This window comes from Schistocerca gregaria, chromosome 1, assembly GCF_023897955.1.
Source record: "Schistocerca gregaria isolate iqSchGreg1 chromosome 1, iqSchGreg1.2, whole genome shotgun sequence".
Lineage (NCBI taxonomy): Eukaryota > Metazoa > Arthropoda > Insecta > Orthoptera > Acrididae > Schistocerca > Schistocerca gregaria.
Window position 1 is genome coordinate 184,489,692 of NC_064920.1, and position 144,179 is coordinate 184,633,870.

At 37.8% G+C, this 144,179-nt stretch overlaps 2 protein-coding genes across 3 annotated transcripts; one reads left to right on the plus strand and one right to left on the minus strand.

Moving 5' to 3' along the window:
* Positions 1 to 9,481: 9,481 nt before the first annotated feature.
* LOC126336389 (set1/Ash2 histone methyltransferase complex subunit ASH2-like) lies at positions 9,482 to 92,195 on the minus strand. 2 transcript variants are annotated; one of them, XM_050000050.1, is made up of 11 exons: positions 91,887 to 92,180; positions 63,421 to 63,624; positions 63,159 to 63,337; positions 58,992 to 59,164; positions 47,705 to 47,882; positions 43,885 to 44,090; positions 37,790 to 37,967; positions 37,558 to 37,702; positions 29,601 to 29,736; positions 19,296 to 19,547; positions 9,482 to 10,168 (listed from the first exon to the last, which is right to left on the minus strand). In XM_050000050.1, the coding sequence occupies exons 1-11, from the start codon at positions 91,907 to 91,909 to the stop codon at positions 10,064 to 10,066; spliced, it is 1,779 nt and encodes a 592-aa protein (XP_049856007.1). In that variant the 5' UTR covers positions 91,910 to 92,180; the 3' UTR covers positions 9,482 to 10,063. The 2 variants fall into 2 exon arrangements, with proteins under 2 accessions (XP_049856007.1, XP_049856018.1); XM_050000061.1 differs by lacking the exons at positions 9,482 to 10,168; positions 19,296 to 19,547 and adding exons at positions 21,973 to 29,101; positions 29,182 to 29,256 and having other exon boundaries at positions 91,887 to 92,195.
* A 2,487-nt stretch (positions 92,196 to 94,682) lies between these two features.
* LOC126336394 (inhibitor of growth protein 1) lies at positions 94,683 to 96,816 on the plus strand. The gene has a single exon (XM_050000074.1). It carries the CDS (start codon positions 95,071 to 95,073, stop codon positions 96,022 to 96,024), a length of 954 nt encoding a protein of 317 aa, XP_049856031.1. The 5' UTR covers positions 94,683 to 95,070; the 3' UTR covers positions 96,025 to 96,816.
* The last annotated feature ends 47,363 nt before the right edge of the window (positions 96,817 to 144,179 follow it).

A 144,179-nucleotide genomic window follows, 5' to 3' on the forward strand; every position in this document is an offset into this window, starting at 1 on the left:
ATAATAAGTGCCTGATATCACAGGAAACGATATGCCAAATTTTACAAGTGCCTGGATAGGTTGGTCTTCAAAGTAATTTTCTGAAATCTTGGCAACTATCATTTATGGTGGATATTCATCTCTGGTGGCCTCACTTCCAAAGATGGATGCCTTGTTTACTTTTCCTACTTGTAGTGCCTGGATGTGTTATTGGACCTCTCTAAATGGCAAATGTGAACAACAGCACCATCTTGGAGAATGATATTGATCAGTGAAATGTGGCACCCTTCATCCTCCAGACCAGCAGTAATCATCTGCATTTCCATAGCATACACAGAATGTTTGTTTTGTATCACATCTTGCGGCATAATAGTTGTCAAATACTTCTCTCTTAAAACTTCCTGGCAGATGAAATCTGTATTCCGGATTAGGGTCCAAACGTATGATGTTGGTACCTCGTTCAAGTCCCAGGCCAGCACACAGTTTTAATCTGTCAGCAAGTTTCAAATCTACACACATCCTCCACAGAATGAAAACTCATTTTGCACTCTTCTCCCGTATTTAGGGTAGCGCACAATATGCCCAGTGAATCCTAAATTAGTGAGTTGCCTTTCATCCTCCAAATGTCAATTTTTCTGTGAGATGATTGATTTGTTGAGGGAGTCAGTTTTATCCTTCAAGAACTTTGGATGTTGTGTGATGGTTGTGGTTCATATCTGGAGTTTCACAGTTCTTCCTCATTAGGCTCCCCTCCTGGCTGGATTCAACATCCTATGTTGCTACTTTGGTTGTCTGGGTTCAACATGAACAATCATAAACCCTTGTATTTCTTCTCTAACTATTTGCTATGTTAGTGATAGGAGATGCTCGTGGATGCTTAAGACTGCTGTTGGTATGATATTTATGCAAGTGCACTGTGTAACCCAGTGACATTACACTTTGAATATATGACTGTGTCATCTCCCAATGATGCTGGGCTCTGCACTTAAGGTATATGAAACTTCTACTTGTCATCACATGTTTTCTTAATTTATGCCAGAATTTGTCCAGCTCTTGCACCTTTCCTCATTGTTCTCAATCCATTGCTGGGCTGTAATGTCCAAATATAAGTAGATATTAGGAAGACACAAGATACACAATGTATTCCACCTGTCATTTTTTATGACATAGTCAAATTGCTTTAGTAATTTGCACTAAGCCTGAACAGCATCTTCTGAAAACACTGCTGTTTGCCTGACGTTCTTCTGACACACATTGTTGACAACTTAACGATGCAAATTATTGAAGGAATGTGTTGTTTGTACTTGGGCTCCTGCCTGTGAAAGCAATGGCTTTTGTATAGCTTTATTGGAGCCACATTGGTGTCAATGTCCAGTTTCCTGGTATCTCATCTCCATCTCCATCTAGGTGATTACTTTCCTATTCACAATAAAATGCCTGGCAGAGGGTTCAATGAACCAATTTCAAGCTGTCTCTCTATCGTTCCACTCTCAAACGGCACGTGGGAAAAACAAGCACTTAAATTTTTCTGTATGAGCCCTGATTTATCTTATTTTATCATGATGATCATTTCTCCCTATGTAGGTGGGTGCCAACAGAATGTTTTCGCAATTGGAAGAGAAAACTGGTGATTGAAATTTCATGAGAAAATCCCATCACAACAAAAAACGCCTTTGTTTTAATGATTGCCACTCCAATTCACATATCATGTCTGTGGCACTATCTTCCTTATTTCACAATAATACAAATTGAGCTGCCCTTTGTTGTACTTTTTCGATGTCATCTGTCAGTCCCATCTGATGCGGATCCCGCACCACACAGCAATACTCCAGAACAGGGTAGACAAGCGTGGTGTAAGCAGTCTCTTTAGTAGACCTGTTGCACCTTCTAAGTGTTCTCCCAATGAATCACAGTCTTTGGTTTGCTCTACCCACAACATTATCTATGTAATCATTCCAATTTAGGTTATTTGAAATTGTAATCCCAAAGTATTTATTGAATTTACAGCCTTCAGTTTTGTGTAACTTATCACATAATCGAAATTTAGCAAATTTCTTTTAGTACTCATGTGAATAACTTCACACTTTTCTTTATTCAGGGCCAACTGCCACTTTTCGTGCCATAGAGATACCTTATCTAAATCATTTTGCAATTCGTTTTGGTCATCTGATGACTTTACAAGATGGTAAATGACAGCATCATCTGCAAACAATCTAAGACAGCTGCTCCGATTGTCTCCTATGTTGTTACTTTAGATCAGGAACAGTAGAAGGCCTATAGCACTTCCTTGGGGAACGCTGGATATTACTTCTGTTTTACTCGAGGACTTTCCATCTATTACAACGATCTGTGACTATTCTGACAGGAAATCACAAATCCAGTCACATAACTGAGGCAATATTCCATAGGCACACAGTTTGGTTATAAGACACTTGTGAGGAACATTGTCAAAAGCCTTCTGGAAATCCAAAAATATGGAATAAATTTGACATCCCCTGTCAATAGCACTCATTACTTCACGAGTATAAAGAGCTAGTAGCATTTTGCAAGAACGATATTTTCTGTATCCATGCTGGCTACGTGTCAATAAATTGTTTTCCTCGTGGTACTTCATAATGTTCAATACAGTATATGTTCCAAAACCCTACTGTAAATCAGTGTTAGTGATATGGTCCTGTAATTCAGTGGATTACTCCTACTTCCCTTTTTGGGTATTGGTGTGACCTGAGCAATTTTCCACTCCTTAGGTACAGATTTTATCATGATCGAGTGGATGTATATAATTGCTAAACTATTTCCAGCAAACCATCAGGAACTCGTGTATTAGTTACAAGAATGGGATTGTCATCAAGAACTGATACTTCACTCTGAAAACACATTTATTGAGCAAACACGAAGTATGCATGGCACTGAGCCACCTGTCTCAGCAGAGAGTGATCTTACACATACACAGAAAAATCTACCAAATTACAATACTTACCATAAAGAAGATACATCAAGTTGCAGACAAGCACAATTAAAAGACGCTTACATAAAGCTTTTGGTCACAGCCTTCATCAGTTAAAGAGAGACGCACATCATTCACACACAAACAAATGCACCTCACTCACTCTCTCTCTCACACACACACACAAGTCAACTCCAGCATCTAGTGCCAGAATGCCTTTTTTATTTTTTATTCTTTTAATTGTGCCTACCCGAAACTTGAAATGTGTCTTCTTTATGTTAAGCAGCTATCTGTCTTTTACTACATTGTTGATAGTCCTAGCTCAAGTTTTTATTGTTTTAAATTAAAATACTTGATAAATAAGCAAGTCCCAGTACCGTCCAGATATCATAAATGTTAAAATCAAAATAACTGCTGGAAACACAGAGTACGTGGCAAATTGTGAACAGTAATTGTCGTATTACAGTGTGATGCCTGGAACTATTATTACATCTTAAGACACCTCTCTGTTAGTGATGACATGCTATGTCCTATTTGTTAGGAACTCTTGAATCCAGGTACAATCTATATGCTTATATTTTGATCATAAGACAACTGCGCAGAGTTGCATCAATTGCTTTGCAGTAGTCATGGACTTGGCAAACTTGTGTGCTGTTATCTGCTTGCTTCTGAGTTTGGCCATCGGGTCCATTTGTCTTTCCCCTTTTGCGATTTTAATTGATTTCCTATCTTAACACTTCCTGTTTCAATATCTGTCACTCTGATGTTTATGCAACAACTGAAAGGAGGAACTACATTATGGTCCTAATCTGTGAAATAATTTTAGAAAAAGATTTTGGTATTTTGACCTTCTCTCTATTGTGCTCTGCTTTGGTGCCAGTATGGTCACTGCGACTGGTCAGATTCTTTGATCCATTCACTGATTCAGTACAAGATAGAAACTTCTTAGGACTTTCATGTACACCTACATCTACACTTATACTCCGCAAGCCACCCAAAGGTGTGTGGTGGAGGGCACTTTACGTGCCACTGTCATTACCTCTCTTTCCTGTTCCAGTCTCGTATGGTTCGCGGGAAGAACGACTGTCTGAAAGTCTCCGTGTGCACTCTAATCTCTCTAATTTTACACTCGTGACCTCCTCGGGAGGTCTAAGTAGAGGGAAGCAATATATTCGATACCTCATCCAGAAACGCACCCTTTCAAAACCTGGCGAGCAAGCTACACCGCGATGCAGAGGGCCTCTCTTGCAGAGTTTGCCACTTGAGTTTGTTAAACATCTCCGTAACGCTATCACGGTTACCAAATAACCCTGTGACGAAATGCGCCGCTCTTCTTTGGATCTTCTCTATCTCCTCCGTCAACCCGATCTGGTACGGATCCAACACTGATGAGCAATACTCAAGTATAGGTCGAACGAGTGTTTTGTAAGCCACCTCCTTTGTTGATGGACTACATTTTCTAAGGACTCTCCCAATGAATCTCAACCCGGTACCTGCCTTACCAACAATTAATTTTATATGATCATTCCACTTCAAATCGTTCCGCACACATACTCCCAGATATTTTACAGAAGTAACTGCTACCAGTGTTTGTTCTGCTATCATATAATCATACAATAAAGGATCCTTCTTTCTATGTATTCGCAATACATTCCATTTGTCTATGTTAAGGGTCAGTTGCCACTCCCTGCACCAAGTGCCTATCCGCTGCAGATCTTCCAGCATTTCACTACAATTTTCTAATGCTGAAACTTCTCTGTATACTACAGTATCATCCGCAAAAAGCCGCATGGAACTTCTGACACTATCTACTAGGTCATTTATATATTTTTTGAAAAGCAATGGTCCCATAACACTCCCCTGTGGCACGTCAGAGGTTACTTTAACGTCTGTAGACGTCTCTCCATTGATAACAACATGCTTTGTTCTGTTTGCTAAAAACTCTTCAATCCAGCCACACAGCTGGTATGATATTCCGTAGGCTCTTACTTTGTTTATCAGGCGAGAGTGCAGAACTGTATCAAACGCCTTCCGGAAGTCAAGAAAAATAGCATCTACCTGGGAGCCTGTATCTAATATTTTCTGGGTCTCATGAACAAATAAAGCGAGTTGGGTCTCACACAATCGCTGTTTCTGGAATCCATGTTGATTCCTACAGAGTAGATTCTGGGTTTCCAAAAACGACATGATACTCGAGCAAAAACCATGTTCTAAAATTCTACAACAGATCGACGTCAGAGATATAGGTCTATAGTTTTGCGCATCTGTTCGATGACCCTTCTTGAAGACTGGGACTACCTGTGCTCTTTTCCAATCATTTGGAACCTTCCATTTCTCTAGAGACCTGCAGTACACGGCTGTTAGAAGGGGGGCAAGTCCTTTCGCGTACTCTGTGTAGAATCGAATTGGTATCCCGTCAGGTCCGGTGGACTTTCCTCTGTTGAGTGATTCCAGTTGCTTTTCTACTCCTTGGACACTTATTTCGATGTCAGCCATTTTTTTGTTTGTGCGAGGATTTAGAGAAAGAACTGCAGTGCGGTCTTCCTCTGTGAAGCAGCTTTGGAAAAAGGAGTTTAGTATTTCAGCTTTACGCATGTCATCCTCTGTTTCAATGCCATCATCATCCCAGAGTGTCTGGATATGCTGTTTCGAGCCACTTACTGATTTAACGTAATTCCAGAACTTCCTAGGATTTTCTGTCAAGTCAGTACATAGAATTTTACTTTTGAATTCACTGAATGCTTCATGCATAGCCATCCTTACGCTAACTTTGACATCGTTTAGCTTCTGTTTGTCTGAGAGGTTTTGGCTGCATTTAAACTTGGAGTGAAGCTCTCTTTGCTTTCACAGTAGTTTCCTAACTTTGTTGTTGTACCACGGTGGGTTTTTCCCGTCCCTCACAGTTTTACTCGGCACGTACCTGTCTAAAACGCATTTTACGATCGCCTTGAACTTTTTCCATAAACACTCAACATTGTCAGTGTCGGAATAGAAATTTTCGTTTTGATCTGTTAGGTAGTCTGAAATCTGCCTTCTATTACTCTTGCTAAACAGATAAACCTTCCTCCCTTTTTTTTATATTCCTATTAACTTCCACATTCAGGGATGCTGCAACGGCCTTATGATCACTGATTCCCTGTTCTGCACATACAGAGTCGAAAAGTTCGGGCCTGTTTGTTATCAGTAGGTCCAAGATGTTATCTACACGAGTCGGTTCTCTGTTTAATTGCTTGAGGCAATTTTTGGGAGATGGGTAGATAGAATTTTACTTTTGAATTCAGAGAATGCTTCACGCACTGCTCTCCTGACACTGATTTTGTCATTCCGTTTTTGTTTGTCTCCAAGGCTTTGGTTATGTTTAAATTCTAGATGATGCCCTCATTACTTTTGGTCACAGATTTTGAGCACTATTTTTGATCCACAGCAGCTCTTTTCCATCCTTCACAACTTTCCTGGGACCCACTTTACGAACCCTTTACAATACTCTTTAACTTCTTCCATTTACATTCAGCTGCTTTCATGATACTGCATCTTTCACATCTGAACAACATAATGGACTAACAATAAGTATTTGGGGAACCATTGGATACAAGAGGTGATCTCGTTTACAAACTGAGAATAATATGGTTAGAAACTGCTACACCTGGGAGGTTTAAGAGCCCATGGTATGGTCCTATGTTTCAGGTAGCTTCACTGCTCTCCTTGCTCACATATTTGCCCGACATGTCACCCTTTAAAGATGTCTAGAATACTGTCAGTCAGAAACTTGTTCAGCATGGTCCATCAGCAACTAACATTGATTCTTTGTGGATTCATAAACAAACTGCAAGGTATGGAAAGTAATCATAACATAATCAGGCTCCCTTTGGCACATAACATGTCACTAAGAGGCTCTGATCGCTGCTCTTTGCGGTTTCACACCATACTGCTTCCACAAAGTTAGAGATCATGTACAGTTCTGTAATCCAAATAATTTTTATATTGTTGTGTAGTTCGGGTATAAATTCATTCATATTTATTCTTCCTGGTGCCTTAGAGATGAAAACAAGTGTAAAAGTTAACATAACAACATAAACTTCCTTGTTATGTTAACATTATGTTTTTGCTGATGAATCTGAAAATATTAGTTTATCACCAGTAATGGAAGGTGAATCTTCTGTTTCCATTTCTGTATTTACATCCATATTCTGCAAACCACTGTGTAGCGCTTGACGGAGAGTAAAACCTATTGTATCAGTTACTGGGCTTTCTCCAGTTCCATTCACACATGTATCATTTGGTGAATGATTGCTTAAATGCCTTTGTGCATGTTGTAACTAGTATAATCTTGCCTTTGAAATCCCAGTTTTTAACAATGATAGCTCCTTGCACTGGAAAACATGACAGACACAAATGAACAACTTTTAGCCAACAACTTTTAGCCAAGTATTCAGAGAACACTACTAATGAGCAGCACATCATGAAGCAGCCCAAGAAGCCTAAACAATTTCGTTTTTATACTAATTAGTGGAGTTACTGTTAACAATTGCTGCTTGAAGAAGAAATCAAAGAAATAACAGAGGTATTAAAACTTGTACAAGACAACATGAAAGGAGAACTACCATTTAAAGCCACATGTCAGGAAAAAACATAACAATGAGTTTATAATAGAACAGAAATAACAGAGCATCAGAGACATGATTTAAATGCCTGAGTAGTTAGTATTACTAATGACATATGCAGCCAATTACAAAATGCTGAGAAGTTGTAAAGTACAAAGAAGACAAAACCACAATAATACAACAAAAAGACAAAAAAGGGGCAGTAAAAAGACAACAGAATGGAATAGAATGCCTTGTTCAAAAGATACATTTTCATATTTTATTTCATATTTTATTTCAATCCCTCTAGTGGCACGATGCTATAATTTTGTGTTTGGGTTGAAGTTCTAGTTAGACAACATCACACAAAGAAGTATTTTGCTGTAATTGGAATAACATGTAGACACAGGTCGATCAAATTATGGCCTCAAATAAATACCTCACAGTAGTTCTTGCAATATTTTGCTACAAAACTTGGTGCATAATGAATTGTTCCAGATACTTTCCAGTTCCTCATAGTATGTGACCCAAGAAAGAGAAGATTTTCATTAAAGCAAATGGGATGACAGATGACGTTCACTTCTTTGATTACCAACCAACATTATTATTCTTGTTCTTTTTACAAATCAGGATACACTCAGCATTATAATTTAATTCCACAACTTGAAAATGGCAATAATGTTTTTGTTCTATGACTTGACAGACCACGTGTTGCAAATGTAGAAATACTTGAAAAACACTAGTATCAATTAATCAAATATAGCCATTTCTGATAATGCCCTATTCTACTAAATCTTGGTAAACGTATTTTTGGGAATAAACCATAGAACAGTACTGCTTTTATGCTTTTCTTCATTTCAGGTGTCACTATCAGTTGAAAGATTCTTAAGCTGACTGGTGAACAATATTGAGATCCACACTAGATTATCATAAATTTGGCTCCCACATATGTTAAGTCCTCAAAACATGTTAACTATTTTTACTCTCCAAAGTAAATTTGGAGGCTTCCCCTTAGAGTAGCACTGTATTATTCTTCCATTAACTGAGATATGACACACTAATTCTCACTGTTCTCCTTATGGTATAACCTAGATACATACTAAAAAGAGTTGTGCCCTTAATACATGACCCTGCCTTACAATCCTTGACACACTGAAACATTCTGATGAAACTTAAATACATATATACAACTTTTTATCTACACTTAAAATTATGCTTTAGAAAAATACTATGATAATGAAACTTCCTGGCAGATTAAAACTGTGTGCCGGACTGCAATGCCCTTTCTTCAAAGTGCTAGCCCTGCCAGGTATGAGGTATGCCAGGGAACTGTGTGAAGTTTGGGAAGTACGAGATGAGGAACTGATGTAAGTAAAACAGTGAGGGCAATTTGTGAGTCATGCTGGATAGGTCAGTAGGTAGAGCACTTGCCTGTGCAAGGCAAAGGTACCAGGTTTGAGTCCCGATCTGGCACACAGATTTGTCAGGAAGTTCCAAATTGGCACACACTTATCTGCAGAGTGAATATTCATTCTAATGTGATAATATCCGAATCAAATTTTACAAAAAGTAAAATTCTATTTCACATCCATACAGGTCAAAATAATGTAGAGAAAGAGGTAAATTAAACAAAAAGCCAGTATAATATTTTCCATGTTTGTTCTTTCTTTCTTTCTTTTAATAAAGCACATTGTATGAAATATGTATGCTGCAACTACCTAGCTACAAGTGAATCCAACGTTGGAAAAAATAGAGTTACATGGTGAAATGAACTCCTTTCTTAAGTATTCAACAAAGTACATTTAATAGAATGGGTCCTCTCTCAACATCAACTTTACCAAAGGCAGTAAATTCTTAGTACTGGCAGTGTATGCAGTAAGCTCACACTTCATGTAAAATACACAGTCAAGAAGCTTGATCTGTAAGCTGTTCCAGAAGATTCTCAAAAGCTTTACGCATTAAATTAAATCATTGATTAGAGAAGGTATTCACAAGCTGTATTTTCAAATTTCTATACAAAAATACACTACCATCCGAAAATGGCTTACAATCATTTATTCACAATGATTATATTGGAGATAAATGCATTTTTTTCTGGAAATATATAAATTCCCATATTATATACATATATATATATATATATCTGTAAATAACCATTGTTTCACAGAATCAACAAATTTAAGGCACAACATTAAAGTACAGCAGCCCTCACAGCTATCACATTTTGTTACAGGTTGTTCCTAATGTTAAAACGTACAGTCATTTTACAAAGTGAAATGCAGTGAGTCACTAACTTCATGCACTGGAATTAAAATGGTGCTTTATACTCTGACATGATGCTCCATTGACACCAGAACAGAAAAAATATAAATATCATCACAGAATATAGTTTCAAGTATCTTATGTATATAATTTTACTGAGATAGTATTCACAGCAAAACTAACATCACAAATATATATCACTTTGGCAATCAGCAAAATTATATTTTACAACTTTGCCAAAAAAAGCTCTTGAAAGTATCATAAAGTTAACAACAACTCCAATAATATGTAGCAGTTATGATCCATAAATGTCAAGACGGAGTCGCCCCTCATTTTCCGTTAAGTACAGGATGTCTGCTAAAGCTTGTTCACAAATGGCTTCCTCTGCTTTCTCAGACATCTTCAAAAAGAAAGACAAAATTATCTATTAGTATTAAAAGAAATTATGTACAAAAACACAATGTTTAATGTCTTGGGAAATTGTACTGTTACTAAAAGAGAGAGGTAATGGAAAAAGAGATAGGGGGACAATGACATACTCCAAGAATTTTTTGACAATGATAGAAATAGCTTACATCAACATAATTCAAGAAGTGAATTACTAATCAACTGTGTAACAACTCTTTCTTTTCTGTATTTTTTTTTATTCAGTATTGTCTGGACCTCTCTCTCCTTTTCTCAATTCTTCAGTATTGTCATTAATATACACACACACATGTATTACACAAAGATAAACAAATTTGAATGTGGGCGTCAACAGCAAGAAACACTTTTGTATGTCTCACACCATGAAAATCAAATTGTAGCATTTGTACCTCATGAAATACCACTGCATGCCAATGTGAACAGTACTAAAACTTGGTATCATCAATTTCCTTTTCATCTCGTCCAGTAAGTCTCCCTTGATCCAGGTTTCTAAGCAACTGTTCTGAATTCCCCCAATTTCCTAAACCTTGCCAGTCCTTTTCCTTCATCCCTCTTCTTTGCTCTTTAACCTCTCTGCCAAAAGAAGAAGCTGCTAGTTCCAAAACATGCATATGTCTTTAACCTATGTATCAAGCAATTTCTGGCTCATGTCTATGTCAGGAAGCCATGGTAGCTTAATAGTGAATGAATATCACTGCAAGGCTTGCTTGTCACTGTTAACTATTTACTAACAATTTTAGTAACCATAAAAAGAGAAAAGGGAAACAAAGCTAATATTATCTTATTATATTCCATGAACACACTGCTTTATTGGAGGTACATGATTTCAATTTCACAAGGATTTCTTTTTAGAAGAACTTGATTGAGGCACATATCAAACATACTATTTATTCTATTAAAAGCTGTCCAAAGCAGTATCCAGGAAGATAAAAGAGAGACTAGTTAGTTATAATGAATGTAGGACAAAAGTTGAATACAGTTAAAGATGAAGATAATAAAAGCATTTATGATGAGATAAAAGAAATTATATAGTTTGTTAAGGCTGATGGGAATTTAATTATCATGGGGATATGAAGTTCATGAGCAGGAAAAGGAAGAGAAGAGAATGTAGTAGAATGACTGAAGAGGGAAGCTGCTTTGTAGAGATTTAGACACAACACAATTCAGTCATTGCAAACACTTGGTTTAAGTATCATGAAAGAATGGTGGAAGAGGCTTAGAGACACCAGGAAGGTTTCAGACTGATCACATAGAGGTAAGACAGAGATCTGGAAACCACATTTCAAAATAGAAAACATGTCCAGGGAAAAATGGGAATGTTGACCTTAATTTATTGATTACGAACTGCAGATAACTACTGAAGAAATTGCAAAAAGATATGAATTTAAAGAGATGGGATCTGGCTCAACTGGAAGAACCAGAGGATGTTGAGAGTTTAAAGCAGTTTTGAGAGACAAGCACTAGGAAATGATTGACTGAAGTAGGGGAAATTAATACAGAGCTGAAACAGTGAAAACAGTATCGGATCAAAAGGGGGAAAAAGTCACAGAAGTGATTCTTGAATAACATATGAGATATTGAATTTTACTGATGAAAACAGAAAGTATAATCACACAGGAAATGAAGAATGTGAAATGACAGGAAATGTAGAATGATAAATCAGAATGTAGAATGATAAATCTAGAATAGTGAGAAGAGAAATGCAAAGCTGTAGATACATGCATGGCAATGGGAGAGACAGAGGATGCATTTAGGTAAATTATAAAAACCTTTGGAAAAAGCAAATCAGTTGCATGAATATAAACAGCATAGATGGCAAGTCAGTACACTATGTAAAAATACGGGAAAGTCAAATGGTGGCACGAACTGATAAAAGAGCTATACGTTAGAAACATTAATATTATGGAAAGACAAGAGGAAGTGCATGGGGATGAGATGGGAGACATGATACTGTGAGGATGATTTGACAGAACACTGAAAAACCCAAGTGAACACAAGACCTGTCATAGATTACATTCCATCAGAATTATTGATTGATTCTTTGGGAGGCTGTGCCATACCAAAAGTACTTCACCTGGTATGCAAGATATATGAGACAGGCAAAATATGTTCTTATTTCAAGAAGAATGTAGTAATTTTAATTCAATAGAAGTCAGGTAACTCCACTATACCAGTCACAAGCCCGGGACCTCGTCTTACAAGCAATGAGGAAGTAGGAGTGGGAGGAGTAACACCTCATAAAAAAACTGGGGTTCAGTTGGCCCAGCTGTTAGCACCCTGTAAGGATCCCTGATTAGGGTACAGGTGAAAACTGGTCAATGGCCTCCAAGGCAGATGAAGATGGTGATACATTCTCAATGGCAAGGAAGGCGGAAGAACAACAAGAGGAAGGTTGTTCTCCATAGCCTTGGAAGGCAACTAATCTAAGGGAGTAAACCTATTGGAGCTTACAACCTTGGTAGTAATATGATTAGGTCGTAACAATCCTAATCCACCCAACAGCATTTTCAACGAAAGCATGGAGGACAAACTTACGATTATAATTACCCCAGGCAGTAGTCAATCTACCGTCGCCTTTGACAATGTTAGTGGGCCTTTGGATTCCGGGGATCCCATACCAACAAGTTACAAGGATGAGTTGGAGCATGCTTAAACCTATAGAAACAAGATATGGCATAAACAATGCAACTACTTCGCCATGCTGGATGTCAACTCCTTGCTCAAGATGGGCAAGTTGAAGCATCTGACAGACATTCTGACATAACACAAGATTCCTATCACAGCGGCACAAGAGACCAGGTATACAGATGAACATGCCTTGTAATCTCAGGGTTATTGAATCTTCAAGGGCAGAGTGGGATGAAGGAAGATGAAGAACATTCCTCGCCTGGGAACTAAATTCACTGTCAGTAAAAAAATACTTGATTCAGTTATCAACTTCCATTCACCTAACAGTCAAGTGTCCCTATTAACATTTCATAGCTCCAATAAGGTTTACACCATTGTGAATGTACATGTATCTATTAACCAGGACAACAAGAGAAACCCTGAAGGCACAGAGCAATTTTGGGAAGGACTCGAGGACACTATTGGCAAGATTCCAGAGCGGAATACAGTCATACTGCTGGGTGATTCTAATGCCCAGTTAAGGAAAGAGCAGCGGAAGTATAAATATATAGTGGGGCAATAGCCAGCTCACATGTGCACTAACAGAAATGGAGAACGACTTGTGAGACACTGTAAAGCATTTAACATAAGTAATGAAATCAATGGCCTTTAAGCATCTACCAAGAAAACAGAAGACATGGACTTCACCCAATAAACTCCTAGGAGAGATTCAAATAGATCATGTGGCCATTTCAAGGACGTCCTGTAGAGAAGTCCCCTAGGAATACAAGAAAGTCTCAAACTCCCAATCTTACCAAGTTTGACTTTGAAAAACTGAAAACGTGCAATAAGCTTACAGAGTGAATGCAAGCACTAGCTCATGAATGCAACAAGTAGGACCAACTAAGGGACAAATTAGTAAAAGCCACAACAAAAGTCGCTCCACTAAAGAAGCAAAAGAAACATGAGTGCTGGACAAGAACCTGAGACCAAGTGATTGCAAAGAGACAAGCAGCTTGGCTAAGATGGAGCTCACAGAAGTCCGAAACAAATAAGGTGAAGTTCATAGAACAGTGCTGGCTAACTGCCAAAATCATCAGGTAAGTTAAACGTCAGTAGATTCAGGACCAATTATTCAATTAGATGAAGATTTCAAGAAGAATAATACTAGAAACTTTTACCAAACTTTCAAGAGAAACCTTAGAAGGTATGCCCCACCCAGCTTATACTTCAAAGAACCAGATGGAAACATAGCCTATAATGACAAAGACAACTGCCGCATATTGGCCAAATATTTTGAGAATCTCATCAACTGTGAGTCCCCTAAAACCTCCTTTATCTATTAAGACAGTCCCACACAACCAAACTCTCACCCTCCAACAGAAGAAGAAGTGAAAAACATGATTCAGTCTTTGAAGAATAGCAAAGCATTAGGAGAAGACGCCATAGTTGCACAACTGTGGGAGCAGGCTGGAGACAAAGCAATCAACGAGTTGACCGAGATTCTACAGAACATTTGGGACACTGAGAAGTTACCAGATGACTGAACATCTGCTATGATCCATCGCTTACACAGGAAGCGTGATTTGACTGACATCAACAATTATAGAGGGATCTCATTGATACCAGTCACCTATAAAATATTACTTAAGACATTATTGAACAGAGCCGAATCCCAAATCGACCCAAACCTTGGAGATTATCAGGGTGGTTTTAGAAAAGGGCATTCTTGTGCTGAACAGATCCTTAAGTCAAATTAAACTAGCAAAATAAACAGTACATAGTTTCTTCATTGACTTCAAGAAAGCATATGATTCAATCAACAGACATACTCTTATGAGAATTTTGCAGGAAACAGGCCTGGGCCAGAAAACCCACAGCCTTATCCAAAAGAACCCGAGTAACACTAGATCATGAGTAAAGTTTAGGGGAACACATTCAGAAACCTTTGACATAAAGACAGGTGTTAGACAGGGAGAAGGACTTTCACCTCTTCTCTTCAACAGTGCACTGAATAACATGATCAGAGAGTGGTGAAAAGAAATGGAAGTACAAAATATACTGAGCAATATTTACCTGGGACGCAAATGGAAAGGACTAGTAGTAGAATGTTTAGCTTTCACAGAAGAACTGGCACTTATAGCAAGCTCAGTGTAAGTAGCAGCTCAATATGCTTAAACACCAGGCTGCCAAGGCAAGACTTCAATTGTCACTAGAAAAGACAAAATACCTCACCAACATCAATGATACTCCCACTGAACTACAGCTGAAACAAGGTCAAATTGAGAAAGTTGAAAGATTCAGGTATCTAGGAGAATTGTTGGAACATCATCTAGCAAAAGGAACAGTACTAACAACTCAGATTAATAAGCTACAATTAGCATATTGATTAACCAAGAACATCTATAAGAAGAAATACCTATCTTGCAATTGCAGACTAAAACACTGCCAAACAGTTATCCGCCCTGAAGCCCTATGTGCCTCAGAATGCTTGAATCTGAACAGGAAAGGCTTGACAGATAAACTAGAGGTTCAAGAGAGGAAGATCCTGAGAAAAAGTCTGGCATCAGTCAAAACAGATGGCGAGTACGGAAGACAATCAAACTGGGAGCTACATATCAAACCAAGAAAATCACAGGTGTAGCCAGGAAGACACGTCTCATTTTCTATGGACATTTCACAAGGATGGACCAAACAAGACTAACCAAACAACCTCTCAACTACTGGAAGAGCTGGAAGACACCATGGCTGATAGAAGTCATGAAAGACATCCAGAAACTGATCTTAACTGAAAGTGACATTAGAAACTGAGTACTTCTCAGAATCATACTAAAAGAAAAGAGGTTTCAGGACAGATCACCCCGTAAAAAGACCGGCGCCCTTTGGACAAAGGAGGAAAAGGAGAAACATAGCCAGATAATGTGGGATTACTGGGCAAACATCAAGTCCCTCTCCAGGCTGGAAAGTTGAATATCGTGGTCCTTAGCTGGCCCATTTGAAAACAGAAGGAGAAGAAGAAGAAGGCAGGTATGACTGTTACTAAACCACCAGTAAATGAATTCCATCATCAGTGTATTTGGATGTGTCCCACAATGATGGCCATAATTGTGTTAGATCCTTTGATGGTGACTGAACTCAGGCAACATGCAACATTGAGTGGGATGCTGAGTGAATATCCAACACCATGAAGAATGGTTAAGAGCACCATTCTGTGTGCAGAATGTAGTATTGACTCCTGCAGCCACCATAGCTGATGCTTAGTGAATTTGTGCATAATCACATAAACCATGTGGAGAGAGATTCCTCTAATATCAGTCAACTAAGTTTGGATTCTCTGATTCCAGCAAATGGGAGCTCCACATCAGGGCTGTTCAAGAAGTTGTTAGGCAAACAACTGTTAATGGTAGTTCAATTGCTAGAAAGTTGCATTTGCAGTAAAATGGGATAGTCAGACATAATTATGAAGTGCAGAGGAAATGCAAACACTGTGCTGTCTTCAGAGGAATGGCCATGTGTCAGGTACAGCATAGCCTTAGATATGAGCACATAGAATTACAGGCAAGTGTTTAAAGTAGTGAGTAGTTCTTTTTAATAGATGAAAAGCATCATGATGGCTGGGAAAGTAACTTTAAAGTAAAGGTCAGACATACCAACATCAGTTTACAATATGTCAGTACAGGAGACCTAGATGTTTATGGGATACGATCATCTCTGAAATGCTTAATGTCCAAAAAATTTCAGTTTACAGTAACATTACAACACCTTCCACACAAAAGATTATGAACTCTTAGAAGGCCAAGATTGACAAGCAATGATGCAAAAATGAAAGAAAGCACTGTTAAGCCATGGGACTGAAGCAATATTCATCATGTCAGAGCAGAGAAATAAAGGCCTAAACTATTTTCACGTTCAGACTGCAATAAGAGGTTCAAGATGATTCTCTCTTTGTAGAACAGACAGCTGGGAAATGGAAACACTGCTCATTCCTCCAAGCCGTCACCTTTAATGATAGGAGCAGAGTATTGAAATACATGCATTGATCTTCTCAGCAAATCTGAGATTTATTTAAAGGATTTTGAGAAGTTAAATGAGAACTTCTGTTTTCAGTTGATGTTACTTTTGTTTTCAATTGATGTTAATAATGTGGAAACTGAGATACAGTTGGAATTTATAGACCTACACTATGACAAGCAGTGGTGTGATAAGTTTCATAACAAAATTAATCATGCAGACTTTTTAAAAAATGTTCCTCAACAAAAATTTCCATGACTTTACAAGTTTGTGACTACAATTATGTTGGTGTTTGGACCTACATACATGTGTGAGCAACTTTTTTCCACAACAAAGAGAATGAACTGTACCCAGAGAAGCTTACTAGCAAACATTACCATAGTTAAAAATTTGTCTCTGAATTAGCAGTGCTCAGAAGGCAGTATCAGATATTGCGGCTTTTGTTAAAAGCAAAATTAGTAATATTCATTTATATCCTGTTACTTTATAGTTAATGTCTGGATAAATGGTCACACAGTACCAGCTAATATCAATTTAAATTTTGTCCAAAAATGGTAGTCATTATAAAGTGGTATCAGTCAGTAGAAAACCATGTTTTGTACTTAGCTATATGATATTTTTCATTTCATCAGAATATTAAGAGATGTAAGTTTCACTTCACTGTAATTCCTCATCAATACAACAATCTCAGAAAATAAATGTGCCATGAAGCAAATTACTTAACTGTGAAGTAAATCTCAGTACAACATAAATTTAGCAGCTGTAGAATTAGACTCACTGACTACCATTTCTCTTGAGAAGCTATCTTGTTCTGATTACACATTCTCCTCCCCCTTCTCCACTATCAGTTGCTGCGAGCCTACCATTTGCTCACAGCTGAGGCACGAGCACGAACCAGCTCACATGAGCAGATCAGTGAACAGCCTGCTTCACATCATACTTAATTCTTAGAGCCAGGGATCATGAACAGTTTTATACTTTTAAATATGGTCATGACAATAATCTGTGGTGGAAAGTTCATTTCAGTTACACATTGCAATCTTCTGAAAACAAACTTCTGTGTATATCAATGACTTATCACTGAGTGTACCAGAAAGCTCAAAGCTTTTTTATTTGCTGAAGATACAAGCACAATGCAACAAAATTGTAAAAACTGTCAAAGTGGCACAAAAGTTTGTCTTATTACAAGTTTCGAACCATCAATTAATATACACAAACTTCCATGCAACTTCAGTAGTATTTTACAATTTTGTTAAATCATTTCATGTTGCTGCCATGTTGTCATCATGGTGGAAGTAAGTAAACAAGTATAACACTTAGTGATTCAGGCAGGAAGCTAAATAATGTGCATTTAGACCATATGTGTAGTTAATTTATGAATCTTGTGTCAGAAACTATTTCGTAAGCTATGAATTTTCACACTGATGTTCCAATTGATGTAAACTCCTGCAAGGAACTCCCATATAGAAGAAAAGAGGTTTCCCACAAGGAAGCCTTCACATGGGAATGTTTGAAAGGAACAGCTGAATACATTCATGAACACAAAATGAAAATAGGTCCACAAGTATGGAGCATATTCTCTTTTACAGTTCAGAAACATGTGCTTTAACCAGCAGTGTACAATTTCAAAGTCTACAAAAATTAAAGTAAGTTAATGACAATTCACATGTTTTTACAGAGCGTGTGTTTCCTCTTGAGAAACTACTCTTGTTCTCAATAGGAATACTGAATATCCATTTAACTTGGTTGAACTGGAATTACGGAAATAATGTTAGTATAATGAGACTTGGAACTGTTACCCAATCCAGTCACGCTGATTTGGATTTTCCTTGGTTTTCCTAAATCATTACAGATGAATGCTAGACTGGTTATGAGTAACAATCCATGGCCATCACCTTCTCAATTCCCTACTCATTAGAAGTAATTTGAAATTAATATTTTATACAGCCCTAGCATTATTATTATTATTATTATTATTATTATTATGGAAATTAACATTTTTATAGTCATAATATTACTATTATTACAAATTTCTTATGATACCATTATTAGGATATCTGAGTGTTTTTTGACCAAAAATGAAATGTACATTACAAACTTAACACAAACAAAACAGGCTTTCCCTAATTAACTTGAATTATTAATGTACATTTCTTGCCATGTACAAGTTTTTTTAGTGTTTTTATTCATGATCTGGCTTGCACATTTGAGCTTCCATCCACAAAAATATTCACTTCAGTTTATTATCATAAAATCACAAAATAAATTTAAACACCTTTTTGTGTCTACCTGGGAAGAAACTGTGATCAATAAGCACACTAACAACAGACACTTGCATGGTACAGTATATGAAACTTTATCACACCAATAGAGAAACATATACTATTGGGGGACAAGAACGGTATGGCAAAAATGATGAAGCAATAGAAAGCTGTGTATTTGCATCACTCAAAGAAAAGGAAAGGTATAATTCTTATACTTACTGGTCTGAATGGAAAGTCAGATGGTGGAAATTTAAAATTTGGTCCAAAATTTACAGAAACGGTAGAACTTTTATGCAGTGAAAGTGATGGATAATATGAACCACCATATATATCTGTAAAAGCAACACCCTGTGAGACACCATTTTTGTAAAAGATCAGCTTACTTCCAGGAATAATTTTAAGCTGCTTCAGTTTTTCATTGACTGTATCTTTTTCTTCATAGTAGAGGTGGCTCTTGAATTTCACTAGAGGCTGTAAAGAAAAGAAGGTATTTGTAATGTAACTAGTCTTAACCTAATTTCACGTAGACTTTTTGTCAACAACATAATTCATGTGGTCTAATAAATCTTGTTTATTGATTTGTACCTCAAGAGGCACAAATCATATATGGGCCAGGTACAAAAACCTGTAGCACGTCCTCCCTGTAATAAATGTAGTTATTTAAGATTAATAGCAGATATAAATAAATTGAACTGTAATATATTCTCTTCCAAATACACAGAGTGTTCAATACTTTGAGAGGTGGTAATACTAATTGAAACAAGAAAAATAAGTCCAATAAACATGGGTCCAGAAACCCATACTTTCTGCAATAAACACGTGTTTCTTACAGGAGGTGTTCAACATGGCATCCATTCATGATAATGCATCCCTCTACCTGCCGACACAAGGAATGATGCAGCCTTTGAAGTATACCTGCTGGCATGCATTGAAGATGTGGCCCTGTAGTGTCCGCACATTACTGACTGGCATGGGGTAGACCAATTCTTTAAAGTGTCCCCATAACCAAAATTCTACAGGATTGAGGTCTGAGGAAGAAGCAGGCCAAGGTGTGAAACCCCCCCTCCCCCCCCCCCCCCTTGCAGATATCGCACACACTGTGATAGCAAAAGTGTGCTGGTAAACCATCATCCATGAATCACATTTGTATTCGTTTCTGGAATGGCACAGCCTCCTGCACGGTGGGCAACACATTAATGAGAAAGTCCAGATAATGTGCCCCTGTTAACATTTGTGATAGCATATATGATCTTATTAATCTATTGCCAAGTATATCTGCCATTGAGTTGATTGAGAATTAGTGTTGATGCCCTCTTTAATGAATTGACTGGGGATTTTCAACTGCCCGTACATGCTGTTTATGGAAATTCACAACGCCATCTCTTGTGAACCCTGCCTCATCGGTAAATAAAATCTTGTGTGTGAACAGTGGATCTGTAGTACACTTCTGCCACAGCCAGTGACAGAACCACCATCTGCCATTATGATCCTTTGACCTTACAGTCTTACTGCACTTTATATGATGTGGAGTATGGTAACTGTTCATGAATTACCCCCCAAATAAGATACTGAGGCATGCCTTCTGCAGCTGCTTCTAATCAACACACAATGCCCCCAGGGGTTTCTTTCAATGAATGTAGCACATGGTCCTCCATGTCTGGTGTGTGCTCTGTGCACAGTGCAGGGCCTTCCACCGTCAGTCTTTCGATATCCAAGGGTACCTGTGTCCTTCAGAAACGGGAAAAGTCTGCCAAACAGCTTATCAGAGGGTACTCTCACTGTGGAAATTTTTCAGCATAGAAGACTCGGGCTCATAGGCTACATTCATTTACTAAACCATAGCAGAATATCATATCTGGCATTTCACTTGTCAGTTAGTAAGCTATCATTGCTAATAAGTAGCGGAAGAAAGAAAATATAAATGCACTACACCATTTGCATGTACAAACAGTGCAATAACAGTAAACATATAAGAGAATTCACATTTGGAAGAAGGTAAAACACCACAATATGTACCCAGGGTTGACAGTATTGTACAACAAGGCACACAAGCATAGTGAAAACTAATGTAGGCTACAGCATGACTCAAGCCACCTAACTGACTTCAGACCGCCTAATGGTAGGAAGAGTAATGTGAGCAAACATTATAATACCCTGCTGACACATGTGACAAAGTGCAAATGCAATGACTGTGCTAATATCTGCAGCCAATTGTCACACAGCTCTTCCTATAAACATGTGTTTATCTTGGAAAGTACGCATTTCTGGACCCATGTTTATTGGACTTATTTGCCTTGTTTCGATGAGTACTACCACTTCTCAAAGTATTTGACTTTTTTAAAAAAAATCCTGTATATTTCATCAGATGTGTAATTGATAACATTTGAGAAAATCATTACATCAGCTTCAAAACCATCTTACTGCAAGACTGTGAAACTAGAAGGAATGTGGAATCATACCACAAGCAAGTTGCATGTAACTGCTTCCATAATATGACATGTGGGGTAGACTTTAGGCTCTAATGTACTTGGTGCAATTTTATCAGTTCTTTTCCTCTATTCTGACCATCACCATCTTCATTCCCTATTCATTATGCAACCATATCTCTATTTATTTTATGTAATAAAATGTTTAATGCTTATGTGATAAAGTTAAAAGTGGTTCTTCTAAATAAACCATTAAACCAAAGTAAGTAACTATGTCTGAGTTGTTGGTAACAAATGTCTGTTATGATTATAATCTTGGGGAGAAAGTGTAGTACACCTCCTTTTTCACATCACATTTTAATGTTGGATGTTCTCCAGCAAACAATATTACTTTGAAGGCACTAATATGATCTAAGGATAGTTACTAATGACAACTAAAACATAATTTTTGGAGTAACTGTGCAATTTTAATGAAAGAAATCACAACATACTTCTCTGTTGCAACATTATGTCATATTTTAAGTACCATCTTTTGCCCCCTTTGCCTATAATCAGTGTTGATAATACAAGTGCCATTTTTGTCACCAGTAACCTACTGCAGCACCACAATATGAAAAGCCAAGGTTAAGAAGTGAAATTGTGATTCAAGACACTGCAGTGTAAAATCTGTTTTGCACAAGTGGGCTTCTTGTCAAAATAGACTACTTATGGTGGGTGCCCATCATATGACAGCAAGTAAATCAGCTGCCAATCCTGTTATGAGTGGGTGGATGATGTCAACAACCAATTGATTATGCTGAGTGTAGTCTTCTAACATCCTGAGTGTTAAACAGGTGAAGGTGGCATCATCTCCTAACATAAAATGTTAACCAATTCTCATTTCAATTACTCATGTTATAATAAAGATGACATGTTGAGTTGCCGACAGGCCAACGAAACGACTGGTCAGTCATGTATACACAAGTTGTGTTTGCTTGTGTAAATATGTGTGTGTGTGTGTGTGTGTGTGTGTGTGTGTGTGTGTGTGTGTGTGTGTGTGTGTGTGTGTGTTTTCTTTTCTTTTCTTTTCTGAGGAAAGCTTCAGTCCAAAGCTAAGTCTACAACAGCCTTTTTGTTGCGCCCATCTGCAACTTAACATGTCATCTTTACGCTGGGTAGCAAATGTATCCTTTTCATAATATTTTTGATATTTCAACCTGGACTTTCCATTGTTTCATGTTATAGTAATTTATTTTGCAGTTTTATGTGTTTTTAATCTTCATTTAATTGTTTGTTTTGTTTTCATGAGACATTGCAAAGATCGCATGAAAAATTTATATTTTTCCTGCATTAGGTTTTGCAATATCTGGGCAAAGAAAAGGTCTACATTGTACATAAGAAAGAACATAAACCAATGAAAAATGTTTTTTTTAAATATAAATAGTTTTAGCAGTAAAAAAATCAGCACTACTGAAGGAGAAGAAAGATGTTGGATGTTAATTGGCCCTTCATAAGAAAACACAGCACAAAAAAGACAAAGTAAAAAGGTGCAATGTAGTGGTTTCTAAATACAGTCTGATGTGTTTATATGTATATATTTTTTCAAGTAAATAATTATTGATGGTTTGAAATGTTTGAATGACAATTTTCCTCTTCCTGCAGTTCTCAGTAGTGTGGTGAATTTACCATACAACCTTTATTAAAAATGTACACCATGAATTTTGCTCTGGTTATTGCTAGTTCCTTAATTCTGTTGCTCTTTGTAAGAAGTTAGGTCCCTCGCAATCTCAGTTTCATCATTCAGGTAGCAAACTGCACAGCAGGCAACTCTTGCTGCCATGCATTCTGAGGTGTCTTGTCACAGTCCACTTGTCTCCCCCCGTCAGAGGTTTGAGTCCTCCCTCAGGCATGAGTGTGTGTGTTGCCCTTAGCGTAAGTTACTTTAAGTTACATTAAGGAGTGTAAGCCTAGGGACTGATGACCTCAGCAGTTTGGTCCTATAAGACCTTTGCGCAAATTTCTAATTTTCCAACTCTTACAATATGCACCACTCTGACACCGACATGTAAACAAAAGCACTCATACCATGCAACACTCTGGCACCAACTTGTAAACAAAAACAATCACTCATGACAGGCAAATCTTATTACAGGAATAATATGAAGCAGACTCACTTGCCACACCAAGTCACTCTCTCTCTCTCTCTCTCTCTCTGCTCTGTAAAGTTATATAGCTACCTCTGGAAGGTCTGATGCTGGCACAAGCACAAGTGTTTTGGAGCACACTGTTTGAGTGTCACTGTTGAGGGCTCCACAGCAGACAAACCCTCCATGTTCTCAAGAAGACCCACAAACATTGTCAATTATGACTGAAGTAAGCACAGAATCATTGAGATGGAGCAATGGGAATGTATCACCAAGCTAGATGAATTGCATTTCTCATTACATCAGGTCAGTGTCCCTGTCTGGATACATCATCATCCTGGCAAGCTGTGGCTCAAAATATTCACAGGACTGTAGGAGCAGTCTTATGCTATGCAAGACATCAACTGGGTTTCCATCATACAAGTGGTAGTTGTGGTGTCACCGCCAGACACCACACTTACTAGGTGGTAGCCTTTAAATCGGCCACGGTCCGTTAGTATGCGTCGGACCTGCGTGTCACCACTATCAGTGATTGCAGACCAAGCGCCGCCACACGGCAGATCCAGAGAGACTTCCTAGCACTCGCCCCAGTTGTACAGCTGACTTTGCTAGCAATGGTTCACTGAATAAATATGCTCTCATTTGCCGAGACAATAATTAGCATAGCCTTCAGCTACATTATTTGCTACGACCTAGCAAGACGCCATTATAAGTACTATTGATATTGTGAAATATGTAATGTCAAGAGCGACGTTCATCATTAATGGATTAAAGTTAAGTATTCCACCAGCTATGTCCGTTTTTCTCAATTCTAGCTCCCTTGTCATGTTCCAGACCTCACACCAGCCTGCGTGAGCTAAAACGCGTGCATTTCGGCCTCCTTCAGTAACACGGTGTTGGCCCGCCTGCCAACCACAACAGTAGTAATCCAAGAAGTCATGACATCTGTGGACTGTGTGAAGATATTGTAGATCATCTGCATTCATTCATGCTTGATATCTCCCCCACTGGTGAAGGTGCTTCCCAGCAGGAGATACGTGTCCCTGTCACAGGGCCAGAATAGTGTTACAGTGGCCTGAGAAGAAATTAAGTGAACTAATGTAGATGTCTTGGCCACCAATTACGAATGCACTGAACTAGAGGAACACAACTGGAGCACTTCAGAAGCTGCTTTCACATTCACAGTCACCAGCCCATAATTCATAGGATCTGCAGCTCCAAGAACCAACCTAGAGCTCATAAAATTCATACCACACAGAATTGCTGCTGTATTGTGTTCCGAAGGTGGACAACAAGCTGGAAGTCAAAATGTTTAAGCCAATCAGTGTAGATCTGTTAAAAATAATAAGTTTCAGATAAACAGCACAGAAATTGCACAATTAATAATAAATGTCAAGACTGAAAAGCTTCACATTCTTATAGAAAATTAAACTGAAACTGATCTTTATAAATGCCACAGTACAGAAATTGGTTATTAATGATGTAGCTGATGGTGTATCATAACTATTGTCTGTTTAGTAAAAAAAAAAAAATAGTTTGGCCTTTCATCTACACCAGTTTTGAAGGAAAAAGTACACTACATTATACTTGAAATTTCTAAAACAAAAATGATTGCTCAGGCAGTTATGTATGAAAAAGTACTGGGTGGTTATAATTAAAGTGTAACAACTCATGGAGGCACACTGTGGGCTGTAATTATTGTATGGTAGTGAAACTTGGTAGATATTCTAATGCTTTAATGTGGAACTGATTTGTGCTGGAAAAAAAAGAAATTAGTTCCAATTTTGGTCACCTTGTGTAGACCTGGCATTAAAAATGAAAAAAAAAAAAAAAAAAAAAAAAAAACACATAGAAATGTTTCCATATGTAATGGATTGTGGAAGGGACATGATCAGACAAGGATAGACAAGTGAGAAAGTCATAATGTTGATTTTATTATTAATTACTCCCTTTACAATTTGTTCAACATGAGCACCAGAGATATGGACAAGATGCTGCATAGATGCGAGTAAATGCAATTTAATTATAACTATCCAGTATTTATTAGTTTGGGGATAGTGACCAAAGGCATTACATCTACGTAACTGATTTCCCCAAAAATCTGCAACATGTAATTAAATTTGTAGGTAAAATACACATGGAGTATAAATGAAGCACAATTTTTATTTCTGAAACCCTGACTTTACTGTACATGCAACAGTGCATTAACATATCTATTTTTACTGTGCTTCTCCGCATATTTTTGTGTGCAATGTTCTTTTGCAATAGAAATAAATTGAAAATTAATAGTCATTTCAAACAAAAACTACTTATGTTATGTATCATCCCATAACCAGCATCAATGGTGTAATACAGCAGTGTAAAGACAACACTGAGGCAGCATGGAGGGTTGGTGTGATTGTGAAGACAGTGTAGCTCGACAGAGCAGCTGCACTCAGTTACTGCTGGAAACAGGTATTATTATTCACCATTGGCTGTTACAATAAATAAATATCATTGAACAAAATATGGCACTACATTAGTCTGAGATCTATCTATCAATCAGTTATATAAAATTACATTTAGCCCAATGTTTGATTTGTAATAACAATCAGAATGCTGTTTCACATTGACACTGGACATTGTATGAAAACTCAATACACATTCTACATTTCAATTGATTGAACTGAAACATCACAAAAGAAAACTTTGAGAATAGCTTTGGAAAAATGGGAGAAAAAGCATCTGATGTCTCTTGGGTGGGACACCTGGTAGTATACTTCAATTGAAATAAGTTTGTGATTGATAATTCAGCAATTAATGTGACAGGTCCAGGTATCAGCCAACTGCAGCTTTTTCTAGGATTTCTGAGTTACCTGTTTTGTAGGCAAGTAAAGAGATTTGCTAGGCGAGGCAAAGTACTCGAGTTTAGACAGGGGAGAGCCAAAGATGAAGTGATTTCTATCAACTGCATGAGCATGTGGAGTGCTACGTACTAGCCAGCTATGCTTCCCCCCTTCCAGTGATGTCTATCATTACAAAGTTACTTTATCTCAGCAGTGTAGAAGTAGTGAAACTAATGCAGATTCCAGTCTTCTCTCTTTCTTTCCTGTTTCGTGTTTACTTAGCTCACCTTCTGTGTTTAGAAGTACTTACAGAAACAATTATGTATGGGCTCTTTTCTGTGCAGTACTTGATGCAAGCTTTTATATTATTTTTGAACAGTTTTGTCATTCTGTCCACTACCTACAGATTAAGTGTGGACATGTGCCCAGTCAGAATCTATGAACAGCTCCATTTACTGATAAATTTCATACTCAAAAGTTAATACTAGGTTCTTAAAACAGTCGCTGGTTTTCAATCACTTCTTTTTTGTTTTGCGAACTCCTCTACTTTGCTGCTTTCTATGTGTCTTTTAATAATCTACATTAATTTTCTGCTCTCTACCAATTCTTTGTCTGATAATCTTTTTTCAAGCAGCTCTTCACATCTGTTTCATTTTTGTACTGTATATATTTTTCTGCAAAATCAACATTCTCTTCCTTCAGTTTTAATTGCATTTCATACAAATGTGGAACTTAAAATACAATATAACAATCAACCTATGAAAGAAGTTGACACGGTCAAATTCCTGGGGCAAAATGTAGACAAGAACTTAAGTTGGAATACACATATTGACTTCCTATTGAATAAACTAAGCAGTTTTGCATTTTTAATGCAAATACTAGCAAATTCCACTGACCTGAGTATACGAAAAATTGCTTATCATAGTTATTTTGAATCTGCCATTAGATACAGGATAATTTTATGGCGAAGTTCAAGTGGTGCATTTCAAATACTGAAACCGCAAAAGAAAACTATCTGGTACATGTGTACTACACAGGGTTGAGTCGAGTTGATTTGTGGGAGACCAAACTGTGAGATCACTGGTCCCATCGGATCCAGGAAGGAAGTTGGCCTTGCCCTTTCAAAGGGACCATCCCGGCATTTGCCTGAAGCGATTTAGGGATATCACAGAAAACCTAAAGCATGATGACTGACATGGGATTGAACCATCATCCAGTGTGCTAACCACTGCAACACCTCGCTTGGTATACCACACAGTAAACAAGTCTTGTCACCCATTATTTCAGAAACTACATATCCTAAATGTTCCCTCCACATACATTTATGAAATTATAATCTTCCTACATAGCAAACTAAAATTATTTGAGGAGAATAATTTTAACCAAACATATAACACAAGAAATAAAAATAATTTTATCCTAACCACACATTGGTTGAAATTAAATGCACGGACTCCACAGTATATGGGAATGACAATATACAACAAGTTAACAGGCAGATACATATTTAATACAAAGCCAGAAATTTTAAAATCAAGATTCTGTGAGAGAAATGCTACAATTCAATAGAAGAATTCATAGAGGATGAAATGATAATTTGAGCAAGGGGTAATTAAGTGTTAGATTTTATTGCATGTGTGTATAACAATGCTGTATTATTATTATTATTGTGATGCTGTTTGTTAACATCAGCAGCTCTTCGTTTATGGAGAAATTTTACCACAGTTTGATGTGTCTCCCATACCTGAACCAAATTATTTAGATTATATATGTTATGAGACAAATAAACCACAATTCACAAAACAGGCCATCAACATTAATATTAGAAATTAATCATTGACTAAATTTTTAGATTAAATGTTTAGTTTTTCATTTGTATATCAGCATTGTCAACTATGTAAAAAATAAGAGTTCTTCGTATTTACACACAGGTTATCCATTTTGTATCCTTCTTTTATTTATATTTATTTTTTGTCAGAAAATTTTCTACTAATACACAGCTGAAGGCATATGATTACGAGTGTACCTATTTGTTTAAGATACTTGGAAACACTGTTTGATAGGAAGTTTAGGGGGACAAATCTAGCAAGCTTTCATACTTTCTCTTGTTCTAACTCTTTTATATTTTTAATTATCATCATTATCAAACAGTTATCATAAATTTAAACTGAGATTGGTTTAGTACAAAAAATTTGTGCTAACAAGACACTTTCAATCCTTTCATGTGAACCAGACAATTATTATTTGGGGTATTTTATGAAGACATTCAACCAGAATTATATAAGGTATTGATAAATCAATGAAGATCACAATTCACTAACAACAAACATGGTATTAATATTACACATAATTAAAAACAATGTCATTGGAGAGAACACATTTATCTTGATCTAAAAATTTAACAAAATTATCTGAAGACTTGTCCAGATATTTCCTGCAGTGATTTAAGTGAACAAAAAAAATGCCAAGTCATTTAAACAGATTTCTAGCCCAGAAGAAATTATTTTGAATACGGTAAAGGTATTGTGACTCCTCCATTGGAACTGTTTCACTACACTGAAGAACAGTGATTGCAATTTCCAAAATGACAAATGGTAAAAACTGCACACGAATGGAAAGAGCTGCTTAATATTCATCTTCCTTCTTTTGACCTGCAAAGTAACATGATGAATGCTAGGCACGCTAAACAAAAATGGTATAGTACACAGAAATATAGCATTACTTTGCTTACATATGCCATGCTGAGTGTCAATCTCTTTAAGATTGTAACTGTTTCACACTGTGGTAAGCCAAACATTATGACAATCTGAAATGATCCATAACAAATATAAAGATTAAAAACAAAATCTACAAAATTAAACATGAATTGCTAGAACTGGCTACAGTAATGGTATCACTTGCTAATGTCATGACCCTACATCTTCATTTCTTTTATTATCAATCACAAAGTGGAACATAACTTTCTTTTATTGATAAAATCAATTTTTCATTATATATTACTGATGAACAATGTACCATATGTAGAAAACATTAATTTCAATACGAAAGAATTTCTGTTACTCACTCTATCTTTGTAGGGCTGAGGTAAATGAACAAGGTACCATATGTAGAAAACATTAACTTCAATACAAAAGAATTTCTGTTACTCACTCTATCTTTGTAGGGCTGAGGTAAATGATTTACTTCATTTGAGTCGGGTAAAACAATCATGAATCCAAGCACATCACCTTCTCCATAAGCAGGACTGTAGTGTTTACCACGACACTCATGAAATCGTGTACCCTTCCTGTCAAGATGTGCAAAAACTTAAATATGGCATTGCTAAGACACCAAAAACATTTAAATTTATTGTTTTAATTTTAACACGTACACATTAGATATTATACACATCAATGAGGACTGTGTTGGGGCCTATGTTAAAACCATTGCAATAAATGTAGTTAAAATAATTAAAAACTACATATAGTAATAATTGAGAATCACTTTTAACAAAAGTCATGAGCTCCCTCTCCTACTTCCACTGTTACATCCAGTTCACTCATGCAAAGTCATCTGAACTTCAAAACCGATAGTGCTATTGTTGAATAAACATGGACAGTAACAAAAGTAAACAAAAGACTGAGATATGCATCAGACATAATTTAGCTGGCTGAATGCTTTACAGAGAAACATTATGAACCAGCAACAATTGAACACCTAAATCTCCCGCTTATCTATTTGGATAGAAGATCTGACAAATATCACTTAAATAATGACAACAGTTGAAATAGATCATAACTGCCACCTTCCCTACGAATGAAAGACATACAGGTAAAATGTGAAACACAAAGCCCAAAGAGGAGTGCCCCTTGGACAGGCTGTTGCTTCTTGTCATTCATTTCCTCCCAGTCACCTTCCATTTAACACATCTAACATGACACACCTACCTCAACAGCAATGCAATTCAATGCAAGTAAACAGCATATTGTGGTAGGGTGTGTCTTATATACATTGTACACTTCTTTTACATGTTGCAGTTACTGGGTGGCTCCCCACACAAACAAGTACACCTATCCTGCCTCTGCAGGTGGAGAAGATCTCCTGCATTTTACATACTACTTTCTCTGCAGCGTATGTTTCCACAGAATGTGCAAGAAATTGAGAATAAAAGACAGATCCCGTGAAGTCTTGTGAAAATTTCTAATTAAGTAGGCATACAGAAAATGTGAAATGTGTTTTATTCATCTCATAATGTGTACAATTTCAGAACATATGTCTGATGTACAGGAGACATGACAAGGTTACAATTGCTTAATTCAAAATTTGTCACATGTGCAATAATACTTTGTGGAGAATGTACTTATTTAAAATTTGTCAAACTTATAATATTTACATCTACTATTACTATCATAAATTTTTATTCCATTTTAGAAATCCAGCTCAAAGTATCACTTCATCCTTCATGAAATCTTCCATCGTTCAATTAAAAAATCATTATGTCTCACCCTTTTATTGTGTTGTGAATTTTCATGGCTATATACTGAGGAGCCTGAGCACACAGTTTAAGTGATGTGGGGAGAGCATAAAGATGCCTTTGGTTGTATGAGTGTTCAAAATGATTTTTTTAATAGATCAGCTCTGCTGCATAGCAAAAGAACCACCTCAAACATGTATAAAGAGGTTACAGTTAATATTTTTAGGTCTTTAAATAATGATCGACATGATACCCTCGGCTGTGCAGAGCACATGTTGTAAATGATTCTTTTATGCAACTTTAAAATTTGTGTAATGTTTCCCAAGTTTCTCCAAAAAATTATGCCATATTGAATAACAGACCAAAGTAGCTATAGTTATCTACTTTCCTGGTGACCATATCAGTGGCACAGGCTAAAATTTCCATTGGAAATGCAAGGCTGTTTAATTTATTTGCTAGATATTCTATATATGAGATTTCCAACCCAAAGTTCTATCTAAGTTTATACCCAGGAACCTGACTGATCAAGTTCTTCCATTTTTCGATTGTTGTTAGTGATACAGATTTCTTCAGTTTTTAACTGTTTGGTTTTAAAACTCATCATGTGGGTTTTTTAAATGTTTAGCCTTAAACCATTTAGACTGAACTATGTTTCCAAGCTACTTAACGTATTTGTGGCTCTATGTGGTATTGTCAGAATTTTCATTTTCAATTAGGGTAAAAGTATCATCTGTAAACAAGTTTAAATGAGTATTTATATCAAGAGGCCAGTCATTTGCATGAACAGGTATAAAATGGGTCCAACGCACACCTTGTAATACAGTTTTACACTCTGAGAAGTAATTTGTTCCACTTCAAGTGATTACTGCCCTTTCTTTCCTCTCCAAGAGATATGATTCAAACCATTTCAAAGCCATATCCCTTGTTCCATACCTGTTGAGTTTGAAAAGCATCAGAACATGATTTACAGAGTCGAATGCTTTTGTAAGAACACAGAATATTCCTGCGACCTTCGCTTTCCTATCTAGTGATGAAGTAATTTTTTCTATAAACTCATTTATCGCATCTACAGCAAACAGTGTTGAAATCAGAAATGTAATGGCAAAAACCACAGCAGAATAGGTACTGTAGGATTTAGATGAGACTGTATGAATAAAAATCACTAGTGTAAGACAGCAGAAAAGAGAAACTATCAGTAACATGGAATATTAAAATATGAAAGCAAATTAAATAACAATTTTGCATAAGTGGAAAGCTGCCATATGACTGAGGTGAAAAAATAAATGTGTCTAGTAATATGGAGCAATGACAGGAACTGATTATATGTTTCTGAGGTCTACAAATATTTTTAACTTTTTATCCTCTTCACTATTATCAAATTTTATTCTTTCCTTGCCTGACTGTTATTTAAAAAGCTGTGATTGTTTGTGTTGTAATATATTTCATAATGTTATTGGAAGCCATTAAAATACATACGAAGTGTTCTAAATGAGGCAAATACTAGTTTTATCTTGTTTTTGACTTTTTTAAAAAATGAAAAAGATGAAAACATATTTTTGGATAATCTCTGGAGAACTTTTTGGGGGCCATCAATTCTATTAAACCATGATCTACAAAAATTAATCAGTTTATGAAATGAACTGCTTTCAGCTGTATACGAACCTTTACAGGAACACAACCAAACTCGTGATTTAAAATCACATCTTCAGTTGTACAGATGTCAGTAAAACATTTAAGCACAGAAGGAGAGGGACTCAAACTTCTCAAAATTAAATACTGCTACCTGCAATAAGCAGGATGTCATAGCTCAAACTGACCAGCTGAAAAACTGGCATGTTAAATGCACATTTACTTACAACAAAAAGAGCAAAATGAGAAAACAAGAGAAAACAGCTTGCAGCTTTCAAAGTTGAAAACCAATGGTTAAGAAAAGTCACTTTATACAAGGAAGTGGTGGTCAGCAACCCTCCATCTGCCTTGTCGTACTGGGCTATACTGACAGTCAGTGTGCTCACACATGTCACGGAGGGTGTTAGCATCACCATGCACGAAACAATGAAAGTTACAAGTATTTTGCTACAAATCCAAATATCATGGGAATGACTGAGGTCCTCATTACACAGCATAATTATATAAACTATAAAATATTTCAGTGAAAAATCATTAAAAGCAAATAGACAAGAAAAAAGAGCATACAACAACAAGGCCAGGATCACTAACCAAGCAGTCAAATAACTATGACATTGTGTCCTTGAAAAGCAATCAGAGTTCAACTGTATATTGTAATGTGTTAACACCATGTGACTGTAAAAGGTGAGCCGGGAGCATAGTTTTAGATTCTGTATAATTTCAGTTCCTTCCAGAATGTTTAAGGTCTGGCCCCTTACTTCTCTGTGTAGGACTTTTAAATTATTAGCCTGTTATGGGATAGCCAGAATCATGTAAGTGGCAACTTAAAGTAGACTTTGAATTCCTCAGACTCTGGTGTTCCGCTGCCCCACATATATAGCGGGGAAATTTTTGCAGCTGATGCAATATAAACCAGTAGCATCGTACTTTGCACAGGCTACCTTTCTGTATTTACAGGTTTTTGACCAAGATTCCTTGGGATAAGAAATGCTGACTTCATCTTTTTAGTTCTTAATTCTTTGCCTGCTTTTTGTGAAATTGTGCCAAAGTATGGTATCTTATGGTAACTCAGGCACTCATCAATATTACAATGGGAAGCCCACAGCCAGGTCATGCTTCTGAATGTAGGTACGATACTTGTAGCTGAGTACAGTACCGAGGAGCTTGAGGATGTCATCAATCTCATCTGCAGGACATCCACTATAATTTCTCAAGTTATGAACAATCACGTCCTGCACAGTGTTCACTGGAATGCTGGTGTTCAATTTATTTTGTATTTAACAATGCTATATGTGTGCCCTGTGGAATATTCAGATTTGACTACTTATTAATTAACTGTTCCCTGTTGTTGTTGTTGTTGTTGTTGTTGTTGTTGTTGTTGTGGTGGTGGTCTTCAGTCCACAGAGTGGTTTGATGCAGCTCTCCATGCTACTCTATTCTGTGCAAGGTTCTTCATCTCCAAGTAATGCTGCAACCTACATCCTTCTGCATCTGCTTAGAGTATTCATCTCTTGATCTCCCCCTATAATTTTTATCCTCCGTGCTGCCCTCCAATACTAAATTGGTGATCCCTTGGTGCCTCAGAAAGTATCCTACAAACTGATCCCTTCTTCTAGTCCAATTGTGCCATAAATTTCTCTTCCCCCCAATTCTATTCAGCACTTCCTAATCTTCAGCATTCTTCTGTAGCACTGCAGTTCGAAAGCTTTACTCTCTTCTTATCTAAACTATTTTTTATATCCTCTCTACTTCGACCATCATCAGTTATTTTGCTCCACAAATAGCAAAACTCATCTACTACTTTCAGTGTCTCATTTCTTAATCTAATTCCCTCAGCATCACATGATTTAATTTGACTACATTCCAGTATCCTCATTTTGCTGTTTTGCTTTTGTTGATGTTCATCTTATACCCGCCTTTCAAAACACTGTCCATTCCATTCAACTGCTCTTCCAGGTCCTTTTTTGTCTCTGACAGAATTACAATGTCATCGGCAAACCTCAAAGTTTTTATTTCTTATCCATGAATTTTAATTCCTACTCCATATTTTTCTTTTGTTTCCTTTACTGCTTGTTCAATATGCTGATTGAATAACATCGGGGATAGGCTACAACCCTGTCTCACTCCCTTCCCAACCACTGCTTTGCTTTCATGCCCCTCGACTCTTATAACTGCCATCTGGTTTCTGTACAAATTGTAAATAGCCTTTTGCTCCCTGTATTTTACCTCTGCCATCTTCAGAATTTGAAAGAGAGTATTCCAGTCAACACTGTCTAAAGCTTTTTCTAAGTCTACAAATGCTAGAAACGTATGTTTGCCTTTTCTTAATCTATCTTCTAAGATAAGTCGTACGGTCAGTATTGCCTCACGTGCTCCAACTTTTCTATGGAATCCAAACTGATACCTGAGGTTGTCTTCTACCAATTTTTCCATTTTTCTGTAAAGAATTTGTGTTAATATTTTGCAGTCGTGACTTACTAAACTGATAGTTCAGTAATTTTCACATCTGTTAACACCTGCTTTCTTTGTGATTGGAATTATTATATTCTTCTAGAAATCTGGGGGTATTCCGCTCATCTCATACATCTTGCTCACCAGATGGTAAGAGTTTTGTCAGGGCTGGCTCTCCCATGGCTATCAGTAGTTCTAATGGAATGTTGTCTACTTCCAGGGCCTTGTCGCAGACTGCACCAGACGAGATTTGACAACCTGGTTTTCAGATCTTGTCTGATGTAGTCCCCAACAATCAGTTTTTCCCTCTCATCCCATCCGATAAGTCTCCCCTCACCTGCGGTTCCTGCTGACTTTTCCAAAATCTACCCCTTTTCCTAACCTGCTCCAGTCCTTTTCCTTCATCCCTCATCCTTCCCCTTCAACCCTTCTGCCAGAAGAAGTTGCAACCAAATCAGTGCATATATCCACATCAAAGTGGGTAGCAACATCATACTGATAGGTGGTCTCAGGTCTTCGTAAATTTGACTCAGTATTACAAGCACTGAAATATCATCACACAATGTAAGCTTCTATTTAATAAGTTGGAAGCCCTTAAATCACATCTACTTTCTCACAAGATAGCAACTTGTTAAAAAGGAACAGCAGTGTCCATTCAGTGAGCACAAGTTGGAGGAATAATCATCATGCTGTAAATGCATCTTTAACTACTGTTGAAGAAAATATGCAGAACCCTGTAACATTAATTTCCATTAGGCTCCCATAAGAGTTAAAAGCTGTCAGAGGTACACCAAAATATTTCAAACTCAAGTTGAAGTTTCTGCTGCAGTGTTTCAAGAATTTCCGTGCAAATTCTAGAATCACTCAGCCTTCCACCATCTTGAACACATGATATTTTAGATATGAGTGGGAGAAAGGAACCCTATCTACTGTGCGTCACCTGTCTGTGTGTGCAGGTTTGGAGTTTGTCGTATGGAGATGTGTTATTCTGTAGTGTTTTGTAACTGTGACTATTGTTAGTGACTAAAGAACAATTGAGTGTAGATTTTTTAGTAACTTTTAACTTGAACTTGCTACAGGAAAGACATGTGTATGATTCCTGTATAATAGAGTCATGGTTATAAAGTCAATTCTGTTGTAAATGTAACTTAATTGTTTATAATGTGAGATGACACGGCTGACTTACTAGAAGTCAATTGTTTGTGTAGGAAGTGTGAATTTTGTTCTTTGTGGAAGTTCAAATACACCATAGCTGTTGAAAAGTATTCTTTGCGTGCTTCATTATTTCAGAAAGAGAGAGAGAGTCTTAAAGGCTCCTGTGACTAGCATCATTCTTCACAGAAGAAGTTTGTAGAGATTCCAGAATCCGGCTATCCAGAGAAGAAGATCAGCTGCTCATTCCCAAGTAAGGCAACTCGTGTAAGAGAAGTGGGGAGTTTGCACATATACTTCACACACTCTTAGTAATCAAAAACGTTAAGAGTGCTTGCAAGCACCTTCCATTCCCTGAATGAACACTTATGTCAATTATGTGATAAGAATATAATTAACTGAAATAAATGGATCAGCAGGCAGAATGGTTTATTTACGATAGTTTTAGGCTTGCTTGATTGTGTTATTACTATTGCATATCTGTAAAATACCTTTCAAAGTACAAAAGCTGTTCATATCAGGATGATGCTCTTTTGTTTACTTGAACCCGTCATCTAAATCTGTATTCTTTATGGCTTTCCCAAAATCCAGTGTTGGGGTGGTTGTTCCCAATACACTATGTCCAACAACTTTCCCTTGCACTGGCCATTATTAAGATTTGTATTATGAACGCATTAAGAGTTGCACATTGAAGTATGTCTTAATTTATACATTTATCATTACATTATTACTTTGAGTGCTGTTTTCATGCAGTCATTTCATAATGCCACATTTTTCCTCAATGAATTATGTATATCTTATGGAGTATTTTATGGTGCTATGTCACTGACAAATATATTGAGCTGGTGGCGGGGGGAAAAAACAACACAAGGATTAAATATGCAGAACTTCAAAATAAGTTCACAATCAGATAAAAGAAATGGCAAATACATGAAATTCTCACCATGTATGGCATAACAATTAAACAATAAATGCAGGAAAAGAGAAATAAGGCAATGAAGAAGGAGAATAATAAAACAAACTAAAGATGTAAATGAACTGTCATAAAACTATGAATAAATAGGCACCAGGTAGAAATATGATGAAATTCATTCTCTCTCTCTCTCTCTCTCTCTCTCTCTATCTCTCTCACTCCCTCTCAATGAACAGTGATAAAACTATGAATAAAAAGGGATCTGGTAAAAATAGAATATGGTATCAGAGACCCAGAGACCAGTACAAAGTACTTCCTACTTGTAAACATAAAAACAAAAACAGCTTGTAAAGTATTACCATAGTAACTCTCCAATGCATAATAATTAAGATGGCACAATAAAAGACATCTTAGCAGAAAATCTAAATTTTATGGTTTACATGCTATTAGAATTTTCCAACAAAATTAGCGGAAAATCTTTCGCGGACAGTTCAAAATTAACTACATACCTTGACCGCCAGGAATATCCAAATTTATCATAACCTAAAGGTGCTTGCAGATTTCCATACTCCTGTCCCCAGCCCAGACGTGTTGCTGAGCCATCAGGCATTTCCTCCACAGTGGCTTCCCAGTACCATGTCCCACGACTCACCGCTTCAATCAGAGAAAATGAAAGGAATAACTTACCAAATAAAGTAAAAAAGAAATGTAATTAATGTGTAAATTGTCTAAACAACTCACAGTGAGTGGCACGAACCATGGAGTATCCCTTCTCACCAGTGACAGAAAGTCTGTCTTCAGAAATATGCAACTGTGGAGCACGATCATGAAGTGCAAGTAAGACTGTACTTGGACACAGCCTGCGGTACAACCAGCCAGGTATTGGTCTACCTGCCCAGTCAGGGCTCTCATCAAATTCCTGTTATAACAAAGAGATCCACATTTCTCATAATTACGTATACTGTAGATTTAAGTTGATATTCAGAAAAGATAAGGGGAGAGTGTTTCATCATAATTTCAGTGATAACAGATGGAGTACCGGTAGTGATTTTAGTCTGTTGACAAGTATTACATAGCCATTCAGTTACAGCACCACAAGTCCACGATAACTTGTGATAGGCACATTTTAACATATTTATATGTGAAATAATTAAAACAAACAAATTGTTTTGGAGTAAAAAAAATTGTGAGAAAGAATTATACAAGATATTAATTAGGAAGTAGAAACTATTTATGTGGATCACAATAATCATAACACTAAATTTGTGTTTCAGAAACATTCGTTTTTCTTGTTAATAAAAAGTCTATTCAGCAAACAGTTGCAGGACAAAACACACATCAGAGTTAAGAAAATGTGTAAGCTTTAGGAACCGGTGGCTCCTTTTTCTATCAGAAGGTATGAAGAGAAAGGAAGAGGGATGAAGGAAAAGGATTGGCAAGGTTTGGAAAATCGGGAGAATTATGGAAAAATCACCCAGAATCCTGGGTCATGAGTGATTTACGGGACCAGATGAGAAGGAAAGACTGATTGTTGGGGACTGCAGTAGATGAGGTCTGAGGCTCTGAGAGCTTATAGCTGAGAGCTTAAAATCTCATCTGGTGCAGTCCTCAATGATCAGTCTCTCCCTCTCATACTGCCCAGTAAGTCTCCCCTGAACCAGAATCCTTGGGAACTTTTCTGTAACTCTCCCCATCCTAAACCTCGTTAGTCTTTTTCCTTCGCCTGTCTTCCTTCCCCTTCAACGCTTCTGCCAGAAGATGTCACTAGCTCTAAAAGCTTGCACATTTCCTTAACTTTTGTGTGTTTCTTCCTGCCATGGCTTGTTGAGTAGATTTTTTTGTCTATTCAGTTATATGACTTTTTCTTGTTAGTTTTCTTATACCTAGCTCAAACTCTCAGCTAGTTGCTGAACTATGCAAAAGAAACCATGAATACAAATTGCACAGACAAAATGATAAATTATTATTCTAGTATTTCCTGGTGTGCACAGGTTTACAGTTTCATTCTGCACTACTCTGATAACTTACATAGTTAAATAAATTTGTTATGCACTCTGCCTCCAACAAAATTTCAGCACTGAAGAATAAGTATAACATAGCTTACACATAATATACAATAACCACCAACTAGTATCAACTGCAGACCTATTTCATACATCCTTAAGAAGTTGCATGCTAATAATATCCTTGGAATAAGGATCCACAAACATCTATGACCAAATAACTATGTACAACATTGTAAATTAAGTAATAGTTCGGAAACCTCTAGCACACTTGTGATTAGAAAACTGCAAATTATATCACTGACTTGTTTGTATATTCACAGATTCATATTATTCATGAAAATAAATAGTTTAGAAGCAAGTGGTCAACTTCCATTTACTAGAGGAAACTTGAGAACTCCATGTACGAAATTGTCAAAGAGTTGAAGTTAAAATATAGAACATTCTAATATTTGAAGTATCTTTCTAAAATTATCTGCTGCAAAATGCTTTTGCAGTACAGAGCTACACAGTATAAAATATAAAATTTATATTCTGGTAAATTATGCTGTAGCAAATTGGGGCACTGTAGAACATAATAAAAATTTTATACTGTAAAATAGATGTGTATATATTTTGTAGAAATAAACTGACAGTATAATGTTTCTGTATGGAAAGAGTGAATAATATTACTATATATAGACATAGTTTACACTCTGCTGTTACTTTATCAATATAGAATGATGTGAATATTTTTCAAAATTATGTCCTATAGAAGCATTATTTCATTATTTCACTTCATCCATTCATTCATTCATTCATTATGTTTCATAGCTCCCATCAGGAAGGAGAACCTCTGGGAAGTGGAATGAGTCAACAAACTCTTGATGCTCATACAGCAACTTATTTCCTCCAAAAGTGTCCTCCATCTTTCTCACAGTCATGCTTCTACAGTTTTGCATTTATCTTTGAGCCATTCCAGCTTTGTCATTTTGCATTTTCTGTCAATCTCATTTTTTAAATGTTTATATTCACTCCTGCCTACTTTAGTTACTGCATTTATACATGTTGTCCTTTCATCAACTAAATTTAATATTTCATATGTTAGTCAAGGATTTCTCCTGGACTATGTCGTTTTGCTTAATTATTCATCTGCTGCATCCATTATTTAATCTGCCAGAGTTGTGTACTCACCTTCTATTTATTTCTTGCACCTACTCAGTCAATCAATGCCTAATGTTGCACTTGACTTGTTCTATATAACACTTAATCTTCAGTGTATCAAATGATTTATGAACAAATTAAGCAAAATACAATGTCATAAATAAATGATAATAATGTAGACTTTCTACTACTTCCTATTTAGAGATAATAAACAGAATTCTAGGAAAGAATTGAAATAAGAACAGAGGTGTTATTATAAAGGAACAGACCAAGGAGAAAATTTAAGTGAAGCTTTTAGTGTAAATAAGAAAAATAAAAACAATATTACAAACACTCTGAACCATTTCTTATAACAGATAAAAGGCCCATATCATTTTATGTCAGAAGGGACATGATAATAAAATTTAGGAGACAGAAAAAAACGAACCAGAAGTTTACTAGTAAATTACTGTTTCTTTATGAAGAGAACAGGGAGTGGCTCAAAGAACCCATGGTGTAGCTAATCTGGCAGAAATGGAACTCACAGAAGGCTAATGATAGATGGAAAGACTTTCTTACTGCAAAAAATTTGGAGGAACAATGATTTGTTCATGGGGGAAAGAGTACTTTCAACAGAAACCAACTGGACATACATTGGGCATGAATTCAGAAAAAAATAACACAAGGAATTTCTCTAGGATCTTGACACATAACTTCAGTAAATATATCTCTTCAAGTATGTACTTCAGAGCGCCTAAACAAAATCTGGCTTACAGCAATGAGGGCAGTATCTGATTCTTTCAATATACTTTGCATCCCTTCTTAATTGTCAAGTCCCACAGTGAAAATTTGCTTTTGAAGAACGCATGCAGTTCAATACCGATTGACTTCTAGCCACAAAAGAGCTTATAGGCAGACCACTCAGTTCCTAAGAAGCAACACAGCACCAGGTGAAGATAAGCTACTGGACATCATCCAAGAGATTTCGGAAACAGAATAACTGCCCTGATACAACCACTTCATAAAAATGGCACCAAATCTGCCTGCTGTGCCATTTCATTCACATTGACAACATACAAGAGGTGACACTTTCACCAAAATGAAATTTGAAGAAAAGATTCAAGGTCAGGAAGAGTGTTAGGCAAGGAGACAAGCACTCATCTTTACAACTGTATGCTGGAGAAAATTATTTGTGGGCAGATCAAAGAGCCATATAATAAATACGTCAAAATGGAAACACAATGGGCTGCATGAGTTTAGATCTGAGAACTCACTTATTAGCTTTTCCAGATTATCTTGCACTCTTTCCCCATTCCCTTGCATATTGATAATAAATATCAATGAACTTGAAACCCTGGCAGCCAAATTGGGTCTCCAGATCTACTTTGAAGGAAAATGTAATTTATAATTAACACAAAAACGGCATCCAGAAAGCTAAATGCAGATTACAAAAATCTGGCCACCTAGGAGATGGGATAGAAAACAATACCACTGAGAAAGAAGTCCTCATGTTTACGGTCAACAAGATTGAAGTGGCAAGTCAGCTGGCTAGAGGTGAAACAACAAACAGTGTCATTTAACATCAAGCTAAAACACCAATGTGCAGGCTTCTGACCAGAGGCACTGTACACGAAAAAGTGCCTCATGATGAATAGGAAAGGTCTGAATGAGAATTTAGATGCCAAGAAAAGAATTATCTTAAGGAAGATCTTGGGCCTAATAAGAGAGAATGGTGAGTTTAGAAGGGGGCATAGCAACAAATTCTACTCACATGTGTAACAGGTGATGGACACCATGTGAAACAGGAAGATCGCTTTCTACAGACACACAAGACAGCTGCTTGGTTCACTGAGGTTGAGTTGGATCTTCAAGTAGCAGTGATGACAAATGAAGATATATAGAGTTGTGATCTGTTCAAGAAGAGGCTTCATACACACCAGCATTTCCAAGAAAATCCAAAGATTAAAACTGAAGAAAACCTGCACTGAAAAAAGAAAGAAGGCCCACAGTAAGGTACTGGGTGCTAGTTAAAGCTGAAACAGAGGCAATATAGAAATAATGAGGTCTGCAGCAGGCAAAAACTAAAGGTAAAAATACTACAAAAATTTAAGGAATCTCAGACAGAATAGCAAGACTTAAAAGTAAACAAAAGATATTTCATGGATATTATTCAGTGTGTTCACATTCTAGTGAGGAAGCACAACCCCTGTGAAGAGTTACAAAAGCTTGGAAATGACAGCAAATTCTATATCAAGATGATACTTTCCCAATTCCATTGCCTAATACTTCTGAGTAATTATAATCCCTATATACGAGGGTCGGTCAAAAAGTAATGCCTCCCATTTTTATTCTACTTAAAAAAATTAAGTTAAGTGAAAAATTTGAATTTGGCGCCATTCCTCAAACCTTCTTCTGCAATCCACTGCAGTAGTAACTTTCTGTGTCAACAGGTGGCAGCACAGCAAAAGTTTGTAAGATGGCCGACATCGATGTTCGTTTGAGACAGCGTTGTGTGATTGAATTCTTGAATGCAAAAGGTGAAACGCCCATACGCATTCATGAAAGACTGAAGAAGGTGTATGGTGTTGTGACAGTGGATGTCAGCACTGTTAGACGATGGGTTCGTCGTTGTAAGGAAGCTGAAGGGCAAACACCGTTGACTGACGAAAAGCGGAGCGGCAGGCCGGTGAGTGCAGTGACTCCACACAACATTCAGCAAGTTGATGACATCATTCGTGGTGACCGTCGGGTGACTGCAGATGAAGTGTGTCGCATTATTTCTCTTAGTAAAGGCAGTGTGATCACGATTATTAAACAATTGGGGTACTCAAAAGTTTGTGCACGGTGGGTTCCAAGAATGTTAAGCGATCAGAATAAAGAGGCAAGGAAAACAATAGCCTCCCAACACTTGCAGCGCTTCCGTTTGGAGGGAGATGAGTTTCTGAAAAAAATTGTGACCGGGGACGAAACATGGGTGCATTTTTTTGAACCCGAATTAAAGAGGCAGTCAATGGAGTGGCGTCACACAAGCTCGCCGAGGAAGAAAAAATTCAAAACTGTGCGATCGGCAGGGAAAGTTATGGCAACAGTTTACAGAGGGTGTGATTCTGGTTGATTTTTTGGAGCAGGGATGCACAATAAATTCTGTTCAATACGTCACAACCCTCAAAAAACTTAAAGCACGTCTTCAGCGAGTTCGCCCAACAAAATCAATGGCAGATGTTCTTCTTTTGCATGACAATGCAAGACCACACACCAGTCGTCACACCTCTGACAAGATTGTCAAAATTGGATGGGAAGTTTTGCCTCATCCCCCATACAGCCCTGACCTGGCACCATCAGACTTCCATCTGTTCGGGCCACTAAAAGAAGCTCATCGTGGGATTCATTTTGAAGATGAGGAGGCCGTCAAAACATCCGTGCGTCAATGGCTTAGGAAGCAGAGCTGTGATTTTTACCGTGCTGGGATACATGCCCTTGTTCAAAGGTGGACCAAAACTGTAGAGATGGGCGGAGATTACATTGAAAAATGACAAAATGATCCTCAATGTTGTGGTTTTCAACCTATGTAATTGCATTTAAATTTCCTGACAATTAAACGTAGAAAAAAAATAGGAGGCATTACTTTTTGACTGACCCTCGTAAATCCACACTGACTATAAACATCAGTTATGAATCCTCTCCTGCGAAATAGCAATGTGACATACTCACCTGCCTAAATGGAGCATGTGGATCAGGCTCTGCAAGGAAATAACGATACCCATCCTTATTGAATGGATGTTCCAAAGGATAGCCATGGGCTGACAATTTTGGTGCAGTTGCTTCAGTTACTCGACCCCTTTGTCTGCCACCACCTCCCTGATCAGATGCTATCTTCCTTTTTGTACTTCGACCTTTTACGGTACTTGATGGTTGTACTGTGACAAAAGACAGAAATCATAAATAATATCACTCATGCAGATAGAGTACAGCATGCCAAAGGATTGTGAGAGCTAAGCATAGATACACTGATAAGCACATTTTATTAGTAGCTGCTAACAAATTTACAGAAAAAATAACAGATGCCGTATGATCCATTTACAAATATTACAACAATTTTTTAATTCTTTAAACAGGCACACACATTCTTAGAATCAGTTAGGATTAAAACTAGAGTGAAATATGAAACTGCTCAGCCAGGATCACTTTAAGTTTCAATTTAGATTCCCTAGATGACTTGACTGATATACGCCACAAACCTTTTTAAAGGCATTATTTAAATTCAATTTTTAATGTCCAATACATTTGGTGGATGCTGTATTCAGTTTCATTCCTAAACATTTAAGTAATCACCATCGTTGCCACCATCAGCCATTTAACATCCACTGCTGGATATAGACTTCTTCCAGACTCCTCCATATTGTTACCATCTTCAGCTTTTTACATACAATTCTGTCCTGCATGTTTCTTTATGTTGTGAATCCATCTTCCATTAGGCAGGCTTTTCTTACCATGGAAAATCCTAGACAGGATCTTCTCCATCAATGTCCCATTAATTTGTTTCCCTATACAGGGTGTAACAGAATGACATTTTGAAAATTTGGGAGATTGTAGAGAATGATATTTTGAATGTTTTAATAAAAGGAACCTACCGTAGTCTGGAAAACATTTATTGATAGTAGAGAACCTATGGCTTCATTACTGTAAAGTAAATGTTCACTGTGATGATCATCAACTTCATTACATAATGTGCAACAATGAACAATGGTTTGTCTGATTCTTTGTAAGATTCCATGCTCCCTCCAATGGTATCAAACACTGTAAAGATGTGCTCAATAAGCTCAGGTAGTGTTCCTCCTGGTTTTGAGTACACAAAGGACTTTACATAACACCAGAGGAAAATGTCAAGAGGGGTGAGGTCAGGGGAGTGCATAGTCCAAGGGACTAGAAATCTCCTCCTCATTACTATCTGATTGAAGTTTTCCGTGAGTTATGCTGTGGCCTGATGATCAATGTGCACTGGAGCACCACTGTTCTGAAACCACAAACTAATGTGCAGTTGCAACAGTAAGTCCTGTAGAAGTTCATGCAATGCCTTGTCCAGAAAGTTCAAATACCATGCACTATTCAAATATTCTGCTAAGATATGAGGTCCAATAAAGTGATCTCCAAGAATTCGAGCCCAAATGTTCATTGACAATCCCATCTTGTAACTTCTCATACAGGTCATGCATCGATTTTCAACATCCCAGTGGTGAATGAGAAAACTTCTGCGACTGTAGGTTCCTAATATCAAAACACACACAGTTTCATTGTCTACAATCTTGAAATTTTTTTACAATCAGCATTATGTTACATCCTGTATGATCAGACCATCTCCATTTAAGTTTTATATCTAACCATCACGCACGACTTCCGTCTTTTCTCTTATTGATTTCTTGTGTTTCTGTCGCTTCTTCTCATCCCAATGTATATCTTTTCATTGATTGATGAACAAGCCTCAAATTTTGAACAATACTTCAAGAAAAATACGGCCTAAGTGTTCATTTCCTTAGGTGCACTTAACAGATTTCTGCAGAAAGCTTCAGACATCTGCAGTATGGTCTCCCACTTTGCTGCAGCAGTCAACTGGCATCTAGACTGATGTGCTTTGGTATATACCAAGGGTAAGTGCCTCTTTCATTTTCTTATGACTTTGGTTGCTCTGCATTGTCTCCCTTGTAATTCTCTAATTATACTTTCTGGCATCTTCTTGTAAACTTTAGTGAATAGTTTTCTTTAGGTCACTTAACTCCATATTTCTGTTCCACTTACTTTCGATTCTTTTACATTGTTCCACTGTCTTGTGTCCTCTGAAATTTTGATTTGTATGTGCTTCTTTGCTTCTGCAATGTATTTCAATGCTTCCAGTATAATGTTTGTGAAAACATTTCTCATACTTAAATTTACAGTTTCTTAATCCTCCAGAACTTTAAACCTGTTTGTTAATTCTAAATGGTACTCTTCCTCTTATGTATACACTGTCTATATTCGGATATGGTATGTACAAAAAGTTCTGCACCTTAGCTTATATAAGGTTAATGTTTATTCTTATTTTATCCCAGTAAGTCATTCGGCACAAGAGAATTGAATTGAGAATATTTTACTCTGTGAGCATGAAAGGTAATCACAATAAAATGTAAATGATAAATATAAATCATTTTGCTAAGCTGTACAGTACTGTGTTTAATTATTTAATACCATGGCAGATCTAGCATGATAAATCAAGAAAATAATTAATAAACTATTCAAATAATTGACTGGATATCTATTTTGAATGAACATTAAACATCAAACAATTAAACAATTTCATGCCAAATGCTGTTGATTGAATATCAAGTGGGAATGCTCCTTTATACTATGGTACTGTGAAGCATTTGAGCAAACACATATTAGCAAATCATCTCAAAAGAGCCTGTGAAACATGCTTGACGACATAAAGATGGACTTTCTTAACACACTAGGAATTTAGTATGCTGAAAATCTTAAGGAAGTATCTGACATTAATCAGTAAGGTCAGCTTAAATGAACAGATAGGATGTCCCAGACCAATCACCCCAACATCATCCACCCCCGGTAGCTGAGTGGAGCTGACGCGGAAGCTCAGCGTGTTCGGTCAGAGGGTTTAGCTACCCTCTGTAATAAAAAACTGAGTAAACGGATCAACAAAACAACCTGAACGAGTGTCATCGGACGACCGCCATGAACAAATTCAACAAACAATATAGAACAAAATCAGATTAAAAAGATAAAAAAATAAAATGTGGTTAGCGCAACAGACTGTCAATCCTAAGGGCAAGGGTTCAATTCCCGGCTGGGTTGGATATTTTCTCCGCTCAGGGACTGGGTGTCATGTTGTCCTAATCATCATCATTTCATCCCCATCGATGCACAAGTTGCCGAAGTGGCATCAAATCGAAAGACTTGCACCAGGTGAGCGCTCTACCCAACGGGAGGGCCTTGTCACACGCCATTATTATTATTAGCCCAACATCTATTTCACATTGTGAATACAAGAAAAATTACATTCAATTGAGATATGGTAAAGAATCCAAAATGGCTGGATAATTTTCTCATTTTTCTTTCATCAGAAATTTAAAATACCTCATCATCTCAGAAGATGGAATGTATTTTTAGGAACTGTAGGTAGCTAATGGCCAAACTAACCGATTCATATTGATAAGATTTTACTTTACAACGGGTTATACTTTTACAAGATCAAAAAGTGAGAACTATCCTAATAGATGGCTTGGCCACAGAGAATGCAGAAGGTGACTTTTAGATTATCTTTATTTTATTGCACTCAACACAGAAAGATCTATCTGAAAATATAAGTAATAAATGATAATGTGGTACACCAACAAAGAAGAATGTTTCACTAACTTCTGCAGTTTTGTATCCAAAACAAACTAAACTTTGAGATTATCATACTGAGAAGTGTTCTATTTTCCATTTCACAATGTACTATATCAAAATTCTATATTCAACAACTAGTTAACCAAAAAGATAATACCATGTTGAACTCCCATGTCTGTAATTTTCAAATGACCTCCACGAATCATTGCCTCATAATTTGGCCTTATGTCAACCAGTTCAAGGCCTTGAAGACCATATAATGGATGGGCATCAGTCTTCCCAGTGTCATCACATACAAATAATGTTCCTGTATCTTTCATTAAGGCACGATGGATCTAAAACAGGCAAAAACATGAAGCTAAAAAAATGACCATATCAGAGCTTGGCTAATTGACTGGACACACAGTATTCTAAAGATAAAATCATACGATGGATACCAAGTCAAAAATTACAAGTAGACCTATAAATATAGAAATACTGCAATATTTATTGACCCTCAGCCTAGCTAGCTATGTAATAATGCTGCTATTGTTGCTAGTGTTACACTCACACAACAGCAATCCTCTTACATAGTTAGATGGCATAGCACTTCATAAAAATTAAAGGAAATTTACCACAAAGTCTTAAAATAAATAAAGAGTTGTAATAAAAATATGGTACAGAAAGCTTTGGCAGAATGAATGTAAATAATTAATACTAGAAACTTTACACACACACACACACACACACACACACACACACACACACACACACACACACACACACACACACACACACACACACACCTGTACAGCTACATTATGCCAGCCAGTTGTTGAACAAGTAATGCCCAGATTGATTTTCAGCGAGTAGACTAAGATGAGCAATTGTGTTGGTTGATGTGAGGTGGGTGAAGGGAGAAGAAAGGTGGGTGAAGGGAGAAGAAAGGTGGGGACCAGGAGGGAAGTGGCAGGTGATTGACTTGAACGGAGGCAACAGAACTGAAGATACAAATGTGGGAGAGAGGGGCAGCAGGTGCATGGGATAGGAATGCGACACACAGGCACCACAGCCAGTGGGTTTGTGCAGCACATGGTGACAGTTATGTGGTTGTGTGAACTGGGAAGAGGCAACAGAACAAGGAAAGGGGGGGGGGGGGGGGGCTGTTGAGTAAATGTTGTGGCTGCGATGGGTTAGCTGAGATTGAAGCCAGAAGGACTATGGAAATGGAGGATGTGTTGCTACGATAACTTCCATCCATGTAACTACTGGAAAAGGGCATGGTTCACTTGCTCTGGCCTAGGATTATATTGGATGATAAGGTGCACATGCTTCTTTGCAGTTGGTTCTTGGGGTGGTGAAAGGACATACTGTCCATGAGTAGCCTGGTTATATGGGAGCAACTTTTTAGTGTGGAAGGGATGAAAGTTGTCTCAATGGAGATACTGTAGATTGTTAATGGGCTTGACATGGACAGAGGTATGGATGGAGCCATTGGAATGATGGAGGTCAGCTTCCATGAAGATGGCACGTTGGGCTAAGGAGGTCCAGGTTCAGTGAATGGGACAGAAGGCGTTGTGCCTATGAAGAAATGATGATAGATTACCTTGGTCCTGTGCCCAGATACCATCAAGAGCATCACTCAGATGAGGCATTTGGGGTTTTTGGATGCGAGGAACGTTTCCTCTATATGGTTCATAAACAGTTGTATTAAGAGAGTGCCATATAGTTGCCCTTGGCTGTGTCATGGATTTGTTTATACATCTCCTCCCTAAAGGAGAAACAGTTATGTGTGAAGATTTAATTGGTTAGATGTATAAGGAATGAGTCTAAAGGACACTGGTTGATGCAGCATTCAATAGCAGCAAGGGCATGGGAGTAGGTGACACTGATGTCTAAGGAGATGGCATCAACAGTAACAAATAGGGGTTCAGGTGGTAATGGGGTGAGGACAGTCGAAAGTAGGGGAAGGAAATGGTTCACACCTTCAATGTGAGAGGCTACACTATGAGCAATTAGTTGGAGGTGTTAGTTGATGAGAGCAGAGATTCTTACAGTGAGAGCACATTGACCATATACAATGGAGCATCCAGGATTGTTGGGGTTATGATTTTTGAGAAGCTTGTAGAAGGTGGTGTGCAAGGGGTCATTGGGGTGAGGTGGGAGATGGATTCAGGGGAAAATTCTGGGATGGGCCTAAGGATTTGAGTAAGGACTGGAGTTATACTGGACTTCTGCAATAGGATGACTATGGCAGGGCTTCTCTGTGGAAGAGTCATACAGTTGGGAGATGCCTTCTCTCAAATAGTCACAGTGATTCATTATGACAGTCATGGAGGCTTTGGCTGCAGGAGGATGATTAAATCAGGGTCCATCTTGAGGCTGTGAATAGCAGTTCTTTCTTGCATTGATAGGATTGTATTCTTGGGATAGGACCTAGGGAAGGATGGTGATTGGTAAGGCAAGTTGTATGTAAGGAATTCCTGGAAGGAAACCAGGGAGGGTTAGGTGAGAAAGGGGGAGTGTCACAATTGGATGGTGGTGTGAATTGGAAGAAACGAGGTTTGGTGCTGGGATTAGGTTAGTTTTGGTTCAAGTGATTGATAGCAAAGAACTGTTTCCACTGTATGGGTCAGGAGAAGGAGAGTAGGTCTTTGATGAGTCTTGTCATTTCTTTGCCCTGTACCCCTTGAGACTGGAGTCCTTTTTGATCTTTCCCGAGACTGTCTAACGTAAAAAACTGCCCAGTCGACACCACACAGCCCCTGCTACCCATGCAGCCGCCTCCTGTGTGTAGCGCACACCTGACCTATTTACCTTTAAACTCTTTCATGTACAACTAAAAACTGTTTACGAACTTGTTTCTTTTTCACTGAGGGCCATTAAAAAAAAAAATGTTTAAATGGCTCTGAGCACTGTGGGATTTAACTTCTGAGGTCATCAGTCACCTAGAACTTAGAACTACTTAAACCTAACTAACCTAAGGACATTACACACATCCATGCCCGAGGCAGGATTCGAACCTGCGAGGGCATTTTCACCCTTTGTCATACTTCCAGAAAGGATGGCAGACCACAAGAAAAACAATTTTTCCACCCTTCAGATATCGAAGGGTAAGAAGTGTAGAAAAGCACAATGCCCTCAGTTTCAGATGAAGGAAAAGAGAACTGTACATTCCATTAGAATATGTTCTATTTCTCTGCTACACACCACACACTACAGACAAACTTTGAAGCAGTTACAAACGTAATTTTAAAATAGAGTTTCTGTCATCTATGAGTCTGATAGAAGAACAATTAGTAGTTGTATAAATCACTTTGAACTGAACATGTGACACTGAGTAGCCACATACCAGCATCTAAGAAAATTTCAAAATAGATATTTCTGATATTCATACCCATAGCTTTCACAGTTCCTGCTGTGTATACAGGGGGTGGACAAAAACATGAAATGGTCAAAAACACAACACATTATCATAACTAATATGATGTAAGAAAACCATTGGCATTCAAAACAGTTTCCAGTCACCTCAGAATGGATAAATATCACATTTTTGAAAGGAATCTTTTATGAGCCTTCCAGCAAAATAATGACAAGGTCAGATGATAATGGAGGTGATAGTGATCACACACCCTTCACTCCAAAGTAGACCACAAAGGCTCAATAATATTGAGATACGGTGGCTGTGGTGGCCAAAGAAGAGGCAGAAATTCATCCTTGTGCTCAAAAAACCAGTTCAGGAGATGCAAGCTATGTGGACAAGGGCCCTGTCATCTTAAAACACAGCATTGCCTTTGGGTAACAAACTTTGCAGCTCAGCATGGACCTGATCCACCAAAATGGTCACGTAATCCTTGGGAGTAATGTGACCTTGCAGAGTAACAATGGAGCCCATGGAATACCCTGATATGTCTGCCCAAATTATCACAAAACTCCCACCATGTAGACAATAAGCAAAATACGATTTAAAATTGGAAGAGTTTAGACTGAAATGAAAGATAAAACACTGAAATGATGCAGTGAGGGAGAGGAGGGGTGAAGGTGTGAGATGAATGAGAGAGGTGGTCGAGGCAAAGAACAAAAGTGAGAAAACGTAAAATAATTATCAAACAAGAGACAGATATAATTGGAAAAGAGAAAAGTGTGTAAAAGAGGGAAAAGATGTTAAATAACTGTCAAAAGTGAAACAAAAATACAGAGAAGGAGTATTGAGCATAAATAGAAAAGGGAAGAGAGAGAAATGAGTAAAAGAAGAGAACAGCCTGGTATAACTTAAAATTAATGAAAATCTTTATGCATCCATTGTAGATATGGTTCTTGTCTCTAGAGTTTGGAAGCACTACTGTACCTGATGACAGAAATTCCCAACTTTTGCTGCATTAGGACACTGAAATAACTAGATAAAAATTTGTCCCAGACTGAGATTTGAACCCGGATTCTTGCTTTGCACGAGAGGTCACCTTAACTGCTTCAGCTATCTGAGCATGTCTCCCTACTGACCAGAATCTCCATATCGAACAATGGAAATCCAGGATGGAATAATGACAATACTATGAAAATGAAAGATTGCTACTCACCATATAGCGCAGAAACTCAGTTGAAGACGGGCACCACAAAAAGACTACTAAACAAATAAGCATTCAGTCAGAATGACGACTTCTGAAATAATCAACATAAACACATACGTTCGCACAAATGCAGCTCACACACAAATGAACATTGTCTCTGGCTGCCAGGACCAGGCTATGAGCAACTGTGCATGGTGGGAGAAGCAATCTGGGTGGAGGGGGGTAGCTAGGGGTGGGGAAGGGGAGAGAGATCAGGCTATGGGTGGAGCATGGTGTAGTGCTGTTGTGGAAGCATACAGGGACAAGACAAGAGAGAGGGAGAGGGTAGGGAAGCTATTTCTAGTCAGGAGCTTACATAGTGTGTGTGGGATGGGGGGGGGGGGGGGTCAGAAAAGCAGGGGAGTACTAAAAAGACTTTGGGTGAGACTGCCAATTAGAAGGCTGTGGAATGGGAACAGGGAAGGGGACAGGTGGGTGAAGGACAATGACTAATGAAGGTTGAACCCAGGAGAGTTATAGGAACATAAGACATATTGCAGGGAGAGTTCCCATTGTGGCTCGTTGCAGTGCCCCCAATGAGAGAATCTCTGAGCTTTAGACCAACACCTTCAGCCTATCATCCACAACTTACCCTCCTTTATAAAAGATGCTAACCATTTTCTCCAATGACTCTCCAAAGTTCTTGCTCCTTTACCACACAGTGCCCTGCTCATCACTATTAGTGTCACCTCTCTTTACAGTAACATCCCTAAGGCTGATGGCCTAGCTGCTATTGATAGGTGCCATTCCCAATGCACTATGTATTACAAACTGTATTACAAATCTACAACATCCTTCCTGGTCACCATAACCAACTACATCCTCACTCACAATTTCATCTCCTTTGAAGGCATCATTTTCAAATAAATCCAGAGTACAGCAATGGGCACCTGCAGGGCACCTCCTACGCCAACCTACTCCTGGACCATCTAGAGGACTGCTCAGAATCTTTAACCCCTCACCTGGTTCAGGTTCACTGATGATGACATCTTCATGATCTGGGTTGTGGATGAGGACACCCTATTTACGTCCGTCCAGATCCTCAACATCTTCTCCTATATTTGCTTCACCTGGTCCTCCTCAACCCAACTAGCCACTTTTCTTGATGCTAGCCTCCATATCAAACATGGCTTCCTCTGTCAGTATGAAACCTACCAACCACTAACAATACATCCACTTCGAAAGCTGCCATCCATTACAAACTACAGACTCCCTCTCATACAGAATAGTCACCCATGGCTGTCCCATCTATAGTGACAAAAAGTACTACTCCGAATATGCCAAGGCTCTCACTGAGGCCTTCACAGACTGTAATTACCCTCCCAGCCTTGTGCTGAAACAGATCTCCTGTGCCTTGTCTCTCCAGTCACTCCCCACCTCCCAAAGTCCCACTGTCTGACCACAGAGGAGCACTCCCGTGTGACAATACACAGGAGCCACTGGTTCACTTTCTCCATCTGGGTTTTGATTCATCTCATCATACCCTTAAATGAGGAATGTCCTACCTACTATCCTCCCCAACCTTCACACAGTGGTATTCTGCCACCCACTGAACCTACACAATATCCTTATCCATCCCTACACAACCCCTGCTCCCAATCCCTTGCCTCAAGGCTCATATCCCTGTAATAAATCTAGATGCAAGACCTGTCTCATACTTCTAACACAGGGCTACCTGTGAAACTAGACATGTGATCTATAAGCCAAGCTGCAACCATTGTGCTTCATTCTACGTGGACATGAGAACCAACAGGCTGTCTTTCCACATCAGTGGCCACTGACAAACCGTGGCCAAGAAACAGTTGGAACACCCAATTACTAAGCACGCAGCCCAACACAACATTCTTCATTTTAATGACTGTTTCACACACAGCCTGTGCCATCTGGATCCTTCCTATCAACACCAGCTTTTCTGAATTGTGCAGGTGGGTACTCTCCCTGCACCATGCCCTATGTTCCTGTAACCCTCCTGGCCTCAACCTCCATTACTCACTCTTCTTCGCCAACCTATCCCCTTTCCCAATCCCCACCCTTCAGACCCCTATTCCACAAGTGCACCCACAGTCTTTTCACTACCCCTCCCCCTTGCGATCTTACTTTCTGAATGCATCTAACTGCCCTGCCCTCTCTCCACCATGGTCTCCTGGCCAAAAGCTTATTTGTTTAGTAATCTTTTTGTTGTGCCTGTCTGTGACTCAGCATCTCCATTATATGGTGAGTAGCAGTCTTTCCTTTTCATAATATTGCCAAGTCTTCATACACCGCCCATTACAAAGTAGTGTCCCCTGTCCATTATCCCCCTTCCCTTCCAACCATACAGTATTATCATGGGAGGTCAGATACTACCGAGGACCTGCACTGAAAGATTGATCACCATCACATGCGTGTACTCCATAGGTATAGTGTCCATTCTTTTGGGTATGCATGTCTGAAAGAGGAGACACCATACCTATATAATAAGCACCAATGTTGAAAAAGATATTAGAAGAAAGGTTCTGAAACTTGTTGACATTTGATTAAAGCTACAGTAGTCTCCCAAACAGAAGGCACATTTTTGACTTCTCATAGTCTGTTCTCTTACATCAGTAACTTCCAATTTAATCTGTGCACATTAACTTTCATTCTAAAATATTTCCAGCTTTTTTTATTTGTGTGTTATCTAACTGATAATTTATTAATTATGCACATTATGTTTTCAATTCTGCAAAGTGTGTTTCCTTTTCTCAACGTCTTTAATTGCTGTTGAAGTATCTACTCATTAATACATTTTTTTTTTTTTTTTTTTTTGGGTCATCAGTCTACTGACTGGTTTGATGCGGCCCGCCACGAATTCCTTTCCTGTGCTAACCTCTTCATCTCAGAGTAGCACTTGCAACCTACGTCCTCAATTATTTGCTTGACATATTCCAATCTCTGTCTTCTTCTACAGTTTTTGCCCTCTACAGCTCCCTCTAGTACCATGGAAGTCATTCCCTCATGTCTTAGCAGATGTCCTATCATCCTGTCCCTTCTCCTTATCAGTGTTTTCCACATATTCCTTTCCTCTCCGATTCTGTGTAGAACCTCCTCATTCCTTACCTTATCAGTCCACCTAATTTTCAACATTCGTCTATAGCACCACATCTCAAATGCATCGATTCTCTTCTGTTCCAGTTTTCCCACAGTCCATGTTTCACTACTATACAATGCTGTACTCCAGACGTACATCCTCAGAAACTTCTTCCTCAAATTAAGGCCGGTATTTGATATTAGTAGACTTCTCTTGGCCGTAAATGCCTTTTTTGCCATAGCGAGTCTGCTTTTGATGTCCTCCTTGCTCCGTCCGTCATTGGTTATTTTACTGCCTAGGTAGCAGAATTCCTTAACTTCATTGACTTCCTGACCATCAATCCTGATGTTAAGTTTCTCTCTGTTCTCATTTCTACTACTTGTCATTACCTTCGTCTTTCTCCGATTTACTCTCAAACCATACTGTGTACTCATTAGACTGTTCGGTCCTTTCAGCACATCATTTAATTCTTCTTCACTTTCACTCAGGATAGCAATGTCATCAGTGAATCGTATCATTTATATCCTTTCACCTTGTATTTTAATTCCACTCCTGAACCTTTCTTTTATTTCCATCATTGCTTCCTCGATGTACAGATTGAAAAGTAGGGGCGAAAGGCTACAGCCTTGTCTTACACCCTTCTTAATATGAGCACTTTGTTCTTGATCGTCCACTCTTATTATTCCCTCTTGATTGTTGTACATATTGTATATGACCCGTCTCTCCCTATAGCTTACCCCTACTTTTTTCAGAATCTCGAATAGCTTGCACCATTTTATATTGTCGGACGCTTTTTCCAGGTCGACAAATCCTATGAACGTGTCTTGATTTTTCTTTAGCCTTGCTTCCATTATTATCCGTAACGTCAGAATTGCCTCTCTCGTGCCTTTACTTTTCCTAAAGCCAAACTGATCGTCACCTAGCGCATTCTCAATTTTCTTTTCCATTCTTCTGTATATTATTCTTGTAAGCAGCTTCGATGCATGAGCTGTTAAGCTGATTGTGCGATAATTCTCACACTTGTCAGCTCTTGCCGTCTTCGGAATTGTGTGGATGATGCTTTTCTGAAAGTCAGATGGTATGTCGCCAGACTCATATATTCTACACACCAATGTGAATAGTCATTTTGTTGGCACTTCCCCTAATGATTTTAGAAATTCTGATGGAATATTATCTATCCCTTCTGCCTTATTTGACCTAAGTCCTCCAAAGATCTTTTAAATTCCGATTCTAATACTGGATCCCCTATCTCTTCTAAATTGACTCCTGTTTCTTCTTCTATCACATCAGACAAATCTTCACCCTCATAGAGGCTTTCAATGTATTCTTTCCACCTATCTGCTCTCTCCTCTGCATTTAACAGTGGAATTCCCGTTGCACTCTTAATGTTACCACCGTTGCTTCTAATGTCACCAAAGATTGTTTTGACTTTCCTGTATGCTGAGTCTGTCCTTCCGACAATCATATCTTTTTCGATGTCTTCACATTTTTCCTGCAACCATTTCGTCTTAGCTTCGCTGCACTTCCTATTTATTTCATTCCTCAGTGACTTGTATTTCTGTATTCCTGATTTTCCCGGAACGTGTTTGTACTTCCTCCTTTCATCAATCAACTGAAGTATTTCTTCTGTTACCTAAGGGTTTCTTTGCAGCTACCTTCTTTGTACCTATGTTTTCCTTTCCAGCTTCTGTGATGGCCCTTTTTAGAAATGTCCATTCCTCTTCAACTGTGCTGCCTACTGCACTATTCCTTATTGCTGTATCTATAGCTTTAGAGAACTTCAAACGTATCTCGTCATTCCTTAGAACTTCCGTATCCCACTTCTTTGCGTATTGATTCTTCCTGACTAATGTCTTGAACTTCAGCCTACTCTTCATCACTACTATATTGTGATCTGAGTCTATATCTGCTCCTGGGTACGCCTTACAATCCAGTATCTGATTTTGGAATCTCTGTCTGACCATGATATAATCTAATTGAAATCTTCCCGTATCTCCCAGCCTTTTCCAAGTATACCTCCTCCTCTTGTGGTTCTTGAACAGGGTATTTGCTATTACTAGCTGAAACTTGTTACAGAACTCAATTAGTCTTTCTCCTCTTTCATTCCTTGTCCCAAGCCCATATTCTCCTATAACCTTTTCTTCTACTCCTTCCCCTACAACTGCATTCCAGTCGCCCATGACTATTAGATTTTCGTCCCCCTTTACATACTGCATTACCCTTTCAATATCCTCATACACTTTCTCTATCTGTTCATCTTCAGCTTGCAAAATCGGCATGTATACCTGAACTATTGTTGTCGGTGTTGGTCTGCTGTCAATTCTGATTAGAATAACCCGGTCACTGAACTGTTCACAGTAACACACCCTCTGCCCTACCTTCCTATTCATAACGAATCCTACACCTGTTATACCATTTTCTGCTGCTGTTGATATTACCCGATACTCATCTGACCAGAAATCCTTGTCTTCCTTCCACTTCACTTCACTGACCCGTACTATATCTAGATTGAGCCTTTGCATTTCCCTTTTTAGATTTTCTAGTTTCCCTACCATGTTCAAGCTTCTGACATTCCACGCTCCAACTCGTAGAACATTATCCTTTCATTGATTATTCAATCTTTTTCTCATGGTAACCTCCCCCTTGGCAGTCCCCTACCGGAGATCCGAATGGGGGACTATTCCGGAATTTTTTGCCAATGCAGAGATCATCATGACACTTCTTCAATTACAGGCCACATGTCCTGTAGTTACACGTTACGTGTCTTTAATGCAGTGGTTTCCATTGCCTTCTGTATCCTCATGCCGTTGATCATTGCTGATTCTTCCGCCTTTAGAGGCAATTTCCCACCCCTAGGACAAGAGAGTGCCCTGAACCTCTATCTGCTCCTCCGCCCTCTTTGACAAGGCCGTTGGCACAATGAGGCTGACTTCTTATGCCGGAAGTCTTCAGCTGCCAATGCTGACTAGTTATCAAAATTTAGGCAGTGGCGGGGATCGAACCCGGGACCGAAGACGTTTTTGATTATGAATCAAAGACGCTACCCCTAGACCATGGCTAATCTTGTCATTAATACTCATGCTTTACTTATTTTTCTAACTGTGGTTAGCAGCTTACCATCTGCTACTAGATTTGCATTCTCCCCCTACATTTTTCCTAGTACTGTGATTCATCATTGCCCTTACTAACTCTCGATGTTTCCTTCTATGCTCATTTACACAATCTGTGTGAAATGAAAACAAGAACTCAAGAGGGGCAATGAAAACAAAACAAAAACTGTTTCAATGTCTACTGCTACAACTGCTGAAATTATTGAAGACAGGTCTCATAACTGTATTTTTCACCACTAATCCTTTTTTCAGGCATCAAGAAAATTGCAACTCTGAAAGAGAAAAGTATCAGAACAACTGTGAACTGTGCTTGTTCTAATTATTTGCAATGAACAAACCATACTTTATCACATATTATGTGCTCAAAGTAGACAGGTTTTCAATTACAAATTCTAAGAGCAGCCCTACAATTTGTACTCATAAATTGACTTTCATACTTGGTGATGATATGTTCACATAAAAAAAAGCTTTACTGCGATCTTCACATTACATTTTAAAAAAGTCCGGTGACAAATGTTTGGATGAGCCAGTTCACAGGTCTATTGCAATGACAAATATAATATGGATAAACAAAGCATTGAGATGGTAAAAAAGCCACCACTTAATTAATAGTTTACCATGTCTGAGCCATAGAACAGAATTACACAGTGTTTTATAATTTTTCAGTGTTTTGTCATACATAAAATATAACAAACTTACCGTCGAATGCCATGACTGAGTAACACGGCGTGGCATTGTTGTCATGCCTTCCCAATGAAGATCAATAAATGGAACAATTTCTTTATCCTTAGAAAACATTGTCCTGGGTGTGCCCTCTTTTGCACTTGCATGTTTTAAGTTTCCTAAGGCAGTTACACACATCTGTGTAAATGCTGTAATAAAGATTTGTTTAAGTACGTAAGTACAAGTAACTACAGCAGAAAATTACAAATATAAGATTACACACACACATCATACATTCATGCAATATTCATTCCAGTATTCAGTGCAACCTGCACTGATGTGGAACGTCCCAGTTATATGTCCACAATATATTTATTGCAATCTGATATCAATGTGCTGTGTTAGAGAAAAATCATATGAGAATGTGGGTAAGAGGAAAGGATTGGGAGACAGTGCTGCTTTGTAGAATTTTGCACAAAGCATAATTCATCCATTGATAACAGTTGGGATTAGAACCATGAAATAAGGCTGCATACATGTACAATCTAAACTGAACACCTTTCCAAGGGCAGATGTGGAATTTGACCATAATTAATTGCAAAAAATATAGGATATCAAGGAGAAGAGACATTGATAACTTGCAAGAACCAGTGGTTGTTAAGAGTTTCAAAGAATGCATTAGACAGCAATTGACTGAAACAGGAAAAAAGAATATAGTAGAAGCTGAGTGGATAGCTTTGAGAGATGAAACAGTGAAGGCAGCAGAGGATCAGACAAGTAAAAAAACAGGGCCTAGTAGAAATCCTTGGATATTAAAGAAGATATTGAATTTAATTGATGAAAGGAAGAAATATAAAAATGCAGAAAATGAAGCAGGTAAAGTGAATACAGACATCTAAAAATGAGACTGACGATAAAGTGCAAAACAGTTATGCAGAAATGGCTAGAGAACAAACACAAGACTGCAGGAACATGTGTGACTCGAGGAAAGATAGAGACTGCTTATAGGAAAATTAAAGTGGCCTCTTGAGAAAAGAGAAGTTACTGTATGAATATCAAGAGCTCAACTGAAAAACCTGTGCTAAGCAAAGAAGGGGATGCTGGAAGGTATGAAGAATATAAAGAGGGGATACACAAGGGCAATGAACTTGAATGCAATATTAGAGAGAGGGAAGAGGAAGTAGATGGGGATATGGTATTTCAAGAAGAATTTGACAGTAGACTAAAAGATTTAATTCAAATGAATGCCCATGAATTAGGCAACATTACCTCAGAACTACTGATATCCTTGGGAAAGCCAGCCGTGACATAATTATTCCACCTGGTGTGAAAGATGTATGAGACATGGGAAACAATCTTAGACTTCAAGAAGAACGTGATAATTAAAATTTCAACAAAGGCAGATGCTGACAGCTGTAAATATTACCTATAAGTTCAGTAAGTCATGGATGCAAAATATTGACATGAATTATTCACAGAAGCTGCTCTCAAGGACAATCAGTTTGGATTCCAGAGAAAGGTCAGAACTCATGTGGTGATACTGACCTCATAACACACCTTAAAAGGTACGTTAAAGAAAGGAAAACTTATATTTACAGCATTTGTAAACTTAAAATTTGTTTGGCAATATTACCTGGAATATTTGGAAATTCTGAAGGCAGTAAGGGTCAAATACAGAGAATGAAAGAACATACACAATTTGAATAGAAACCAAATGACAATTTTAAGATTAGAAGGGCATCAAAGAGAAACAGTGATTCAAAAATAAGTGATAATTAAATGAACAACCCCGCTGCAAGCAGGCATTGATGTATTTCCTTGGGGACATGTTGAAAATGTGTGCCCCAACCGAGACTCGAACCCGAGATCTCCTGCTTACATGGCAGACGCTCTATCCATCTGAGCCACCGAGGGCACAGAGGATAGTGTGCCTGGAGGGACTTATCCCTTGCACGCTCCCCGTGAGACCCACATTCCCAACACATCCACACCACTATATTCGTAGTGCGCCTAATAGATGTTTGCCCATCATACTCATTACTCATGGTAGATTAATGTACATCAATGCCTGTTTGCAGCTAGGGTGTCCATTTAATTATCATTTCATTTCTAGCAAAGCTGCATGGTCATCTACGGTAACCGTTCATTCAGGAATAGATACTACCGTCACATATAGTCAAAAAAATAGGTGACACAGGATTGTAGCCTATTCCCAATGTTATTAAATCTGTAAATCAAGTGAACAGTAAAAGAAATCAAAGAAAACATTGGAGAAGGAATTTGTGTTCAGGGAGAAGTAATAAAAACTTTGAGGTTTCCAATGACAATGTAATTGTGTCAAGGACAGCAAAGGACTTAGAAGATCTGTTGAATGGGATTGACAGTGTCTTGAAAAGAGGATATAAGATGAACATCAAGAAGAGCAAAACAAAAGTAATGGAATGTAATCAAATTAAATCAAGTTATTGTGAGGAAATTAGATTAGGAAATGAGAAACTAAAAGTAGTAGATGAGTTCTGCTATTTCAGCAGTAAAATGACTGATGACAGCTAAAGTAGAGAGGATATAAAATGTAGACACAATGGTAAGAAAAGTGTTTTTGAAGAAGAGAAATTTGTTAGTAGCAACATAAATTTAACTGTTAGAAGGTATTTTCTACAGATATTTGTCTGGAGTGTAGCTTTGTATGGAAGTGAAACATGGATGATAAGAAGGTCAGGCAAGAATAGAAAAGAGGTCTTTGAAATGTGGTGCTACAGAAGAATTCTGTAGATTAGATGGGTAGATCATGTAGAAAATGTGGAAGTACTGAGTAGAACTGAGGAGGAAAGAAATTTGAGGCATAAGGGATCAGATTATAGGACACAATCTGAGGCTTCACGGATGCATCAATTTAGTACTGGAGGGAAGTGTAGGAGGAGGGTTAAACTTGTAAGAGTTGTAGAGGGAGAGCACAAGACAAATGCTGTAAGCAGGTTCAAATGGACGTAAGTTGCAGTAGCTATTCAGAAATGGTGAGGCTTGCACAGGATACTGTAACATGTAAAGCTGCAGTGAACCACTAATTAGACTGAAGACCATAACAACAACAACATGAATTTCAAATAGTCAGACCTGTCATTTGCTGGATCTTGAACTTGGACAATATCAAAATTGGATACAATTGCATTTAACAAAAAAATGAAAACTCCCAAGGAAATTTCTGGAAAATATTTTGTTCTTAGCAGTGCCAAATTTTTCACAATAATATTTTCTAAAACAAATGTTTTATCCACATCCCATGTATGTTATTTTATGGTGAATGATTATCAACAAAATGAAAAGCAAGTTGAACTTAGTTGCTGAAGCACGATACCAGCACAACAATTCCATCAGATGTGCAACATACCAATTTCTGGATCCACTATCATTACTCCACAATGAAAAAGCATTTAACCATTCAATCTCTTAAGTTTTCTGTACAGCACTGCCAAGTTTAGGTTTCTAAAGAAGTTGTTCATTATATTAAGAAATAGTACAGCACAAGGACAAAGATTTTGTGAGTTATTGGAGCAGAACTATCATTTGGTAATGAATCCTTGTCAAAGGTAATTACACATCTTTGAATATAAAAACACATTAATTTTAACAATGACAACAGTAATCAGTGAGAGGAAAAAGTAGGACTACACAAATTTCAATCAAACATGTAGAGGGATGAACATGTGAGCACCACATCACTGGACACTAAAAGATGCATGTTACATATCTGGGAAGTTTCACAAAATCAAAAGGTCAAAATAAGGCCTCCAGGACATGAAAATTAATAACAAATTAGCTGTGTAACTTTTACAGCAACTAAAAAACATAAGCTGCAAGAAATGATGAAACATCTATTAATAAGCAAAACAAGCATAATTTCAAAGTTAGGAGAACTTTTCAAATGCTTTAAGCATTATTCTGTTACCCCAGTGCACAAAGGTTAAAAAATATTATGCTGAAATTTATGGCTAACAGTTTTAAAAATAATTTGCAAAGTACTACCACAATTAAGTTTTGAGGTTTCTAGAAAGAGAAATTAGTAATATTCCAATAAAATGTAATTAATGCTAGACTAAAAATAATTCAAATGACTAATAAGTATTAGAACAGTTATGTATTTTAATGTTAAGGCCTAATTTACATTTTAAATAGACACACACTCAAAAACTGCATGGAACTTACCGGCCTGGTTTTTCTTGAAACTTTCCAGTCCTGTAGGAGAACAGTTTTTGCACACAAATACGTAGTTCATCATGAAAGGCACAAGCTTTCCAAGCTGAAGACCTATACATGACTCGTGGTACCAATGTAAGCAGCTGGCACACAGCAGTTCTACAATGTTTAGGTTACGCTCCTTGCCACTTTACAGAAAGACAAAAGAAACATAACAATGTTTTGAAGCATTTTAAAAGTTCCACATGTTCTATTTGATCCTGTGACCTACCAGTAACAACAACCTTTCCTCTCTGGCCGCTGCTTGGAAGCTGTTTTATTTCCATTCTTCCCCTCCCCTACAGGTTTCAATATTGTTGTTCGTGCAGCATCACTGTCTCCAGTTCCCACAGTCATCTGTTTATTTTTCTGTGCCACTTCCTCTTGGGGAGGACCATTCTCCTTAGCATTAGTGCTTTCTTCTCCATTTGATTCACTACAAGTTTGAAAACAAAATATTTGACTATGGAACAACTTTAGCTAGTAACAATAGAAATTTGTAGCTAGGAGACAACAGTTCCCGGAAACTTACGTCAAATCCATTCACCTCATTTGCAAAGTTACACATAATGGAAATAATACTTTATTGTCCCAATAAATTACTAAGAAATTTCTTGTTGTGACATATTAATAAACGACTGTTTGTCTGTCCTCGAACTTAAGTGAAGACATATTTAATCAAAACTGATTGACACAGTGATAGTTGTTCAGTACTTTGCACAGTGCTCTCACACTCAACTGGAAAATGTCATACATGAGAAGTGAGACAGCTGTTCTGTTTAGTAGTGGTTCCATTCAAAGTATGACACCTTTTTTCCAGACACACACACACACACACACACACACACACACACACACACACACCTGCATTTTCTACTTCCATGACTCAAAAATCTATGTGCATCATTTTCCATTAGGCTGCACAGAAGCCTTGCATTTTTGCCTTCTGATGAATCATACGAACATGTACGAAGTAAACTACTTGTTCACTGCCACCTAGATTATGATGAAACTTGTCTTAATGCATGGATACACTGCAATGTCAAAACAGCGGCGCAGTAATAGGACGTAAGAAATAGTTCCTTTAATAGGATATAAGAAATAATTAATTAGTAATGTGAGCAACCTCATTTCTTCTTTACCATGAGTACACTAAAAGGTCAAGTGATCAGATCTTTCTAAATGGGTGAGAAGATGACGGAACCACTTTCCTGAAGATACAGAATGCAATGTACAGTGTATGAATTACATGACTGCATTTAGGTTATTAATATATTGTCAATGTAATGGTCAGTACAGATTTAATGTTGAATGCACGTGTAAACAAATGTATGTCATGACTGTTCTGAAGGATGATTTAGGGAAACCTTGTGCAATGTAAATTTGAATGAAATTGTTTTTCTGTTTGGCCAACAGTTTAATCACTAATTAATGTCAAAGTTTTTTGTTTACACGAGTAGTCTTTGGAAACTGCATATGGCCGGAACTAGCAGCCACAAGCAGATGTCAGAACATACAGCCACAAATGACACTTCTTAGTTAATATAGACAATATGTGGCAGGCATGTAATTGAAAACTTATACCATGATCTCTTTGGTAAATAATGGAATTACAATCAGAGAATGGGTGTCAGTACAGTGGTGAAGAACCAGTACTGTCAATAAAAACACACAAAATTAGGAAAAAACTCACCTAGCTTTTGGAACCGTTCATTCCTACTTCAGGGAGAAATGAAGTCAGGGAAGATTAAACAGGAGAGCCAGATTAGTCACTCCCATGTGAAGATGATGAAGGGAGATTTCACAGCAGGTGTGTCCCTTTCAAAATGGAATTTACTAAACTGACTCTTCTATTCTAATCTTCCCCAACCTATTTCTCCTTCCATTATGTTTCCTTAATTGAATTTTTATCTTGTTCACAAACTGCAGAAACTTCTAAAGAATCCACACCAATTAAGGCCATATAAGTATGGTCTTTTCCGAATATACTTCCGACCAAAAAGCGATTCTAGTGGCTTGAGTCTAAGGCTTTTGTTAATCACATCTTTTGCATTCCTTTGTTGATATTTCCATAGAAACTTTCATTCCCCAACAAAAATGCATTATATCTAAATGAGAAGTAAAATACCAGTTTTCACAGATTTAGCTTTAAATTTTTTTTAATAGAAGGAAATATTTTCTTAAATATTTTCATCCCCTAATACATCGCCTTAGGGGCTGAATTTCTAAAAACAAAGAAACAAGTATTCTTTTACTTCTAACAGAGGAGCAAAATACAAATTTTCATAAATTCAGCTTTGAAAATGTGTTGGTAATAAAATGATTTCATGAAACTTTTCAGGCTTTATTTTACTCCCTTACAGGGTTGAATTTCCAAAAACACTGAAATGTGTATTCTTCTATTTCTAACAGAGAAGTCAAATACCATTTTTTATATATGTAGCTTTAAAAATGCTTTAGTAGTCTTTTAACAATGATTTTTTTTAACTTTCACCCAATATTTTACCCCTCTTCGTGGTTGAATTTACAAAAATGCTGAAACATAATTTTTTTCTGACTGAGAAACCAAACACCAATTTTAATAGTTCCAGCTTCAAAACTATCTTAGTATCAACATATTTCAAAAAGTCTTTCATCCCCTATTTCACTCTCTTAGCTGTTTGGGCTGAATAATGATGTGTCAGTGAATCAGTCTAGTCTTTTTTAGCCTCTTACGGGTTGAAACAATTAAACACATGGTTTTTTTTTTTAATTTCTAACCAAGAAGCCAACTACCAATTTCCATAAATTTAGCTTTAAAAATGCTTTCATTATGAAATATTTTCATAATAAACTTCATCATTTTTTTCACCCCCTTAGGGACTGAATTTCCAAAAACAGTGAGATGTGTATTTTGTTTTATTTCTAGAAGAGAAGCCAAATACAAATTTTCATTCATTCATTCATTCATACATACATACATTATCATTTGTTCCATAGATTATGAATATGATATTTTTTAATGATGTGGAATGTGTCACTTTAATATGAGATTTCTTTACACAAAATTATTAGTTTTCTTTCTTTTTTTCCAGTTACTTTTTCATATCTAAAAATTCATCTGTTCTTCTTTGCTGTGTCTGGTTATTATACTTGTATCATCAGCAAAAATAACTAGCTTTGCATCATATGAATATAGTGGCAAGTCATTAATATGTATTACAAACAATGAGGGATTCAAGACTGAATCCTATGTGACACCATTCTTGATACCTCCCCATTTAGAGGACTCTGGTGATTTTTGCAGACTATCTGTACTGTTAATTTCAACCTTCTGCATTCTTCCAGTTAAATATGAATTAAATCATCTGTGCACTATCCCCCTCATACCACAATACTTAAGCGTATCTAGAGGAATTTCGTGAGTCACACAATCAAAAGCCTTTGAGAGATCTCAAACTATCCCAATGGGTGATGTTTGGTTATTCAATGCATTTAATATTTGATCAGTGAAAGCATATATTGCATTCTGTGTTGAAAAACCTTTCTGAAAACCAAACTGACATTTTGTTAGTACTTCATTTTTACAAATACATAATGCTACTCTTGAATACATTATATTTTCAAGAATTTTGGGTAAAGCTGTCAGAAGTGAGACTGGGCAACAAATGTTAGCATCAGACCTACACCTTTTGTATGCAATGGTTTTACAATAGCGCATTTCAGTCTATCTGGAAAAATGCCCTGTTTCAGTGAGCTACTACACATACGGCTGAGAATTCTACTTTTCTGTTGGGAACAAGCTTTTAGTACTCTGTTGGAAATGCCATCAACTCCATGTGAGCTTTTACTTTTGAGTGAATTAAATATTATCCTAATTTAAGTAGGATAGATGGGTTGAATTTCAATTTTATCAAATTGCATAGGTACTGCCTCTTCCACATATTGCCATGCATTTTCTAATGAATAGCTAGATCCTATTTTCTCTACAACACTTAAAAAATAATTATTGAAAATGTTTTCTACTTCTGACTTCTCATTAAAAAAATTTCCCATTAAGTTTGATAGTAATAGTCTTCCTGTGCTCTTGGCTGCCCTGTTTCCCTTTTCACAGTATTTCAAATTGTTTTAACTTTATTGTCAGATGTTCTAATCTCACACATAATGCACATACTTCTGGACATTTTAGTAACTTTTCTTAATACAGTGCAGTAGTTTTTATAATGTTGCATTGTTTCTTGATCATTACTCCTCTTAGCTATAAGATACATTTCCCTTTTCCGTTTACAAGATATTTTTATCCCTTTAGAAAGCCATGGTTATTTAGATGGTTTCCTACAACTATATTTCACTGTTTTCTTAGGTAAACTGTTTTCAAATATTTTAATATATTTAGCGTCAATAATATTTGCATAATGAAATATTTCCATAAAACCTTTCATCCCGAATTTCACCACCACAGAGATTGAATTTCCAAAAAAAATTTTTAACCTGAGTAGTCAAATATCAGTTTTTATAGATGTATCATTAAAAATACTTTAGTAGTTCTTTAATAATACTTTTATGTTAAAAAACTTTCACCCACTATTTCAGCCCACATACGAGTTAAATTTCCAAAAATGCTGGAACACGCATTTCTTTATGTCTTATCAAGAAAGCAAATAACAATTTTTGTAGGTCTAGCTTCAATAGTGACATGTTTTCAAAAATCTTCCATCTCATATTTCACCCCCTTCAGTGTGGAATTTCTAAAAATCTCTTCTGAAACGACATCTACAGCGAGTCAGGACATTGCTTCTCTCTCTCTCACACACACACACACACACACACACACACACACACACACACACACCATGTGGCGCTGATGACCTCGATGTTGAGCACCCATAAGCCGCCCCCCCCCCCCCCACCTCCCCACACACCACGTGTCTCTCCTAAGAGTCATCAAGCACATTTTCTCTGGTGTTTCTGCAGATATTTGCTCTTTAATTCCTGTATTGTGTAGCTGGAGTAAGCCCAAACAATTACTACTTGTCATGCCTTTCATGCGACATCCAGTGCCAGAAGAAAGTGTTGGATTGTTTCCCATTACAAACAAAATTTTTAAATCACAATTTTACATGCCCATTTGGTATAGCACTTGCAAATTGGCCTAGGCAGATACTTGTTGCATTGATATGCATTGATAGGGACAGAAAAACATGAAGAATAAACAGCAGTCCAGCAGTGGCTCAGTCACACGCATGCTTAGTGGTAGCAGTCAGGAAGGACCAGGACAGTGCTGTCATTTTGGGAGTACTGGTTATTCTTTGAGTTTTACTGTCCCTGTTAATATATACTGATAAAATAAATATTGCACTAGACTAATCTGGGAGTGGTCAACCGAAAAGGCATGTAAAATACAACTTTAAAAATCATCTTGTTTCTAAAAGGAAACAAAGTGACACTTTTCATCGAGACTTTTTTTTGGATAAAAGACATGACGAGCACTACGTATCTGGGCTGACTCCAGCTACACGATGCAAAACTAAAACTGCAAATACCTGAGAAAATGCAACTGACAACACATAGGGGAGACACTCTGTAAACTCTTTCTCGTCATACATATTTAAAAAACATTGTATGTACAACAATGTGTTGTTTTATTTTTTGTCCTTGCAGTCAGTTTTCCCAGAAAACAGAAAAGTTGTGTGTATGACTTATTGGCTTATGATTAGAATACTACTATGGAATATGAATTTGTAATAACATTAAAGGAGACCAGTGTCAGAAAGAGGAGGGAAGCGGATGCGGACAGAGGGAGTGGGGAATGGACATAAAGCATAGAAAGGGGGAAGGAGGACAAGGACAAAGAGAGTTGGGAGGAGATGGAGAGACACAGTGATAGAAGGGAGGGGGAGGGGGAGAGGGGGAGGGGAGAGAGAGAGAGAGAGAGAGAGAGAGAGAGAGAGAGAGAGAGAGAGAGAGAGAGAGTGTGTGTGTGTGTGTGTGTGTGTGTGTGTGTGTGTGAGTGCGTGTGCGCATGAGTTTGTATGTAAGGGCGTCCACGCGCATGTGTGTGTGCACACAACATTCTTTGTGTTTCCCATTTGTCTTTCTGAAAAACTAAGTCAGTGTCCCTCTATAATAAACAAGATGTTGATCTCACGAAGATGAAAGGAGGTTAGCATTTTCCATCGCAGATCTTGACATACCATTTCCATACCACATAGTCTGAAAATATGCTGTGACATACAAGTATGCTGATCATGGGCCCAAATATCTCCTAACAGTCAGGAGATTAGTGGAACAGTTTTACAACTGATTGGCAGCAAAACAGATTAGCTCTTTGTTTTACAAAAAACCATATGTTGGTTTTATGGCCAATTGAATGGTGCACTGCACAGAAGTTTACACCAGTCTCCACAGAAACTAGCATCACTTCGGTAAGCAATACATGACACTCACACCACACTCAATATGAAGTGGAGTAATCTTCCAGGCAGCACAATGGTCAAACAGACACAACAATAGCACAAAAGTTCAGTGTGATTTTACTTTGCAATTCCTTGTGAGATCTACAAAAGATGTATACCAATGAACTTTGCTTATGTTAGTTTGCTATCGTGGGACAAAAATATCATAGTTCCCTTTTTTAATTCTAGTGACTATAGTATTTTTTTAGAATGCTGTTCATGTGATTTTCAGTAAGATAAGCAAATAGGGATTTTGGAACTAAACAGCCTTCCTCAGAACGATTTTCCTGACACATCAAAATTAACATAGTTCTTCTAGATGCCAAAGTTAGGGCTCATTGACTGATTACAAAGGTATGTCAAGGGAGATACTACCAAGTAAGCATAAGATTTTAGTACTTTGGTTTTGAAAAAAGTTACTACTTTTCAGTCACCTAATCACATTAGTGATCTTTCTAAATTAGTTGGAAAAACTAATGTCTGTGCTGGAGAATGAAATGTTTACTACATAAATATAATGAATTTGTCTCAATGGTCCATTTTCTCTCCCTTTATTTTCAGCTGCTGTTTGGAAGAACTAATTGAATTTAGTAGCCAATTAAACTGGCCAGCAACTTTTTTGTTACAAAGAATTTGAGTGATGTACCTTGCTAGCTCATGGGTAGTGAACTGGAAAATGAAATCAGTTATTAGCTCTCAGGCTCAGTTTCCTTGTAACATGATTACCTTTAGCAATCAAAACACCAGAAATCATTTTACATTTGTTAGACTTCTGAGTCTTACCTGAAATATTCTGCAGATTTAATTGTTGAAAAGCAAAATTACCACACATGAGCCTCAGTTAAGAAATCTGCCTCTGGGAAATGAAGGTGTTTTGGCAGCACTGCTGATGAATAATCACTGACCACTTATAATCACATTGTGTTTGTTGCCAATTGCATCTTAGCATTGATAGTTCTGACATTTCTTGAAAGCGACTGCTTGCCTTACATTATTGAAAGTTTGCAGTTTGTGTTAATTCATAAGAAGAAATGCCTCAACCTATGTAAAATCTCTTTGATCTATTTGTGCACAATTAACTCTGAAATTACAAATACAGAATCTTAATCCCCTTGAAAAGAAGTGTTGTGAACTTTACTTTCAGTCTATGGTTGACGACAAAGACCAGAAATGTCCCACCCTTTATCTCCTGCCATCACTAATACAACATATGTTGTTTCTCATGCAATACACAATCACATCACATGCTGTTCCCATGATTTGGAGGAAACTAACAGACCACACCATGGACTGTTATTTTTGTCTCACAGTGAAGAATTGCTGCTACCAGTGCCTCATACTGAAATGTGACAGAGAGTGAAGATAAATACGGTGGTGAACACACAGAAGGCAGCAAAGTAGATATGCATGCTATCCAACGTTTTGAGGCCACTGTGACTCAAATGACCCACACTTTTTGTCTCAAGGGGATCTCAAAGGTTTTGTTCATAATTTAAATTTATCAAAGCAACTAGTTAAACTTTTACCTTCATGATAACAGGACAAAATCTTCTTACAGATGCAAAAGTCAATGATAACTTTGACTCTTATGCTGTTTCTCCTAAATAATTCTCCAAGAAAGATGACTTGGTTTTTGATAATAATATTCAGTTTACTATAGAGATTCTTGGCTAAGGTTTGAATATAAATGAGAGGAACTTGTTCATATATTCCAACAAAATTCATCTGAAAGCAGTACTTCTCCACAACGATGATAAAGTTCTTTCTGTCCCAAATGCTCATCCAGTTAATCAGAAGCAGACAGAGGAGAACTTTAAACTGAAACTCACTATCACCCGGAACAAGAAATGCAAATGACATACATATGGAGCTCTCCAGGTAACTGCTGTATTTCAAGGCATACAGATCATGTATGCAGAGCACTGGCTCTTTTCGTGCAAGTAGGACATCATATGCATAATGAAAAGACTATTGTGGGGGGAAAATGGCCTGCTTGGCATGAAGTACAGCATGGACAGAAGAATATGATGCACACTCCTCTTATTGATTCCAAAAATGTGCATATTAAACTGGGCCTCATCAAAAACTTTATGAAATCCATGACAACATTTTAAATGGATTTACATACTTTCAAAAGAAGTTTCCAAGGGAAAAAAGGGAAGGAATATTTGTAGAACAATAAATTATGAAACTAATGCCTGATGAAAATTCCCTTGATTTGTTGAGTGATGTTTAAAGAATGGCATGGTTGTTTTCACAAGTATCTGAAAGAACATATTAGGCAACAATAGGGCAGAGAAGTGTTACAATTTTATATAACAACTACTGAGATGCCTTGTTATGTGATAAAAAACATTTCACTTAAACCACATTTCTTGAATAATGATTTGGACGTCTTCTTGAATAATCTTGGCACTGCTACTTATTTATTTATTTTGTTTCATGTTTCAAAGATCATTTGAACAATTCTTGTATCCAAATGATGTGGAATGAGTGAGTTTACAGGATGTCTATACGCAATCAGTATTAACATTAATGAATGAACAATTTTTTTAGTCCCACTCATACGACTGCACTTTAAAACCAGGTCTTTTTTTACAGTTACCAGTTTTTTAATAAAATTTCATCCATGGAGTAGAATGAATTGCCCAGAAGAAACGATTTTAGGTTAGATTTAAAACTTGATTTTGTAACATATAATTCACATCATTAGAAAAATGATCAAAAATGTTTGTTGCTGCATATTGAAGGCCTTTCTGAACCAATGGCAGCTTTAATAATGTGTAATTAAGGTCATTTTTACCTCTAGTGGTTTAGCTGCGGACATAACTGAACTTCTCAAATAGTGGTGAACTATTTATGATGACATTCATTAGTTAATCTGTCTACTGTGATGGGGCAGTTAACATGCCTAACTCCTTGAAGAGATGACTACATGATGACAACTGATTCTTAATGCTCACTTTTGTGCAATCAATACTTTCATTCTGAGTGATATGGTACCCTAAAAATATATTCCATACACGTTATCGAATGGAAATATGCAAAATATGTCAGGAGGCTGAACTGTTTTTTTCCAACACTAGAAATTATACAAAGAGCAATTGTTTGAGAAGCTCAGTAATATGCTTCTTCTACTTCGAGTTATCATCAACATATACACCCAAAATATTTTGAGCATTTTACTTCGTTTAGTGACTTCAGTTGTTGGTATAAGGGGTAGTCGATTACGAGAAAACCACGTGATAATTCTTCGAAAAACATCATTAACAATCTCTCCTGTTGCTGTTTTCCTAATAAGATTTATTAGAACACTAGTATTTTCTGCAAAAAGTACTAATTCTGCTTGACGGATGTTCAGTGGAAGGTCATTCACATATAGACACTAAGAAAAAAAATCACACACCATGAAGGAATTGTCCGAATGGCATGGTAATCAGTACAAGTGATGTACATGTACAGACAAACTAATAATAACAATTTTTAAAAACTGGATGATTTATTCAAGAGAAAGAGCTTCACAAATTTATCAAGTCAATAACATGCTGGTCCATCTCTGGCCCTTATGCAAGCAGCTTTTTGACTTGGTATTGACTGATAAGAGTTATCGGTTGTTCTCCTGAGGGATATGATGCCAAATTCTGTTCCATTGGTGCATTAGATCATCGAAACCCCAAATTGGTTGGAGGGCCATGTGCATAATGCTCCAAACGTTCTCAATTGGGGACAGATCAGGCGACCTTGCTGGCCAAGGTATGGTTTGGCAAGCAAGAAGACAAGCGGCAGAAACTCTTGCCATGTTTGGGTGGGCATTATCTTGCTGAAATGTAAGCCCACGATGGCTTGCCATGAAGGGCAACAAAGTGGGATGTAGAATATCATCAAAAAACCACTGTCCTGTACAGGTGCTGTGGACGATAACCAAAAGGGCACCCCAGATCACCACTCCTGGTTGTCGGACTGTGTAGAGGGTGACATTCAGTTTGATATGCTGCAGGGTCTGAAGCATCTCCAGACATGTCTTCAGCCAGGAATTTTATCAACTGAAGTAGAATTGTCTTCAGTGATAAGTCCTACTTAGAACTGAGTCCTGGAGACCAGCACAGATGGTAAGCCAACCTGGGCTCATATTTCAGCAAGATAATACCCACCCATACATCGAAAGAGTTTATACTGCTTGTCTTTGTGTTTGCCAAACTCTACCACAGAGTTCGCCAGATCTCTCTCCAATTGAGAATGTTTGGAGCATTATGGGCAAGGCCCTCCAACCAACTTGGGATTTTAATGGTTTAAAGTGCCAACTAGACAGAATTCAGCACAACATTCCACAGGAGGACATCTTACAACTCTGTCAATCAATACCACACTAAATAACTAACTGCACAAGAGCCAGAGGTGGACCAACACATTATTGACTTGCTCAATTTGTGAAGCTCTTTCACTTGAATTAATCATACAATTTCTTTGAAATTCTAATCATTTGTTTGTTTGTATACGTACGTCACATCTATCAATTTCTGTTTCATTCAGATAATTCTTCATGGTGTATCTTTAAGAGTGTATAAGAAATAGGAGTAAACCCAAAATTTATTCTTGTAGGTTTCCCTTCTTTATTTCTCCTCAGTAATTAAAATTTTCTCTCCTTTCCACGTATTCAGCATAACTTTTCTCATTCCGTTTTTTTGTACATGACTCAAATCAGTTGTGTGTACAACAATCATTTGGATAAGAGAGTGACATAATCTATGCAATCAAATGCCTTAGAAAGATCACAAAAAATGCCAATGACTGTTATTTTATTACTTAAAGCTTGCAACATTTCATGAGTAAACATAAAAACTGTAAACAATGAAACTGTAAAATAGCTACTGATGACTATTCAGAATTCCAATATCTGCTAGATTGAATATAGTTGCTGCTATAAATCATATATCCAATGACAGATGATTTAAGTTTTAACACATTGTTTATTGTCCAATTAATCATTCACTAAACTTCTGATTGGTGATTACAAGTCATTATGTTGAATTAATAATATGACCCAAGCTCCAAATTGTGACTAACACCATACCATAAATTTAATAAATTAATAAATTAGATAGAAAACAACAGGCTGTGTTCACAGCTATAAATTCACTGAAATACCCTCACCAATGAACTGACTAGCCAACGCAATGATTGACTGTCCTACTAGCTGCTGATCAGTTAAGAATTTTAACTGAAATCCCTCTGTCTGTGACACACTGTACAAAATAATTAGAATGCAAACTGTGCACAAATATTTCTAAGTCCAACAACCTATCCATGCAAAAGTCGAATACTGCACAAAAATAGAGTCCAAACACTGCCAGAATATTTCTAAGTACCATGGAAAGTGAAATATTTCAAACAGCTACTGAGTGTGGCTGGACCTTTGCTCATACAAATCTTTCCACTTTGATTGTACCGAATCACCAATTGCCCGACCACTAAAAAGAGACCCTGAGAAGCTTGGTTGGTTGATGAACGAACTGATAGTGTCATGAAAACCATAGATTTGTGGGCACGGGTTATTTAATTTTGGCTCATGTTACAATTGCACACGAGATTGGATTTCTCCAAATTTACACTGAGGTGACAAAAGTCACAGGATAGTGATATGCATATGAACAGATGGCAGTAGTATCGCATACACAAGGCATAAAAGGGCAGTGTGATGGTGGAGCTGTCATCTGAACTCAGGTGATTAATGTGGATAGCTTTCTGATATGATTATGGATGCATGATGGGAATTAACAGACTTTGAACACAGAATGGCATTTAAAGCTAGATGCATGGGGCATTCCATTTCAGAAATCATTGGGCAATTCAATATTCTGATATCTACAGTGTCAAGAATGTTCCATGAACACCACATTTGAAGCATTACCTCTCGCAACGGAAAACACAGTGCCCAATAGTCTTCACTTGATGACTGAGAGCAGCAGCATTTGCATAGAGTTGTCAGTGCTAACAGACAATCAGTAAAGCTTGACATAATCACAGAAATTAATGTGAGATGTATGGCAAATGTATTTCTTAGGATAGTGTGGCAAAATTTGGCATTAATGGGCTATAGCAGTGGACAACTGACGTAAGTGCCTTCGCTAACAGCACATCATCATCTGCATCGCCTCTCCTGGGCTCGTGACCCTATCAGTTGGACCCTAGATGACTAGGAATCTGTGGCCTGGTCAGATGAGTCAAAATTTCAGTTGATAAGAGTTGAGGGTAGGGTTCAAGTGGGGCATAGACCTCATGGAAGCCATGGACATAAGTTTCAACAATGCACTGTGCAAGCTGGTAGTGGCTCCACAATGATGCGGGCTGTGTTTACAAGGAATGGACTGGGTCTTTTCGTTCAGTCATTGACTGGAAATAGAAATGTTCAGCTACTCTGAGACTGTTTACAGTCATTCATGGACTTCATGTTCCCAAATGATGATGGATGACAATACGTCATGTCACCGGGCCCCAATTGTTTGTGATTGTTTGAAGAACATTCTGGAGAATTCAAGCAAATGATTTGGCCATCCAGGTTGCTCGACATGAATCCATTGAACATTTATTGGACATAATCAAGAGATCAGTTTGGGCAGAAAATCCTGCAACAACAACAATTTTCCAATTATGGACAGTTATAAAGGAAGCACAGCTCATTATTTCTGCAGGGGACTTTCAGCACTACATCCAACATGATATTAGGAGGTATGCCATGACTTTCTTCTCCTCAGTGTAAATTGGTCAAGTGGTATGAAGATGGTGTAATGGAATACTGAAACTGGCTGCATAAATAAATTACATGCAAAAAAATGGCTGCAGGCATTTTTATTTTTATTTCACACTGAACAGCTGAAGTCCCTGTAACCATCTGCCATGAGTATGGATGTACAAGGATTATAAAGACTCAGTCACTCCCCTCCAGAAAACTGTCACCCTCCTCCAACTCTCGGTATTACCACCCATGAAAAGCATACCCACTGACATCACATAAGGGACTCACGTGGTCACCAGTCCTTCTCCACAAATTTTTGTACACAAGTTTGATCAAAATTCTGTTTGCACCATTAGCCATGTGCTTAAATTTCACACTTTAAAGATAAATAATAATTTTTATGTGCCACAGTTTATCATCAGAATAAAGTTTAAATATTTACAATTTGTGCTTGCAATGGTGAAAACTGTTTATTCCTGTGGTACCCTTACTATTTATGACTGTTATCATCAGTTTCTTAATATTTGGTCTCGTCTTTCCATTACTGTTATTAGAATTCATGTATCTTTAATGAAATTTAAATTATGGGGAAAACTATGCAAATTCAACACAAAAAAAGAAACGGATAATAAAAGTAATAAGTCTTAGCATCTACATAGTGTGTGTGATAATACTTGCTGCCAACAAGTACTGCCACGGTGTCAGCATACCTGCCTTCACTCACAAGATATGCCATTTAAATTAATTTTCCAATTAATACATCTCTCACAGTTTAATTATTGAAGTATTTTCCACAATGTAACAATTATTCTGTACAACACAATTACTAAAGTACAACAATTATATTTTTGAGGTAAAATAGCATGATATGCACATTTTAGACGGATTTCAACAGTGTTAAAAAAATGAGGGGTTGCTGTGATCTTCCAGGGTAATAATTTTGAAATTTAGATATCTTAAAACATTACTTTAATGTTTTCTGAGGATCATAAAAGTGTGAATACATAAATAAAGCACTGGATTTCAGTATTATTCATGACTTATCAAAATAAAATGACACTGAAAATATCATGTACTTTCTGAAATCCGTCACAACATTTCCTTAATTTTTGCTGTATGAATACTTATATACCCCCCCCACCCCCCCCCCCACCATGAACCATGGACCTTGCCGTTGGTGGGAGGCTTGCGTGCCTCAGCGATACAGATGGCCTTACTGTAGGTGCAACCACAATGGAGGGGTATCTGTTGAGAGGCCAGACAAACGTGTGGTTCCTGAAGAGGGGCAGCAGCCTTTTCAGTAGTTGCAGGGGCAACAGTCTGGATGATTGACTGATCTGGCCTTGCAACATTAACCAAAACGGCCTTGCTGTGGTGGTACTGTAAATGGCTGAAAGCAAGGGGAAACTACAGCCAAAACTTTTCCTGAAGGCATGCAACTTTACTGTATGGTTAAATGATGATGGCGTGCCGGCCGCGGTGGTCTCGCGGTTCTAGGCGCGCAGTCCGGAACCATGCTACGGTCGCGGGTTCGAATCCTGCCTCAGGCATGGATGTGTGTGATGTCCTTAGGTTAGTTAGGTTTAAGTAGTTCTAAGTTCTAGGGGACTGATGACCACAGCAGTTGAGTCCCATAGTGCTCAGAGCCATCTGAACCAATTTTTGATGATGGCGTCCTGTTGCGTAAAACATTCCAGAGGTAATATAGTCCCCCATTCGGATCTCTGGGCGGGGACTACTAAAGAGGATGTCGTTATCAGGAGAAAGAAAAATGGCATTCTATGGGTCGGAGCGTGGAATGTCAGATTCCTTAATTGGGCAGGTAGGTCAGAAAATTTAAAAAGGGAAATGGATAGGTTAGTTAGATATAGTGGGAATTGTGAAGTTTGGTGGCAGGAGGAACAAGACTTTTGGTCATGTGAATACAGGGTTATAAATACAAAATCAAATAGGGGTAATGCAGGAGTAGGTTTAATAATGAATAAAAAAATAGGAGTGTGGATAAGCTACTACAAACAGCATAGTGAACGGATTATTGTGGCCAAGATAGACACGAAGCCCACGACTACTACAGTAGTACAAGTTTATATGCCGACTAGCTCCGCGGATGATGAAGAAATTAATGAAATGTATGATGAGATAAAAGAAATTATTCAGGTAGTGAAGGGAGACGAAAATTTAACAGTCATGGGTGACTGGAATTCGAGAGTAAGAAAAGGGAGAGAAGGAAACGTAGTAGGTGAATATGGATTGGGGAGAAGAAATGAAAGAGGAAGCCGTCTGGTAGAATTTTGCACAGAGCATAACTTAATCATAGCTAACACTTGGTCCAAGAATCATGAATGAAGGTTGTATGTATGGAAGAATCCCGGAGATACTAGAAGGTATCAGATAGATTATATAATGGTAAGACAGAGATTTAGGAACCAGGTTTTAAATTTTAAGACGTGTCCAGGGGCAGATGTGGAGACTGACCACAATCTATTGGTTATGAAATGTAGATTAAAACTGAAGAAACTGCAAAAAGGTGGGAATTTAAGGAGATGGGACCTGGATAAACTGGCTAAACCAGAGGTTGAAAAGAGTTTCAAGGAGAGCAGAAGGGAACAATTGACAGGAACGGGGGAAAGAAATACAGTAGAAGACGAATGGGTAGTTCTGGGTGATGAAGTAGTGAAGGTAGCAGAGGATCAAGTAGGTAAAAAGACTAGGGCTAGTAGAAATCCTTGGGTAACAGAAGAAATATTGAATTTAATTGATGAAAGGAGAAAATATAAAAATGTATTACTTCTGCCAGTATCCGTCTCCTACCTTCCAAACTTTACAGAAGCTCTTCTTCGCAGAAGAGCTTCTGTAAAGTTTGGAAGGTAGGAGACGGATACTGGCAGAAGTAAAGCTGTGAGTACCGCACGTGAGTCGTGCTTCGGTAGCTCAGTTGGTAGAGCACTTGCCCGCGAAAGGCAAAGGTCCCGAGTTCGAGTCTCGGTCGGGCACACAGTTTTAATCTGCCAGGAAGTTTCATATCAGTGCACACTCCGCTGCAGAGTGAAAATCTCATTCTGGATAAAAATGTAGTAAATGAAGCAGACAAAAAGGAATACAAATGTCTCAAAAATGAGATCGACAGGAACTGCAAAATGGCTAAGCAGGGATGGCTAGAGGACAAATGTAAGGATGTAGAGGCTTATCTCACTAGGGGTAAGATAGATACTGCCTACAGGAAAATTAAAGAGACCTTTGGAGAAAAGAGAACCACTTGTATGAATATCAAGAGCTCAGATAAAAACCCAGTTCTAAGCAAAGAAGGGAAAGCAGAAAGCTGGAAGAAGACGGTCTATACAAGGGCGATGTACTTGAGGACAATATTATGGAAATGGAAGAGGATGTAGATGAAGGTGAAATGGGAGATATGATACTGCGTGAAAGACCCAAGTCGAAACAAGGCCCCAGGAGTAGACAACATTCCATTAGAACTACTGACTGCATTGGGAGACAAAATTCTACCATCTGGTGAGCAAGATGTATGAGACAGGTGAAATACCCTCAGACTTCAAGAAGAATATAATAATTCCATTCCCAAAGAAAGCAGGTGTTGACAGATGTGAAAATTACGAACCTATCAGTTTAATAAGTCACGGCTGCAAAATACTAACGTGAATTCTTTACAGGCGAATGGAAAAACTATTAGAAGCCGACCTCGGGGGAAGATCAGTTTGGATTCTGTAGAAATATTGGAACACGTGAGACAATACTGACCCTAAGACTTATCTTAGAAGAAAGATTAAGGAAAGGCAAACCTACATTTCTAGCATTTGTAGACTTGGAGAAAGCTTTTGACAATGTTGACTGGAATACTCTCTTTTTAATTCTGAAGGTGGCTGGGGTAAAATACAGGGAGCAAAGGCTAGTTGCAATTTGTACAGAAACCTGATGGCAGTCCAGGAGGCATGAAAGGGAAGCAGTGGTTGGGAAGGGAATGAGACAGGTTTGTAGCCTGTCCCCGATGTTATTCAATCTGTATATTGAGCAAGCAGTAAAGGAAACAAAAGAAAAATTAGGAGTAGGTATTAAAATCCATGGAGAAGAAATAAAAACTTTAAAAACTTTGAGGTTCGCCAATGACATTGTAATTCTGTCAGAGACAGCAAAGGACTTGGAAGAGCAGTTGAACAGAACTGACAGTGTCTTGAAAGGAGGATATAAGATGAACATCAACAAAAGCAAAACAAGGATAATGGAATGTAGTCAAATAAAGTCAGGTGATGCTGAGGGAATCAGATTAGGAAATGAGACACTTAAAGTAGTAAAGTAGTTTTGCTATTTGGGGAGCAAAATAACTGACGATGGTCGAAGTAGAGAGGATATAAAATGTAGACTGGCAATGGCAAGGAAAGCATTTCTGAAGAAGAGAAATTTGTTGACATCGAGTATAGATTTAAGTGCCAGGAAGTTGTTTCTGAAAGTATTTGTATGGAGTGTAGCCATGTATGTAAGTGAAACATGGACAATAAATAGTTTGGACAAGAAGAGAATAGAAGCTTTCAAAATGTGGTGCTACAGAAGAATGCTGAAGATTAGATGGGTAGATCACATAACTAACGAGGAGGTATTGAAAAGGATTGGGGAGAAGAGGAGTTTGTGGCACAACTTGACAAGAAGAAGGGACCGGTTGGTAGGACATGTTCTGAGGCATCAAGGGATCACCAATTTAGTATTGGAGGGCAGCGTGGAGGGTAAAAATCATAGAGGGAGACCAAGAGATGAATACACTAAGCAGATTCAGAAGGATGTAGGTTGCAGTAAGTACTGGGAGATGAAGCAGCTTGCACAGTATATAGTATGGAGACCTGCATCAAACCAGTCTCAGGACTGAAGACCACAACAACAACAACAACAACAACATATCCAAACATAATGCTGTGGTCAATCATTGAATAATACTATGCAAAACAAATGATTTCTGTATCCTAATTGTAATAACTAATTCTGCTTCATTTTTCAAGCTACCACGTTGGTTATAATATAAGCTACACCCAAACATTAGCCACATGCTTAATTTTGAGTGGGAAAAAGGAGAAAAACTTAGAGGAGAAGAATTTATTTCATATTACATATTTACAAAAACTCATCACAATTTGACCATTTTAATCACATTTTTTACACTGTAATGTAACAAATTGAATAAAAATTCACTAAATAACTTGCTACAAAACACGTAATCCTTGCAGTGGCTATGAAGTTTACAGCAGAGTGCTCAGAACACAACTCAATGCTCAGTGTTTGTCAGAGAATGCGTGATGACAGATGTGCTAAATGAACCTAAACTCAACTGCAATTACTCAATGCTCCAACTACGTGGTCCATTCACATTAAAGTGACTACCACCAATATTTGATGTCAATGTGCAAAACCACTCACAAACAGCAGGTGGCAGCATTAACAGTGGAGCACATATAAAGCATGTTGAGAAGATTGTGGAAAACAGTGCAATCACTCTTATAATGTGGAAGCGGAGTGATTTATCTGATCCAAAACGGCCAAGGCTGGAAGCATTTCCAAAATGGCCACATCTGTAAACTGGTCATGTACTGCCATGGTTAAAGTATACTGTGCATGGTAAAATGGCACTATCCCAAATGTGCCAAGGCAACCATGGTGCACCAAGGGCCATAGATAACAGAGGTGAATGCTGATTGCAGAGATGTGTACGGGTGAATAGACACACAACAATTCAGCAACTGACAGCCCAGTTAAATCAAGTGGTTACCAACAGTGTCTCCCCAATGACCATTAACTTGAACATTGTTGCACATGGGCTTCTGCAGCAGGTGCCTGGTTCTTGCACCCTTGCTGACTGTTGTTCATCGGCGATGATGGCTGGAATTTGCACACCAACACCACAGCTGGTGGGCTTTTCAGATGAATGACATTTTATGGTGCATCAGACAGAAGGCTGCTCATGGGTACGCTGTGAAAAGTCTGAAAGCAGCCACCCTGCAACTATCATCAGAAGGGTACAGGCCAGAGAAGGGAGCGTTATGGTCTGGGGAATGTTTTGTGGCATTCCCTGGGTGATCTCATTATTCTGGAAGGCACAATGGATCAACTCAAATTCGCATCTATCTTTGGGGAGCATGCATATCCCTACATGCAATTGGTTTCTCTTTGGTACGATGGTATCTACCAACAGGACAATGCCATGTGTCACACAGCTTGGAGTGTACGTGCATGGTCCAGAGAGCACCAGGATGAGTTTACCATACTCCCCTGCCCACCAATCTCTGTGGATTCAATTTCAATCGAGAATCTGTGGGAGCACCTCGATCAGGACGTACATGCCATGGATCCTTAACTGAGAAGCCTAGTGCAGGTGGCCAAAGCAATGGAGTCAGCACTGTTCCACATCCCTGTCACTACCTTCAAGGACCTCACTGACTCTCTTCCTGCACATCTCACAGTGGTCCTTGCTGCAAAAGCACGTGGTTATTTAGGCTTGTAAAAAACAACTGAAGTAGTGTTTCCAGAGATGTTCTTTCAGTGACACAACCCTTCTGAAGTCATATGTCCAGGTAGTCTGTCTTCAATGCAGAAATTATATTCTTTTTCTGTGGGAGCCATGTAACTTTTAAAGGCAACGAGCACAAGCAGAGCTCTCTTACTGAGCACTGCCCCGAGTTTGTAGTTCAGTAGCTATCCAGTCCACCGGTAGATCCGTCGTCCTCCTGTCTTTTTCTTGGCAGCAAATCACCAACCCCTTAAAGAAATTTTCCTTGGGAAGTTTTTTACACTTTGGGGTGAAGGTATGGGGGTGGGGCGGGAAAGGGGTGGGGCAGGAGGAGAGAGCAGCTTTCCTCTCTCTGGTATTATGGCTAATATCTCAGTATTTCTTTATCTTTCATTTCTAGTTGTTCTTAATGAAATACTTTTCATCCCTTTACAGTCTACTGATATACTGTCTGGCATGTCTCTAAGGTAGGTGTCTGATAGGCACTGCAAATCTGGTGTAGAAAGCAAATGCCACGGTCACATCTGGATTACATATCTCTGGTAGTTGACGAGTTCCAAAGTAAAATCTTCTGGCAGTCTCTGTGCTAGTGAGCTGCTTTGTTGGACAGAAAGACATAAACTGCAGAACCAGCAGATATTACCATGGAAATCTGTCTCTGGTACACTTAAGGTCTTCACAGTTTCCAAGTCCTTTAACCAGATTACTTGTTGAGAGACAGATGTCCCAATTTCACTTATTTTGTAGAAGGCACAGAACCCTGGCTTCTGATACAGGATATTTGCCAGAAATTCCTTGGTGGAACAGCAGTCTGCAGCATATTCTCCAATACATTACTGACCATTAAAATTGCCACACCATGAAGATGACGTTCTACAGACACAAAGTTTTACCGACAGGAAATATATATGATTAGCTTTTCAGAGCATTCACACAAGGCTGGCGCCAGTGGCGACACCTATAACATGCTGACATGAAGAAAGTTTCCAACCCATTTCTCATACACAAACAGCAGTTGACTGGCACTGCCTGGTGAAACATTGTTGTGATGCCTTGTGTAAGGAGGAGAAATGCATCCCATAACATTTCCAACTTTGATAAGGGTCGGATTGTAGCCTATCGCAATTGCGGTTTATCGTATCGTGACATTGCTGCTCGCGTTGGTCGAGATCCAGTGACTGTTAGCAGAATATGGAATTAGTGGGTTCAGGAAGGCAATACGGAATGCCATGCTGGATCCCAATTGCAGCCAAGATGACAGGCATCTTATCTGCATGGCTGTAATGGATCGTGCAGCCACGTCTCGATCCCTGAGTCAACACGTGGGGACGTCTGCAAGACAACAACCATCTGCACAAACAGTTCGATGACGGTTGCAGCAGCATGGACTATCAGCTCGGAGACCATGGCTGTGGTTACCCTTGACGCTGCATCACAGACAGGAGTGCCTGCAATGGTGTACTCAATGATGAAACTGGTTGCACGAATGGCAAAACATCATTTTTTTGGATGAATCCAGGTTCGGTTTACAGCATCATGATGGTCACATCTGTGTTTGGTGACATAGCGGTGAACGCACATTGGAAGCGTGTATTCGTCATCACCATGCTGGCGTATCACCCAGCGTGATGGTATGGGGTGCCATTGGTTACACATCTTGATCACCTTTTGTTCGCATTGACAGACCTTTGAACAGTGGACGTTACATTTCAGATGTGTTATGACCCGTGGCTCTACCCTTCATTCAATCCCTGCGAAACCCTACATTTCAGCAGGATAATGCACAACCGCATGTTGCAGATCCTGTATTGGCCTTTCTGGATACAGAAAATGTTCGAATGTTGCCCTGGCCAGCACATTCTCCAGATCTCACCAATTGAAAACGTCTGGTCAATGGTGGCCGAGCAACTGGCTCGTCACAATACGCCAGTCGCTACTCTTGATGAACTGTGGTATTGTGTTGAAGCTGCATGGGCAGCTGTACCTGTATATGCCATCCAAGCTCTGTATGACTCAATGCTCAGGCGTATCAAGGCCGTTATTACGGCCAGAGGTGGTTGTTCTGGGTACTGATTTCTCAGGATCTACGCATCCACATTGCGTGAAAATGTAATCAAATGTCAGTTCTAGTATAATATATTTGTCCAATGAATACCCGTTCATCATCTGCATTTCTGGTTGGTGTAGCAATTTTAATGGCCAGTAGTGTACATTAGACTTGTCCAAATCATATTTTCTGCCAACTTCTCTATTAGATGTGCATTTCAAATAGCAAATAACTGCAAGTTCAAAATTTGCTCATAGCTGTGCTCAATTCCAAATCTGGACCCATACGGTGAGTGGCAGATCGTTCGTATATAGCAAGGAGAGCATGCAGACTGTAATTTAACCTTGTAGAAAACTTTCAGCATCATGACGATGACATGTTATTACTCAGTGAATTGCGTAAGTACTTAGCCTAACCCTTCACAAGCACTTTTCTAAAATAAGTAAAAAAGTCTATTGTTGAACCATTAATTCCATAAACGTGGATCTGCTCTTCATAATTATCAAATGTCTTGGATGTGCTGTAGAAAATCCAAATTAGTAATATTTCTTTGTTTCATAATTTTATTATTGTGACTGTGTGGTCACAGTGTAAAGGTAATGAACAATATGGCACACAAAGCCAGAGCTAGGTAAAAGCAGTGTTTTTAGACATGGAAACAGTCATCAACAAAGTGACAATGTTGAAAAGTGCTGTAAGCTAAAAGATTTTATGCAGAAGCATATATATAGTATCGACAAAACATTTTGTTTATAAAGAGAAACTCTGAAATGGAGTCATTAAATTAACTGAGACACATCTGATTTACAACTTCCACACAATGCGAGGAATCCTTTTTACCATAGGGACCTCGTATCTACAAATGTGGTGGAGGCCAGTCATTACCAGATGAAACCAGCAGCATGAGAAGGATGATGAATCAATGAAGAAAGGTGAGCTGCAGCAGAACTTCCAAACACAAAGTGACAAGAATTTTCTGTCACAGACATTGTTCTGTTTTGTGGCGGGAGTGAGCAATCAATGAGACTGTCACAGTGTTAGTTAATGAAAACATGATATATCCACTGCGCAGGAGATTCAAGGAAAGGACAGTAATGTTGTGGAACTTGATCTGGAATACAAGATTATGTTGTGGAACTTGATCTCAAATTCAAGACGCATGGAAAGTAACAACATAAAATAAATTGGTATCCCAACAGTGCGTGCAAAACAGCAGCTAGAAATGGTGAGGACATATGGACACACGAGTTCAGGTGCATCAGGAATCCTGTGCAGCAATCTTAGAAGAATTAAGAATAAGATAGGACTGAAAACAGGAAGATAAGCAGAAAAGAGTTGTAGAGGAAGAAAAAATAAAACCAGTAAAACCTAAAAAAAAAAAATGTTAGCAATGTCTCTAGGAGCTACAAGAGACACGGAAGAAAGAACACAAAGAAGCATAAAAGCAAATTCATCAAGGAATTAGCAATGGCTTCAGGGGAGAGCGAAATGTGAATTATCGTGACAACTGCAAGAACAACAGTGAATTTTCCATCTGATAGCAGATGACTTGTAAGCTCAGGGAGAACAGAATGCTGAATTGAAATGCCTTATGGCATAATCCAGATAACAGAGAAGAGTATTACATCAACTAGCAACAACCTGAGGAGCTTTATTTGCATAATTACTAAACCATGATCAGTTATTATGAAATACAGCACTGAATTGAAACTTCCTGTCAGATTAAAACTGTGTGCCAGACCAAGACTTGAAGTCAGGACCTTTATCTTTCACAGGCCAGTGCTCTACTAACTGAGCTACCCCAACACAACTCACATCCCGTCCTCACAGCTTTACTTCTGCCAGTACCTTGTCATCCTACAAACTCACACTTTATGTTAAAAAAAGTCTGCATACAGCCACATTAACAAATTAATTTGCTATTTAAATGTAAAATGAATCATTGTAGGCCTGCATCATTGATTTATTGTGCGAATCATCCATGGAACATGAAACCATGAGCACGTAAAAACGTTTCATGGTCTACGACATCTTCAACCATGCCAACTGTGTGTTTTGATTTAAATATGTGTATGTTGTACAAAAATGGGTCCAAGGGCAAATAAACAAATGTTATTTACGAAATTTTTCACAGTTAAATTTTGCATGTACTTGTCAACGTGACTTTTATTGGTCCAGTAAACTGCCTTTCGTACAGGTATGTTCTTGTAATATAGGACACGCATTTTGACAATATACATATAATAGATTAAGCAGTAAAAACATATAATAGCTTACACATTATACATGTACGTATCCACGTGTGTATGTTCACTATATATCATCTATTGCATAGGTTTAGAATATGGATAAAATAAAAATGAAGTAAAAATGCGTAATTCTCTTCAAATATTATAAAAATAAATTGCATAAATTTGGTACAGTTCATAAGAAATGACACAAGTTATTTCTAACTTGTCAATATGGCTGAGAATAAAGAAGCCTAAACTAGCACCGCTCCAAACTTACTGAAGTGAAAAAACCGTACGACCGATTTCTCAGTAAAATCACGTTAAGTTTTCATGTAACGATACAGACTGTGGAAATGACATCGGTAACCTCCTGGTAACGATTTGTTTGTTTTGATTATATCAACTGAAACGTGTCGTTCCACGCCTAAACATTACTGGAGGCACCTCTAAATAGCATAAAAACAAATGTTTAAATGGTTTTACAGACGAGCCCTGTAGCACGATTTATTCTGGGCGTAAATGTCACTGAAAAGTTCGGAGCCTCTTTCGTGTTGCATCACAGTATGATACGGGTTAGGTGGAATATAATGCAACAAACTAAACGTCTGGGATCAGTTTTTAAAGGTCAAGTTTTATTTGCTGTAGATGAGATACATGTAATTTACACCTCACAATATGTAAGGCAAGCAGTGTTCCTTTTATTACAAATCATTTCCATTGCGAGCAGAAGCAATTTGGACACTGTGACTGCCATTCATAAAATGCAGTACTTATCACATTTTCAACATTTGCGACAATTCAACATCTATTAGCACTCAGCCCTGACTACAATGATCCCAATTGCAGCCAAGATGACAGGCATCTTATCTGCATGGCTGTAATGGATCGTGCAGCCACGTCTCGATCCCTGAGTCAACACGTGGGGACGTCTGCAAGACAACAACCATCTGCACAAACAGTTCGATGACGGTTGCAGCAGCATGGACTATCAGCTCGGAGACCATGGCTGTGGTTACCCTTGACGCTGCATCACAGACAGGAGTGCCTGCAATGGTGTACTCAATGATGAAACTGGTTGCACGAATGGCAAAACATCATTTTTTTGGATGAATCCAGGTTCGGTTTACAGCATCATGATGGTCACATCTGTGTTTGGTGACATAGCGGTGAACGCACATTGGAAGCGTGTATTCGTCATCACCATGCTGGCGTATCACCCAGCGTGATGGTATGGGGTGCCATTGGTTACACATCTTGATCACCTTTTGTTCGCATTGACAGACCTTTGAACAGTGGACGTTACATTTCAGATGTGTTATGACCCGTGGCTCTACCCTTCATTCAATCCCTGCGAAACCCTACATTTCAGCAGGATAATGCACAACCGCATGTTGCAGATCCTGTATTGGCCTTTCTGGATACAGAAAATGTTCGAATGTTGCCCTGGCCAGCACATTCTCCAGATCTCACCAATTGAAAACGTCTGGTCAATGGTGGCCGAGCAACTGGCTCGTCACAATACGCCAGTCGCTACTCTTGATGAACTGTGGTATTGTGTTGAAGCTGCATGGGCAGCTGTACCTGTATATGCCATCCAAGCTCTGTATGACTCAATGCTCAGGCGTATCAAGGCCGTTATTACGGCCAGAGGTGGTTGTTCTGGGTACTGATTTCTCAGGATCTACGCATCCACATTGCGTGAAAATGTAATCAAATGTCAGTTCTAGTATAATATATTTGTCCAATGAATACCCGTTCATCATCTGCATTTCTGGTTGGTGTAGCAATTTTAATGGCCAGTAGTGTACATTAGACTTGTCCAAATCATATTTTCTGCCAACTTCTCTATTAGATGTGCATTTCAAATAGCAAATAACTGCAAGTTCAAAATTTGCTCATAGCTGTGCTCAATTCCAAATCTGGACCCATACGGTGAGTGGCAGATCGTTCGTATATAGCAAGGAGAGCATGCAGACTGTAATTTAACCTTGTAGAAAACTTTCAGCATCATGACGATGACATGTTATTACTCAGTGAATTGCGTAAGTACTTAGCCTAACCCTTCACAAGCACTTTTCTAAAATAAGTAAAAAAGTCTATTGTTGAACCATTAATTCCATAAACGTGGATCTGCTCTTCATAATTATCAAATGTCTTGGATGTGCTGTAGAAAATCCAAATTAGTAATATTTCTTTGTTTCATAATTTTATTATTGTGACTGTGTGGTCACAGTGTAAAGGTAATGAACAATATGGCACACAAAGCCAGAGCTAGGTAAAAGCAGTGTTTTTAGACATGGAAACAGTCATCAACAAAGTGACAATGTTGAAAAGTGCTGTAAGCTAAAAGATTTTATGCAGAAGCATATATATAGTATCGACAAAACATTTTGTTTATAAAGAGAAACTCTGAAATGGAGTCATTAAATTAACTGAGACACATCTGATTTACAACTTCCACACAATGCGAGGAATCCTTTTTACCATAGGGACCTCGTATCTACAAATGTGGTGGAGGCCAGTCATTACCAGATGAAACCAGCAGCATGAGAAGGATGATGAATCAATGAAGAAAGGTGAGCTGCAGCAGAACTTCCAAACACAAAGTGACAAGAATTTTCTGTCACAGACATTGTTCTGTTTTGTGGCGGGAGTGAGCAATCAATGAGACTGTCACAGTGTTAGTTAATGAAAACATGATATATCCACTGCGCAGGAGATTCAAGGAAAGGACAGTAATGTTGTGGAACTTGATCTGGAATACAAGATTATGTTGTGGAACTTGATCTCAAATTCAAGACGCATGGAAAGTAACAACATAAAATAAATTGGTATCCCAACAGTGCGTGCAAAACAGCAGCTAGAAATGGTGAGGACATATGGACACACGAGTTCAGGTGCATCAGGAATCCTGTGCAGCAATCTTAGAAGAATTAAGAATAAGATAGGACTGAAAACAGGAAGATAAGCAGAAAAGAGTTGTAGAGGAAGAAAAAATAAAACCAGTAAAACCTAAAAAAAAAAAAAATGTTAGCAATGTCTCTAGGAGCTACAAGAGACACGGAAGAAAGAACACAAAGAAGCATAAAAGCAAATTCATCAAGGAATTAGCAATGGCTTCAGGGGAGAGCGAAATGTGAATTATCGTGACAACTGCAAGAACAACAGTGAATTTTCCATCTGATAGCAGATGACTTGTAAGCTCAGGGAGAACAGAATGCTGAATTGAAATGCCTTATGGCATAATCCAGATAACAGAGAAGAGTATTACATCAACTAGCAACAACCTGAGGAGCTTTATTTGCATAATTACTAAACCATGATCAGTTATTATGAAATACAGCACTGAATTGAAACTTCCTGTCAGATTAAAACTGTGTGCCAGACCAAGACTTGAAGTCAGGACCTTTATCTTTCACAGGCCAGTGCTCTACTAACTGAGCTACCCCAACACAACTCACATCCCGTCCTCACAGCTTTACTTCTGCCAGTACCTTGTCATCCTACAAACTCACACTTTATGTTAAAAAAAGTCTGCATACAGCCACATTAACAAATTAATTTGCTATTTAAATGTAAAATGAATCATTGTAGGCCTGCATCATTGATTTATTGTGCGAATCATCCATGGAACATGAAACCATGAGCACGTAAAAACGTTTCATGGTCTACGACATCTTCAACCATGCCAACTGTGTGTTTTGATTTAAATATGTGTATGTTGTACAAAAATGGGTCCAAGGGCAAATAAACAAATGTTATTTACGAAATTTTTCACAGTTAAATTTTGCATGTACTTGTCAACGTGACTTTTATTGGTCCAGTAAACTGCCTTTCGTACAGGTATGTTCTTGTAATATAGGACACGCATTTTGACAATATACATATAATAGATTAAGCAGTAAAAACATATAATAGCTTACACATTATACATGTACGTATCCACGTGTGTATGTTCACTATATATCATCTATTGCATAGGTTTAGAATATGGATAAAATAAAAATGAAGTAAAAATGCGTAATTCTCTTCAAATATTATAAAAATAAATTGCATAAATTTGGTACAGTTCATAAGAAATGACACAAGTTATTTCTAACTTGTCAATATGGCTGAGAATAAAGAAGCCTAAACTAGCACCGCTCCAAACTTACTGAAGTGAAAAAACCGTACGACCGATTTCTCAGTAAAATCACGTTAAGTTTTCATGTAACGATACAGACTGTGGAAATGACATCGGTAACCTCCTGGTAACGATTTGTTTGTTTTGATTATATCAACTGAAACGTGTCGTTCCACGCCTAAACATTACTGGAGGCACCTCTAAATAGCATAAAAACAAATGTTTAAATGGTTTTACAGACGAGCCCTGTAGCACGATTTATTCTGGGCGTAAATGTCACTGAAAAGTTCGGAGCCTCTTTCGTGTTGCATCACAGTATGATACGGGTTAGGTGGAATATAATGCCACAAACTAAACGTCTGGGATCAGTTTTTAAAGGTCAAGTTTTATTTGCTGTAGATGAGATACATGTAATTTACACCTCACAATATGTAAGGCAAGCAGTGTTCCTTTTATTACAAATCATTTCCATTGCGAGCAGAAGCAATTTGGACACTGTGACTGCCATTCATAAAATGCAGTACTTATCACATTTTCAACATTTGCGACAATTCAACATCTATTAGCACTCAGCCCTGACTACAATGACCTTAGCAAACCAGCGAAATTCTTATTTGATACTCACGCAGCCTTGTTTACGTCTTCCATTTCCAAAGCAAAATAGATACACTTCAGTACGCCAGAGATGATGTTAACATATTTTATTGTTCAATGTTTTATTCAGTTCTTCGATTACGACGAAATCAATGTACTCAAATTGTCAATACATAGTATTGGCATACAGTTTGAAAACAAATGAAGAACCATACGCGAAATGAAATGTTCTCATGAACGGAAAGAAGGAAGCACCGATAACAGTATTTGAAATGTTTTGCGCCATGTAGACTACGAAGAAGTGAGGAGTGAATCCTAAGAACGCAACGTATTCGACAGGTACCAAAATCAGGGTTTAGCTTCACGTCGCCGAGTGGTTATAAAAAATGGACATTCTGTCCTTAAAAAAAAAAAAAGAAACTTGGCAAATGAGGATGGGCACATGGGGATTTGAATTCCGTTCCTCTTGAATGCTAGTAGTCCTTTGTTTTACTTGGTGCGTCACCTGATGCAACGCAAAGTACTCGGTGAGTGGGCAGTTGGCACCATCGTATCTCTGGACTTATGTCAGTAAATAGTGGAAGTGGAGGGGGAGATCAAAATTCCGACTTCTCATTCGTGATTTCCGTAATTTCTCAACTATCGTTTCCCTTAGGTAGATAGGCTGGAAATGTAGAAATTAGTCCAAGAACAAAATGCGGTTAGGCACAAAATTGAAAAGCATATTTATTTATGGATACCTTTAGTGTAGGATAGAGCTGTAAGGTGCACACACAATTAAAGAATTAGACCTCTAATATTATTATAGAGCTAAAATAAAAATCTTGATGTTCTAGTTGAATAAACAGCCGTGTACAACCAACCACGCCATACCCTTCAGACAGTTTTTTTTTTTTTTTTTTTTTTTTTGAGGTCTTATTGCAAACTATTTGCTGTCCACCAGAGTTAATTAGAAATTTGTGTTAAGGGCTATGGGACCAAATTTCTGGGGTCATAGGTTCTTAGGCTTACACATTACTTAAACTAACTTACGCTGAAGACAACACAATCACCCATGCCCGAGGTAGGACTGGAGCCTCCGACCGTGGGACCCGCTCTAACCGTGACAAGACGCCTAAGACCTCACGGCTACCATGCGCTGCCAGAGTTGATTAAGTTACTGTTGTGGCATATATTGTTTGTTAATTTTGCCCTTTGGTGTCCTAATTTGACATAAATGTCTCTTTCAATAACATAAATTTCTTATTTGTAAATTTCTCTAAAATTTTAAATATAGCATACAGTAATATTCATAATCATCATCTTTATGACTCTTTTTAACATGCTAATTACTTTAGATGTTTTGAACGACTATGGATAAGCACTTATTTGAGAAGAATTGCAAATTTGTGTTAAAAACTATTATTGTGTAGGCACACTAATTCAGAACTATAATGCCGGTTAGTGAAATCTCTCTTTCGTCTGTGCCTTGTCCTTATAAAGTAAACCGTCACTCCCCTCTATCCAATATTTTCTTTTTCGACATCATCGTTATTAATATTTACGTCTATACTTTGCAAACCAGTGGGAGACGCATAGCAGAGGGTGTATTGTGTTATATAGTACAAAATTTCACAAAAAACATTCTGCAGCGCTAGTATGTGATTATTGTTATTGGCCTTATGTAACTTACACTTAAACGAAATGACAGAACATTCACACACAAATTGACATACTTCACGGCGTAGTGCTTTGTTTTCCTATTGAGCACCAAGTATTTCACCAAGATGACAGACTACTTATAAGTAGAGTTTAGGAACTTCCTGTGTAAATCGCTTATACTCTGGCCGAATCCACACAACGGAGACAACAGAGCTGACCGAATATGGGGATCGATGAAACAGTAATGGAAGCAACGTTGGCCCCAATCTTGGCGCGAATCTGTCGCTGGTCGGTATTTCGACGTTGAAGAACCTTAAGGCAATATCGATACGCCAACCACACATTGGCGTGAACTGTGATTGCTTTCCATCATCGTAGCTTCGGCGTAAAGTCATTTATTACGCTCGTTCGTTCACTTGAATGAATATTTTGAACAGCAAAATCAAGCTTTTGAAACTGTTTTCTGCAGCAAGCGGTAGAAGTGTCACTGCCAAAAAAACTTCAGCATATATAGCCTCCATCCAAAACGTGTTTCTTTTTATTTTCGGCTCAGTCATTTGAAGATGCCGCTCAAAATCTGTCTATCGCTTACGACAAAAGCTATGGAATTGCCCAGTGGGTTCACGATTATAGTGTTCTAATAACTTACGTCCGTCATACCTGTACCAAAAATGATAAATAAAATCAAGCTGGTAGAATTTTATTTATAGCTTATGATAGCTTATACCTTATTTAGAACTTGCTGATTTCAGTATGTGTGAAGTGATATAGCTATAGAATTTTTTGTGTGGTTTCCTTTTTTTGTTTTGTAATGGGTAAATGTAATTATTCATGCTCAATGGCCACGATCTGTACGCCAGACATGTTGACATTAGTCCTATCCGAATTCAAGTGAATGTTGGCTCCATTGTGTAGCCGCTGTCTTAGTCAATACTCGTTGTAGGACAGCGGTTCATTTCTTAGTCCTTTTTATCTCGGTTTTCGTTAGAGTGCAATGGGAAGAACCCTTCACCACATGCCTCAAAGAGGTTTGCGGAGTGTAAATGTAGAAGTCTATACTTATAGCTTGTTGCTATGAATGTTTTATTCAGTGAAAACATATCTTTTAATATCTTATAGATATGCTTTCTCTTTTAAATCATTTACATATCGAAATGCAAACTGTAATAACTCGGCCCACATTCAATTCTCCCGCTCATCGTACTTTGTTGCTATTTTGCGGTATTACTTTGACTTTTCAGAAATTATGAGAGAGAGCCAACGATATAGCAAAAGGCTTTTCTCATTTTTTTCACAATAAAATTATTTTTAATTCATAGTAGTGATTATAAGAAAATATTATGTCATATGCGCGTTTTTTGTCAAATCACAAATGTAATACACATGTATTTCTAGTATCTACGACGTAAACATTTAAGACATTTCGTTTACTGTCCAGGATTTGGTGCCATCTTTACAGTGAGATCTTTGGCACAGTCTATTCTTGTTCTTGAATGTGGTTGTTGTCATTGATGGCAGTCAATGGTTGTGTCGTATTAAGACAGCGGTGTTAGTGGGTAGTTAGTTTTGTAAGTATGTTGAATCAAGCTGCTGTTGAAGCATTATATTCCGCTACTTACGTAGAGAATTACCTGGATTGTGTGGAAAACCTTCCGGACGATTTACAGAGGCTGATTTCTCGTATGAGAGAGCTGGATGTAACGTATCAGGCTTATTTGAAAGAAGTGGAACAACATCAGGAATCCTCGCGTTCGGAAGGAGATTCCAGTGCCAGGCGGCGTAATTTGCTTAGGATACAACAGTCTTTAATTGCTGCTCAGGAAGTGGGCGATGAAAAATTACAGATAGTCCAACAAATACAAGATCTAATTGAAAATAAATCTCGACAATTAGATCTGGACTATAGAAATCTAGATTTTCGGAAAGATCAGGAAAATCATGAGCCTAATCGCGAAACTCACAATCATCACGGTAGTTCCAGCAGTGTGGCAGGCGGTGGTAGCACAAGTACAGGGGCTGGGGAACGACAGTCTAAACGCGCTAGACGTACGTTAACTGAAAGTGTCACAGGTTTGGATATTGTTAACACATCAGAAGTTTCGGTCCCGGAACCTGCAGCAACGCGAAGCAGTACGGGTGGAGGAAATACGTCTAGCAACGCAACTTGCAACAGTAAAAAAGGTAACAGTACAAGCAAAAAGAAAAAACGTAAATCGCGACAGTCCCAACAGCAAGTACAACAACAGCGTGAAGATACCCCGCCCCAAGATGATGAACTGGCCATCGACCCCGATGAACCAACATATTGTTTGTGTGACCAAATATCGTATGGTGAGATGATCCTCTGTGATAATGACCTCTGTCCGATAGAGTGGTTTCATTTCTCATGTGTTGCTCTTGCTACAAAGCCCAAAGGTAAATGGTTTTGCCCCAAATGTCGTGGTGATAGACCGAATGTAATGAAGCCGAAAGCACAATTTCTAAAAGAGCTTGAACGATACAATAAAGAGAAAGAAGAAAAAGCGTAATGAATGGGTGGCATGCACTCTGTGCAGTGAATCACAGCGTTTGTGTGTGTGTGTGTTTTTTTTTATTTTTAGTACTGTACTGTGGAATTATTCAGTCAGTCTGTATATATACTGGTGTAGAAGATAGTACTAAAATCTCTTCATTGCTTTTGCCGTTTTTGGTTGAGAGTTTAACAGGTTCATGTGCATACAAAAGTAAGCGTCTGTTTTTGTTACGGTACTGTCAAACATGTACTGTACACACCTCAATATATTTTCTCATTGTGAAGAACATTACAGACAAGATTTTTACTTATTGCCTTGTTCTGTACACTAACGTTTTTCTCACATCTGGTACACAAAGATGCTTAGGTAACAATAATTTGTGGCCATAACAGTGATCCTTTGTGCGGCCGTACAAACATTCTCAATAGCAAACACTCTTCTATTGTATGAGATGTTTGTTTAAATGGTCTGAATCAGAATTATATTTAAAATCTGTTTATTTATTTATTTTTCCCACACTGGGATTAAAGTTTTATTTGCATGTAAACATGAAACTATGCTTATTTTTTTTCCTTCTTTGTGAAAAAGTGCAGTAAATTAAAGGTAAATACAGAGTTCACTTTGTACAAAGCTTATATTATTAAAAGCTGAACTCTGTAGTTCCTGGCGTACGTAAAAATAAATAGATTGAGAAATGATGACTATCAGTATTTTCCCCAAGCAAAAAATGTTTATGTTCTCCTTTGAGCCTAATAGTTTATATGCAACTTTTTATATGTTAAATAAATTTATCGGTGAACAACTGTATCATGCTTTTAACTGATTCAAAGTGAAAACTATCCACTGTTAAATTTTGTGTTGTAATATGGTGACCAGCATTTGCAGTAAAGTTATATAGGTCCATGACTAAAAGATGTGTGGGTGTGGTGGAGGTGAGGAAGATGTTTGAGAAGTGTCATTGTATGAAATACATTGGTGTCTTGTATGTGCTTATGTTAGGGAATCAAAGTATGAATTATTATGATAACTTCCACACATTTGACATTTATTCTCTGCATTTGTTCTGGGAAGTTTACTTTGTGTGGATGTACATGTTAACATGGAGTAAAAAGGAGAATAACAATTATTTTAAGATTCATTCAGAAAAGATTCTGTAGTACATGTTTTGCAAAGTGTTTCAAAATTAATTTTATGAATTCAAGTTTTGTGATGGGTACAAAGTGAAAAACAGTTTTATAAGACCTAAAGTTTACAAAGGGCCACCCATATCTTTGCTATAATAATAATTATTTTAGATAATGTTTTTCTCCCACACATTCTGTGAAGGTGGAGTAGCTATTTACTGTGAAACTATTAGTTACTACATTTGTTATCTCCGCTGAGGGTCATCATTACATTTAAACAGTGGTGAGCAAGGGATATATTTTGAAAAAACAATACATATACTGTATAGCCTAAAAATATCACAGTTTAATGAAATTGGAGTACCTTGTATCCCCAGAAGTAATGAGAGGGGAACATGTTTTAGATGCTGGTGTTTCTATTGCAGCAGTCATATGTTTCAGAATGTCAGTTATCTTTTTAGTGTCCTTTACATATGCTGTACTTCATGTAACAAAAGAAGCAGCTAGACAGTGATACTGGGATTGGCACAACTGCTTTTTTATGTCACACAACCCCAGTTCGTATTTGTGTCTATGATAAAGAACAGATGTTGCCTCATCTCTGTCGATGACAGTTGTTTTATGTCTTTTAGGTTTGATACAGCCAGCAGCCTTTTGTGCTACATAGTTGAAACCTGGCAGCTCTCTTTTTTTCACTACAAAGTGTACAAGCGTGTGAGGGAAATTTAGGAATGTCAACCATACACTGTCACATATTATTTTGCAAGAACATAGGTTTCAGTGTTTAGTCCCAGAATACATTGTGTTGCAAAAAGTTCGACTTCAATTACAGTAGCTTAATTTGAGACTTCTACACAGCAATAGGAATATAGTGAAGGTTGATGTGAGACAGTGTTCCATCATACACAACCCGTTAGTAACTATTGTTGCTCAGTTTCACTCAGAAATGTTAATATCGCTCCATGGAATTTTAGAACAACAGGATGTTCGAAACTTCCTAGTACAGTATTTTCGAGCAATTTACAGCCCGTATTCAGGTAAAGATAATTTGATTTTATTCTTATATCCAACCTTCTTAAATAGTTACACATGGAAGCAAGTCTCCCAGGATTCTGGCATGTGCACCAGGCCTGGATCTAATCCGCCTCTCAGTTAATGAGAGCCACTGTACTGGCCAGACTGGATGTGGTTTTTTAGTTGTTTTTTTCACAAATGTCTAGGTGAGTACTGAGCTGGTACCCATGTCCTGCCACAGTTACATAGAAACCTCAAATGTTGGCATACTGTTAGATAGATAACTCATCATACAATTGGTGAGGCCTACACCAATTCAGTCCCCAGCTGGTGAGGGAGTGGTGACAGGAATGGCACCCGGCCTCCCTCGAACATTAACAATGCCAATTATGATATAACCTTGCTGACCCAGTACAGACACAGGATAAAGACAAAAGGGAAATATGAGATTTGAAATGTTCAGGTTAAGTAATGCTATTTTTGGTGTCAGTATGGGGATGGCCTCACTAATTGGATGAAAAAGATACTGCACACTGGAGTTGTTATAAAGTGCTGCAGAATTGACTCCCTAGCAGTCATTGGCAACATGATATTCCTAATAAGCCTTTAATATGTTTTGATTGATAGTGACATTGTAGTATCATATTCAGTGCAGTGTATTTTACTGTTGTGGTGATGTTGCATGTAGGGGTATCGGTAAATTTATTTTATCCATCTGAGAGAAAAGTTCAATCTGTGGGAGTTTGCACCTTTTTTCCTACATCATCAAGGCACGGGGATGATATTTTGGTGAGTACCAAGCTGCGTGGCTATTGAGGGTAATAAACTGAGGGATAGGATAAATCAAAGACTTCCTTTACAATACCAGTGGTGACTACATGTAAAACACCCCTACATTCTCTATTGTTGTTGGATAGCTGGGACATACCTCATAGTGGGCAAGGAGTGGCTGAAAGAGACAAGACATGGCCAGTAAAACATTTTGGGAGAATGCACTCAGTTTGATAGGCTGAGTGGTACCATTGCTTTAAATAAGACTTTTCCTTTTATGTTGAGCTGTGGCTGAGCCTGTGAAATGGTTAGTTTCATGTTCCATGGATCATTTACATGATACCTCATAAATGAGGTTAAAATATGGACCCCCCCCCCCCCCTCTGAAGTCTTTGTTGTGGTGACACACTGATCTGTAGTACAGCCTGAGGTCTAGGTTTCTTTCTGAGGAGACTTCATGAGCTGGCAAAGCCAATGAATGTGAAAGCATAATAAAGGTAGTTTTACCAAATTAACAGGTACTGCAGACTAATGTTTAAGTTTGAGGCATGTTGAAAAACCTAGGGGGGGGGGGGGGGGTTCCAGTTTGTAACTTTTACCTGTATTGGTGTGAAAGAAATAATTTTACTTTCCAATTGCAGGTTAATTTGTAAATATGGCTACATGCTGGGAATTTGAGTACTTTATTTATTATTAAGATACACAGGTGTAAGTTAGTTATTCGTACCCACCATCTTTCACTCTTTACAGTAGTAGACATTTCTTGTGCTGAGTGGAAGGAGTTGTCAGGGAGAAACTTTTTCAGTTTCTTTTCAAAGTTTACTTTGGTATCTGTCACATTTTATATCATGGGGCAAAAATTTCTGTTACTCATGGGAATAAAAATTTTTGTTACATCACTGTGCAACGTGTGTTGTGCGAAAGACAACCTTAATGAGGGTCATTTTTTTTCCTTCTGCTATTGTAATTGTACTGGTATATCATTGTTCCTTTAGACCTGAAGTGGCCTTTTTACAACAAACTCCATGAGGGAATAAATTTACTGTGAAGAATTGGTCAGATGATCTAACTCTTTAATTAAACGTCTACGAGGGATCGTGGAAGGACACACAATATGATTCTTACTACATGTTTTTGACCAATGAAGACTTTCTTAAAGATAAATTACCCCAGAACATTACTCCATATGACATTATAGGAATGAACAATGCAAAATATGTCAGCTTATTGATTTCTCTCTCCCCAAGATTTGCAATGAATAAGTGAAAATATGGCTGAACTAAGTTGTTACAGGAGTTCCAAAATGAGCTATTTCCAATGTAAATTCTCATCAGTATGGACAACTCTAGATGTACAGAACTGTATAAGGTCCTTCAATTTGGAACTGAGAGTCAGATCATTCACAGAAAACCAATCAATTATACTTTTAAGAACATTGTGTACCATTTATTTTGTTGCTGTATGTATGTATGTATGTCTGGTTTGATAACAATATTAGTCTCATCTTCAAAAAGAACTCATTCTGCTTTCTGTAATTAGATGAAAGACCACTTACTTATGTGAGGAACAGTGGCATTTGAAATTTGGGAACTGCTTATGTGATTTCTCCCGTCAGAGGATTCCCTGCTGATTAGGGAAGAGTAGTACACAGTGAAATGTGGTACACAGTGAAACAATCCATTTCAGCTCTTCATAATAATATTTTTTGTCCATGTTGATATCACTAAATGTTGACCTGTATCAAAGACATCTTTGACTGTAATGACTGAAAATCTGGTCAGTTGTATCCTTCTTCATATATTATTATATCATTTTGAGAGTCAGAAATTACAATTAACATATATATATGTAGAAGTTAAATATCCCACAATACATACAGATAATTTTCTTCTTGTGATCAACTATACAGTTTGGATGTGGTAGACACGTAGATTATGAATGTTACCGATTTAGTGGGTGTGTTTGTTTACACAGTGAAACTCTTGTGTACTGTACATAGTGAGACATTGTAGACTCTTGAATGTGGAGACATTCAAGCCTATGACATTGTATCAGTTTGCAAAGTGTGTTAGTGAAAGTTTTCTTGAGGCAGTGACATTGACAGATGTTACTTCTGGGTTTAGAAAATATGGAATTTATCTTCCCAATGTCTAGTGTCATCATCTCTAATGAGTCAGATTTCCTTGTGTCTGCAGTTTCAGACCATATCGTAATTTTGATACTGTGCTTAACCCAGTAGATCACTTCCAAACACTTTGCAAGATAATAAGCAGGCATAGTCCATATCAATTCAGGTACGTTGAACTTAGCATATGTTAAAATGAAGTACTAAGTAAGGAACAGACATTTTTTTTGTTTTCTCCAAAGTAATTTCTACTTAGAGATACAGCTATCCAAAGATGACACTGCGCAATTTGACGATGTGAATTTTGGAAAAATTTTAACATGAGGTATCTCTGGAACAGTTCCAGATATATTTTTATTTGAAAGATAATTGCTTTATGATTACACAGAAATCGTCCATTTGGACTTATCCGTCAAAGTTATTTTGCTGTAGTGTTGTGAACATTTTTTATGATCTATGAAAAAAAAATTTCTTCAAAAATGCCAATCCATAAAATGTTGATATTCCCCTCCCCCCGCTTTTGGTTAGTACCGTATAGTTCTGTGTTCCCTGATAAGGAGAGGTTCCGCTTTTATGTTGAACAGGTTTTATAAACAATGAAATTTTTCCTATAGCTCTGCACTCTCTGAAAAGAAAAGCTTCCACTTGTAGGTTGAACAGGTTTTATAAACAATGAAATTTTTGCCATACATAACTTGTTTTATTATCACATAACAGGCCCTTAAAAATCAAAACCTAGCCTTATTTAACATAATTTTAGTTTTGAAAGATGAGTAAGAGACTCATTTTTCAAGCATCTTAAATGGTTTCAAAATGTATGTGACAGGTCCAAAGACTTAAAGGTTTCAATTTATACAACTTCTGTGCACTCTGTTTTGTATTGACATTAGCTAGTCAGTGAACTAAAAATGTGTTCTACTGCTTCAGTATCTTCATTTGATATTGAGTGATGCCTTCCTGTTGAACCAATAGAAACTGGAGGATTTATGATCTTCAAAACATTGTGAACAAGAAGTGAGCACTGATGGTGTAGTTGCTATCTTTCAGCTGGAAACCTATATCCAGCAGCTGATCCATGTGGTAGCATAAAGTTCACTACAATTTTGTTTAACTCATAACTGGTGTCTATATTCTCTGCAATCTGAAATCCACCAGACACAGTCTCTCTCTCTCTCTCTCTCTCTCTCTCTCTCTCTCTCTCTCTCTCTCTCTCTCTCTCTCTCTCTCTCTCTCTCTCTCCCTCCCCCCCTCCCCCTCCCCCTCCCCCCTCCCCCTCCCCCCCCCCCCCCCCCCACACACACACACACCTTCTCAGGTTGTGAATCTTATTATCCTACTGTTTCTGAGGTGTTGGCCATACAAACGAAATTTCTTCTTCTTTGCTATTTAAAGTGTGTGCGATATGAGTTTTCCCATCACTTTGAGTCCAAAAATGTCTCTTCTGAATTCCTTTCACAGGTGGTTAGTTTGGACCATCCTTCTTTCTTCTGCTCATACAATTCTTCGATTTCCTCTTTGGACAAAAGAATGAGGGCGATGTGTAAGATTTCACGGCTCTCTTAAAATCCTCAGCATTCTGAGCCACGGTTGTATTTGGTCTGGAAAGATTATGATTTGTAGCATGGTGCTTGAGCAGGCCTCCTGCACCATTAAAAGGACCCTTCCCATGACCAGTAGTGCTGTATATCTAGTTAGCCCAGTTCAATCAGCTGGTATTGATTTTTAAAATAACTAGGAGCACTATCAAAAATAATGATGATCTCCTCTGCCCCTGTTTGCAGTTGAAGAATTTTGAATGATTGCTAGCAAAGCATGCGCTGAGTCCTGTCCAGTTTCGTCACTTATAACTGCAACACTTGTGGTCTTGATTTGAAAATATGTCACTCCTGTAATAATTGAAACCTGGTCATTACTCCAATGTTACCCTTGTAGTTCTTGTAGGAGAATTCAGACCAGTTCTCAGCAAAATCACAGTGAAACACTAAAAATAGTTCTTCAGTCTGTACACACCCTTTCACTTCTGCAATGTGTTGTTGTTGCAATTTCTTCAGATGCTGATGTGTTACTGCTTTCACTGACCATTTACCAAGTTCATCAGTGAAACTGTCAAAGGGAACAGTTTTCTTAATTAGTTTATTTTACTCCCATGCCGCATATGTAATTCCTGCATAGTTATCTGCTATGTCTTCCAGGCCAAGTGTTTGTAAAGACAGTGCACCGTTTCCAGGGCAGTCACCACATTCATGAAACAAACAAGTGTCTCGCTTTACGGGACAGCCTACTAATGACTTCACACGCCCAACCAAGGTCTCACATGTCACACGCTCCAGTAAATTCTTCAAAGTTACCACACAAAGTTCAAAATTTACACAGTACACACACAAAAAGACATCTCTAGGTGGGTGTGGAACTACCCACTTAGGCTGTAGTGCATTAAATTTTGATCTTCCGATATGTGAAGTTGTATAATTGCTCTTATAAATGGCAAAAGTTTCTTTAATACTGTGAGTCATGTACCTCTTCACTTTCACAACTTTTTGACTTTGAACTGCAACAGTTATAGAGTCTTTTTTGTTGGCGCTCTGGTGAGAGCAGTCCCATTTATCTTCCAGATAAAATGGTTGCACTATTTGAACGTGAGCTGCTTCTACAGGATGACCATAATAGGGATCTGGTCTTCCAAAGACTCCATTTACAGACCTCACATTTCTTGATCTGTCTACCATGTACTTTAATACTGATTGAATGTGTTTCAAAATTGTTTTCTTTGAAAATATCTCTGGAGTAATAGTTAAAACCTACACATTTTCACTGTAGGGTGCACAATATTCAACAGTTGTATTGATGTTTGTGAAAAATTTCTGGCAAGATGTGCAAGAGTGCTTTGGTTCATTTTCCTCTGAAGATGGAATTTCTGCTTTGAAGAGTGTGGTCAGTTTTGCTGTAGTGTATTCATCCATAGCTTTAGTAATTTCTCTGCGCTTTCTTGATACATAGAGCTTATGACTCGAATTCACTGACCACGGTTTCTTAACAGGACTAACACCTGCCTCTGTAGTTGACTGTTTCAGGGTATTTAATTCTTCCTCTGTTGATACAAAATCTGTGCCATGGAAGGCTTCGCATTGTTCAGATACTATCATTGTTGGTGTTCTGTCAAAATGTTGAACACAAAAAGTCATCACTGGAGACATCTGCACTTTGAACCAGAGTCCACAAATGAGAACACTTATTCACAGTGTGAACAAAGTCTGTTTTAATTTTTGTTTGTCTTATGTATCACTCTTTTATGGATATGCAAATAGGCCGCACACTTCACTCTTCTGTAGCCCCAGTCAGATGATATTTCAAACAGTCCTTTTCACAAAACACACTGCAACTGTGTCAATGGCAAATTCCTCATGAAAACACAGAACTCACTGGATGCACTAAACAACTACAATACTGAAACCTGCAGTGAAGAACCACGTCAAAGAATCTGACAAGAATCTTCAACAAAGTGTAAGAAATATATGCAACAATGAAAGTGAAAAGAAATAACTGAAACAAACAAAACGATAAGAAATAACTACAACAAAGACAATATAAACAAACATTGTAACAAAGAAATCAGTAAGAAACAAATTCGGTGAAGACATACATTGCCCTTGAAAGTTAAAAAAATGATTTATTAAAATAAAACCAGTCCAACTTAAAACTGGAAGCTCTCCTTTACGGAGAATATAGTACTACATGGTACTAATCAACAGAAAAAAATCTGACTTTTATAGATTGGCATTTCCTGAAAAAAAAAAAAAAAAATCAAAAGGTGACAGTAAAAGAACTTTGACAGATGTCCAGTCGGACGATACCATTGTAATCATAAAGCAATTACCTGTGACAAAGTATCTAGAACTGTTATAAAGATACAGCATTTTAAATCTTTTTCTGAAATTCACATCTTAAAAATGGTGTTTGCAGTGTCACCTTTGGAGGCCTTATCCCGGGGCAGGAATTTTTTTGGAGAAAACAAAAAAATATGTGTTTCTTACTTACTCCTGAATTTTAACATACTCTAAATTCAATAACATCAGAGACTATGAAGGTAACCTCCCTGCCTGAAGTGATGCGGCTTATGCGAGCCAAATGCTGTGACAGCCATGTGCAGTTTCGTGACTTCAACATCTGAGAAAAATAGGCTATTGAAGAAAGATACTTAAGTGAGTGAAACCTATTGTATCTTAATGTTTATAATTGTATTTAACATGTCCATTTATGTTTGATGTATGACTTAAGTCATTCATGTATTAACAATGTAAAAAATCATAACAGTTTTGCTGTGTATTATACGTTGTACAGTGACACATTTACAGCATCCTTTTAAAACTGCAAGCTCATCTGTTAACTAGCTGTTAAATTATTTTTGTTTCAGTCCATAATGTAGGTATTTAATTGTTCTTCTAAAAAGTTACAAACATTTTGTTGTATGAGAAATGATTTCTTCAAAATCATCTGAAACATTATTTTCGTTTCACTGTATATTACTCTTCCTACATTGCTCCTAGGAACAACTTTCTGCATTCTCTTAGTTAGATCTGACATTATCCATTGGTTGACTGCACCATCAGTTGTACAAAACATAACTGTATCTAGAAGGATATTGGCTCACAAAGTCAAATGTGTTAGACAGATCACAGAAAATATAAACGGGCGCAATTTCATTATTTAATGCATGTAGAATTTGGTTATGTTGGAGAGAAGCAGTTAGTGTATTGCTGAAGATGGCCTATATGGTACAATTTTATGATTACTCTGTTAGCTAGTCATAAATTTTTGACCAGTGTTTCTGCTTATCACATTAAATACAAGGCAGTTTTATTAATAATGTATAATTTTGATTAGTTTATTTTTTGCATTTTATTTCCCATGAAACAGAATATTGGGGTATAGATGCAAAAGATTTTTGTTCTTTTTGCTGTTAGTTGAGGGAAAAAAAAACACCCATAGGAAAGACATTATAAGAGGTTTTTTTTTTGACAATTGCACTCATTTCTGAGGGTTGGTAAATTTTCACGCACTTCGAAATTTAAAAAGTTATCACTTCATGTTAGTATCAATATTTCCAGTGTGTGTAATTTGCCAAGTTCACCTGTTGGGCATTTGCTGTGGATATGGTCTATTTGCATTTGTGGACTTCATTTAAGCAAATACGTAAAGAAAACAAATCGCGAGTTTGTAGCAATGGAAGACATTTTAAACTTCCTTAGTAATTTTCCTCATTTATGTCTAACCATTGTGTTTCTATTTGACAGTCTAGTATTTAAAATTAATAGGCCACTTAGCAAACTTGCAGTTACACTTACTAAATAATGATATTCTTGATGCACTTTTTAATATTAGAAGCTATATGACAATCTTGTGATTCATTCTAAGTGACAAAATGAAACCTTATACACAAAAAAATTGAATCCATAAAATGAATTATTTAGGTGCTGATGAAAACAGTTGGTTAAATGACAACGGAAATATACTTGGATGAAGCCAACTTACAAAGTTGTTTTCACTGAGGGTTGCATTAGTTCCCCCTTAATTCCTCAAGTGAATGCTATGGCAGTTCCATTACATAGTCTAATTCTGTCATCTGCACTAGTCCTATCAACCATTAATTTGTGATCTGCCTCTGATTTCACGCTTGAGGTGGAGTCTCTGTAAACAGTGGGAAGTATATAAAAACATTAGCTCATCATAGTGTTTGCATCAGACTAGCCTTTTTTCATGGAAATGTAAAGGACTCTCCAAAAATAAAAGCTCATTTTTTGTTTGGATATTTATGTGTGTATAGTAAAAGATTTGTAATAATCTTCTTAACTAACTATAAAGAAATATATGAAAGTTATGACGCTGCACATTCAAAAACTATTCAGTAACAACTACCATGAGAGGTGCTCAGTGCAGTCTATTAATGTGGAGTGCACTGAGAAAGTGTCCATGAGAGACAACATGTTACGCAGGAAGCTTTACTTGCTGGGCGGTGTTACAATGCTGTGGATTCGTACATGAGACAACAAAACTGGTACCAATCATGAGGTCGTACAGCAATGGCTGTTCTGTAGATGCATGTGTGCATAGTGTGCAAAAATTGAGTTATTTGATAAAATGTTCTTGTACATGATGGGTTGATTAAACTAAGTCAAATTTTGTAGAGCAAGGTTATTAATTTGTGTTAAAATAAGTATTCCTGATGTTTCGGCTCAGTAAGAGCAATTTAAACTCTTAGGCTATAGGAAGGAAAATAGTGACAGTGAGAATTTGTGTCTTGCCAGTAGACATTCTTGGTCAATACAAAATCAAGCTACAGTTCAATAAAATATTTATTTTTGTGAACAGGTGCTACTACGGGTCATGTGAAGGACAGACTGTAAATCATACATTTTTCCATTCAGCAGAGAGGTTATTAGCAATTTTTTTTCCAAGTTATGTCATGGTCAACACACTAGTCCATGTGATGTGTGACAAGTAAACATAAATTCATGATTATAATTGGGTGTATTATTTTTTTCTGCATGATGTGCAAGAACTTTAAGCCATACCAGATTTTTGTCTTACCCACAAGCACCTTATTTATTTTATTTATTAATTTAATGTTCCAATGATCTCAAATAGTTAGCGCACCATTTAAGCTGTGGAATGAGTCAGATACAAAGATATTGTGGAATTATGATTTATTCATCTCATGACGTACATTTTCAATCCGTGTTGAAAATTGGCAGTACAGTTACAGTGATTTTTACATTAATAAATAGTAATACTAAAACATATAATAACAATAAAACGATATTTCTTAGGATATGTCATGCATTGTATCCACCTCAAATTTCCAGTTTGTCCTGAATGAATTCATTTACTGCATAATAATATTTCAGTGTCAGTGCCTCGTATAGCTTTCTTTCAAGCAGATCTAAATCTGTATTTACTTGTTTCCTTTTAATTAATTATAAATTTTCATTCCCATGTGTTGATCGCCTTGAGCATGCAGTTTGAGGCAGTGGGTGGGAAGCATAAAATCTTCTGTTTCATGTATCATGTCAGTGAACAAAATGGTTTCTCTCAAATAAAATGCTTGGTACGCAATAAGATAATAATCTCGTGCATCTATAAAGGGTCAGCAGAGTTAATATTTTAAGTTTACTAAATAGTGGAAAACACAGTTCTTGATGATTTATGGCTCACACATTTCAATTTTTTCTGTATTTTTAGTATCTACACTATGTTTGTCAGTTACCATAAAAATGATTCCACACCTAATTATGGGTTCAGAGTAGCTTTTATATTCTACATTTTGTGCGTGCCTGTAAGTTGTAATTGACAGTATGTGTACTGCAACTGCAAAGCTGCTCAATCTGTTTACTGTTGTGAGTGGGGTTGTATGAGTCTTTTATATGTTTAGATTCAAGCTGTTCAGCTGAAACCAAGGTTTGAAGGTACTGAGTGTACTGATAAAAGATTTGTGAAATTTTTTATGAATCATTTTCAACTAACACAGAAGTATCATCTGCATTCAGAAATGATGGGGAGCTGGTATTTAATGGTAAGTCATTGACATAAAAGAGAAACAGCATTGGGCTTAGTATGGAGCCTTGTGGAAACCCTGACAAGTGTCCCCCCCCCCCCTCCCCAATTCCCCACCTGGTCAAATAATGATTTGACCCACTTATAGAAGTGTTATGCTTTGCTTTGTGTTTGATAAGTGGATTTATGACGTTGTAGTTCTCTATCTCAGATGCTGCACTGTTTAAAGTTTGTAAATGAGCAGTGCTTGGTTTAGAGAATCAAATGCCTTTGTGAGGTCGCAGAAAATTCGTGATACATTATTGCACTTGTAATGATGTTCTTAAGTCCTCACTGAAGCTGTACATTGCATCTACAATGTTTTTCTCTTGTTGAAAACCAAATTGTTTGTTTAGAATAATATAATATTTTGAAATGAAGTTTTGGATTTGGCCAGATATTTTAGATGTGACTGGGAGAAAGATAGTGGGATAATTATCTCTCTCTCTCTCTCTCTCTCTCTCTCTCTCTCTCTCTCTCTCTCTCTCTCTCTCTCTCTCTCTTTTTTTAAGGGTAGCTTCTTCAATGAAATCAGTATCTTTATTACATTCCAATTCTTTGTGCAGCTGCGTTTCTTTACAATGGAAATTTTTATGTCATGGGTGATCCACTTTAACTCATAGGTCAATTTGTTGCTGCAGAGTGACCATTTACTCTTTTTTAGCTTATTACTAAATATTAACATGTTTTCTTTGCTATGTTTATAAAACAACCATGTTTTACATTATTATACTTATTAAAAAATTAAAAAGAATACTAGATTTGGTACATGTACCTCTAGCCTTCTTTAAATGTTACAAAAAAGATAATATTGTACATTATTTTACTTCGTTAATACAAAATTTAAAAAACTTGGTAATGTCATATAGTGGCATGTTCCATTGATTATATGTTATAATTTGGAAAAGAGCAAAAGTATGTATCAGCAAGGAATTAAGGTGAGGTGAGGTATTTGTAAATGGGGGGTAATTGGAGACAAAAGGTATAAAATCTTGCTGGAATGATATTTGGTGTAATTGTAGGGAGCATTGTTTTCAGTTGTTTTTTTATTTCGACATCATTCCCCTATCTTTCTTTATTGTCAAAATTTGTAAGTTGTTGAGCTTCTTATGTTGTGTCTAGCTGTTCATTCGCTTTAGTTTTTGGAAGAAAGAAAATTGTATTTTTTTCCTTTATTTATTAGTAAGTTGAACATGTTAATGGTTTATTAAGTTATTTTTCATTCCTAAATGAGATTATAATAATGAAATTACTTAATATCAGGCTAAATAAGAACTATCGTGTGTTTACATTTCCCCCTAAAAAAATTACAAAGAAGGTTAATTGGGAACATACTGAATGGATATTGCAAATGTATGTGTACGTGATATTCCATATCAGGTATTGAAAAATGCTAAGAACTTACATTAAAAATGTTCAGATTGTAGTTACACTGTGACTAATGTGTCAAGGGCTGTTAATGATGTAATAACTAAAGTTAAAACATTTAGGGAAGCAAAAGCAGGTTATGGTGTTCCAAAATCAGTCACAAGCCACTGAATTAAGGGTTGGAAGTAACATTTATCTGGGGGTCCATAATTAAAGAATAAAAAGAAGTTAAATCTGACCATTTATACAGGTTCTGCATAATTTTATTCTAATTTCTTCTTTAGGTGAGAGTGTAACACTGTATAAATTAGCCCATGGGCATCGTCAAACTCTTCAGCTACAGTGGCCAGCTGTTTATTTGCTCATGCAGAAACGGAATGTGACTAAGAAAAGCATGGGTCATTGGTTTAAAATGTGATAAACAGAATTCATTGAAGACTCCATTTTAAGATAGCCATCCTTGTGAGGATAGGTATGAGGCCTTTACAAAACATAATACCTGTATTTCTCTGAAGAAAAGCAAATGCCTTCAAAAGTCCCAAAAGAATGCTAGAGATCCATTTGTAGTTTTTACCTTGTGCAGTGAACGGCATAATTTGTATTAAATATGAAAGACAAAAGATAATTAGAAATGATGCTTTGCCAACAGTTGTGATGCATATGGGGATTGACAGTGACCCAATTAAGGTAAGAGCTCTTGGGGAAGAGGGAAAGCCACAAAATATTTTCTTCTATTGGGTCATGTATAGAATCAGCAACTGTTTTGACTTATGTTGCTTCTGATGACACAACATTGATTTAGTGTGCTTGCTGCATCATTTATATCATAAAACCACAACCACTTGACAAAAATTCATGTTTGGACCTGTTAAACCCAAATGGGGAGAAAAGCTTAGCCATATTTTTTGTGTTTTTATACTCTGTTTATGTGTGCTAACAAGGAATATGTTACTTACTGCCTCATTTTTAATGTTACTTACTGCCTCATTTTTAATGTTACTTGATAAATTCCTTTCAACAATTGCTTATTTTGGAACTATTAATACATGTTGCTTGGAGTAATTGTAAACACTGTTATAATCATTCAGGAAAATGTTCATGTCATGGTACAAAGTTGGTCTAGAGTTACCTCAGCTAGCAAATCAGTAACCAATCCACACTTTCATATAGCAGTTTCCATTTGCCCCTGACCTAATGGGGTAAATGGGAAGACACGGGGTAAATGTAAACTTATAAAGTTGTCAGTTAAGAATCAACAGATTAAGGAATCCAAGAGCAGAGTTTGTGTGTCAGGCCTATTATGTCTTAAAACTACAAAACTAAGTCGTGTGAATGTAGCAAGCTAGTAATTACTTCAAAGCAAAGTGAAAACTTCTGAAAATCATTTCCAAGTACCATTCCTGACCTTACCTGATGAACCGCATCAACAACATTTTTACAAGATAAATATTTATAGTAGTTTCCCAAAAAAAGTGTATTGCCTATCTATAAAATGCAACCCTTGGATAAGAAAGAAAGCTGTTCATATATTATAGTTGAATAATTTATCGTAGGCAATTATTTAAGTCTTTCTAAATACAAGTTCCCCTTTTTTCTAATGGGTAAATGGATATATCTAACAAATATTTCTTTACTTTAGCTTTAAATAGAGATTTATTGTTTCTTAAACATCTTATCAGTTGTGGGAGTTAAAAATTTTGGTGCCAGACCATTTGGTACTTCATTGCAGCTGTGTCATGTTCTTAACAATGAATATTTACTTATCTTCTTGAGTCATACCTAGGACAGTTTCTATTATCGTCTTACTGGGCAGAGCTCTTGATTACAAAACATGTAAGTGAATATATGTCATTATTTGAAGCTTGCTGAAAAAGTTACAGCTTTTGGTGAGAGGAAGGTTGGGAGTGAGGGTAGAGGGGTTAGAGAGTACTCTACACATAATTCTAATAGCCTTTTCTGGGGCCCAAAAAATTTATTTGTCAAGGCAGGATTTCCTCAGATGATGGTTCCATAATACAATGGACTTAACAGTTGTTAAATCTCCAATGTCATAGATCAGTATGATAGCATATGTAGCTGAGTTCAGTCTTTTTAGGTTGTGTTGGATATGAGAGGACCAGTTCCTTTTGATATCAGTATGCACTTCAAAGAAATTTAGAGGTGTCTGTGCCTTCATTTTACTTCTTCTTCTTCCCTTTGTTTTGTCGAATTGAATAAAATAAAATTAATCTACCTGAATTTAATGAAAGATCATTTTTACTTAACCTATTAATTACTTCAGAGAGTTCGTTGTTTAGGCACTCCTCAAAACTGTCATCGGATCATCCTCACATGAAGATGATGGTATCGGCAACAAATAGGTAGACTTGCACACAATCATAGATCAATTATAAAGAACAAAAACAAAACAACGGTGGCACAAGAACTGAGCCTTGATACAGCCACAACCGGTAGTAATCAATTTAGATTAAGCAGAGGTATCCCACACCCCACCTATGCTATTTTGAACTTTCGTTTGTTTTCTGTACTGGATGTATGATGGAAGCCAATTACCTGAAAGTCCTCTAATTCCAACTAATTTGGCTTTGTGCATAAGAATATCATGATTGACATAACCAAAGTTTTTGATAAGGTACGCATGTCACCAATTGCTACCATTTTTTTCATTTAGAGATTCAGGGATTTCATTTGCAAGTACATACACTGCACCATATATTGAATAGCCCTTTTGAATGCCAAAGTGGCTCTTGCTGATAATTTTGCTCTCCATAAAGTGACCAGTAATTTGAGAATGCATTAATATTTCTAGAATTTCAGAGAAAAGTGTTAATAACGAAATAAGATGGTAGTTCATGAGCTTATTTTTATCACCCTTCTGTATAGCATCTTCACAGTGGCATGCCAGAGCCTCTTAGGAACAATGCTTTGTTGAATTGAAGTATTAAAAATGTGGCACAGAATATAACATATCTGTAGACGTAAATATTTCAATAAATTTAGAGATCAAGTGCCTGTTTGAATTTCCTCTATAGTGGTAGGACCAAGGTACATTTTTGGGATTATGTTGGAGTATGCAGCTTGATGTAAAGTCGTGGTTTCATCAACAGAGAGCTTACAGCCAATCTGCTGAGTATCTGACAGGAAGTATTTGTTAAAAATTTCAGCTACACTTTTTGGATTTTCTATTAAGTTTCCCCCAAGTAAGAATTTTAAGTCATCTGCTACTTGTTTTTGTGACTATCTCATCTATTATAATGTTTTTTTAATATTATCTATTTTCTCTTTTGTTTAAGATTATCTATTTTCTCCTTATAAAAAGGGACATTTGATTTCCGTACAACTTTTAAAATTATGCAGTACAGTGTATGATGTTTCCATTTCTTTCTGTCTTTTAATTATTCCAGTTGTGACATATTTTTCACCTATTAGTTCTGTGTGACTGTTCAACACCTTTTGTAATCTATAGATTACATACAGATTTGGGATGAGTACACTTAACTCATTTCTTTGGAAAGGATTCTTCAAAAATGACAGAAAATTCATCTATAAAATAATTAAATTTGTAATTAAAATTATCTACATGGTAAATAAAAGACCTGTCCATGGGCTGTAACTTGTAGTTGAAAGATTCTTCTGTTTGCTCATTATTCTTATAAATTTCCTTTAGAGAGGTTGTTTGTTGTGAAGGTTAACCATATGGAGAGTGATGATTTGATCATCATGATCTAACTGTGAATACAGATTCACTTGTCTGCACCTGGAGACAATAACACCAATTCACTGAAAACAAAAGCTGCATTCTGATTCCCACTTTAACTCAAATTCCTTCATCTCCATTTCACATGTAACATGCACAGTCAAGCTATAAGTCCAGAATTGTTTCTTATACTAGGGTTTTTGAGGGTAAAATGGTGCTGACAGAGATTTGGATACAGCCGAAAACTTTTTTTTTTTATGGTTAGTGTGATGCATAAAACATGGGCTTTCACATGTTTGAAGCTTATTAGAACGGTATCATTTTGCATTTTTTTTTTTTAATTTTAGTGACTGTCTCAAGTTTGTCTTTGCACTAGAAACAACATATATTAAGTCTTTCATGTGTTGCTTGTACTTCTTTCCCTTAACACTAGAACTGCCAGAACTAGTACTATACTTAGAACAGCCGATGTTGTCAAAGTGACCACTTTCAATGTAAGTACATGCTGTGCTGTTTAATGTAAATATTAATGACCTTGATAACAATTTATCACTTTAATTATGTGTAATAACAGTATCATTGTATTTTACAACAACAATGGGAACATAATATTACTAATATTAAAGAACATAGTTCACAGTATTTATCTGCAACCATACTAATTGTATTGCAGTAGTTTTAAAATTAATAGAAATTAATCTTGCTGGAGAAACTAAGTACACATGAATATGTTAAGAGAAAGACCAATCATAAAATATGACCCTGTATAGTACCTAATCCTACTTACAAGCATTACAAACTACTGTCTTTATTACTTTATATGTACACGGCCAACAAACATATCTCTTGCATTTACTGCACACTTCATTTGTCTTGTTTCCGCATTTCCTCGTTTGGCATAGTTCTCTTACTTTCGCAGCAATTTCCGCTTCCTCTCTTTCTTCATCACCATCGTCCTTTTCTTCCTTTTCTTTTCCATCCCTTGGCATCCTTTCCTGATTTCTGGTTTCCATATAGGCTCTACGTAACTCTTCTGCTAGATATAGGATGAAATTCCTCCTAATTATTTTGATCCCTGTCACTAGCTTCAAAATGATCCATACATTGATGGCTGCTAAATCAAGGACATTGTGAAATATGTGTACAGGCCATCAATGAGTACCAGAGCAGACAGAATATTTCCTCATCATCTGGTCCAAGACATCTACAGCAAATTTTGTGCTATTGTAGAAGCTCACTGTTTCGGGAAGGTGTTTCGAATTATTTTGTATTTCAACATCTCTTCTTTTTCCCTTGGTAAACAGTCAGAGTACCACCTTCCCTTTTCAAGAAAACAGACGTATAAAGAGGAGTTTTCATTTTTTTTATAGTGTTCGTAGTTTCTTTTCTTGCACCGTTGGTAGTGCTGACAAGACCAGTTTTCTCTTTTTCCAGTCTCTCCCCAAGTGTGACCATAGTGAAAAAATTATCAGTAGTCACATTTCGCCCCTTATTGCGATATGGAGCTACCAACTTCATTACTACTTGTTCTGGAAGTTTCCCATTAGGTGTCCTCTGTTCATTCTCTCCTACATAAGGGAACCCATTACAAAGATAAATATCTTTAAATATCTTTCTACATCCGCTAGAAGCCAGAATTTGATTCCGAATTTATCAGGCTTATTCGGCATATATTGCAAATACAGACACCTGGTTCTGCTGGGGAAAAGTTGTTTGATGACTGGGTGTTGTGTGATGTCCTTAGGTTAGTTAGGTTTAAGTAGTTCTAAGTTATAGGCGACTGATGACCATAGATATTAAGTCCCATAGTGCTCAGAGCCATTTTTTTGAAAAGTTGTTTGTCCACAGTGACATTTGATCCAGGTATGTAATTCAACTGACAGTTTTCTATAAACTGGTTCCAAGTAGTTGATATAAATGCAAATTTGTCACTTTTCAAATGTTCTGACCGTGTATTTTTTTCATCAAAACACAGATATTTCAAAATTTCTCGAAACCTGTTTCTGCTCATTGTGACAGTGAAAAATGGGGCTCCCCAATTTTTTGACCACAACTCATCTACTTCAATACATGTGGCACCTAGTGCACCACGAACATATCATAAAGCAACAAATGCATCTAATTCTTCTAAATGCAAACTCCAGGAATCATTTCCAAGAAGCCATTGTGCGTCTGCTTCTGTGCATTTCTTTATGTGTTTCAACATTGATTGATCAACTAAAAGGTGCCAGGCACTCGAAACATTATTGTTTAAGATGTGCCGCATTGCGTGTGGATTAGGTCCCCGTGTTTCTTTCAATATATTCTGTTGACCTATCCTACCTGGGGTAGTAACACCGAATTCTGCTACAGTCCACTCCAGGATCCCGTCCTTCCCCAGGAGTTTTGAGCCAGGTTCTGGAAGTGAACCCTCACTTCATTCTTCTCTTCTACGTCGATTCTGTATTGATCCACTTACAGGAGGTGCAGTTCTTTTTTTTAACCTAGGGTAGGTCCTTCTCTAGCATTGTTTATATTGCTGCTTGGTCCTGGTTCAGCAATTGCGTGAAGAAAGATACAATTAGAAAGCTACAGCTCATTATAAAGATAACGTACCACACAATAAAATAGCAGTAACGGAAGTAGCAGTAGAAGTGTCAGCTCTATTATAATAGTGATCATTACTTATATAAAAACAATAATAATAACAATAACAATAATAATAATAATATAAGTGAATGTTAATTACCTTCATCTTCAGTCTCGGAGCTGTCTCTCTCCACATTAGCGACAGGTTGGTAATCTTCATCTGTAGAATCTTCCACACAGTCCTCAACTTCAGGATCATTTTCAGCATCCGATTCATACAAAAGAGTGACAATTTCTTCATCTGAAAGTGGCCGTGGTTTGTATCGTCGTGACATCTGAGCCATGTTTACTGCTCTGAGACCAGTACTCAAATAATCAATCTTGTTTATGCGAAACCCAATAGCAAACAATAAATGACATATTGCATTGTTGAGCTTTTAAATTCAAACTATGTGAATAAACTTCAGTAACCAACATATTTAGTACACTGTTGATCAGTGCTAAGAATAAATCCGGGGAGTGATGCACAACAGTCTTTATATAATCTGTTTTCAAATATACATGTAATTTGGTCAAAGTGACCACTAGGCAGTTTTAAGTATAAATTGTCATCCAAAGAAAACTAATGAAGATAAAATAAATATTGGACTATTTATATGATCTACATAAACATTTAGGAAAAGTCATTAACTCACAACAGCATAGATTAGAAATTGACCGAATAATAACATGTTAAAATATAAAAAGTGGTCAAATTGACCACTCGGCGGTCCTAGTGTTAAGCTTTAGCATGTGTTTGATCTGTATTGTGTTTTAGTTTTCTTTTTAAGAAATAGTGGATTTCACTATGCACATAAATATGTTGCCACGCATCATGTTCTCTTTGCTGTCAAGATTAGCATTAATAGTCTTACTGACACATACATGTTTATCTTCATTCGAGTCATCAAAACATTCTGTTAATAATCGATGTCACTGTCAAAAATTAGAAAATTTAGGCAACTGGCATTTGAAGCTGACTGCCGAACGATTCTACTGCTGCCAACATATATTGCACGTAAGAACCATGAAGACAAGATATAAGAAATTAGGACTTGTATGGAGGCTTACAGACAGTTGTTTTTTCCCTTGCTTTTTTACAGGAGAGGAAATAACAAGTAATGGTACAGGGTGCCCTTTGCCACACACAGGACAGTGGCTTGTGGAGTGTCTATATCGATAAGGATGTAGAAACCCCAAACAATAACACTATCCATGTCTTAGAACTCATCTATTTGCTTGTGGATTCAGATTACACACAGTAATGTACCACTGTCCTACTGTATCCAATTTTCTGTCTCTGTCTTATTCTGAACTGAAATGTATAGAATATCTCATAAACTGTAGGAAGCATGATATGAAATAGTTTCATCACATTACTCTTTCGGCACCAAGTTAATGTAAAAATATATGCGCAATACAATTTTTCCCTTTTCCAGGGGCTGTTGGGAGCTTAAGCATGCAATCATGGCCCAGTTTATGGGCTGCAGTTGGGGGAGGAGGGGGGGAGGGGTATAATGAAAAAGAGCTCTGCCCCTTTGTCACAGAGCAATGTATTTTTATTCACAGTGCCTACTACAATGTTAGAGGATGTTGTACTGTTTAGTAGGTAAGGCTGTAAATGGGCAGAAACATTCTGTACGAGTCTGAAGTCATCTGACTTCCACTGATTTCTTTGCTCTTAGAGAAAGACCAAACCACTGTGTCCATAATGTTGGGAATTTTATGAGTCAGTGAGTTTATGAGTGAAATTTTAAAATTGAAAGCCATGGCTATAAGCAGTTTCAATGAAATCCGAAGGCATTGAAGTTGTGTGTGGAGGATAGGAATATTCTGCAACTTTTTTTTATCACCATTAATGTGGTGAAATTATGCTCATGGATGATAGTGTTAGAAAATAGGTTGTCAAGTTGGCAGTGAGTTTATTGAAAGAGGTTAATTGTTGGGCTTCCTTTCAGTAGATCAGTTTTTCTATTTAGCCTCTAGAAAAATCTGAAAACTGGCAAGCATTTCTAAGTCCTTTTTGCATAACATTCTCTTCTACAGTGGAATCTGTCCAGTCCCGTCACTAATATTGAGCATCAATTTTGTTTGTAATCTTAATTTCTTGGATGTTAAAGTAACACTTTAATCTCACTTAGTCATGCTCAGTAACTACTTAACTATGTGAATTATATTTTAATTCAAATTGTTTATATACACAAAAATTTTGTGATGGATGGTACATAGTGATTGTGACAGTTGGGACAATTTATTACCCATGGACCTTGCCGTTGGTGGGCAGGCTTTCGTGTCCCAGCAATACAGATAGCCGTGCTGTAGGTGCAACCAAAACGGAGGGGTATCTGTTGAGAGGCCAGAAAAACGTGTGGTTCCTGAAGAGGGGCAGCAGCCTTTTCAGTAGTTACAGGGCCAAAAATCTGGATGATTGACTGATCTGGCCTTGCTGTGCTGGTACTGCGAACGGCTGAAAGCAAGGGGAAACTACAGCCGTAATTTTTCCCGAGGGCATGCAGCTCTACTGTATGGTTAAATGATGACAGCGTCCTCTTGGGAAAAATATTCCGGAGGTAAAATAGTCTTCCATTCGGATCTCCGGACGGGGACTACTCAGGAGGACGTCGTTATCAGGAGAAAGAAAACTGGCGTTCTACAGATCGAAACGTGGAATGTCAGATCCCTTAATCGGGCAGGTAGGTTAGAAAATTTAAAAAGGGAAATGGATAGGTTAAAGTTAGATATAGTGGGAATTGTGAAGTTCTATGGCAGGAGGAACAAGACTTTTAGTCAGGCGAATACAGGGTTATAAATACAAAATCAAATAGGGGTAATGCAGGAGTAGGTTTAATAATGAATAAAAAATAGGAGTGCGGGTAAGCTACTACAAACAGCATAGTGAACGCATTATTGTGGCCAAGATAGACACAAAGAACTTGCCTACTACAGTAGTACAAGTTTATATGCCAACTAGCTCTGCAGATGATGAAGAAATTGATGAAATGTATGATGAGATAAAAGAAATTATTCAGGTAGTGAAGGGAGACGAAAATTTAATAGTCATGGGTGACTGGAATTCGGTAGTAGGAAATGGGAGAGAAGGAAACGTAGTAGGTGAATATGGATTGGGGGGAAGAAATGAAAGAGGAAGCCGCCTGGTGGAATTTTGCACAGAACACAACTTAATCTTAGCTAACACTTGGTCCAAAAATCATAAAAGAAGGTTGTATACATGGAAGAACCTTGGAGATACTAGAAGGTATCAGATAGATTATATAATTGTAAGACAGAGATTTAGGAACCAAATTTTAAATTGTAAGACATTTCCAGGGGCAGATCTGGACTCTGACCACAATCTATTGGTTATGAACTGTAGATTAAAACTGAATAAATTGCAAAAAGGTGGGAATTTAAGGAGATGGGACCTGGATAAACTGAAAGAACCATAGGTTGTGCAGAGTTTCAAGGAGAGCATAAGGGAACAATTGACAGGAATGGGGGAAAGAAATACAGTAGAAGAAGAATGGGTAGCTTTGAGGGATGAAGTAGTGAGGCAGCAGAGGATAAAATAGGTAAAACGACGAGAGTTGCTAGAAATCCTTGGGTAACAGAAGAAATATTGAACTTAATTGATGAAAGGAAAAAATATAAAAATGCAGTAAATGAAGCGGGCAAAAAGGAATACAAACTTCCCAAAAATGAGATCGACAGGAATGCAAAATGGCTAATCCGGGATAGCTAGAGGACAAATGTAAGGGTGTAGAGGCTTGTCTCACCAGGGGTAAGATAGATACTGCCTACAGGAAAATTAAAGAGACCTTTGGAGAAAAGAGAACCACTTGTATGAATATCAAGAGCCCAGATGTCAACCCAGTTCTAAGCAAAGAAGGAAAAGCAGAAAGGTGGAAAGAGTATATAGAGGGTCTATACAAGGGCGATGTCCTTGAGGACAATATTATGGAAATGGAAGAGGATGTAGATGAAGATGAATTGGGAGATACGATACTGCATGAAGAATTTGACAGAGCACTGAAAGACCTGAGTTGAAACAAGGCCCCGGGAGTAGACAGCATTCCATTAGAACTACTGACGGCCTTGGGAGAGCCAGTCCTGACAAAACTCTACCATCTGGTGAGCAAGATATATGAGACAGGCGAAATACCCTCAGACTTCAAGAAGAATATAATAATTCCAATCCCAAAGAAAGCAGGTGTTGACAGATGTGAAAATTACCGAACTATCAGTTTAATAAGTCACGGCTGCAAAATACTAACGTGAGTTCTTTACAGGCGAATGGAAAAACTATTAGAAGCCGACCTCGGGGGAAGATCAGTTTGGATTCTGTAGAAATATTGGAACACGTGAGACAATACTGACCCTAAGACTTATCTTAGAAGAAAGATTAAGGAAAGGCAAACCTACATTTCTAGTATTTGTAGACTTGGAGAAAGCTTTTGACAATGTTGACTGGAATACTCTCTTTTTAATTCTGAAGGTGGCAGGGGTAACATATAGGGAGCGAAAAGCTATTTACAATTTGTACAGAAACCTGATGGCAGTCCAGGGGGCATGAAAGGGAAGCAGTGGTTGGGTAGAGAGTGAGACAGGGTTGTAGCCTGTCCCCGATGTTATTCAATCTGTATATTGAGCAAGCAGTAAAGGAAACAAAAGAAAAGTTCAGAGTTGGTATTAAAATCCATGGAGAATAAATAAAAACTTTGAGGTTCGCCAATGACATTGTAATTCTGTCAGAGACACCAAAGGACTTGGAAGAGCAGTTGAACAGAACTGACAGTGTCTTGAAAGGAGGATATAAGGTGAACATCAACAAAAGCAAAACGAGGATAATGGAATGTAGTCGAATTAAGTCGGGTGATGCTGAGGGAATTAGATTAGGAAATGAGACACTTAAAGTAGTAAAGGAGTTTTGCTATTTGGGGAGCAAAATAACTGATGATGGTCGAAGTAGAGAGGATATAAAATGTAGACTGGCAATGGCAAGGAAAACGTTTCTGAAGAAGAGAAATTTGTTAACATCGAGTATAGATTTAAGTGTCAGGAAGTTGTTTCTGAAAGTATTTGTATGGAGTGTAGCCATGTATGTAAGTGAAACATGGACGATAAATAGTTTGGACAAGAAGAGAATAGAAGCTTTTGAAATGTGGAGCTACAGAAGAATGCTGAAGATTACGTGGGTAGATCACATAACTAATGAGGTTGTATTGAATAGAATTGGGGAGAAGAGAAGCTTGTGGCACAACTTGACTAGAAGAACAGATTGGTTGGTAGGACATGTTCTGAGACATCGAGGGATCACCAATTTAGTATTGGAGGGCAAGGTGGAGGGTAAAAATCATAGAGGGAGACCAAGAGATGAATACACTAAGCAGATTCAGAAGGATGTAGGTTGCCGTAAGTGCTGGGAGATGAAGCAGCTTGCACAGGATAGAGTAGCATGGAGAGCTGCATCAAACCAGTCTCAGGACTGAAGACCACAACAATAACAATTAAATTAAAACCTGAGTCTTGAGCATCAAAGCATCACACATCCTTTCTCCATTGCTAACATTGAGGAATGTTTTCTGGAGTGTCCAAATTTCATTAAGCTAAATTCAACATTACATTTTTAATTTTTAGCTCTTCATTTATTTATTCATTTATTGTGTTAATGCATAATGATATGTAAAACATTTGCCAAAATGTTTAATAGGTTTCTGACTTATAAGTTAATGATTAAGCTAGATTGTTTTTTTAACAGTGCTATAATTGACCTTATGTAAGTGAAGGAAATGGAGGACAAGGTGATATAGCAGTCTTTTGATCGTCTGAAACCAGTTGAGGTCAGGCAAAGAGAGTATTTAGAAAGAAAGAAATAAATCAGCATTAAGAAAAATATGTTCTGTTAAAGAACAAGAAAGCTTAGAATATGAAAAGGGAGAAAGAAAGAATAAGAAATCAGAAATACGAGAAGAAAAATAGAAAATTCCACTAGAAATGGTACCTCACCCGCTTCAAGTTTGAGATGGTATAAGCGTCATCAAAGCCTGGATTGCTGTAAAAAAGATACAGTCAGGGTTGCCAATGACTGTCCAAAATAGAGAGTAAATCTGAAAAAAGTCGTTCATAATCAAATGCCAGAATTAGCAAATAAACTGTTTCTGGAGCCAACTGTCAAAGAAATTAAACACAGCAAGCCCGAGATCAGTGAATAAATAAAGCATTTCTGTCACCAAAATAATATTAGTGTGCAATGAGCAGGAAAACTAGAGGTGAAGTCTGTAAATAACTTTGAAACATGGAAGTGCGAGTTTCACCAGAAGAGATATATGATGCTTATTGTTAAAGAGGCTTGTGAGGTCTTTAAACAAGAAACTGTGATTGCCATACAGAAGTCTCTTTTACTGGCTTTACCCAAGTATGTTCTGCCTGTTTCCTATACTTGTCATAATGTTTGTGTTTGCTAATATCATGTTAACTTTAATTACCTGCTGAAGGCTGTAAATAATGTGTACATAAACTTCCTTAGTAGGGAAAAGATTTACTTCCTCTTGTTTTCTGACATGGAGAAGGAACTCTATGTTAGGAGACTGTGATGCTTGTGATAATGTCTGTGATCTTCATCAGTTTCTCCCTCAAGAATGTGTGAAGGAGAAGCAGTGGAAGATCAGAAACAAAAAGCCAGCCTTTGCAATAATTAGTGATCGTGCATGACAACTATGCAGTCTGGATCTTCTTGCACAATATGATACAGGAGCTAAAAGAAACACTGCCTATACTAAAATCAGTCTTTGTCATCTTTGTTATAGGAGCAGCCCAATTTAAAAGTAAATTTATGATCAGCTCTTTATACTATTCAAAATATGACATTGGGGTAGGGCTCCACTGGTCCTTTTTTCCAACATCCCATGGCATTTGATGAAATTGGTGTGTGAAGTCTCATCTGTTGTGCATAGTGTATAATCCACAGAAATTCTTTGACTACATAAGAGAAGAAGTAAAAAGTATCTTGGTTCTTTTCATAAGTACTGATTCAGTACTCTTAAATGAACAGATTTTTTTCTAACTGGTGGCTGATGGTGTCAGATGCACCCGTAATTCATTCCAACCACTTTTTCAGACCACATGACATGGATCATTAACTGGTTGCAAATAAGATAAACAGATGCACCTGAGAAATGGGTTGCTGTGAGATACAAAAGGAACACATTTTCTTGGTAAAATGATTCGAGTGATTTCTCCTAATAAATTTGAAGTATCTTTGACAGTAGAGATTTGTGTACCAGGCCATTATAAGCTGATTCAGTCTATATATCAATTGGATATGCTGTAACCAAGCTGAAGTCTTGAAAATTATTTATCCTCCTGTTGTAGTAAATAGTAGGAGGGTTCAATGACTTTTAAAACGAATTTTGTTGTTCTGTTGTATAATTTAGTCTACGAACTGTTTTTCTATTCTTTCACTGAGATAACAAAAATCATGGGATACCTTTCAAAATCATGTTGACCCCCTTTTTCCGGATGTAGTGTAGTAACTTGATGTAGCGTGGACTGAACAAGTTGTGGGAAGGTCCCAGCAGAAATATGGAACCACACTGCCTCTACAGTCATTCATAATTGCCAGTGCAGGATTTTGTGCATCTACTGCTCTCTCGATTATATTCCATAAATGTTCAATGAGATTCATGTTAGGCAATCTGAGTGGCCAGACCATTCACTTGAACTGTCCAGAATGTTCTTCAAACCAATCATGAACAGTTGATGCCTGATGAAATGGCTCATTGTCATTCGTAAAAATTCCGTCATTGTTTGGGAACATGAAGTCCTCGAATGGCTGTCAATGGTTGGTTCAGTTGGACCAGAGGACCCAGTCCATTCTTGCCTTGTGTAGTTGTGCCACACTCAAACCCTACCATCAGCTCTTACCAATTGAAATTGTGACTCGTTTGACCAGGCTTCAATTTTCCAGTCATCTAAGGTCCAAACGATATGGTCTCAAACCAAGGAGAGGCACTGAAGGTGATGTTCTGTTAACAATGGTACTTGCGCTGGTTGTCTGTTGCCATAACTCATTAACACAAAATTTCATTGCATTGGTGTAATGGACATGTTTGTTGTACATCTCACATTGATTTCTGCTGTTATTTGACATGTTGCTGCTGTTTGTTAGTTCTGACAACTCTGGAAATGCCATTGCTATTGGTCATTATATGAAGGTCATCAGCCACTCTGTTGTCTGTGGTGAGAGATAATGTCTTAAATTTGGTACTTTCTGCTCACTCTTGACACTGTGGATGTCAGAATATTGAATTCCCTAACATTTTCTGAAATAAATGTCCCAAGCATCTAGCTCCAACTACCATTCTGTGTTCAGAATCTGTTAATTCCTGTTGTGTGGCCATAATCACATTGGAAAGCTGTTCACATGAATCATCTGAGTGCAAATGGCAGTTCTGCCAATGCATTGCCCTTTTACACCTTGTGTACATGATACTAGCACCATCTGTATATGTGCATATTGCTATTCCATGACCTTTGTCACCTCAGTGTATTTCTTTTATGACTATCTTTTTATTTAGTGTTATTTGTCTCAAAAACTGTTGTATATGATTTTGGAGGACCAGTCATTGCTCATATCCATTCCATCACATTACCTGTCCTGTCTATCATGTAACACTTACTGCTTCAAAAACTTAAATTTATAAATGATGCTACATTAATGTATGCTATGTACTGTTCTTGGAGAGTCAAGGTAATCTCAAAGTTACATTTAGATTTAAGTGTATATCTAAATCACAGATATAATGCAATGTTCTACAGTCTGCAACATCTGAGGCTCAATTTTTGTCTTGTCTATCACACCATTATTTCTTTGCATTGCAGGCAAAGATAATGGTAATTACTAAAAATGCTCATTAATTTTGTTTATCCAACTAATGAAATTCTGGATTCCAGTAAGAAACCAAGGGCTTAAATAAAAAATAAACATTTTATTTTGATTTCCCTAACTCTAATGTTTGTCACTCATGGACAGGCTGATGTGTGTTGTAAATAATGTGAAATTGCGTTTACCTTTTGTATGTCTCCTTTTGTTTGGGCCAGTGAAAATCCTTTGTTTCGAAACAGAAGTAAATATTTCATTATTTCTGTACATTGTCAGGTTTGATTCAATGGGAAAGCAGTTGTGCCCAGAAACAGCATTTATTTCAAGTAGTAAAGGGTACAGCAATCAGTCACAAATAATGTTTACTGTACATTCACACTTGGCCACTGTGTGGTCATCTTCGGTACTAAAGGACATATTAAGAACCAGTTACAGTAAGATAACATGCTTGCCTTATTATACAGAATTTTCATAAATTCCCATTACAAACTTCTAGGGGCTAGAGGGGCCTGAGTAGACAACATTTTGAATTGGAACCCAAGTCTGGAAACATAGTGTTTCTGTGCTACAGCCATTTGAAATCATGCTTGTTAGGTAAGTATACAACAATGTAATTATGTTGGGGGGTGCTTACATCTGATTGACTGACGTAATTTGACATCTGTCCTACTTTTCTGACCTGGTTAGAGCTTCATTTGTGTGTCTGTGAGTGTTAGAGCAACATAATTGAGTACACATTTGCAGAATACATGGACATAATTTTCCTGTATGATGAAGCTCGCAGTAATGGAAGAGCTGCTCATCACCTTTATCAAGATTGTTATCCACAACATCCGATTCCATAACATACCGTTTTTGCCACAATTACACAATGGCTTCAAGAAAGGGGTAACTTCATCGTCAGCAGGCATGACTGTGGTGCTCCAAGGAGACTCGGCACACCCAAATTGGTAGAAGCCATACTGTAAGCAACAGTGTTTGAGAAAACTGATTAAGTTTCCTTTTTGTTTCTTTGGTTACGAATGGCTGGAACCATAGAACAAATGATGTAGGACCACACCTAATAAATTGCTTATAAAAGTGGTTGAATTACCAGCATGTTTATGAATCTAGCATGGAAATGGTTTGTTCCTAGACATGGGTTCCAATTCAAAATATTATCTTCTCAGTCCTCTCTACAAGTCCCAGAAGTTTGTAACAGGAATTTCCTAACACTCTGTGTATACAGTTATGTAAGCTTTAAATGTGACTCGGTCGTAAAATACATATAAGTGTAAGTTAAAAGACTATTCATGTCAAAGGCAGCGTTTGTACTAGGACCGCTGTTTACTGTTACAATGCAGCTGGCTTCAGTGTACATCATACCAATCTACAGTGCCCTCTTTACATGTGTGATCCATGTCCACAGTGTATTACCTTCATTTTATAATTCATGTGTTTAATCATTTTATTTATTATTTTATATTTAGAAAAAGCTTGTATACATAAAACAAATTAGGTGGTTGCAACTAAAAACAGCGACTAATTTTTTACAGATATAAATGGTGATAATTGTGTGAATTATCCAGTGACATTGGTTATTGCTGCACACTTTACAACTGAACATCATGTTCAAAATACCTCAGTTAATAAAATAAAACCATGTTACATACAAAGCACAGTTCAAGGAATTGCACCACACAAGAGTGATATTAAAAATTATTCTACCAGCAGCATTGTACCAGAAATTTTACTGCTTTAAAACATGCTCTCTCATAAGTTTCACATAAAAATACATTGTAATTTAAGCAGTTTGGTGTTGAAACTAATAAACTTTTGACTACATCTTGTAATACTGTGGGAAATACATTACATTTGTCTCCAGAAATTTTGTACTTGTATTCAATGTAGGAGGAGTGCAATTGTTACTAGGTCGTTAATGTTTCTATTGGGATCAGCCCATAGTAGCCAAATCCCAATTATTTTTAAACAGTGCCCAGATATTGGAATTTCTAATGGCCACCTCTTCATTAGGCAGTGTTCTGCAAGATGATATCTGATTGCAAAAGCTTTCAGACTTGTCCAACAGGTCCATACCTCTCCCCTTCTTGCATGAATGGCACTTCCTCATATGTGATGTCAAAACTAGTGTATTCTGCGTCCTTTCAAGAACATGGGCAGCGAAGTTGGGGTTTTCTGATCTTATGTGAGATGTTCACTAAACCTGGTTTCTGCCACCTACCAGTTTGTCTCGCATAACAAGCATCGCAATCAGGCCATTCAGTTCTGTCAATGCTTGACCTATGGGAAAGATTTCTTTTTTCAGTACTATTTATCTTTGTGATTTTCCTCAAGTTACCCATAGTAGAAAATGCCACATTTACTTTTAGTTTTCTAAAACCTGACACCAGCTTGTCATTAATTTGACCCTAGTATGATAAACAAATGTACTTATTGTTGCTATCAACTACATTGAAATTACTTTATTTCTACCTTTTGTTAACTTTGTTGCTATGTTTCTTGCCGATGTAATTATGTTGGTCGTTAGCAATATGTTTTACTTTATTCAGCTCAGCTTCAGGCCCTGTACTTGTGAATGAAATTTTTATCAACTGATTGATGGCGAAGTTAAAGTATGCTTTATTGTGCTGAATGGGGTGATTTTAGATGTAATTTGTGATGCAGTTGTGACAGATGCTTTTCTGTGAATCCCAGATGTATGTTTCCCATTTACAATAGTAAAATAAAAGTGAAAAAGTTAATTTATCTGTTTACCTTCCTTTCACGTGTGAATCTGATTTTACTGTGTAGACCATTGAACTTACTGACTATTGTTTTTACATCTTTGTCATTACCTTTTATTAACAGCAAAGTATCATCAGTGTATCTGAAGTATTATATTAGTCTACTTGTCATGCCTATATCATTGTGAAAAGAAAACAAAATGGTTGATAAAAATGGAGCTACCCATACTTAAACCATATTTTTGTAAAAAAATATATCACCATTGAATAGAAAGTAACTATACTCAAAAATTAATGGAAGCAGCACTATGTACTCACTGATTTCATGATTGTATAATTTGTTTTGAACCGTGAAATATTTTCAGGACAAGCCATACGTATCAAAGAGATCAATATACAAGGTGCACAACTTTGTTTCCACCGTTTGCTGATAGGTAGCGATGACGGTAAGTAGCGGTAGAAAGAAACAGATTGCAGACATCGGGCAGTTAGCTTGGACCTTGGTCAACATAAACTCATTCGAACATAAGTAGATTTGTGTCTGCATCATAAAGTTGTTCTTGATTGAAAATGTCAGTTTGTGAGCCTAATTCTCGTCATTTGCGGGAGGTGTTACTGTTTTGTTTCAATATGAAGGAAACAGCAGCTGAGTCTCATCAAATGCTCTCAAGTATGTATGGTAAGGACGCTATTAGTGAAAGAACGTGTCGTGAGTGGTTTCAACGCTTCAAGAAGGTGCAGAATTGGAGACATTGCTGAGTGAAGACTCACGTCAAACTCAAGAAGAATTGGCACGATTAGTGGGAGTGACGCAGCAAGCCATTTCCAAAGGCTATGGGCATGATTCAGAAAGAAGAAACTTGGGTCCTGTGTGAAACCAAAAGACATTGAACAGCGTTTGTGTGTTTGTGAACAGTTGCTTCAGAGGCAAAAACGCAAGGGGATTCTGCATCGCATTGTGACTGGGGATGAAAAATGGGTTCATTACAATAACCCTAAATGCAAAAAAACATGGGGATGTTCTGGCCATGCTTCCACGTCGATGGCCAAACCGAATATTCATGGCTCCAAGGTCATGCTCTGCATTTGGTCGGACCAGCTCGGCGTCATATATTATGAGGTGTTAAAACCAAGTGAAACAATCATAGTTGCTCGTTATGGAACACAATTAATGCATTTGAGCAGAGCATTAAAAGACAAATGGCCACAATACAGTGAGAGGTACAATAAAGTGATTTTGCAGCATGACAACACTCAACCCCGTGTTGCTAAAGAAGTCAAAACGTACATGGGAACATTAAAATGGGATGTCCTACCCCACCCACCATATTCTCCAGACCTTGCTCCATTTGACTATCACCTGTTTAGATCAGTGGCGCATGGTCTGGCTGACCAACTCTTCCGATCTCATGAAGTAGTCACATATTGGATCGATTCGTGGATCGCTTCAAAAGATGAACAATTTTTTTGACACTCGTACACTGCCCAAAATAAGGGAGAAAGTAGTCGCCAGCGATGGAAAATACTTTGAATGATACATGTGTAACCAATTTGTTTCATTAAAGCCTCAAATGTTGGGAAAAAAGCACCTTGTACTATTTCAGATATGTTGATGATGCTTTGCTATTAATTAGAGGTAATGACGAAGGTGTAAAACAATTGTCAACAAGTTATACACATCGTAAAATCTAATTCTCATGAGAGATGGAGTAACTTTTTTAAATTTCAACATCTTTATTTTAACTGGCAAATTTGCATTTGTGATTTACAGAAAAAGCACTTTTACTGACTGTATCAAGCAGTACACCTCAAATCACTCCAGTCTGCACAAGAAAGCATATTGTAATTTCACTGTAAATCTGTTAAAAATTCGATTTTCAAGTACAGGCCATGAAACTGAGCTGACTACAATAAAATATATTGCTAATATATATCCTGCACAATTACATAGACAACATGAATAAAAATATTGTGAACCAAAGGAAGAAATAACTAAATGTGACGTTTTCTACTTAACATAACTTGGGTGGAATAAAAAAAGATAAATGGTATTGAAAAAAAGAAATCTTTCCCTTAGCTCAAGCATCGACAGATTGGAATGTCTTGTCTACGATGCTTGTTATGTGGGACAAACTGACAGATGGCTGGAAACCAGGCTTAGTGAATATGCTGCATTAGATCGGAAAAAATGCGGTAGGAAACTCTTTAACTTCAGTGCCCACCTTCTTGAAAGTGAATATAGTGCACCAGTTTTGTCCTCATCCATGCAAGAAGAGATGTATGGAGCTGTTGCATGAGTTTGTTATCTTTTGTCATCAGATGTTATCTTGTAGGACACTGCTTAATGAGCAGGTGACCATGAGAAATCCCAAAATTTGGGAACTGTTTGAAAATAATTGGGATCCAGCTACTATGGGTTGATCCCAATAGACACATAAATGACCTAGTTATGATTAAACCCCTCCTAAATTGCATATGAGTACAAGATTTGCCCTCCCACATTACTACATTATCTCATCAAAAGTTTATTAGTTTTAGCACCAAACTGAGTAAATTAAAGTGTGTTCTTATGTGCAACTTATGAGCGAAGTCAATTTAAAGAAGAAAGATTTCTGTTGCTTTTGACATACTGTTGCCGGTACAATAACTTGTAAAACCCCTCTTGTCTGGTCCAATTCCATCAACTGTGCTTTGAATGTAACATGGTTTCAATAAAAATATTCATTAACTTAGATATTCTGAACATAATGTTTTAATATAACAACAAAAAATAATCAGTTATTGACAATGTCGTGTAAATAGATAGATAAAAAATTTACACATCAAGCAGTGGCAGGAGAACACACACACAAAAAGGTTTAACTTTTGCAAGCTTTTGGAACCAATAGTACCTCCTCCTTGCAGAAGAGTTGAAGGAGAAGGGAGAGGAAAAGGGAAGGACGGGAGAGGTTTAGGGAAAGGGATATAGTTCAGAAAAGTCACACAGAAACCCGGTTCATGGGTGACTTACTGAATGGGATGAGAAGAAAAGACTGATTGTTGGGGACTGGCACTATGTTTCACTTCCTGTGAGAGTATGGGGTGGGAAACAATATTCTTCAGTGTGATACAGTCCCAGGTGCTAGAGATGACATTCTGTTCAACTTCTGCTCCTCCTTCATGCTGTGCGTAACCCACTGAGCATAGATTTTTTGGAACTTCACATACTCTGTCATGATGGCGTGAGTGGTACCATGACTGATGCCCAACTTGAGCCAAATGTCATCTTCCATTGGTCATTTCTGACATCAGCCTTCACCACAGCAGCGACAGGAGTGGATAATGACATGATGAGCTGTCCTAGCAGATTGTTCTGACATTGCACCTCACTGACATTGCACCTCACTTCCTAGCAGATTAAAACTGCTAGGAAGTTTCATATCAGCGCACACTCCGCTGCAGAGTGAAAATCTCATTCTGGAAACATCCCCCAGGCTGTGGCTAAGCCATGTCTCCGCAGTATCCTTTCTTTCAGGAGTGCTAGTTCTGCAAGGTTCGCAGAAGAGCTTCTGTAAAGTTTGGAAGGTAGGAGACGGATACTGGCAGAAGGAAAGCTGTGAGTACCGGACGTGAGTTGTGCTTCGGTAGCTCAGTTGGTGGAGCACTTGCCCGCGAAAGGCAAAGGTCCCGAGTTCGAGTCTCGGTCGGGCACACAGTTTTAATCTGCTAGGAAGTTTCATATCAGCGCACACTCCGCTGCAGAGTGAAAATCTCATTTTGGGCTTCACATGATCGATATTTTCCGAATCCATGCTGATTGGCATGGATGGGGTAATTCTGTTCTTAATATATCATTACATTTGAGCTCAAATATGTTCTTAATTCTACAACAAATCAATGTCAAGGATATTGGATGGCAGCTTTGTGGGTCACTTCTACTACTCTTCTAGTAAACAGATGTACATGTGCTTTCATTGAACTCCTGGATACAATTTTTGTTTGAAGGATCTAGGATAGACAGTTAACAGAGGGGCTAACACAGCTGCAAATTCAGTGTGGAATCTGATAGGGATTCCATCAGTCCTGGAAGCTTTGGTAAGTTTTAATGAGTTCAGCTGTTTCTCAGCATGACTGACACTAACACTTATTTCACTCCTATTTTTAGTGGTATGACGATTAAACTGGGGCAATTCTCCTGGATTTTTCTTTGTAAAGAAACATTGAAAACAGAGTTAAACATTTCAGCTTTTGTTTTGCTACTCTGAACTTCAGTTCCTGTCTCTCAAGTGATTGGACACAAACTTTGGTACCACTGTCAGCCTTTACATATGATCAGAATTGGTTTAGATTTTGTAAAAGATCATTTGACAATATTCTGCTCATGCAATACAAGGGGGTTCTACAAGTAATTCCAATTTTGGTTGGAAAATGTAAAATTTGTTGTGGGCTTTATGGACTATCACCACTTTAGCCCCTATAGTTTCATGAAATTCTGATAAGTGGCAGCACTATGCATAGCCTTGAAATTGGCATTCATAACAGAGGTGACTTCCATGCACAGAGCTGTCACTGAGTTTCTTTTGGCAGAAAACCAAAGCATGGCTGATACACATAAGTATTTGCAGAATGTCTACAGATGCCTGGCAGTGAACAAACAGACAAGGAGTCGTTGGGTGAGCCATCTGTCATCACAACAAGGTCACACTAACCCGTCCCATCTCATATTCACCAGCTATGACTCATAATGTTGGAATGTGCAGGGGCTCTTGTCGAAGGTGATCAACCAATCACAATCAACACCTTGCTACACTACTGGATGTCTCTGTTGGTAGTGTTGACACAGTCGTCCACCTGTTGTGGTGTGTTCCCACTGGGATCCTCACTGCTTCACAGAATACCATAAAGAGCAACAAAAGGCCATCTGTGTGGAATTGCTTGCATGTTACGGGGCTGATTGTACCAATTTTTTGTTGTACATCATCACAGTGGATGAAACATGGCCTCATCACTTAAAACCGTAAAGAAAACTGTGCTCCATGGAATAGAACTGTACCACCTCTCCTCCGAAGAAAAAGTCCAAAGCTGCACCGTCAGCCAGTAAAGTCATGGTGATGGTCTTCTCCTGTCAAGAGGTTATCTGTTTCATATCCTCTCTCATGGCGAAACGATAAACTCTCTCTTGTGGTGAAATGATCAACTCTGATGTGTATTGTGCTACTCTCAGCAAATACAAGAAACGAGTTCAGTATGTTCATTGGCATTAAAAAGCAAATAAGTTTATCTGTTTACATGGCAATGCAAGGCCTTACACAAGCCTGTGCATCTGAGAGGAGCTCACAAAACTTCATTGAACTCTTCTTCCTCATCCAACCTACAGCCCGTATCGCCCACCTTCCAACTGTCATTTGTTTGGCCCAATGCAAGATGCACTCATTGGCAAACAATATGAGAATGATGGGGAAGTTACTGATGCTGCAAGACGGTAGGTCTGACATCAACCAGTAGAGTGGTACCATGTGGACATACAGACCCTCCCAGTAAAGTGGGGTAAGGCCATCGAATTTGAACAGAGAATATGTTGAAAAATAGGATTTTGTAGCCAAAAGAGTGGGGAATAATATGTTGTATTGGAATCCTGAATGAAACCAATCTGCTTTCAGAAAAAAATATGTTGCGTTACATATTGAATGCCCCTCATGCTTGCCCATTATTTAAAACAGACCAGCTCTTTGTTCAGTGCCAGCCAGTTTGTCTGGCATCCTCTTCCAAAAGCATCTCTGGATGCAGACGCAGTGCCGAGGGGTTGGGGTCAGCACAGTGCTCACATGGCTGTTTGTCAGCTTCCCAAACCCTGGAGGTGCTACTTTTCACTCAAATAGTGTCTCAATCCGTCATTAGATGACAGTAGTTAAAACTGGTTGCCCTGTCTAATTATTTTATAAGAAGAATTGAAAGCAATTAGGTAAACAATAAATGAAAGGGGGTAAAAACATGGATACAAGTTAAGCAGTCAGCTAGTAAGGTTACAGTTTCACATACACAGCAGTTAATAAATTTGTGAAAAACAAAGTGACTATTTCAGTAGTTAAAACTTCCGGGCTGAGAGGCCGTGGTCGAACAGTAGAACTTCTTCTCCCTGACGTTTCGTTGCCAGCTGCGGACAACATCTTCCGAGGCGAGTCTACGACTGGCTAATTGAAAAACTATTTGTTGCTTGCTTCAAAGTTTCAAACCTTCCATGAATTTCATCAATCTTCGGAACACACTCCTGTCATCTTTGTTTTCCTGTTTCCTTTTGCCCTCCCAACCACTATCAGCCTATGGAGGTTATGCCTATTTATTTGATATTTATCTGTGAGAGTGTGATAATATTTGCTACGTCCTGTATTCTTGCTGTAACTCTTGTCCAATAAAGTAAACAGTTTACAATGTCAGCCTCAAGCTCTGTGTCTAGATTGTTTAGTGTCGGCATCATATTTTATGCTGAGCCATTCTTAACACCCGTTTTGAAGAGCAATTTAAAGATTGTTTACATGATACTGTCAGATGGATTTTATGGGAGTGAAAAGCAACTGCACATCCTGTCTACCCATTGCTTTTTGTTTGTTGTGATGAAGAATTCCTGGTGGCTTAATTTCAAGGTGGTGTCACATCTAATATGTGTACTGCCGACTGGTGGGACACACACACACACACACACACACACACACACACACACACACACACACATAACCCCCCCCCCCCCCCCCCCACACACACACACACCAGTCTGTTTTGTCATATTTCCCAATAACTATGCTATTGGAAGGCTCTTTATGCAGGATCTCTCCATTTTTATGCTACTCTTAATAATTCATTAGAAATTCTAACATACTTCTTCACTAACCACACCTGCTCTTTTTTTTTTTTTCCCCCTGAGCTATTTTCCAAGGGGAACTGATTACAGTAGTAATCTGTGATAGTTATTTGGCCCACAGTGACATAATTATTTTTGAGCTTCACCAAGATTTTATTGATGGGTATTCACAAAATACCTTTATGACCCTTATAAGTTTCCATCATACGTAGTATGTATCTAATTTACTTGCACAACTTGAAAAGCATGGTACAGTATTTCCGACAATATTATGTGAGAATGATATAGTGCTACACACTGTGTAGAGAAGATGTTAAGTTGCAGAGAGGCACAACAAAAAGACTCTGTACATTTGAGAATTCAGCCAAAAGGCCATCTTCTAAAGTAGAAAACACACACACACACACCAGGATGACAGGATGAAGAAGACGTTAAGTGAAGCATATTGTATTGGGCAGTGTGTTCAGCAACTCGGCAGTCATTAAGTGAAGCACGTAGTGTTGGGCAGTGTGTTCAGCAACTGGGCGGTCTAACTGTCTCTTGGCCACATTTTGCCAGTGGCCAGTCATATATTCCTGTGAACAGATATCTTGTTGTTTATCACTCTCATGTAGAAAGTGTCACAGTGGTTGCAGCTTAGTTTATAGGTCACACAACTGCTTTCACAGGTAGCCCTGCCTTTGATGAGATCGGCAATTCCTGTCATCAGACTGGAATGGGTGATGGTGGGAGGATGCATGGTACAGATCTTTGCTTCTAGGTCTATGGCAGGGATGTGAGCCATGAGGCAAGGAGGTTGCAATGACCCAGCAGTAGAGTAACTCAATATTGATTCATGCCTCTAATAACTTGCTTGCCAATTACACTGTTCAATGACAAAACTTCTTAGCAGGACTATGCTAGGTGATAATCCAAATGAAACTAATTCAAAAATTATTAATTGGTGTATTGTGGTATAAGAATACATGATTTCATGGCGGTAGTGATGAAAACCTTTTAGGCTTCCAGCCACATCAAGTGGTTTAAGATCCATGAGGTTTAGACTACTTATTCCTTAGTCATTGTCAAATGGCGACAATCATCACTTGGCATGGTTAAGGAAAACTATTGAAAGCTCTTGGATTTTCGACTGCCCAATGCAGCTGTTAGCCTGAGAGAATTGTGTTTATTGTATTTTCATGTATGTTTGACTTCCATTGTCTTCAGTTGGTATTTACCAGCCTTACTTTGATTGTTCTTCAAGGACAGTTATGGCAAATTTAGAAGTCAAGGTCATCGGAAAAGAAATATATTTAGTATAAGTTCGTGGATATTAAACATTTGCTGTGTTTAAAAATTACTATGAAGCAGTGTGAAATATGTAGTAATATCAAGAACCCAGTTTCAAAACATTAAATTCACCCATTGTCAATACTGTTTTGAAAGTTGCTATTGCTTATGAAGCCTTCAGGGAGAAGGTTGTAATTTTCAGTTGTGTTATGTATGCAGTTGTACGCAGCAGCAGATACAGAGTAGACAGTTGTAGCGGAAAGACAAAGACATACTTAAATGAAACCAAGGCTAGCTAAGAAGAAATATTTGCATCTTTGGTTCGATTTATGGCATTTTGTCTCACTAAATACTGTCCTGGGTTGTGAGTAGTTGCTTCTAGTAACTGATGATTGTGGCAGAGGCATCAATGGCAGGCTTACAAGGTTCAGCCTGTATTCACCTGAATCTCTGTGTGTACTGGCTTATAAAGAGGCACAGTGGGATATAATTTTGTCTGTTGAGAGTGTGTCCATCAGCTGTCACCTCTATCTGTATATGAGTGTGTAGTGCCACTTGTGTGCTTGTGCCAACAGACAGAGGCAATAATGCGAGGAAAGGCCTGCGCTGTGGTGAAAGCAATGGAGGTAGATGGGTGACTACAGCAGATGGTGTGTTGCATAACCATTGACTGTACAAATATGCCCTCAGTAGCTGTGTCTCCATCAAATCTGGCTGAAAAGTTGGTGACAGGGATGATATACTATGTAGCAATGATGTTGTCCACACCATAAAATCGCAGTTCAGTCACTTTAATTGCACTTTGATTGCTAAATGAACTAATGTTTATGGCCAGATAGAATCTCCTCCTAGGTAACTACTAGCCACATATCACTCAACTGACATTCTATAATGTGATTGTTCTAGTGCAGTAACCTAACACTGGCTTATTTATTCACAAAAGTTCATGTGGAGCTAACATATAATAAACACAGTCATTGATTAATAATTACACACTCAATGTCCAGTTAATCATTTCAAACAGTCACTGGATTATTAAATAAACTCCTGGACATGAACTCGTGATAAATTCTGAAAGACTTTCTTACTTGTGGCTTATACTAAATCTTCTGTGATACATATCCTTTATTTTTTTATATAGATCTTGCTCATTTCATATCCTCCACAGACAAACTAAACTGGCTTACAGCATGCATCTTATACAGTGTGTATCAAAAAGAATCATCCGATTTTAAAAAATCTTAATTATTATATTATTTGAGATATGTGCACGAACAACCTACTGTTGGAAAGAGCAAACTCTTGAGTTTCACATGCTTCCTGTTAGGTAGCAGCAGTGTGCACCCATTTCAGTTCATTTCATGACAACAGAAAGCACTTTACGTTCTGTTTTGCACAGTGCAGGTCAGCGTGACTTTCATAGTAGTGAATTAGACAATGGCATGAACAGTTCCGAGAAACAGATTGTTTGTGTAAAGGCAAATAGCTGCGCCATCCCCGAATATCTGACACAGACTTCGAATGCACGCGCCATAGTTTTACAAGGACTCTACAGAAATCCATTCACTGTGCTGCTTGACAGCTCAACATGCCACCAATATCCATCTGGCTTCTGTTGCATTGACATTTACACATGATACAATATAAAATTTAGCTTCAGCAAGCTCTTTGTGAAGGTGACCAACAACATTTGGAGTTCTGTAATTTCGTTCTTGGCAAGATGGAGGATGACAGTTTTCTTCCACTCTTACTGTTTAGTAATGAGGCAACATTCCATTTAAATGGAAAGGTGAACTGTCACAATGTGAGAGTATGGTGTATGGAACAACCACATAAAGTTGTACAACATGAGAGAGGGACTCTCCAAAATTTAATGTTTTGTGCAGTTTCACAAAAAAGCTGTATGGTCCATTTTTCTTTGCCAATAACACTGTTACAGGAAGCACATATCTTGATATGCTTGAGAAATTTCTTTTCCCACAGTTGCAGACTGATTTGAATATCTTCATTTACTGACAGGATGGGGCACTGCCACACTGGCATCCAGAAGTGCGGGAATTTTTAAATGAAAGGATTACTGAAGATGGATCAGCTGCATTGGATCAAATAATTCAGCCTTACATTACTGGCCTCCAACATCACCGGACCTGGCTGTATGTTATTATTTCTTGTGGGGGTTTATGAAAGACTCTTGTTTATGTGCCTCTGTTACCAACAAAAATGAGTGAACTGAGACATTGCATAACAGCATCTATGGTGGACGTGCTTCCTGCAGTGTGGGGACACTTTAAATACCACATTGACATATGCCATTCATCTCAAGAGGAGCATATTGAACACCAATGAAAAGGTATGAAAAAAACTTTGAGTTTCCCATTCATCAAAATACAAAATTCATTGTAAATGTTTATTAGTTTCAGAAATATAGAAATGCAAAATGAGATGATTCTTTTTGATACACCCTGCAAAGTAAAGTGCACCTGCTGTGTTGTGGGGCTGTATTTTGTACACCACACTCACAGTGTAGACATGTTTATTGTCACTAGACGAAATTTCTACAGTCTTATGCTGCCATCATCTAATCTTAAGGAACATGTTATAAAACTGATATGCTACATTACATGAAATCAAAGCATAAAAGGCACTCCACATGTATATATACAGGGTGTTTCAAAAATGACTGGTATATTTGAAACGTCAATAAAAACTAAACAAGCAGCAATAGAAATACACCGTTTGTTGCAATATGCTTGGGACAACAGTACATTTTCAGGCGGACAAACTTTCGAAATTACAGTAGTTACAATTTTCAGCAACAGATGGCGCTGCAAGTGATGTGAAAGATATAGAAGACAACGCAGTCTGTGGGTGCACCATTCTGTACGACGTCTTTCTGCTGTAAGTGTGTGCTGTTCACAACGTGCAAGTGTGCTGTGGACAACATGGTTTATTCCTTAGAACAGAGGATTTTTCTGGTGTTGGAATTCCACCGCCTAGAACACAGTGTTGTTGCAACAAGACGAAGTTTTCAACGGAGGTTTAATGTAACCAAAGGACCAAAAAGCGATACAATAAAGGATCTGTTTGAAAAATTTCAATGGACTGGGAACGTGACGGATGAACGTGCTGGAAAGGTAGGGCGACCGCGTACGGCAACCACAGAGGGCAACGCGCAGCTAGTGCAGCAGGTGATCCAACAGCGGCCTCGGGTTTCCGTTCGCCGTGTTGCAGCTGCGGTCCAAATGACGCCAACGTCCACGTATCGTCTCATGCGCCAGAGTTTACACCTCTATCCATACAAAATTCAAAAGCGGCAACCCCTCAGCACCGCTACCATTGATGCACGAGAGACATTCGCTAATGATATAGTGCACAGGATTGATGACGGCGATATGCATGTGGGCAGCATTTGGTTTACTGACGAAGCTTATTTTTACCTGGACGGCTTCATCAATAAACAGAACTGGCGCATATGGGGAACCGAAAAGCCCCATGTTGCAGTCCCATCTTCCCTGCATCCTCAAAAAGTACTGGTCTGAGTCGCCATTTCTTCCAAGGGAATCATTGGCCTATTTTTCAGATCCGAAACGATTACTGCATCACGCTATCTGGACATTCTTCGTGAATTTGTGGCGGTACAGACTGCCTTAGACGACACTGCGAACACCTCGTGGTTTATGCAAGATGGTTTCCGGCCATATCGCACAGCCGACGTCTTTAATTTCCTGAATGAATATTTCGATGATCGTGTGATTGCTTTTGGCTATCTGAAACATACAGGAGGCGGTGTGGATTGACCTCCCTATTCGCCAGACATGAACCTCTGTGACTTCTTTCTGTGGGGACACTTGAAAGACCAGGTGTACCGTCAGAATCCAGAAACAATTGAACAGCTGAAGCAGTACATCTCATCTGCATGTGAAGCCATTCCGCCAGACACGTTGTCAAAGGTTTCGGGTAATTTCATTCAGAGACTACGCCATATTATTGCTACGCTTGGTGGATATGTGGAAAATATCGTACTATAGAGTTTCCCAGACCTCAGCGCCATCTGTTGTTGACAATTGTAACTACTGTAATTTCGAAAGTTTGTCTGCCTGAAAATGTACTGTTGTCCCAAGCATATTGCAACAAACGGTGTATTTCTATTGCTGCTGGTTTAGTTTGTATTGCCGTTTCAAATATACTGGTCATTTTTGGAACACCCTGTATCTTAATGAATACCCTGTTCATAAAATGCACACAGTTGGTGAAATCATTGTACTACCCATGCATATTGGTGGTGAACATGACTCTCCCAAGCTTACCACATAGCACTATGCTGCCATGTATGTATATATTGCCTTTGAATTCATATAATGTAACATGGCAGTTGATAACATGTTCCATAAGATGAGAGGATGGCAGCATAACACTTAAGACTGGTCACCTTGAAACAATAAAAGTGGCTACACTGTGATTGCGGCATATGAAGTGTGTTTTCCATTCCCTTCTTTGGCCATTAAAATTGCTATGCCATGAAGATGACACGCTACAGACGTGAAATTTAACCGACAGGAAGAAGATGCTGTGATATGCAAATGATTAGCTTTTCAGAGCATTCACACAAAGTTGGCGCCAGTGGCGACACCTACAGTGTGCTGACATGAGGAAAGTTTCCAACCGATTTCTCGTACACAAACAGCAGTTGACGGGCGTTGCCTGGTGAAATATTGTTGTGATGCCTCGTGTAAGGAGGACACATGCGTACCATCACACTTCTGACTTTGATAAAGGTCGGATTGCAGCCTATCACAATTGTGGTTTATCTTATTGCGACATTGCTGCTTGGGTTGGTCAAGATCCAATGCCTGTTATCACAATATGGAACCGGTGCATTCAGAAGGGTAATATGGAATGCCGTGCTGGATCCCAACAGCCTAGTATCACTAGCAGTCAAGATGACAGGCATCTTATCTGCATGGCTGTAACGGATTGTGCAGCCACGTCTCGATCCCTGAGTCAACAGATGGGGCATTTTCAAGAGGACAAACATCTGCACAAACAGTTCGACAACATTTGGAGCAGCATGGACTATCAGCTCGGAGACCATGACTGTGGTTACCCTTGACGCTGCATCACAGAAAGGAGCACCTGGAATGGTGTACTCAATGAGGAACCTGGTTGCACGAATGGCAAAACATCATTTTTTCGGATGAATCCAGTTTCTGTGTACAGCATCATGATGGTCGCATCAGTGTTTGGCGACATCACGATGAACGCACATTGGAAGTGTGTATTTGTCATCGCCATACTGACGTATCACCTGGCGTAATGGTGTGGGGTGCTATTAGTTTCACATCTCGGTCACCTCTTGTTCGCATTGACGGCACCTTGAACAATGGACATTACATTTCAGATGTGTTACGACCCATGGCTCTATCCTTCATTCGACCCCTGCAAATCTCACATTTCACCAGGATAATGCACGATCGCATGTTGCAGTTCCTGTGCCGGCCTTTCTGGATGCAGAAAATGTTCGTCTGCTGCCCTGGCCAGCACATTCTCCAGATCTCTCACCAATTGAAAACATCTGGTCAATGATGGCCAAGCTACTGGCTCCTCACAATACGCCAGTCATTACTCTTGATGAACTGTGGTATCGTGTTGAAGCTGCATGGGCAGCTGCACCTGTACAGGCCATCCAAGCTCTGTTCAACTCAATGCCCAGGTGTATCAAGGCCGTTATTATGGCCAGAGGTGGTTGTTCTGGGTACTGATTTCTCAGGATCTATGCAACCAAATTGCGTGAAAATGTAATTACATGTCAATTCTAGTATAATAATTTTGTCCAATGAATACCCGTTTATCATCTGCATTTCTTCTTGGTCTAGTAATTTTAATGGCCAGTAGTGTATTTAGAATAATTACACCTGACTTTAGCTATTGTTGTTTACTAAACTTTCAAAAATTACAATTAAAGATTTACGTTCTGAGTAAGTGAATAATGGAAGAATATTTGTTCGAGTAAGAGCTTCTACTAATTTATATTGAATAATGCTGGCTAGTTTGCCTAAAAGTGGCACTCAATTTCAGTAAAAAAATTTTAAATCAAGGATGTTAATTACTCTGAAAGTAAATGAGTGCATAAGATGCTAACATATTTCTGACAGTAGCTGTATAATGCTATAGTTACATACATGCCATTTTCATTTACTTCTTGAGGAAGTCAGTAATCCAGTACATATTTATATGTGAACAGTGATGAAGAAATGTGGAATTACTAATGTCTTCAGGCAAACTAGCTGGCTCAGTAACTCCTGATAACCAAAGATATATAATAGACAGTAAAATTAAGTTGGTTTTGCTGTGGGTTAATATTCAAAATTTTAGGTAATTTCCACAAGGCATATAAGTGAGCATATTGAAGATACCACAATTTGGAAAAAAAAAATTATTACTAATTTTGTGAGGAAGAAAAACATAACAGCTGGAAGGGATCCACATGCTTTGTTAAACCCAATTTGTGACATTTGACCTCTGAATTTTCAGAAACAGTTACCGAAGAACTGGAAATAGGATACACAATCACAGGAGACTACAACATTGCTGCTGCTGCTGCTGCTGCTGATGATGATGATGATGCTGATGCTGATGATGACACTGATGATGACACTGATAGTGATGCCAGTACCTCAGTCTCCCTGCAGGGTTTCACAGATGGCAGAGCTGGATGCTGTGGCAGCGGTTGCGATGGCTGCTGTGTATATGGCTGCGATACAGGCAGTCAGATGTTGACTTCCATGGGCTTGCACCTTTGTGTGACCCTGTGGTGGTACAATATGGCAGGGGGTACTGTTGCAAAACAAATTAACCTTTGCAACCATATGGAAACAAGAGTCAATGTTCAGTGCAACCTGCATCCTGTGTATTTCCTTCTTTGTATTATTACAAATAATGTGCACCTGTCCACATTTGTACATGCAAGGGGCCTCGTCGTATTTTGCCGCATCAAAGTGGAACACACATTTTCTGACTGTCCACCCACCTGGTTTCTTCTGTAAATGTCCCTGAACAGTAGCAGCATATTTAGGTCATGGCTTCCTATTTATTGATGTAAGGCAGAAAGCAACTTTTTGGTGAGTGGTCTAAGACTATCAATGCTACAGCATGAAAAGCTAGATTCCACAGAGAATGCCAACAGCTTTTCTCATATACATTCAATGTAGCAGACAAAGCAGTAAAGTCTGTAAAATACCAATGAATGCTATACTACAATGTCACATGTAACACAGTTCCAGTTTTTAACGTACAGGGTATTTCAAAAAGGACTTTACAACTTCAAAAATTCGTATTAATGTACTGAAAGAAGGCATAGGGATGGGATTAGTGTTACTTTGCAGGGAAACAAATCAAGTACTTTTTTATTTTAAACTAAAGATGTATGTGGCTTCCGTTGGTTATCCTGCACACATCCCATCAGAAGTGAATTTCTCTCCAAACTCATTGTAGCATTGCAGGTGAAACTTGCTCAGTGGTGGCATAAATTATTGCTCTAAATTCGGGTAGAGAAGCCGACACAGGAGGTGCAAACATGATATCCTTGATTAATCCCCATTAAAAAAAAAAAAAAAATACTGAGTGGTGTCAGGTATGGAGAACGTGGGGACCATGCAATTGGTAGATCATGGCCAATCCAGCAGTCACTGAGAAAATCCTGGACATCAGCCAGATAGTGGGGTGATGCACCATCTTGCATGAAGTAAACATTTCATTCTTGGTCATCCTCATTGATCTGTGGTACCAAAAATTTTTGTAACCTATCCAGGTACACTATCCTGTTGATGGTTCTCTCATGGAAACAAAAAGGGGCCATATGCTTTGTTCTTGCTCAAACACAAAAAAACGTTCAGTTCAGGGCTATCATGAACATTTTTCAGTGTTTGATGTGGATTTTCATTGCCCCAAATCCTACAGTTATGTGTGTTAGCCTTGCCACTTAAGTGAAAAGTCGACTCGTCAGAAAAGATAATTTTGTCCAAGAAAAGTTCATCCTCATGTAATCAAATTTAACATATCCACACAGAAGATCTTGCGAGCAATTTTATCTTTGCTTGTATGACCGTCAATCTGTACGGTTTCAAATGCAAATGGTTCCTCAACTCACGCCAAACAGTCGTATGTGGGATTTGC

Coding starts and splice junctions, on each gene's coding strand:
- LOC126336389 (XM_050000050.1), bottom strand. CDS start 91,909: ATGGAAGACGTAAACAAGGCTGC. Junction 63,338..63,420: donor AGGAAAGGTTGTTGTTACTG/GTAGGTCACAGG, acceptor CTTTCTGTAAAG/TGGCAAGGAGCGTAACCTAA. Junction 10,169..19,295: donor CTGACTTTCCATTCAGACCA/GTAAGTATAAGA, acceptor TTCTTTTTGAAG/ATGTCTGAGAAAGCAGAGGA.
- LOC126336394 (XM_050000074.1), top strand. CDS start 95,071: ATGTTGAATCAAGCTGCTGTTGAAGCATTATATTCCGCTACTTACGTA.